At 54.8% G+C, this 136834-nt stretch overlaps 7 protein-coding genes and 1 long non-coding RNA gene across 26 annotated transcripts in view; 6 read left to right on the top strand and 2 right to left on the bottom strand.

The window, feature by feature from the left end:
• The window catches only part of SPRY3 (sprouty RTK signaling antagonist 3), a 12968-nt gene extending 2841 nt beyond the window's left edge, over positions 1 to 10127 (bottom strand). The window contains exons 1-2 of one of the 3 annotated variants that reach the window (XM_052813626.1): positions 10041 to 10127; positions 1 to 4242 (exon numbers count right to left, since the gene is read on the bottom strand). The exon at positions 1 to 4242 is cut by the window's left edge and continues 2841 nt beyond it. In XM_052813626.1, the coding sequence (XP_052669586.1) occupies positions 3275 to 4195 (921 nt within the window). In that variant the 5' untranslated portion in view covers positions 4196 to 4242; positions 10041 to 10127 and the 3' untranslated portion in view covers positions 1 to 3274. Of the gene's footprint in view, positions 4243 to 7868; positions 8242 to 8288; positions 8395 to 10040 lie in introns of those variants that run through there. The other 2 variants (XM_052813624.1, XM_052813625.1) reach the window with 2 other exon arrangements.
• A 16288-nt stretch (positions 10128 to 26415) lies between these two features.
• Positions 26416 to 45635, top strand: TMLHE (trimethyllysine hydroxylase, epsilon). 6 transcript variants are annotated; one of them, XM_052813147.1, is made up of 9 exons: positions 26416 to 26511; positions 26894 to 27132; positions 32994 to 33183; positions 34598 to 34774; positions 35552 to 35831; positions 36974 to 37093; positions 40282 to 40518; positions 41240 to 41378; positions 42567 to 45635. In XM_052813147.1, the coding sequence occupies exons 3-9, from the start codon at positions 33003 to 33005 to the stop codon at positions 42696 to 42698; spliced, it is 1266 nt and encodes a 421-aa protein (XP_052669107.1). In that variant the 5' UTR covers positions 26416 to 26511; positions 26894 to 27132; positions 32994 to 33002; the 3' UTR covers positions 42699 to 45635. The 6 variants fall into 6 exon arrangements, with proteins under 6 accessions (XP_052669107.1, XP_052669108.1, XP_052669106.1 ...); XM_052813148.1 differs by lacking the exons at positions 26416 to 26511; positions 26894 to 27132 and adding an exon at positions 27623 to 27794; XM_052813146.1 differs by lacking the exons at positions 26416 to 26511; positions 26894 to 27132 and adding an exon at positions 28390 to 28413.
• A 5388-nt stretch (positions 45636 to 51023) lies between these two features.
• LOC128153649 (uncharacterized) lies at positions 51024 to 64714 on the top strand. Its single transcript, XM_052813144.1, has 7 exons — positions 51024 to 51243; positions 55218 to 55280; positions 56127 to 56528; positions 60478 to 60879; positions 62206 to 62310; positions 63034 to 63077; positions 64085 to 64714. The coding sequence occupies exons 1-7, from the start codon at positions 51156 to 51158 to the stop codon at positions 64268 to 64270; spliced, it is 1290 nt and encodes a 429-aa protein (XP_052669104.1). The 5' UTR covers positions 51024 to 51155; the 3' UTR covers positions 64271 to 64714.
• A 477-nt stretch (positions 64715 to 65191) lies between these two features.
• LOC128153650 (uncharacterized) lies at positions 65192 to 71799 on the top strand. Its single transcript, XR_008239046.1, has 3 exons — positions 65192 to 65667; positions 67976 to 69621; positions 71460 to 71799. It is a non-coding gene; the product is annotated as an uncharacterized LOC128153650 (long non-coding RNA).
• A 129-nt stretch (positions 71800 to 71928) lies between these two features.
• LOC128153678 (uncharacterized) lies at positions 71929 to 81472 on the top strand. 3 transcript variants are annotated; one of them, XM_052813211.1, is made up of 11 exons: positions 71929 to 72214; positions 72307 to 72361; positions 74289 to 74621; positions 75610 to 75879; positions 76414 to 76530; positions 77094 to 77195; positions 77726 to 77848; positions 78073 to 78165; positions 78482 to 78574; positions 78851 to 78908; positions 80480 to 81472. In XM_052813211.1, the coding sequence occupies exons 2-11, from the start codon at positions 72307 to 72309 to the stop codon at positions 80541 to 80543; spliced, it is 1308 nt and encodes a 435-aa protein (XP_052669171.1). In that variant the 5' UTR covers positions 71929 to 72214; the 3' UTR covers positions 80544 to 81472. The 3 variants fall into 3 exon arrangements, with proteins under 3 accessions (XP_052669171.1, XP_052669168.1, XP_052669169.1); XM_052813208.1 differs by lacking the exons at positions 71929 to 72214; positions 72307 to 72361 and adding an exon at positions 73182 to 73502; XM_052813209.1 differs by lacking the exons at positions 71929 to 72214; positions 72307 to 72361; positions 80480 to 81472 and adding exons at positions 73182 to 73502; positions 79527 to 79708.
• Positions 81473 to 82785: 1313 nt separating this feature from the next.
• LOC128153679 (uncharacterized) lies at positions 82786 to 100268 on the top strand. Of its 10 annotated transcripts, none has more exons than XM_052813214.1 (12): positions 82786 to 82849; positions 87910 to 87964; positions 89195 to 89338; positions 90661 to 91002; positions 93994 to 94263; positions 94476 to 94595; positions 95706 to 95807; positions 96629 to 96745; positions 96986 to 97081; positions 97455 to 97547; positions 98732 to 98808; positions 99771 to 100268. In XM_052813214.1, exons 3-12 carry the CDS (start codon positions 89305 to 89307, stop codon positions 99810 to 99812), a joined length of 1293 nt encoding a protein of 430 aa, XP_052669174.1. In that variant the 5' UTR covers positions 82786 to 82849; positions 87910 to 87964; positions 89195 to 89304; the 3' UTR covers positions 99813 to 100268. The 10 variants fall into 10 exon arrangements, 8 of the variants coding, with proteins under 8 accessions (XP_052669174.1, XP_052669176.1, XP_052669173.1 ...); XM_052813213.1 differs by lacking the exon at positions 82786 to 82849 and adding an exon at positions 83237 to 83288; XM_052813217.1 differs by lacking the exon at positions 82786 to 82849 and adding an exon at positions 83271 to 83288 and having other exon boundaries at positions 89207 to 89338.
• A 4952-nt stretch (positions 100269 to 105220) lies between these two features.
• LOC128153890 (uncharacterized) lies at positions 105221 to 111639 on the bottom strand. The gene is made up of 6 exons (XM_052813800.1): positions 111140 to 111639; positions 110068 to 110397; positions 109670 to 109939; positions 109415 to 109474; positions 108285 to 108333; positions 105221 to 107151 (listed from the first exon to the last, which is right to left on the bottom strand). The coding sequence occupies exons 1-6, from the start codon at positions 111222 to 111224 to the stop codon at positions 107139 to 107141; spliced, it is 807 nt and encodes a 268-aa protein (XP_052669760.1). The 5' UTR covers positions 111225 to 111639; the 3' UTR covers positions 105221 to 107138.
• Positions 111640 to 125521: 13882 nt separating this feature from the next.
• Positions 125522 to 132502, top strand: LOC128153889 (tumor necrosis factor ligand superfamily member 10-like). The gene is given in 6 exon segments (XM_052813799.1): positions 125522 to 125712; positions 125714 to 125833; positions 129407 to 129553; positions 129875 to 129911; positions 130436 to 130543; positions 130798 to 132502. Coding segments are annotated over 6 exon segments (963 nt in total). The 5' UTR covers positions 125522 to 125604; the 3' UTR covers positions 131241 to 132502.
• The last annotated feature ends 4332 nt before the right edge of the window (positions 132503 to 136834 follow it).

Below are 136834 nucleotides of genomic sequence, written 5' to 3'. Positions count from 1 at the left end.
AGACCTGGCTGGACTCCTCAGCCTTGCACCCAGGCTATGGCTTGATTCCCTGGTAGAAATGGGACTTCCGCGCTGACCCAGAAAAAGCCCATTAGGTAGAAGGCGACTGGCAGGCGTCCTGGCCTCCTACCAATTTACTGAAGGTAAATATGCTGCAATAGTAGTGCAGGGCTCCGCCTCGCCGTGCTAGTGCCAAGCAAAACTGGCTCTGGGGAGCTGATACATGGACAGCCATCTTCTCATCCTACAGCTCCAGCACCTGGGGGAGGTCACCCCGTGCTTGCATGACTTCGGAGGCCGTGAAAATGATGAAGCTTCACATGTTGAGTCATTCCACCATCAGGAGAGGAAGCAATGAATTGCAAAGATACAGAGGTGGTAACTAAATTTGCAAGTAGGATCCATTTAGAAAGGAGGAGGAAAAAAAATCAAAGTAGAGCAAGTTGGAAAATTCTGTTCATTAGTTTTCTTTAAAAAGTTTCAATGAACTATTTCACATTCTCATTCAAGTGAGACGGTTCCTCAAATCCTCAGTGAAAAAAGGGACCTTTTTTCCCTAAAAAAGTTTTACATTTGGGGGGAAAAAGAGGTTTAATCAGCACCAATAGAAAAGTGAACCGAGCGTTCAAAAAGAAGGGTGCCTCCTGGGGGAAGTCTCTTCCCCAAACATCGCTTGGAAGTAGGGAGCCAAACAATTATTGGCATATGGATAAATATGTTTGCAATATATTTTATAACTGCTGCCACAGAGACGTGGACTGATGGGAACACACACAGCTCCAGGGCATGCTCTGAGAAGGTCACTGCCTTAAAACCCAAACGATTTCAGAGTCCAGGACTGGCCTCAGAGGATGTGCAAACTGCACAGATGTGGCCTTCTCCCTTCTTAATGCCAGGAGATCCTCACTGTAACCCAGAGCATCATCCTGAATTCCCCACAGCTTATGGAAGTGGGCTCTCCACCTTTGGCCAGAGGAAGCATCTTTCAACATCCCCCCTCAGGCTCTAGGCTGAAATCAGGGTGAAGATTTTGGTCATGTCCGTAACATGCCCCAGGCACAAACTTCACACCAGGGATGGGATTCATCTCCCCTTCCACAGGGAACCAGGAATTCAATGTTTGGGTCCCATTTGAGTCAAGGGAGACAGGCACCGCCAGAACATAATTTAATGAATAATGTTTTCAAGCAGGATGAATCACTCTCTGGAACTGTTTTTCTCTGCAACAGAGGGAGCTTGGATCAGCCGTGATTTTTAGATAGCAAATGTACGGAAAGAGGAATCCCATCATCAGAGTCTACCTCCTGCCTCACCCCACAGCCAGCACTAAATCCTACCCTCTTTCTGCAAAGCAGACCCCCCCCAAGACAATCTGTAAACGTCCCTTCCCCTCTCTCCCGACTACCTAGGAACTAAAGGTCTAGGATTAGCAATAAACAGACTGGGAAATCATCTTCCAGCATGTGCAAGTGTACCAGGAAGCCAAACCTTGCATCTGGCACCATTCACAGCAGTATCATGAATATTATTAGTAATAGACCTAGCCATCCTAACGTTATATTTATATATACAAAAATAGATCCACAGAACTCTACGTAAAGAGGTGGCTGAGGGAAGGCGACGGATGAGCCCTGGACAGCAGGGTCTTGGAGGAAGCCAAGGGACGTGTTGCATATATTTCTCCAGGGGAACCACTCGCTTCCCTCTGCAGTCACACACCTCGGAGGAGGGACAGGGCAGGCAGAGCCGAGCACTGGGACATCATCCTGGCTCCAAACTCCCCCAACCGATCGGCCGACATCCGCGGGGTCACAACTGGGAGCTGGTGCCGTGCATTTGCAAGCGGAGATGGGGCTGAGTCCAGGACCAGGAGGAGCTCCCCTCAACTGCAGCGATGGGTTGGGTTTATTACCATCACAGCAAGTAAGCCGTGAAGCACTGACCCCAATTCAGGTTTCCTTCTGGTCTGCAGATGGCCCAGCCCCAGGGCTTGGTTCAGACCCATCTCCAGTTTGCCGCAGGCAGCTGCCGTTGCAGAATACCCTCAGCAGTGCCAGCAGGATTTGCCTACCGCTGGTGTTGGTGTGACACACCGGTGGGCCAAGAAAAGCGAGGTGAGGACTCAAAGGCAACTTCTGCAGGGAGGGAAGGTCGGGCTCCCGACTTTTGACACCTCCTTCTGCTTCTGTTTCCCTCCAGCCCAAAGCAGGAGTTGAAGAAGTCCCCGCTGGGAAGTCTCCCAGGACTGGTGCTAATTGACAGGGAGAGCAGTGCGAGTGGCAGCTATTGACAGTTGGGTTTGGGGTATTTTTTTTTAAAGTGAATTCAGTGCTGGTGGAAGGTACCAGATCGGGGCTCTCAGGGCTCAAGGACGGAGCCAGTGCCTGTGGCATCTGCTCGGTGGTGGGATGGAGCTGGGCAGCAGCTCCCATCTCGCCAGGGTTTGCGCTCTGGAGGCAGCTCTTCAAGGCTTTGGGAAATGAATGGCAATTTCAAACCAGTTTCTTGTTCTCAGCCAAATCCCAGAGGGGACCTTTCCCTCGCTGCAGTCGGGCAGAAGCAAGTGGGCTGGGCTGCCTCCGATAGCTCCTTCCCCTGCCAGAAGGTTTCTAAAGCTTCCCACACCTTCCCTTCCTCTTCGAGACAGAAAAATATGATGCCACCTCTTTTTGAAGCTCGCTTGCTTCTCCCAGCGGCTTCCAAGCCCAGAGGGAAGCCACTGCCACCGGTGGGACCCCATGGCACCCCAGCCCCTTGGGGAAAGCGGCTGAGAGGAGGGAGGCCACCCACAAAAAGTGCTGGAGAGAAAGAGAGAGAGAGAGAGAAGGAGGTCTGGCTCCTGGAGGACTTGCACAGGGGATGCTTTGACCTGCCTCTTCCCCCCCATCAGGAAGGAAGATACCGTGGGGCAGCGGCAGCTCCTAAAACCCTCTGAGAGCAGAGTCCCGAGGACTCCCCGGGTCACCCTTCCCCATGGGGCACGGCCAGGGAGGGCACCTGCAGCTCTCTCTGCCTCTCCTAGTCCCTCACCCGTGTGTGCAAAACCACCGTTTCCCACCAGCCAGGTGCCAGCTCCCACGGCCACCCAGCCGCCTTCGTGTTTCCAGAGGCTGGGGGACCCCCCAGTTCACCCGTCTCATTCCTGGGAGGTGATGGTGGGTAGGGGGGAGCGCTGCAGAGCAGAGGGAGCCGAAGGAGGAGGGGGATGGAGGGGAGACGAGGAGGAGGAGGAGGAAGGAAGAGGAATAAAGCCTGCTTCTCCTCCCCGCGAGGGTCATACCGGCTTATCCAGCGTCTTGGGGAAAGGCGTGCCGCTGGAGGAGGAGATCTTTCTGCAGACCGTATTGGTGTGGCTCTGGCAGCGGCAGCCGGGTCGTTTCAGGCCGTCATAACCCCGCTGGCAAAGTTTGAGGCACCCCAGGGTAGGAAAGTAGCAGCAGAGGCAGGGCATGAGGAGAGAGAGGAAGCTCATGGCAGCCCAGCGGGCACAGCAGGACCCCGGCCCGCAGGAGCAGGGGTCGTCGGCGCAGGTGTCCTCGTCGTCGGTGGAGCAGTGGTAGAAGAGACCCTTGACGCAGCAGAGGCAAGTCCCGTAGTCGAGGAGGCTCTCGGGGGAGCAGAGGCAGCGCTGGTTGCAGAGCCAGCAGGAGGGCAGGCTGCGGGCGGCCGTGCAGCGGGCGCATTTGCATCGCCCGCACTCCTCGCAGATGTAGAGGTGGCCGGTGTGGAGGGTGGGCTTCTCCGCCACCCCCTTCAGCGGCGATTCCTCCGGTTTCAGCTCGCCGGCCCGGGGCTGCGTCCGGATGAGGGAATGCCCGGAGTGGGAGGGCGTGAGGCTGCTCAGGAGTCGCTGGTCGGAGGCGGTGGTGCTTTGGGAGACGGAGCTGGCCGTGCTGGAATGGCTCATGTGTTGCTGCAAAGGTGGCATCTGGTGCTGTTGGCTGTGGCTGCGGTGCAGGTCCTGGAAGGTGGAAGACACCAGGCGGTCCTGGGACCACTCTTGCTTGTGTGGTGGCTGGGACAGGGATGGGTTGGACCGGGCTTGCTGGAAGCAGACAGCCGGTCTCTCCACGTAGTTGTTGCTGGCACGGATGGAGCGGATTTGGTCAATGGACAGGACCTGCTGGAAGTCCTCAGCGGGTGGGTCCATCGTCTCGTCACAACTGAGTTCAGCCACACTGGAAGAGAGCTGCATTTCCAGGAGCCAGGAGACCCTGCGGCATCAGGGCACATCTAAAAATCCTGAAGGATGGGGCAGGAAGACAGAGAAAACATTTGTGTTACATTTTATAATGGATCCATCCACACAAACCGGGAAGCAAAGACTGGCTGGAGAACTCCTAATGCAGTTATTTCCAACAATCGGACTCAAAGTACTTCTGCGCCTGGGGAGACTTAGGCTGGACATGTCCAAAAGGCAAGGGTCGTAAGAGCTGTCCCTTGAAACAGGTGGGGACGGCATCCCCCCACGCTTTTGAGCTTTTCATGTCCTTCCAGAGGATTTCCCACCCCTTGCCAGCACTGACGGACCCTGTCTGTCCTCCCTCTCCTTCCCCAGGGTAAAGTGCCTGTCCTCTCTAGAGGAGGGGAAACTTGAAGCTGTGACTTATCCAGAGCCAGTGACAGAACTGGGAACGGCATCTCCTCTGGAACAGGAGACGCTGTTTTGGGGCTTCCCAGCACACCCCAAGCAGCCTCCCAGTGCTGTACCCTGTACACACCAGGGGCACAGGGACAGAGGGGGTCTGAACACATTTCATTTCAGGCAGCAGCAGGGACAAATTGCAACTAATGAGGCACACACTTGTCCAGGGACAGGCCAAGCCCACAGACTCCCCGAGTCCTGGGGGTTCCCACCGCAGCATCCCTTTTTCCCATGCGCAACCCAGCGACAGCCCAGGAACCAATTTACGCCCGTCACGAACGCTGAGAAGGGCAGGTTTCTCTTTAACCCCGGCACAAACACAGGGTGAAGCAGGGAAAGCTGACTTCGCAGCAGGCAAGCCCCGTCTTGCTCCTTGCACTGAGGTTGCCATGCTGTTTGCTGTTGTTTTCAGGAACCGGCACTTCCCGAGGCTGCAGCACTGGCAGCGGCGCCTGCTTTATCCAGAGTGAGGGTCAGGACCACCCGAGGGCTGTGGGCTGGGGCAGGGAGGACCCCCCCATCCCACAACTTACCCCCCCCCCCCCCGGCCCCGGCAGGTTTGACCTGATGGCATCAGCCCCATCACCAAAACCTGGGGCTGCCAGACCTTGCCGCTGGTGTCTGGATAAAACCTCCACGGGGCTGGGCGAGGAGAGGGGGCAGGCAGGAGGGGGTCTGCGATGGAGCCGGGTCTTGGCCCTGAGGAGGAAGGGAGAGAGAAACCTCCCGATCTGCTCCCTGCAAAACAGAGCTGCCCAGGAGCGCACAGAGGATGGAAGCCATTCGTTGCATGCCAGACCCCAGCGAAGAGCTTTCCCCCAGCGCTTCCAGCCCAGATTTCAGTATCAAGTACGTGCTTTCCGTGCACAGCCAACTTCCCCGGGACAAAGCCATTCTCCTCTGGCAGATCAAATAAGTGATCCCTCAGTGACACAGATACTGTCACGGTGCCCGGGCCCGCAGGAAGACTCTGTTTCAGTAGGAAGCTCCCCACCGGCATTGCACATGGTCAGCAGGCCAGGCGGCCGGCGGCGGCAGAGGCTTTCAAGTAGGTGAGGGGCCACAGGTAGAATCTGCTCATGCAGCAGAGAGAGGCAGAGGGAAGATTGATTTTCATTAGCTAGGCTGACCTTGAAGAGCAGGGAAAAGCAAAGGCAACTTACTTTGACTGTTCAAGCAAGATCTGGTCTCTCCCATCCCCCTCCCCCCGGAAAGAAAAGGCAACTGATCTGCTTAGATTTGGGTTTTTCCTGCGCATGGAGCCCACCTGCCGTCCCCTCCACGCGATCTCAAGCGAGATGCTCACCCCATCCAGGGAGACGCAGACAGTGAATGAGTCGCTCTCCCAGGACACCCACGATTGATTTGTACACCGATTTGTTTAACAGAAATATCAAGGTGAATTAGGAGGGCACGGCTGACCCAGGGAACATTTTGTGAGCATGCTACCAGGATGAGAATGGGCCACAGAGGCAAAATACCCTCTTGTGAGCTGTCACCTGCTGCCACTGAGCTCCTCACCTGGGAAGGTCTTACTAAAGCACAGGCTGGTGACCTGAAGCTCCCTGGACCCCTGAAGAGATATGACACATCTCAGCCTGCAGCCAGGACCACGCAGAGGGGAGCAGAGAGCAGCCTCAGAGAGTTCCCACGTCCCTCATGACCCAGATCCCATCTCGGGGTGGGATCGGTCAGAGGACAATGCTGATTTACACCCGGGGAGGAGCTGCTCCCATCTGGGTGTCCATCCCTTCTAACCTGTGCGCTGGGATTTGGCAGGACTTGGGCATGAGGAATCAGCCAGCAAGACTCCCGTGAGGTTCCTGTGGGGGGCTTGAAGCAAGGTGTGACCCAAAGGGAGAGACCGAGGCAGCAGAAGGTCCCACTGCGATGGAGGCAGTGGAACTGGGAGATAAAGAGCACCCAAAGGGCAGACCCAGTACGGCTACACCCAAGCCTCTATGCAAGATCTGGAGCTCAGGAGACACGAGGAGACCCGTCAGCCATGCTTAGGCAGGAGGAGATGCACAGGGGACACTGCGAGGAGCAGGCAGAGAGAGGAGCCGGCAATCGGGCCATGCAGTGCGTTGCAACACGGATGCTTAGGATCTGGATCCAGGGCTTGGACACAGCATCCCGGGCAAAACAGGTCCTGGGAGGACCCCCAGCACTGAACTGGGGCCTGAATGCTCCTGGACCTACGATCCCCAGGTGTAGGGGTTAGACATGGACCCAGACTTGCCTGCCGGGGGGAGGCAAAGGTCCCTCTGGGACCCAAGGGGACATGAGCCAGAGGATCTGTGGGTCCTCCAGTCCAGCGGAATGGAGGGAAGAGGGACTGAATGACCGGAGCTGGGACCCTGCTCCTCCCGCCCCCCCCCCCCCCCAACTTGCTCCCAGCCCTCCCTCCCTGCTCCAGCCCGATCCCGGGGCTGCAACCAGTCCATATCCCGGCCCCGACTGGTCCCACCATCCCCGAGGCACTGCCGCGCCCCTCCCTGCCTACCTGCCTGTCTGGGGGGGACCGGGGCAGCGTGTCCCCAGCCTCCTCCTCCTCCTCCTCCTCACACCCTGCCTGCGAGGCAGGCATGCCAGCCCCGGAAACCGGGCAAGCTTTATGGCCGCCAGCAGCCCCAAACATATAAAGTTCGTGTGATAATGGGCCAGAGGAGGCATCGTAAAAGCAAATGATTTACAGGCTGGAGGTGGCTGCAAGCCGGGGACGAGCTGCACGGGGCGCCCAGGTGGGAGAAAAGGGCTTTTTTTCCCCTCCGGAGGGACCCCCTCACCCTGTCCCGGGTGGAGCGGGGCGGTGGCGGGAGGCTGATCCCGCGGGCAGCCCACGCGTGGCCCGGCTCCGGGCTGCAACCCCCGTGCACCGGCTTCCCCCAGCCCTCCGCGCAACACACCCCACGCGTGGCTCGGACCCGGATCCGGCCCGCAGCCCCCCACCGTGCGCACAGCCCCCCCCCCCCCCCCCCCGCCTTCCCAGGACCGTCCCCGTTCGGGACTGCCCAGCCCCGCCGTGCACACAACCCACGCGTGACGCCGACCCACACCCAGCCCCGCCGCGCACACCCCCACGCGTGCCCGGCACCCCCAGCTTCACCGCACGCCGCCAGCCCTCCCACGTCCACGCACCCCCCCCCCCCACCCCCGACCACCGCCTTCCCCTCGGCAAACGCCCCACGCGCGTCCCCTCCCCGTCCCGCCACGGACTCACCCCCCCGCCGTGCCCGCCGCCGCTCCATCCGCCCGCGGCGCGCCGAGCCCGGCCGGGGCCAGCCCCGGGACACCGGGGGCTCGACCTCCGCGGCGGAGCTGCCTAAAGGCGACCGGCCCCGGGCATGGACGCGGGGCAGCTGCCGCCCGGCCGGCCCCGCAACCGGGCCGTGCTCCCCGCCGCGGGGAAGGGGAGCGGGGCCGGGCCGGGCCGCCGGCGGGGAGAGCGAGGGAGGCGGCGGCGGGAGGGCTGCCCGGCTCCCGGTTGTGAATGCAGGCTCGTCCCCGGCGCTCCTTGTGAATGGGGGCAGCGTGGAGGATGGGAGGGAGGGAGGGATTTATTGCTGCCCGTTAGCATCTCTCTCTCTCTCTCCCTCTCTCTGCCGCTCGCCTTCCCGGAGCTGGAGCTCTTAATGCTTACCTAAGTGGCGTCATCCAGCTGAAATTGAATCGGCCCATTAGCAGTCCCCATAGAGCCCCGCGCATCCGCTCCCCAGATAATGACTGCAACGGAGCCGAGGGCTGCGGGATGCAGCAGGCACTATTTAAACGTTTCCGTCGGCCTCGGGCTCCGCTTCCCTCCCTGCACCCACCGGGACAGCCCACCCTGCGGCCCCGCCGCCCCCCAGCCCGTCGTTCCCCCTCCCCGGGGACATCCGTGGCGGCCGGACCCGGTCGTAGGGTCCGCGCTGCCTTCGGCGTGGCGGGTAGCATCCCATCCCGGCGGTGGCACGCAGGACGGGCTCGGTTCGGTCCGACACCCCGGGCGGGTCGCGTGGGGAGCGGAGCGGGTTTGGCCGCAAAGGGCCCGCGTCGGCTTTCGGGCCCCGTCACCTCGGGTGAATCGCTGGGTCTGTAAACGGCGGCGAAGTGGGCGCAGCCACCTTCTCCCCTCTCACGCGCCTGTCTCACCGCTTCCCGGGCATCTCGGGAGGCATCCGCGAGAGCCCAGATGCCGTCCGCCCCCGATACTACCACAAAGTCTAAACTAATACCCGAATTAGCTCCTGTAATAGAAGCTCAGGGCAGAGAGGCTGGAAAAGGGGCTTTTCCCTACCGAGATCCACAGAACGAGCCCACACACATCCCGTTCTCCCAGAAACAAAAACCTCGGACTCAGGGTCCAAACAGGACCTGGACCTTCCGTCCCAGACACGTCCCTGACTCGCTGCGCACTCCCTCCTTGTGCTGCAGCCACCACTGCTCAGGGGCACCAAGGATCCTTGCGATACCCCTCGGCCCCATTTATAAATAAATTGGACCTGGTTTGACAGCCCCAAAGACAGAAGGCCTCTCCTTGATGACACTGGACATTGGCTACTGACCCCACCGGAGCTCCCACCCTCACTTTATTCCTCTCAACGCTTCCAGGTTGGTCACCCATCCTTTCTGGTAGCATTCACTGGATGAGCAAAGCAATGTTACCAGCTCAGGGACGGCTGAGAACCTGTCTCCAAGAAGTGAAGCTGAAGCCATCAAGCCCTCAACCATCCCAGCCAAGTCCCTAGCAGCACGGGAACCCGCTCCCCCGGGACGGGTAGCTGCCCGAGGCTCGGCCACGTGTTGTCCGTGTTCGCTGCCGATGGGCAGCGCAGGGTCTGGGGGTGTGAGAGTGTGTGTGTGTGGGGGGGGGGGGGGTTGGAACGGGAAGAGAAGGAGCCTGAATAAGGGTGACAGAACCAGCTCTGCCGCTTTTTGCTCTAACAGATGGGTATAAAGCAGGCTGATCCCACTGACCTCAGTGGCTCCCTCCCAGCTGATGCCAGCAGAAGCACTGGAGTCCTCCCCAGCACGGGCCAGTGGCTCTACTCTCCCTGCGTGGTACCCAGCTGAGCCTTTCCAGGCTCATTTTTAGGCATTTCTAGGCTAAGGGTTTCTCCATCTCCATAGGATCCCACCAGACATGCTCCTCCAGGAGGAGTTTCTCCAAGAGGAACGAGTCCCTGACAGCATTCCTCAGCCTGGGCTACAGCTCAGAGCCTTAACGCTGCATCTCTCTGCGCTCCCACGAGCCCCTCCTCTTCTCCCCATCGCTCTCAGCTCCATCTTTAAAGGCGCAGAAAGGAACCGAGTTGCCCAGTTCCCAGCGACTGCCAGCTGGCTGCGAGCACCTGACTCCTAAAAGCACGTGTGATGTCCTCCCTTTCTCCCAGCCCAAATCTATCACTCCCACCTTGAGGTGCCGGTGATTCAGGCTTCCCTCCGCTGGCTCACAGCATCCCTAGCGCAGCCTGCGTCGTGCTCAGCCAGCGCTGCTTTATTCCTCACCCGCTGCCGAGGGAGGGCCGAAAAGGCATGAATGCAGAGATACCGAGACAAGTGGGAGGGTGGGAAGCGGAGGGAGAATAGCAGCCTCCTGGTGAGTTATTGACCGCAGCATCTCTGAAGAGGAGGGCTGGGAACCCGAATGCATTTGCAAAGCAGAAAAGTTTAGAGCCGCTCCCAAAGGAAGGGTCTGGGACAGAGCCTCCGGCAGGTTTTTGGCTGTTGGAAGGGGGATGTGGTCCCCTGACGGTGCACAGCCGTGATATGAGCCGTGTCAGAGGAAGGTGTGACACTCCGTTAGATTTCTGACAATCTCTCCCGGCGCAGGGTCTGCGGGAGCGAGCGGCTGCCCCTGAACGGAGGGTTTAACATCCCTCCCGCAGCGCTGTGACAGCTCGGGCTGTGCCCCGCGCACCTTGGCAGCCACTACCTGCAACTGATCCCAGCTCCTCTTAACTGGTCTTTTGAATCGGTTTCACTCCTCCTCCCAGTTTGAATCCGCCACCTTTTAACCCCTCGAACGCCCTTGGGGTCCTGTCCAAAGGGACGGGGAGAGAAGCAGCTCCCAAGAGTCCCATTCTCTGCCCCTATTTTAGAGGCTGTCAGCACATCTCCTGCCTGGGACAGCTGATAGCGCCCAGATACGGGCAGTGAGATGGCAGCAGCGCATCCCCGTGTTCCCAACTCCAGCCGAGCCCGCTCGGCAAGTCCTCAGCGCCTGTTGCGGATCTCTGCCTTGGGGGAACCCTCATCCCTGGCAATCCCCGCAGGTCGCCAGCAATTCCTCCCTGCTTTGCTCTTTCCATTCCCCCTGCACATCCCCACCACCTCAAAAAAGGTGGGGAGTCACTCACCTGCCTTCCCTTCCTCAAAACCTGTTTCTCTAGATACACACGCATATTCACAAAACCAAAAGAGCTAAATTTGGAGCCTGGAGAACTTAGTTGCAATTTTAAAACAACCAGGAGAGCTCGGCACTGTTTTCTAGGCACGTTGTCCAGCCGCCCCCAAGCCTGACCACCTCTGGTCCTGCCTGTGCAGACAGCCAAACAATTAACCGCTGTGGATCAGTCCAGAACCGGGCAGCGGAGAGGAGAATATCCCAGAGCAAGGCTGAAGATGTCTGATCTCTTCTGATACTATTAGACAAGCTTGGGCACAGGGGGAGGGCAAATTCATCTGCAGTTAAAGATGATGCGGGGGGGCGGGGGGAGGAAAAAAAAGGAGAGGATAAAGAGAACATGCGATTCTCCTGATTAAATCAGCCAGAAACAATGAGGTGCTGGTGCCCTCTAATTTTTAGATTCACAGATTTTAGGGCCAGAAGGGACCGTGATGTTCATCTAGCCTGACAGTCTGTATTATGTAAAAGCCACTTGAAGCCAGACAGTGCCACTAGCTTTTCAGAAGCAACAGCAAGCGCTGGGGAACTTATTAAAAGACTGCGATTCTCCTAAGGTGGAGGGACACGTGGCTCCCAACACACGCTTTGCTAAGGAGGAGGCCAGGTACATCCACCCCACCAGGCTCAAGCTGAACAGACGGCAGCGCTGAGGGAAAGAAAACATCATTTCCCTTCCCCATCACGCAGTTCCTTTGCCCAGCAAAGAGGGATAAGCAAGCAAGAAAAGAAAAAAATAGCAACCCCTTCCTTGCATTTTCCTTTTGAACCTTCCCTCGTCCCTGGAAAGAAAACACCCTACAGGGATCCCAGCCCCGAGACATCGCTTGGCCGTTTTGGTGTAAACCCCCCCACCGTTTGCAGCGATGCAGCTTCGTAGCAATCAGAGCTGAGCCCGACCTGCCATGCGAGCCAGATCCTGAGCTCCTTACTCAGCCTGCAGCACCGCGGAGGTGTAGTCATTGACTGCAATGTGAGTTTTTCTCTGAAGATGGAGCCAGGCAGCATAAAACATCAATAAAGAGCTCAGGATGCGTCCCTTTAATGAGCTGAGATTGTAACACGCTGACGGAGCTTGCCAGAAGCTGCCCATTCTGTCAGGAGGAGTAGATCCTGCTGGAGAAGTGTTAAGTGGGTCCTGCTGACTCATTGATGCAGATGGCTCCATCCCCACGCCGCCGGCGGCGAGGCAGGAGGTGCCGTCTCGGGGGAGAGCATCCAGCGCAGGGGCTGAGCGAGGCAGCACCTGGGCTGAGCTGGTACCCCAGCATGTGAACCCAGCCGGAGGGTGAACATAAAAGCAGATGTTTGGGGGTTTTTTTTTTCCCCCGTGTCCCACTGCGTATAGCGAGCGCCAAGCATTGGGCGAAGCTCAGGACGTGCCGGTGCGTCGATGGGCTCCTTGTGCTTCCATGTTTGTCCCCGCGAGGTCCCCTACCCAAATCCACATCACCCTCCCAGCAGAGAAACCAGAGCAAAGACGTGACTCAAGCAGCAAGTGTGGCTCCAAACGTGCAACACAGAGACCCCAACCCTGAGCTCCTCGGGAACCTGAGCCGGGTGGGCAAAGCCAGAGGGTGCATTGGTTATAGAGATACTGGGGGGACTGTCAATACAAGCATTTCCTTGCTGGGAAATTGTTAACTCCATCTTCCAGCTCCCTGGAAGGACTGGCAGATGCCTGGGCACGCGTTCTGCCAGCTCTGGAGCTGGATCCCTCACACCGTATCAGCCAGCTGGCTGCGTGGGGTCCTTCCTTCGGCAGACGAAGGGCGCAGAGCTGAAGGCTTCTCGTTCCCATTAGGAACAGGCTGTCTTTGGTAAGCCAAAGCTTGAGGTCTGTGTGGGGTGCCGTGGGGGGGTGATGTATATTTCCCCACCCAAAACCCATTGCTATACCCGCTGGGGAATCAAGTACCAAAGGGTTTGCACCCTCCGGACCCTGAACGTCCCCAGAAAGCCCATGGAGCACCGGTCTCTCTTGCCGGACCTGACCCGGCATCCGCAGGACACACGCTCTTCATCCAACCTGTGTCTGTGTGGCACCTTCAACCCCTGGCTTGACGGGGACGTGATGCTCCCACGACTGTCTCTTCTGTCCCCAAGCCCTCAGGGTCATCTCTCTCCCTGGCTTCTATGCCCCACGCTCCCTGTGACGCTTCTCCACCACCCTGATCTTTCCTAGGAGCAGCCAGCACCCACTGTTTCAGGTCCTCTTCAGGCTTTCCAGAGGTCCCGGACTGGGCTCCACCACACATATCAGGTACCCCTCCTGCAGATGCCCAGGTGTGCTCAGCTTTCGGCAGACCAGCTGGTCCGTGCACCCTCCAGCAGATCTTCCACCTCTTGCTCCCCTCCAAGCCCAGGTACCTGACCCGAGCATCCTCCCTCGCCTGGGTACCACCCTTCCCGCTCCAGACCAAGCCCTCTCACACCCCGCTGAGCAAAACTCATTCCCCAGGGATGGAGGCGGCGGGCGGGGAGGGAGGCAGCTCCCCCCAATTTCTTTGCTTTCAGCACTTTGAGTTCCCGTTTCAATGTCACTTTAACTTGAGTGCGCGCGTGTGCAGGGGAGAAAGGCTTGGTATTAAATTGCGAATCTGGTCACATGTTGCCTGGGATTTGGCCGTAGCTAAGCAGCACCACCCCCGCATTCACTTTTTTGGCTGGTGACTCCTCTGCTCGGCGTAAAGGCAGAGCTGGCGAAGAATAGGAGAAACTGGAGGGGGAAGGAAAAAAAAAAAAAAAAAAATAAGGCGAGTCATTGTGAATGTCAGGAGCTCCTCGGCTGCGGGTGTGACAGCGATCCTCCCCCTCCAAACTCGCTCCGGGTGAGAGCCAAAGAGAGAGGATTTCATTAGGATCTGGTAGCAGGCTATTTTCAGAGCTGACATCCTACCCACGGCTAAAAATAGCTGGTCCCCTCCACGCAAACCAGGGTTTCTTTTCTGTTAAACTTCAATAAACCTCAGCAAGGCTCAGACCTTGCTTTCTCCCCACACTCTGCTCCCTTGCTTGCTCCGCTCCTTTCCATCATCCCCTGCTTTCCCCCTTCACCATCCCTCATTTCCCGCTGCCCAGGTGTCCTCTCCCATCTGGTGGTTCCCGCTTGCAGGGACCAGAGTGGAGATGTCACCGCGGTGGGGCTGGGGGACCGGAGGGCTGGGGTCACCTCCCACCCAAAAGCAGCATCCTGCACACGGAGCCGGGGGCTCTGGGAGGCCAAGTGGGCAGCGAGGGCTTGAGAGCCCCGAGCTGCTGCCAGGCACAGGCAGGGAGCCTCAAGCATCCCTCCGGAGCCCAGCCCCGCTCCCAGATGCTCATCGGAGTGCCCCGAAAAGGAGGGACCAGCCGCTGTACCCCAGGAAGGTTCAAAAGCGCAGCTGGAGCCCAGCTGCAGCCCCAGGGCAACACCTCCACCAAAGGAAGATGCTTTGCTTCGGTGCCCGACGCTCCCACGCGGTGATCCCAGGGCACGTGGCCGGGCCAGACTCAGAGGGGTCACAGCACGAAGCCATCCCACCTGTAGAGGCTGGCTCCAGCCCTCGGCCGCAGTCACCTCTAAGAGGGCTCTCCTCAGAACACCCACTAGCCTAAAAACCACGTCCCTCCCCCGGGTCCCCGGAGCCACCGCTGCTGCTGGCGCTCCTCTCCGAGGGGCTGCTCACAATTCCCTCCCTTCATTAGCACTGCCACCTCCGAGGTATTTATAGCCCACGCACCTACCCCCTCCTCCCGGCTTTTTTAAAGACAACACAAATATAACTCCTTCCCTTGCTCCTCTTGACTCCAGCCCAGCCTGGCAACCCAAAATCCAATGGCTTGGAATAACCAACCTCTGCAGAGACCTTCCCCGCTCGGTACATGCACCTTCCCCAAATCTTCCACCTCTCTCCGGTCCCAGCACAGCCAAGCCTCAGCAGAGGCTGCAGCCGCTCTGGGCTCTGCTGCTCTTAGAATGGAGCAGAGGTTCATCAACAGATGCCTTCTCGCCTCACCCCAGCTGCCCAAAACAGCGGGGAACGCATCCGTCCCTGCCAGCTCAGAGCACCCTGTGCACCGCATCCCCAGGCAGCTTGCGCCCAGCACCCGAGGCGCACGGGCAGAGCCGGTGGGGGACAGCCTGGCACACCACGGGGACACCCAGGATGCTCGGGACCGGTACCATCGGCTCAGCCCAGTGCCCACCAGCACCACGGGCTCCGCTCGCCTTCTCCCTCCGCCCCGCGCCGGGTGCGCGCTGGCCCTTTGGAGGCCCTGGCCGCCGGCCAGCCAGCCATTTCCTGGTAATCTAATAGCTGCAGCAGATGAACTGAAAATGCATTTCCTGCCACCGTGCTGTAAAATTTTTATTAATGTAAGGAGAGAACGCAGCGCTGGCTCGCGGCACCCGGGGCCGTGGCGGGGCGGAGGGCAGCGGGGGGCCTTGGCAGAGCAGCCGGGGCCGGGGAGGGGAAGGAGGGACGGCAGCCGTGTCCCGGGGATGCTGCGGGAAGGTGGAGGTACGGGGCTGCCTCCCCTGCCGGCAGCATCGTAGTGCGGGGAAACTGAGGCACGGTCAAGGGAAGTGCCTCGCATGGAAGTAAAATTGGGCAGCAGTCCCCCAGCTGCCTCCCCAGGGCAAAGGACCACCACGGGTGGGTTTTGCAAGGTGGGCTCAGCCCACCCTGACTGCTCTCTCCAGCCACGGGACAGCTGTGTCCTTGAAAGCCGCCTGAGACAGGAACCACAGATGCTGCAGGTCCTTCTCCCTTGTGGTCCTCCTTGGGAGCCTCCGCGAGGATCCCAGCCAGCAAAGGCAGCGCGGAGGGGATGGAGGCAGGGTGAGGGGAGCCAGCGTGCCCTGGCAGATGGGCACCGCAGCGGGAGACCTGTCACACATTCCTGCCTGCCCTCCGTACAGCATCTCATCCACCTCCTGCCTGTCTCCGTGGCCTGGGCTGACCCCTTCCCAGCTGGCGGAGGGACGTCCCAGTTAAAATCCCCCATTAAGGTGCTCCTGGGTAAGGAACAGCCTATAGCAGCCAGTAAATAGTGACCACCGGCCGCTGAGTTTGCCCGGGGAGGGAGCAGAAACACTTGCTAGGGAGGAGCAAGGTGCTGGCGCTGGGACACGTAAGTCCTCGCAGCTCTATTTCAGCGGCGGTTGCTGTGTCCACACACGATCCACAGCCCTCAAGGGCTTTGCAAAAGACCCGCAGAGCCAGCAGTCAGCTCAGCATCCCCTCTACACCCCCTTCAGCATCCCCCTCCCCACTCACCCCCAGCCCCAACATCCCACCCGGAGCATGTCACCACCCCACGGTATCCAGTGGGTGACATCCCTGCGGCGAGTGGGAGCCGGCAGCCCCGGGGCCAGAGAGCTGGAGCCATTTGCGCAGCCCTTTTCCCACTTGGAGTCTGGTCCCTGCGCCAAGGCAGAGCTAAATTGGAGAAACACACACAATGACCTCTTGTGGAATGTAGTATGAATATTTGATAGGTCTAATGTAATCATATCCAATCGATACAGGCAGGAATATCTCTCTCCCCCCTCCCCGCGCTCTCACTCTGCCCTGTCCCTTCCTCTCTTTCCCTCTCTCTCCCTCGCTCTCTCTTTCATTAATGCATTCTCCACTTTACATTATTTATTAACTTCCTTCCTTTTTTTTATTTAGAAAAAATAAATTAAATAACAGTGGTTATCTGGAGGCTCGGACCCTCCTGCCTAAGCGCTTTTGGGCCAGGCAAAAACTTTTCTGACCTTCTCTCACCTCCTTGCCTTCCTCTGCTGAGACAGAGAGGCTCTGCCCCACGGCCGTGACCCCCCAACACCCCATCCCTCACTGCCCCCCAACACAGACCATCTCCCACCTCCCCGTGGGCACCTGCTCTGGTGGTGAGCCCCAAAAATCCCCTGGGCATGTCCACCCATTGCACGTGGCACAGCAGGAGATGCCCGAAGCCCGTACGCGCGCCCCCGAAGTGCAGGCAAAGCCTCGGAGGTTGAGCGTCTCCAGGTCAGGCCAGAAGGACTGTCTGCTCCCACCTCCGGCACGGCAGGGGCCAGAGGATTTCCCCTGCTGCCCCCAAACTGAGCCCGGCCGGAGCCAGCGAAGCGGCGAGGGTGGTGGTCAGACCCGTGGCGAGCTGATGCTCCGCTCCAGGGTCTCACAAACCATCCATCCCTCATCCATCCCTCGCTGGGCTTCCCAGGAAAAGCATCTTCGAGACAGGCTTCAGGGCTCCATTGGAGAGGTGGGGGTGTGACACCAGTGTCCCCCAGCTGTCCGCACACACCCCCACCCCAAAACCCACCTTTCAGCAGTGGCTGGAGCTCGTCCGGCTGCAGATCCCAGCCACCAGCACTTGGTGTGGTGGGACCCACAAGCGGGAGGAATGGGAGGCTAAGCACGCGACAAGGAGGGGTCTTCTCCGACACCAGCACCAACGCGGGGTGAACTCCAGCCCCGTGCCCCCACTCCTCCACGCCCACAGAGCGGGCGACAGAGAGCAGCAGAGATGCTTAAAGCCCCTTAATGGGCTGGGAAAGGTGAGGAGGAGATTGAAGCTCCCTATATGGGGCTGGGCTCTCCCTCCAGCTATTTCCAGGGACTTCCCAGAGCTGCCAGGTATGTCCTGGCAGGCCAGGGATGCTCCCCAGGGATGCTGCTGGTCCATGCTGCCCTACCAGGGTGGGCTGAGCACGGCGGCTTGCCTGAATGGGGACAACCCCACTGTCTGCCTTTGTGCCAAGCGCCCTGACACTAAGACCCCCCCAGGGCCACTTATTAGGACAAAGAGACCCCGGGCTGGAAAGCTGCATTCCTCCACTCTGAGCTGGACCCGAGGGGCCATGGAAAGGCTGGGGCAGGGCCAGGCTCAGCTGCAGGCAGTGGGAAAGTTGGGGCGGATGGGGAAAGGGGCTGTGCAGCGGCCAAAGCGGTGACCCTGGGGTGAAGGGTATCCCTGGGGTACGGGAAGGGGGGTGGTGAGCCCAGGGATGCCGCGGGAGGGGGGAAAGTTAGCAGGCAGCCCTCCGCGGTCACGCTGCCTCAACGCAGGCGGAGCTGCCCTTGCTCCAAAATAAGGCGACTGGCAAAAAGGGGGACCTGCACGCACCACCCCTCTCGTCCCCTGCCTCCGAGGTGGGCGGCATCGGGATGTCCCTTGCTCGGGGACCGCATCCAGCAGAGCTGGCCACCTTGCAAGGAGACACCGCGGTGTTTTGTTGGCTAGTTTTGAGCTGGGGAACCCCGCTACAAGGCTGCGTCCCCTGCCAATGGCCGTGCTGCTCCTGGGTCCCAGCGAGGTGGGAGAGGAGCCATGGCCTGAGTCCCCGGCGCAAGGGATCAGGCACAGGGGTGATGCTGGGGAGCCCGTGCAGGAGCCATGGGGGAGACCTGGGGACATGGGACATGGATCCTAGCGGGGCTCCGACCCTCAGCTCGGACACACAGAACCACTGAGGTCTTGGATTTAAGGGGCTCGGTCTCCGTGTGGCTTCCACCTGACTCATCCCACCTCCTCCCGCTCACCTCCAGGGGAGGCCGATCGCCACCCTCCCCAAATATCTGCTCTGGGGCAGGAAGAGCATCCACCCCCGGCACAGGAGGGGAAATTCTGGCTGTACAAAGGCTCACCTTTCCCCTGTCTCCATGGGGAGGCACGGGAAGGTGCAGGTGCTGCCCCATCCCTGCACCAGCATCACGGGTGTCTGCCCCTCCAAGGACGCCCCATTTTCCTGGGGTGAGGCAATGTGAGGCTGAAGTTTTTATTATTTTCCACGAGTGGAGGGTGTGAGAGTAGCCTAGGGGAGGATCTTCTGCTCCACAGCAAACACACAGGCAATAAAGTTCAAAGGAAGGACTCGTCTTTGCCCACACTGGCCAACTCCTCCCTTTCTGGAGGACATCACCAAGCACACATCCACGGAAATCAGCAAATTAAGCCGGTTCACGGTTCCTGACTCAGTTACCACTTCTGGTAGGTGCAATGGCTTATCCTCGGTCTGCAGTAATTTGGAAAGGATCCTTCCCGCTCCCGTGCTATGGGATATGGAGATGACGCCCAGGGCACGGCCGGAGGAGGAGGTTGGCCACTGCTCTCCAAGACGCCATGATCCAAAGCATCTTTGCTGGGGGTCATCACAGAGCAGGCTGGAAGGAGGGCGATGATCCAGCCTCAATGTTGGACGTAGCTTCTCCCCCACTGCCTGTGTCCCCAGGCAGCTCAGAGGGACATGTGGGATTTCAGCTGGGAACTGGCTTGAGAAAATCACGGGTTCCCTGGGGAAAGCACGTCCGCATCCACCTGGGTCCGTTTGGAAAGAGCAAAGGACTGTTCATCCCCAAAGCAGGGAGGGCTGAGGGTTTCCTGCTTCCCCACTGAAGGGTTTCCAGAAGAGTCCCATGGAGGAGCTGCATTTCCCCACCACTGGATCTCATGAACCAGGGCTGCTCAGGGCACAGGGGAGGAAGAGCCACCCAGGTCTCCCAGAAAACCAGACGCAGCGCTGGCAGGGACCTCGGGGACCGCGACAGCTCTCCCCAGACAGCTCCCCCATCACCCTCGCACCCGGCTTGTGGACGTGACAGCACTGCCATCGCACGTGTCACCGCTGCCTGGCCCCGGCTCGTGCTCCCCTCACGGCTGGGTTTTGCTGAACCAGGAAAATCGATAGTGGCTGTCTGCTGATGGCCAGACCAGGGCGGGGGGATGAGACGGAGGAGAGGCAGGGGCTGAGGCAAGGGGGAGAGACAGAGAAGGAGCAGAGGGACCCCAGTGGCTCGGGAAAAGGCAACAGAGGCACACGGCAGGAGAAGGTTTGGACGGAGGAGACCTGCAAGGATTTGTCTCCCATCCCTGGAGGATTCACCTTGCTGATGCAGCCCCCTCCTCCCAGCCCCCCTGGCAGAGACCCGGCTGCCGTAGACACACGGGAACCGACAGACTCTGCTTTAATGCGAATCACTTATTGACCCTGCAGAGCCGAGGGCGGAGGAAGATTGAAAGGAGGAAGTGTAGGGAAAGAGCTCCAATTAGCAGCATCAAAGCTATATATTATCCTCTGGAAGGACTGCCTGGGCCAGCAGGCAGCGAGCCAGCGCAGCGCCTGCTGCGCCGTGTGGTGCTGGGGTGACCTGGCCTCGCACACAGCCCAGGGATCCCCCCGAGCATCCCCACTTGCTCCCCAGGCAAGACCCCCCACACCCACCACCCTCCTTCGCAGGAAGAGGCTGCGTGGCTCGGGATGGCCACCTTGGCAAACACGTGGGGTCGGGAGAAGGGAGCCAGAGCCGGGGAGCCCGCCAAGCGTCTGCTGGGACCACGGAAGGGGCAGGTGACATTGTGCCAAAAGATGGGTGGAGGGAGACCTTCCTCCTCAGCCACTCATGCTCTCCTCACTGGACCCAGATGCCCACGGTGGTGTTCTGCATCACTCGAGTGATTCCCTCCAACTTTCCCAAGGCACTGAGATGCTGGAACAGATGAGGAAATTTGCTGGGAGCCCAGGGAAAAACTGCTCCATGGCAGAGAAGCAAGAAACAGAAGAGCTGCTGGGATGTGCGGCCCAAGGCAGGGGGTTTGGGAGCCACCAGCTTTGCCTTGGCTGGGAGAAGTTCAAGTCTCCTGCATGAGGACACCAGCAGGAGCTGGGTGCCAGTGGGGGACACCCATATTTCCTACTGTCTTCCCCTAAGGAGAGGACACCCAAAGGGTGTCTTCAGAGTCCCTCCACTGCTGCAAAGAAAAGACCACCAAGAGCAAACGCTCCATTTCTAACAGAGATCCAACCCCCTGTTGCCTTCTTGCTCCAGCATTTTCCACCACGCCTCTCCCTCCAGCACCTTCATTTACCCTGCAAGGGTCCCAGGGACTCATCTCCTGAGCCCACCCAAATGCGTCTCTGACCCCAGGGATCCTGGGGGACGAGACACGGTCTCACCTCCCCGAGCCACCCCAACATCCCTGGGCAGATACTCTTCCCAGGAGAGCTTCAGAAGTTTCCTGAGCTGATCAAGCCCCTTGGTGCATGTTCCCCTTTCCTTTGAACCGCATCCCTGCCCTCGACAGGCAGCAGGGAGCGAGAGGACCACAAAGGCTCCAGCTCCCCCACCCATCACTCACCCATGGCACATATTCAATAACCCATAATTATTTGCCTCTTACGGGCCATGTTGAGCACATATTCCAGCTTGGAGGAAGGAGAGACTTTCCAACCTAATGGCTCGTGTCAGGAGCCATGGGATGAGCTCCTGACCGATTGCTCAGACCTGCGAGCACCCCCTCCTCCTCTGTCTGGGGTCTGTAATGGCCGCAGACATCAGTGGATGCCCGCGGTTGAGTGGGACCTGCCTGGATGAAAAGGGTGAAGGTCTGCGAGAAGAGCACAGCTCACACCCCAGCCCAGATCCCTTGTGGGTTCTCACCCTCCATGGTCCCACAGCCAGGGATGAACCGTGGGTCCCAGCCGCACCGTGGGTCGGGGGCTTGGAAGATGACACCAAGGGCAGGGCGGAGGGAACCTGGATTGCAGGGAGATGCTCTCCTTGCAGACATCCCACCAAGAACAGTCCCATGAGCTGGTGATAAAAATGCTGCCTGTCCGAGGGGGAGCGGAGGGAGCGAAGGCAGCTGGCAACATGCGGCCCCCAGGCCAAGCTAATCGGAGAGAAACCGTGACGTAAGGCTGGGGGAAGCAGGGTCCCGGCCTTTCCCAGGCTCTGCCGTGCTCCATGCTCCGGTTCCCTGCCAGTTTATCGGCTACTGGAGCGTGACCAAGGGAACATCGGCCAGGACAGAACAAACAAACATCCGAGTTTGGGCTTCCTTCCTTCCTTCGAATAACCAAAAAAAAAAAGCGGGGGGGGGATTAAATTAAATTAAAAAAAAAAAACAACTGAAACAAGTCAAATAAATAAGCATTTGTGTTTCCATGGGGACATGATGCTTTCTTGGGAGTGGGAGCTTGGCCTCAGGGAGAAGGAATGCCGGAGCAGCAAAGCCAGTGATACCACAGGCGGCCCCATGGGCAGCCCACCGCTGCACCCGGAGGGACCCGGCTACGTCCCTCGGCTCCAATAGCCCTTGGATCAAGCGCTGCACAGGCAGCTGCACACTGCGGTCAGGATCACAGCCAGATCAGGGGCTTTGCTTCAGTTTTTAGCTCACTTTCTTAACACAGTAGCATACTCCAGGTTTTCCTGGTGGGCTGTTCCCTCAATCCTCTTGAAATCGCTGACCAATATCACTGCAAGAGACAGATGTTTAGAGGTGACTCTAGTCCTAATAAGTGACATGAAAGGAGGGAGTTAGGGGGAGCAGAGAGGCTCAATCCTTTATTACACACCAGAAAATCCCCCTGGACTCTCAGGTCCCTAACACACAACCACGTTTCACCGGTTCACAGCCTGTTTAGAGGGGAAGTCCTGGCAGATAGAGGTTGTTTTGCTCTTTCAATTTCATTACAACAGCCTTGCAGCAGGGGTAGGATAGGACTAGCCAGCAACTGGAGTTCCAGTCCATGGACCCTCCTCTCCTTCACCTTCCTAAAGGGTCCTCTGGATTTTCCTCCGGTCTTGCTGTGCCATGTCATCCATGATGGGTTTTGTTGGGTTGGGCCACGTCGCATCATTCGCGTTGGGTTGGGATGCGTCATTCTCATTGGGTTGCGTTACGTTGGATCATTCCTGTTGGGTTGGGTTGGGTCGTTCGTGTTGGGTTGAGGAGGGCTGGGCTGCATCACTCGGGTTGGGTTGTAATACATTGTGCTGTTTGGGTTGTATTGGGTTGAGTTGGGCTGGACGGTGACATTCAGGTTGGGGTGGATGTGCATCAAAATGAAACAGTTCCTACACCCACTTTGACATCTTTCAGTATTTTTGTCCTGCAAACCAGGATATTTCCAGGAATACCCCCAATCTGCTCAGCTGCCCTTTGTTCTTGCTGCTCTTGTGGAAATTACCACGTTTCCTGTAAAACGTGAATTCCCTGTCCTGACCTGCGGAAACTTCCCCCAATTTTTGCCAGTGCAGAAGCCACGCGTAGAGAGAAACCTGCAGGTGCCCCGCACGTCACAGAATGCACCGCTTGACACCAGCGCCAGCAACGCAACCTCCAAGAAATCCCGCGAGCAGGGAAGAGAGACCAATTTCTTGCGCGACCCGTCAGAGGGGAACGAGCGAGCCCAACAGAGGACGCATCTGTAGGATGCGGAGTCACTTTCCTCCGCTCGTGGCGATGCGCTGCTGACCTCAGAGCCCCGCGGCGCTGGAGCTGCCGGCAGGGACTGGCAGGGCCTTTCCCAGGCAGAGGGCTAATTCTGTATCCTCCGGGCCGGATGCGGTATCTCGTCACCAGCACCCATTACAGAAGGGAAGAGCATTGTGTGGGCTGTTGCTTTTTTTAAAACCGTTTGTGACCCTGGGACTAGCACGCGAGTGAGAGCCACTGCTGGAGGAAGGAGGGGAAAAGGGGGGGGGGGGGGGACGACGACAGAAAATTCCCAGATCCCAGCTCTCCCTGGGAAATCCCCAGAAAGATCCCAGGCACTTTCTTTCCCAGCACACGAGATCCTACGTGCCAGGGCCAAGCAGCAGGTGCATCTCCGAAGCGCCGGGCACCTGGGGCAGCCAGAAGCTGGCCAGTGCACCTCCGAGGGGGGGTCAGCACTGCCTGCCCCGGCCCCGCAAGACCCAGCAGGTACGTGCCAGCAGCAGAAGCTCAGCTCTGCAGGGCACAAGGAGGACTGAAATCCCACTGAGCTCCATAGACCACACTCCACACCCCAAAGGGGGCTCGTCTAAGAAACAACCCCGCCAGCCACAAACCGTGGGAAGTCCTGCCGCCGCCGCATTGCCCGTCCCAAACGCAGCCAGCGGAGACACCACAGGAGGGGGATCATCCCTCCCCAGAGCCCCCCAGTCTCCCCCAGACAGCAGCCCTTCAGTTGATTCACTATTTATTCGTATTTGCTCGCATCCGTCGCTTACTTCAGGAACATGCCTGGATCCCGCGGACAGCCGGCCGAGTCCCTGCTCGGCTCAGGGGCTACGTCAGAGGTGCCGCGAGTGCCAGGGCACGGTGGGAGAGGGGCCGGGGCTTCCTGCCAGGACCACGGTCCGGGGAGAAGGACCAAGGGACAGGCGACAGGCACTGTCCGAGCACGAGGAGCACGGGGCCAGCCATCACCCGCAGCTGTTGCCTCCTCCAGGGAGCCGGCACGGGGGCACGCTCGCACCCGGCAGCCCAGGAAAGGCCCGCGACAAATTCTCATGGAGGCTGAGATGCCTCTGCCGTGAGCTCACCGAGTGACTAACTTGTTTATCTCCCCTGGGAGCTGCACCGAGTTTTTGGGAAGCAGCAGATCCCCGCCAGCTCCTCTGCCTGTTCCAGGCGCCACCCCCACCCCTTTCCTGAAAAACACTCTCAGAAAACAGAAAGCTGTGGTGACACACCACCACATCCCCTCGCTGCGAAGGCAATCACAGCAAGCGGCCGTCCTGCCTCTTGCCAGACCAGCGCACCCAGGAGTGCGATGGCAGGGAAACTGGAAGACAGTACTTCTCAGTTTCTACTCTACAGAACTCAAAAAGCCTGAATTTTGGAAAACCGGGCGTGGAAACTGCGGCACAGCACAGATAGGGGAAAAGCGCTGGGTGCTTCGCTGGGGTGGTTTGTCCACACAGGTACCAGGGAGGCACAACTGAGACCTCATCCCGCCCCATCTCCAGCACATGAGATGGGGCAGCTGCCGGCCAGGGATGCGGCTCCCATCCCAGACACCTCTGAGGACACCGGGGCTCAGGACGTGTCCGATGTGCTGGGTGGAAGCAGGGTTAGCCCGCTCTGGGAGGTTCTGCCATCCCTACTGCCTGCCAGCACAGTTTGTCCCCAATTGACAGGGACATCATCCCCAGACACCCTCCAGGCCAGAGAGCGACCTCAGAGCACCTACGAGGAGGAGCAGGGTCTGGGGGGGCTTCTCCTCAGCACCACAGATGGGGCACAGACAACTGCTGATGGGACGAGCAGGGGGCTATCCCCTCCTCTACAGAAACATCACCTTTAAGCATGCGACTGATGGGTTAAAGCCACCCACACCTAACCAAACCTCAGAGCTCCGGTGCCACCCTGCGTCACGCGTCCCCAGTTGCCACCTGCCGCTGTCGGAGCCGGCTCTCTGGATCCGTACCCAAAGGCAACTCAGCACCACCATCCTGCCTTGAAAACGCTTGCTGCTAGAGAAAAACCCTGAAACACCCGAGATCAGAACTGCTGCCCTAAGGAACCCCGCGGTGTGTCCCCCACCCCGCTCAGGGCAAGGTGACCGGCAGGTCTAGCTGGGAAATGCCCCAGGGCACCACTTCAGGGCCGGGAACACGGTCCCAGCGAGGCGCTGGGAGGGCGAAGGGGCCGGGGGGGGTTGGGGGGGGGGTATGGGGGGGATGGCAGCCGCCATCGCCGGGACGAGGCGGCCCTCCAGCGGGCGGACCCGCTGCCCGCCTGCCTCCGCGCCTCCCCTCAGCCTCCCTCACACACGAGTCGGTGTGCCGGTGCACTTTATACCCCAAAAGGTCGTGTCTGCCCGTCCTCTCCCTCCCCTCCCCGGCCGGTGCCGGCGGTTCCCGAAGGCTCGGCCCGGTCCCGCTCCTCGTCCCGCCTCATCCCTCCCTCGGCAGACAAGCCGAGGAGAAGCGGCGAGCCGGGATTGGGACAGGGGCTGCTTCCCCCGCCCGGCCCCGCTCCCAGCGGCCATCACCAACATGGCGGCTCCCCACCGCCGGCGCCTGCCCCAGCGCAGTGCGCATGCGTCACCCCCGCCCCACGCACACGCGACGTTCTAGGCTGCAGCGTGCCTCTCTATGGTCTCCCCCCCCCCCCCCCCCTCCGGGGCCGCTCTACGGTTAAAGAAATAAAGCGCCCCTCCGCGACGCTCATCGCACGCCCCGCCTGGTCCACGGCGGGAGCCTTTCCAGAGATAGTCTCCGTCCCCAGAGACTTTTCGGACCTCCCGCCGTCTCCACGTTGTCCGGACGGCCAGGTCTCTATGGTGTGCGTGCGGCGCTCTATCCCCCCCTCCGTCAGATCTCGACGGTGCGTGCGGCGCTCTATCCACCCTTTCAGGTCTCTACGGTGCGTGCGGCGCTCTATACGACGGCCTCCCAGCTCTTTATAGCCGCCGGGGCCGCCTATCTGCCGCCGCCCGGTGCGGGCCGGGCCAGCTCTGCGGGAGAGGGGCAGAGCATGGCCCGCACTGTCGTGTCGTGTCCCCCTCCCCTCCCGCCGCGCTCATCACCCTTTTTTAATCCTCTCTATGGGTGCGGGCGCTCTACCCTCCGCGGGTCGCTCTCTATGGCGGGCGGCGCTCTAGCCGAGCGCACCCGCTTCTCGGTGGTGCGGCTCCGCCCCGGGGCGGCCCGCGGCGCCGCCGCCGCCGCTTGACGCCGCCTGAGGCGGCCGCGGCCCCGGCGCCGCTCCCCGGGCTTGGGGACCGGTAAAACCGCTCAGGAGGAGCCGGGGAGGGTCCGAGCTCGGGGGGGAGGGTGGGAGCTGCCGAGGTGGGTCGGGGCCTGAGGCGTGGAGGTGGAGGTCGCGGGGGGGGGGGGGGGGGTGGTCCTCGCCTCAGCTCACCGGAGCGGTTGGAGCGGCCGGTTCCCGAACCGGGGCTGGCTGCTGGGGTCGGGCCTGGTACTCTCACAGGGTCTCGTCCTCTTCCCTTCCCTCAGCCCGCCGTGCCGCTTAGCCGGGGAAGGGAGGTGGAGGTGCGGGGGCTGCTTTTGGGCTCGCCTCAGCTGGAGGGGAGCCAGGAGCTCAAAATGCAGTGTGTAATGTGGCTCTCTCTTTTTTTTTTTTTTTTTTTTTTGGTCTTTTCAAAGGTCAGCCTGACTGAAGAGCCTTTGGTTCCTCGGCTTCCTGAACTCTGTGCAGCAGTAAATGCGTAAAAGCTTTCCAGCAGCGTTTTTGGCCTGGTAGGTGCAGGGACCAGGAGAAGGAAGCAGGGAAGAGCTGTGACCGGCCAGCGGAGACCCTTTGTAATTCATTCAACGTCCCAAGCCCAGCTGAAGCCTCGCTCCATCTTTTCCCCCACCTCGGCCCCGTGCTCACACCGTCCCAGGTAACGTTAGCTGACCCGGAGTTCAGGCAGGGATTAAGACGTTGGATCCCACTAGTCTGCGAATGAAAGCTTGCAGCCAAGGGCAGCTTGCGGGCAGAGCTGTTTTCTCTCCTTCCCTGATAAAAGGCAACCCCTCCCTGCCTGGGAGAGCTGCCTGGCCCCTCTCTGCCAAGGCAGGACCGAGAGTGGGTGAATGAAGTGATTCAATAACAGGAGTTTACTGCAATAAGTGTCCCTGTGGGGGATATACCACAAGGGCTGGCTGCTTTGCTGGAAAAAAGAATTAGAGCTTGTTTCTGTTAAGCTGTGCAGCCTGAAAAGGCTTTGCTTGAGAGAGATGAAGAAACTGGAAACAGGAGACTGAGATAAGGTTGTGGGAAGGGGGGTCTGGAGCCAGGTGGTTGGTGTTAAACATGGGGTGAGCAGATAATTACCTTTACTTCTAGGAAAATGAAGTAGCTGTGAAGCTGGCAGTGTCTGGGATGTCTTTATTAGCTCCTTAATTTAATTGAAATCCCTTGCGGGGAAGGGCTGGAAGGGGAATCTGATTCCTGACAGCGGAGATCTAATATAGTTGTCTGCTGCAGTCGGTGGGGGGAGGGCAGGAGCCTTTCTCAGCAGGGGACAGCCGATCTGCCTTTTGTTTCTTTTGTAATTAATAGGTAAGCTAGCTCAGCTTGGGCTGTTAAACCTTTAACTCTGCTGGCAATTGAGTGTCTGTGTTAAAGAGATGCCTGCCATCCCAGGGGACCTGGCCTGCCGCAGGGGTTTGTCACCTGGGTTAGTGTACTTCGATCACCAGTCTCTGGCACAGCCCTCTCAAGGCAGCAGCTCTGTCTCAGCCTTTGCGGTGCTCCTCTTTTTATCCGTGTTCCCTTCATAAAGGTTACCTTTGCTCAAGCAGTGGCACTGTGTGGTGTTTGGGTACGTCTTCCAAAGCTGATAGAAATGTCAGATTAAATACATGTAGCCAAGAGGCCAGCGGGATGTGAACCCTGTCTGAGACTTGCAGACAATTTCTCGGGCTGCCTTGAAAAACGATTTATTTTCTCTTTCTCTCTCTTTTTGAAGTGTAAGGCCTGCTGTGCTTCTGAAGCTTTCCTGTTTCTTATGGATCAGATACCTTTGCTTTAGCCAGGTGCTTCTAGCAATGGAAAAGGATGCGTGAGTGTAAGCAAGTGAATGTTTGGAGGTGCTTAATGAAAAACACATAAATTTTTTTCAGATGCCAAATGAGCTTGAAAAACAGGCTGGACATGCTGTCACAGAGTGATGAAACAGGTCTGTTTGCAGCACCAGCAGTTAGGGCGTCAGAGCAGCTTCCCTAATGCCACTGTGTTCCTGGAAGGTTTTGGCTAAAAGCTGGCTAAAGACCACAGATTTGTGTGGTTTCTCCTTCCATCTATGTTTTAATTGCTGAAACTATTTGGTTACTTGTTTTTCCAGCTCAGTATTTTTCTTTGCTCAAAATGGGAACTGTGGCGCTTTATCAAAGAGCTTAAAAACCAGTATTAGTTACTTCAAATGCTGCTTGTGTCAGCAGTGAGACAAACTGCTGAAGGGCTGGGCGGGAAGTCTCCTGGACAGACAAGCCCCTCATGAGGCCCAGTCTTCCTTCCTCCTCCTTTCACAGCATCTCTCTTGTCTTTTCTCTCAAGAGACTTACGGTAATTCCTCAAATCACAATATATTTGAGTTTTCTGCATTTCCCTCCAGTACCTGCAGCTCTGTTCCTCCTGTTCACCCTGTTGCTTCTAGCGTGGGCTCTGTGCATGCTCCTGTTTTTCATCCACCACGTGGTGGACTTTTGGATAGGAAGATATTCACATGTAACGTCTGCACGGGATTTTGTCTCGCTTCAGCAGAGGGGCAGACTTGGTAATTGAACGTCTCTCCCTTCTCAAAGTCCACTTGCATTTACGTGCAGGGTAGTTTACTGTCTTTTTCCTCCTGCCCTTTCTTTTTGAATTTCAAGGGAAATTTTGTCTTGAAATATCTCAGCTGCTGCATTTCACTGCTGCCCAGGTGAGCTGCGTGTGGTCTGGACTATGTAAAGGTGAGAAGCATAAAGGTGAGGTAAACAGGAGGACTGGGGGAAAGAGCTAGCTGTTCACATAACTAATTCCAGCCAGGAGAGAGCTGTTAGCTCTGATTAAACAAACACAAAAGCAAAATGTAAATCCTCTCTAATCATATAGGTTTTTCTGTTTTCAACTCCTCTTACTTTTAGTATCTCTTGGAAAGATTTAATTTAAGGCTTCTCTGTGAGCTGTTTGTGGTGTCTGCTTCCAGCAAGAACAACAGAGAAGCAAGAGGTCTCATTGATTAGATTAAATATCTGGGTCACTTACCATTACCTGTGTTTATTCTCTGGTAAGTTTTGATATTGGAAGAGGATGAGATAAAAGGAACGTGTGCAGAAAGAGATAACTATGGCTGGAGCTGCTCCAGGCAGAGGCCACTTTTTCTAAATGGATTTGTAGATGAGCTTTTCCTATCTGTCTTGGGTCCTGTGTGAGGAGATATCAGCGTGTGCAAACAGGCTTGCTTCTTTCCCCCCGCCCCTGTTGGGTTAGTGGATATCCTTGATACCCAAAAGCCAAACTGGACAGAGTTTTCCCTCCTGGGTGTCTTTCTCAAAGAGTAGTCTTAAGCTTTGTGAGTCGTAATGCTTGGTTCAGGGAGTTAAGTCATTTCTTTAAGCTTTGTAAAGCCAATAAACATCATAGTCAACTCCTGGTTTTCTATAGCTGCAGATTTTCTTCACTTAGTTATTAAGTTTGCGTATGAAATTTGACTAATTCTTTTGCCTTATACTAAATTTTCAAAGCTGGTGGGGGAGGGAAAGCATTCTCCCAGAACTTAGCATTGGCATTTCTACAAAACCTGATATTCTCTCTGACTGGCTGGAGACTACCAAAGAGAAAAGTAAGTATTGTTGTGTGTCTTCAGATGCCTGGTAACTCTGGCTCAGGCTATGTAAGTTCTCTGGTGCCCCAGTTTCTGTCTGTAGTGAGAATCGCTGGAGTCTTCCAGGATGTTGCAGCTCTGTCAGCATCTGTAAAGAGTTTCACAGGCTTTGCAGCAGTGTTTGAAGTGCAAGGTCAGTTGTATTAGCAGAGTTCTTGGTTACTGCAGGTGTCAGGCAGCAAGCAAGGAGCTCCCAGTGCCTCCCCCCAGCTATGTGGAATGAAACATCAGCTTCTGATCTGTTTCTGGTTAATATCTTTATCAACGATCTGGAGGAGGGGATCGAGTGCACCCTCAGTGAGTTTGCAGAGGACACCAAGTTGGGCGGGAATGTTGATCTGCTTGATCCCTCTGCAGAGGGATCGATGGGCCCAGGCCAATTGTACGGGGTTCAGCAAGGCTCAGTGCTGGGTCCTGTGCTTGGTCACAACAACCCCATGCAGCGCTACAGGCTTGGGGAAGAGAGAGTGGCTGGAAAGCTGCCCAGTGGAAAAGGACCTGGGGGTGTTGGTCGACAGCTGGCTGAAGGTGAGCCAGCAGTGTGCCCAGGTGGCCAAGAAGGCCAACGGCATCCTGGCCTGTATCTGAAATCGTGTGGCCAGCAGGAGCAGGGAGGTGATCGTCCCCCTGTACTGGGCACTGGTGAGGTGACACCTCGAGTACTGTGTTCAGTTTTGGGCCCCTCACTACAGGAGAGACATAGAGGTGCTGCAGTGTGTCCAGAGAAGGGCAACGAAGCCAGTGGAGGGTCTAGAGCACAAGTCTTATGAGGAGCGGCTGAGGGAACTGGGGTTGTTTAGTCTGGAGAAAGGGAGGCTGAGGGGAGACCTTATCGCTCTCTACAACTACCTGAAAGGAGGGTGTAGCGAGGTGGGGGTCGGTCTCTTCTATCAAGTAACTAGTGATAGGACAAGAAGAAACTGCCTCAAGTTGCACCAGGGGAGGTTGAGATTGGATATTAGGAAAAATTTCTTCACTGAAAGGGTTGTCAAGCATTGGAACAGGCTGCCCAGGGAAGTAGTGGAGTCACCATCCCTGGAGGTATTTAAGAGACAAGTAGATGTGGCACTTAGGGACATGGTTTAGTGGTGGACTTGGCAGTGTTAGGTTAATGGTTGGACTGGATCTTAAAGGTCTTCTCCAACCTAAAGGATTCTATGATTCTATGACTTGCAGGACAGCCCGATTCCCTGCAGCCTGCTGAGGAGTGAGTACTGCATTTTAGCAGCTGCAGAAATCAGAAACTTCTGAGTTGAAATCTTTCTGCAGTGCTAAAGCTGTCAGTGACTTGGGCACAGACTGTGGCTAAGAACCTTGCAAAACTCGATGGCTGAAAAGTGTGCATCTTAATCTCAAACCATGTTCTCTTTATAAAAATGTTTCCACTTTTTTTTTCTTTTTTCCCCTAGAGCTGGCTGTCTGTATTTTATTTTTTTCTTGCTTAGCAAGTTGTCTGTGAACATGGCACCTCTGTTCATTTTATTGTTATTACCAATTTTTGAGATCTCTGCGCTGAGTCAACTGTGAAGCAGAGAAGCTGGTTGGACAGCCAGAGCACCAGTGCCTGTACTCTTCAGATAAGAAAATGAAGGAAAATTAGAAGTCTAGGATAAGAAATGCTTTCCAAGTCTGTGTCTTATCCAGTGATACCACATTTCTATGCACTTGGGACAAAAGTGCTGTTAAAATCTTGCTGGGTTTAGACCTGACTTCCAGAAATTAATAAACATGACAGGGCATTTAGACTGTGGCCTCATATCTTAAAACTTAAGGTTTTTGCCCTTGTTCTTTGTACTGAAGAGAGAAATCACCGTCTAATCTCTAGCCTAAAATTAACCACAGTTGGTTTCTCTTCCATGCTAGCTGTGTCCTTCAGCAGACATAGGGATCTTCCTCCTCCTCACTCTTTTGCATACTTTTTCTAGAACTGACCTAATTACTGGATTCCTCTAGTTCTTGCTTCTCTAACCAAGGTCACTTTTCTCTACTTCCCTGATCACTGTTGTTCTGTCCAGGAATGGTGAGTTCAAACCAGGAAGGCCGGAGAGGGGACAAGACCTGCAGCAGATGAGGCTTTGCCAGTATTTTGCACAAGAGCATTGAACACACAGCTGTCACTTCTGGAATTACTTTGCCTGATAAATCCTAGGATCTCATTTGTTTCTTCTCAGGACTATTTTCTGCTGTGGTTTATGGTGGTCACAAAATAAGACAAACACCCTTGTCTCTCCTCCTTCTGTTTCCAGCTCATGAGCGCAGTTTGGATTAGCTTGTTTGTTTAAAAAATTCATTGACTCCCTAACAGTTAATTCCCTGTTGCTTCCATTACATGCAGTTTTTGAGGGCAGCCAGTTTTCACATGTGACTTCATGGTCTTTCTCCAGGGTGTTGGTGCTATCTGCAAAAGTATCTACTGCAGCTGGTCTAAACAAGGATAAAGCACCCAATTTCGTGGAGATTGCTGCGTATGTGTGTTGTTAACAATAAGCGTGGATTGTAGGTGCTGGAAAAAGCTTGGCAGCGTGCCTGATTGCGTTGTCGCTGGGAGAGTGCAAAAGTGACACCGGTACTTGGACTTGGCAGTGAAGGCGTTTAATACGAGACTCTCCAAATTCTGTGTTTAGTTATTTTTCATGTCCAAATGGTGCCTGGGAGGTAGGTGACACTCCTCTCTGGCCAGGCTGCCAGTCATCGTGCCCACTTCTTTTCTTCCTTCTCAATGGACTAGTTCTCACTCGCCTCTTTTGTCAGTAAATTACAGTTGTGGAGGATGATACCAGCTTTCTCAGAAGTGCTCAGGGTGCCTGGCATAAAAGCGCAGAGATCGAGACCGGGATGTGATGCAGTAGCACAGCCGAGTCACCTTGTTCTTTCTCCTCCCTCTCTCCTAGCTGCTCAGGATGTGGTGCAGAAGGCTGGCGTGTCTGTTCAAGGTGCCGTGCCGGCTGAGTGGAAGCACTAGACATCGCTCACCGTGGCTGCCCCGTGACAGAAGGACCATCCTCGCTGCTGCGGCTCGCTGGCATCACACGGCCCCAGAGTCCCTCAAGTGCGCCTGGCAGTTACACGGTGACCATCTAGGTAGGTGTGTTGGGTGCGTGTGTACCTGCTTTTGAGTCTGTTTGGGGAGAGGAGTGAGATTTTCCTGACCTTGTTCCCCGGGAGTGATTTTTTTTTTTTTTTTCCTTTTCTTCTGAAATGGCCTGCGTTAAAGGGATGCACGCTGGAGTCTGTTTTATGTTCCCTTTCGGAATTCCCAAAGGCAGGATGGAGCAGGTTTGTCTGCTGGTAATAAGTCTTCTGTGATAAACGAGGCAGTGCTAAATCAGAAATCAAATTGAGGGATTCCTGAACAATAACTGCATCTGAGCCTTGCTCCGTCAGTCACTTGTTTTCTTGTGCAGGTTTTCCTTAAAACACTGATGCATGAAATGCAGTTGTTGGAGCAGGTTTGCAAGCAGCCTGTCTGTCTGTGTGGCTGGATGGCAAGAGGAGCAGGAGGCAGGGGAGGTGTAAAAGCCTTTTTGATGCAAAACGTACCTCACTGTGAGACTGCTGAAAGAAGCCACAAGGATAGTGTGTCTTAATGTGAAGTAACAGCAACAAGCCAGTTATAAATGCTGTCTAATGCTGGTTTTTGTCCTTTTGTTTTTGGAGGTGACTTGGTAACTGAGGCACATGTTTGCCCATGGCCTGTTTGGTTTGGTCCAGTGTTTTTCTGCCTGGGTGATGTCCCCTGAGGCTAGTTAGATGTTGGTACTCTGAATTACTTGCAAGCAAAGGAAATTGCTCAGTGCTTTATCCAACACAGTGGCCCCAAGGAAGGATATTACTGTTTTCCCACTGCAAAGTGACCTCAGATGCTTGGATTTCAAAACTGAGTAGGGCTAGAGCAGGAAGGGCTCTCCTGTTGCCTCTCCTGGCTCTGACCCCCTTCTGAAGGGCTTTGAGTATTCCTAAGCTGACCCAGGATGGAACAAGGAGGAGAGGCATTATTGTAATGCTAAATGGGTATCAAAGCTTTGCATCAAGGTCTTGGTGTTGTCTGTAATGTTTGTATAGTTCGGATGTTGGTGTGATTATTTGGTTGACTCTGACCTGTATTCCTGTGGTGGGGTTTACAGCCTTGTTATGTACAGCAGTTGCTGTACAGCTCTGAATTTCCTACTTGTTGAAGAGAGATGATAGATGTAAGTATGTGACCAGCATGTTTGTTAGCCATGCTCCTTCCTGTTGCAGGATGAGATTGCCTGTAGACTTGGAGAGAAGGGAGACCATGGTGAGATCACTGATGGCCAGGCCTCCTGTGGAGAAATTCTTCCTGGTCTTCATCATGTGACAAGCTAGCTTAATTTACATAGAGATGCTAAGTCTAACAGCCTCTGCATCCCCTATAAGTGGGATCATAGCTTATGGGCTCTCAGCTTTGGTTCTTGGCTTTGTTTTTTCTCGCTGTTCACACCAGTGCATCTTTTGAGCCTGTCCTTCTTTGCAGAGCTCAGGTATGCGAACACGTTGATGCGCTTCGATTTCGTCTGGCTGCGGGACCACTGCCGCTCAGCTTCCTGCTACAATGCCAAGACGAACCAGCGCAGCTTGGACACAGCTAGCGTGGACCTGGGAATCAAACCCAAGGCTGTCCGAGTGGATGAGACCACGCTCTTCCTCACGTGTAAGTAGCAAAGTGACTGGACCCTGTGTGTTTTACGGGCCACCAGCCCTGCTTGGAGGGAGCCTTGTTGATGGATCCCACTCTTAGGTTTGCTGGGAGAGGGCAGCCTTATCTCTAAATCAGTAGCTGTTTTGGGAAGAGATTTAGCTGTAAGCCAATTTTAAACACTGCTCTTCTGAGCAGCACTTACTGTAAACATGCCTCAGTCTTAAATTTGTGTCTGTTTTTCTTCCCCCTCCCCCCCCCCCCAACCCTTTTTGGGTAGAGATGTGTGTATCTTCAGTGTCTGTGTATTTTATTGGTTTGTTTGAACACAGCAGCAATGCAGATAGTGAACAGATCAGTCAAGAAATGGTTGGTTTTCTTTTCCTTACCCTGTCCTGTTTGCCTGTTTGAGCTCGTATCCCTGATGAGAATTCACATTTTCTGTCCTTTCTCCTCAGCTTCCCAGCTGCTTTCTTCCTTTTGTTGTAGCCTACCTTTATTTATGGGCTTGTCTTCAGTGCTTTACTTCTCCTTGGAGTCCTGTCAATAGAGAACAAAACCACTGAAGTTGAAACACTTTGCTCTGAATTTGGAGTTGTTGCAGTAACAATAATGCTTTTAGGACCTGTGGCCTTAGCCAGATAATATTTTGGATGGCTTCGGGATGCAAAGAGCCTGTCACCAGACAAAATTAAAAGGGTGAGGACTGTCCTAGACTGGTAGTTGCACTGACCGCTATCTCGGGCTGTTCAATGCGCTTGTGGTGACTGTGACTCTTCTCCCTTGTCAAAGGGCCAGATGGGCACGTGACGCGGTATGGGCTGGAGTGGCTGGTGAAGAACAGCTACGAGGGGCAGAAGCAGCAGGTCATGCACCCGCGGATTCTCTGGAATGCAGAAATCTACCGCCAAGCCCAGGTCCCATCCGTTGACTGCCGGAGTTTCCTGGAGACAGACGAGGGGCTGAAAGAGTTCCTGCAAAACTTCTTGTTATACGGAATTGCTTTTGTAGAGAATGTCACTCCCACCAAAGAGGACACAGAAATCTTAGCGGAAAGGGTCAGCTTAATCAGGTAACTAGGACTGCCCTGGGAAGGCCACTGACAGCTTTGTAGAGGAGCCGTGAAGGGTAGACTGTTATTTTTGTTTGGAAAGGTGCTGCCGCCTTATCCTATATATTGTGCGGTGTGGCCTGGTTTGCAAACAAAAGGTCTGGGTCTTCTACAGCCTCTGGCCGCTCCACTTGAACTGATGGAGATGGAGTATTGCAGTGTGGGATCTGACCTCTTTTTAAGGCAGAGCCTGGAGTTGCTAGGTTATGGAGCTGCCTCGGGAGCATACGGTGACTTTTGTGATAGTGGGACTGTGCACAGAGAGGAGTGACTGAAGGAAGTAGCCTGTCTGGGAAGACTAGAGCTTTGCAAGGAGAGACATTTCCTGTTATGACTTGAAAGGTTAGGAGTGCAGCCCTGGTCCTGGGAGCCAGGGAGATCAAAAACAATTTGTAGCTCTCAGTAAAGAAAAATATTGGGAAACGTTTCTTCTGTGTTTGTTTAAAACACACCAACAGCATGGCAAGCCAGGGTTTGAGTTTCAAGTTTTATCCAAGCTACAGAAACAGTTTAACTTGCCTTGGGCCATTGGAAGAGGAGAGATTTCTTTTAATGAATAATCACACCAAATAGAAATGAGGGGCTCCAAGGAATATCCACCCAACTTTTTTCTTCAGGTACCCTCACCCCGTAGCCCCTGAGTACTGTTTGTCCTTGCCTCCTGTCTGTTCCCTTCTGCGTACGTTGTAGAGGGGAGGTGGGTGATAATGCAGCATCTTAAGAAGAAGAAATGGGATTATTAGGTAACCCTGCAGTGGGTACAAGCAAGGGTTAGCTGCACTCTGGCAACTCCTCTTGTCACTCAGTGGCTTCCTTGATTTGACTGTAGCTGATGTTTGATATGGCAAGAAGATCTATGTTTGTGGAAGCGAAGAAAGACTCAATGTTGTCAGTCTTCTTGGGCAGGAAAGAGAGAAATTAAATACTAGAGGAGGCATAAGAAGCACCATCTCTTGACAATGTGAATTTTGTTAAGTCGTTCTGCTTTTAATTTACTCTGTACATAGGATGGAGGGAAGTAACCTCAAATGCAAGAGAGGATCTGCTTTACCACGACACTGATCCCCACAGCGCTTTGTGATAACTGCCCACCTCTTTTGCAGGGAGACCATTTACGGTAGGATGTGGTACTTTACCTCTGACTTTTCTCGGGGAGACACTGCCTACACCAAGCTGGCTCTGGATCGTCACACCGACACAACCTACTTCCAGGAGCCCTGCGGGTAAGTGCTTTTGCTGGTTCACAGACCCACAGTGCAGAAGGCAGGAGTGATTCACAGTCATGATGTTTCTAGCAGCATGGGCTTCATTGTCTCTCCACTGCTGCTGGTGGGATGTATTTCTAGTCACACAGCAGTTCTGGGTCCTGTCTGATACCTGTGGGGTGGGGTAGTCAGTAGACCAATTTTTCCTATGCTTGAAACTTCTGGGCCTTCCAGAGTGCAGGCAGTGAAGGACTTAGCTGTTAGATAGCTGGCTGCTGCTTGGTATTGCTGTGGTTCAAGTAGTCTTTGCAGTGACAAAGAAGGCTCAGCGCTGTAGTCGTTTCTGTGCTACCCTGAAGCTTATCTTACAGTCTCTTCTGAAATCACCCTTCTCTGTCTCCGAAGTGACACACAGCATTCAGCCTCTCAGAAATGAGCAGTTGATTTGTCTTTTGAGTACATCTGGCAAGGCTCAGCTCCTCCTGCAGCAAGTGACCCTTATCAGCTGTTGTACAGAGTTGCTCCAAAAATTTGCTTTGACTTAATCCTGCTGACCTGGGGCAAGCCCTCCTTGCCCACATCAGCCCTGTCTCTTTTGCTGGCTGAGCTCTGTTAGCGGTAGCCTCCGGGGAAGGAGGGAGAACAGCTTGCCTTGGCACAGCCTGCAGTAGCTGTCTCTGCCCTCCCAAGCTGTGTGAGTGGTAACTGACATACGTGCTGTGCTCACGTATGCTCTGTGCAGTCACTCTGCTTCAGTTCAAACAGGTTGGGGTTTGCATTTTGGCAGTGGTGCAGCCCTGTAGGCAGTCAGAAGCCAGGCTTCCCCAGCCCTTCGAGGTTCACACCTGTCTGTGCTTTTAAAAGGAGTTTGCAGCTACAGCATTGTTTCCCAAATGCTAGTTTGTAAACTGCTTTTCTGATATAGCCTCTGGGCTGTGAGTTTTATACACAGCTGGAGAAGGAAAGGCAGCAGCAAAGGCAGCAGCCCTGATCATGGTTCACAGTGAAGTGCAAGAGACTTAGGCTTAATTTCTAGCTTAATTTTTTTTTTTGGTCTGCTTTCATCTCAATCAAGAGGGGAATCATCGGGAAATGGCCTGAGGGAGAATGGATGGAAGTACTGTGATCTCTTATGGAACTAGGGCTGCAAAGAGAAGTCATCCGGTCCACACCTCCTGCCCTAGGGCAGGATTAGCTCTTCCCAAGTGAGGCTGTTAACTTGCTACACATCTTAATGGGAAAGGTCCACAGTGCAGAGCTGTAAAAGCAGAGGAGGACTAAGAGGTGAGATCTGTTGGCTGCATGGGAATTTTCAGAGCAGCTCTTCAGACCAGCAGAGGTAGAGTTACCCAAGTGGCACCCTGAGCACTGTTGTCTGGGCCCAGCCAGGCAGGAAGCTTTTGGTTGGTAGCGTTCGTTTTGAAGCAGCTCGGTGTCAGGAGAAAAATAAGTGGATTTTGTGCTCTGTGGAGCTAGAAGTTTATGTGTAAAGCATAGGTCCTACCACACACTTAAAGCCACATCTAGTTGGCTTCCTTGTTTTCAGTGAACAGCTGATTGCAGAACCCATGTGCTTTCGTGACCTGCACAGTGTTACCTGCTTGGCTGACTTGTTTTAGGAGCTTACAAAATCTTCCCCAAAATAAAATAAAAAAAGTAATTAGTAATCAGAACTTCAGCCTACAAAAGAGATTTGATTAAACTGCTGGGTGCCAGAATTATAGAGCTCATTAGCTATTTTTATACCTTTCTTTTCTACTTGGAAGGTTTCCCTTCAGGTAGGTGTATTCTCATCTGCAGCCAACTGAAGTATCTCAAGCAATGACAGCATGGGCTAAATTAGTAGGGCTAACCATTAATGCTTGCAATTCTGCAAAACCATAGTTGTGCAGGAAGAACATGAGTTTCTGGCTTTCCTGGTCCCCATCTCTGCCAGAAATCCCTTCTTCCCAGGCTGTTTCAGACTTGCTTCCAAAACACTTGAAACAGTCTTTGACCTGCTTCTAAATGAAATGAGGTGTTTTTCAAGAAAGATGTGTTCATTTGAATGTCTGCTTTCCCTCACTGCTTTGGCTGAAATCAGCCAAATCTGACAGTTCTCAAGTTAAATTATTGCAAAAGGTAGAGGATAGAAACTCCCCAAGCTATGGGAAAGACTGCAGCGTTATCTCACTCATCAGGTAGCAAAGAGCCTGCCCTCAGAAGAGGCTTCATCAGTGCCCTGAGCTGCAGGAGGGGTTGTTGCCTTTGAGGCACAGAGTGTCCTTTGCTCCAGCGCTTGTGGGCTGACTTTGTAAAACTACCCTGAAACTGTTGTGGGTAGAGAGGTGGTTAGAGCACCCAGGTGAAAAGGTGCTGGTGAGAGCAGAGCTGGGAGGTCCTGCCACATCACTTGCTGTGGCTTAAGAGGCCCTGAAGGGAGAAGATAAAGGCTTTCCCCAAAGGTCACAGTTAATTTTCTAAGGAGTGAAGTTGGTACGCTGAAAATTGGGAGTAGGCGGCTCAAGGCAGCTCCTGGGTATTTGTTCCTAACCGCACAATGACTACCTTGCTTGGATGAAGGAAAAGAGAAGCTTCAGAGGAGTAATAGAAGGACAAAAGCTGAGCTAGATGGCTTCCTACTAGGGGGAGGGGGTGTCCCCGTAGGCAAGCTGCTCACTGGGGACTCCTGCTCCAGGCTTTCCAAAGGGTCTTTATTGTGTTGCGTTGAGGGACTTCTGACTGCTTGTGGGAGACCACGATGTACATGCCTTTGAGTGACAGTCACCCTGGACTCCCCTTGCAGTTCCTAGAGACCTCAGCAGTACAACCAGCATTTCTTTAACTGTCCTCATGTTCTGAGATGTTCTGGGGAAGTTAGTTTTATGCTTTTGAACCTCTGCATCCTGCTGCCTGGATGGCCTTTGGGTGACACAGGCCTGATCCTACACCACTTGAAGTCTCCCAGACTCATGTCATTTGATTTGGGAGGCAGCGCAGGCAGTTAGCCTTCTCAGAAAGCAAAATATGTGAGATTAGGCCTGAAGAAATGGCGGGTACAGCCATTTCTTGCTGGTCTGTCTCCATTCCCTGGCAGGTCTTAGTGAAATGAGAAGGGTGGTGCATACATCTACATCTGACTGGGTCTGTGGGGAACGCTTTCTGACCACGGGACAGGCAGCCAAAAGGTCTTTTCTCTTGTGCTCTGGATTCTCTCACTCATGCAGCATCCAAGTGTTTCACTGCCTGAAGCATGAGGGCACGGGCGGGCGGACGCTGCTGGTGGATGGTTTCTACGCAGCAGAGCAGGTTCTCCGGCAAGCCCCTGATCAATTCGAGCTGCTCAGCAAGGTGCCATTGAAGCACGAGTATGTTGAGAACGTGGGAGACTGTCACAACCACATGATCGGAGTTGGGCCGGTCCTCAATGTCTATCCCTGGAACAATGAGCTTTATCTTATCAGGTAACACCAACGTGAGGCCTCTTGCTTATGGGGAGGAGAGGGAATTGTGGCAGATGGTAGTGGTTTTCCAGAAGACATTATAACCTGAAAACCAAGGTATGTTTGAGGGGCGGGGGTGAAACCACAGAAACACCCTGCGTTTCCTCCTGGGCTGTGCATTGTTGCTTTAGAGGAAGTGTCAGAACCGCTGATACAAAGATGGGTGTCAATGCTGAGCTTTGGTTTTTCACTCCTGTCATCTTCCCTTCAGCTCCATTCCCTCATCTCACTTCATTTGAGAAGCAGTAGAATTCAGCCCTTGTCTGAAAAAGCCTCTAGAAACTAGCCTGGCATACAGGGAACAGGGAGAGCACAGGCTGGTCCCCTTCCAAAGGAAATTTGGGCTGCTTTCTGAAACCGCAGCTTGGCTTAGTGCAGGAGGCTGTCCAGCACTGCTTTGCACTTTTATTCTGAACAACCCTCAATCTTGCCCATTGCTGTGGCGCATCCTTCCATGGAAAACCAGCAAGAACAGTTTTACACTTGACGGTAGACTCCTCCTTGCTCCCAATGTTGTGTATTCTCCTGAAAGTCCTGCACTTGCAGCATATCCTCCCTAGTCATTTCTGTAGCCTCCCTTAAATACTGACTAATCCTACAAGCTCCTGAGGTTCCCTTTAGAAATACCTGGCTGTGCTTGTGGAGCCATGCGGGCAGTCTCTTATCTCTTCTTCACTTCTAGATACAATAACTATGATCGTGCTGTCATCAACACTGTGCCTTACGATGTTGTGCATCGCTGGTACGCTGCTCACCGCACACTCACCGCAGAGCTCAGGAGACCAGAAAATGAACTGTGGGTCAAACTGAAGCCGGGCAAGGTAGGACTTGGCGTTGGGAGGCTCGTGTCTGTTTGGTACAGGGAGGGTGCAAGGAGCAGGGTGCTCCTTTGGATGTGCAGGCTTGTTGTCACTAAGGTAAATGCTTCAGGCAAGCTCCATATGCTGCAGTTTTCCTCTTTACAGCTGTTTTAAGGTGCCCTGTATTACAGTACTGGCATCTGTTGTGTGTGTGTTCCTACTGTCCTGAAAGAATACAAGCTTCCAGATACGGCAGAAATGTTTAATTCAAACTCTGCCTCAGAGGAAAGTTAGTCCTGACTGAGGGAGAGGAGGAAGATCTTTCTAGTCACTGAAATGAGGACCCTCAGAAGCAGAGAGGCTGGGAAACACTTAATGTTCAGCCTCTAACTTCTTCCAGAAGAAAATTTTATTTTGATGGAAATATAAAGGTGTGAGAAGCTGAATTTAGTTCTCTTCTGAGGTTATTTTTAAATCTTCACATTGCCAGAGAATCACAGGAGACCTAGGCTTTCTTCACTGTCCCAGAAAGGGCTAAGGTGCCTTAGCACACCTTGGTACTGAAAGGAAAAAGCTCTGCCCTGTGTTTGAAAGGCTGATGCTGGGTGCAGCTTTGGAGGAGCTTGAAGAGCTAGAGCCACAGTTGTAGACTTGAAGGTATTACAGTGCATGGTTTCTTCCTTTGACTGTGCCTGCTTGAAGTGGTTTTGTTCCTACAGGGTCTAGATTCAGCCTGAGCCCAAGGCCCCAAAAATCTTCCCAGCAGGGAAGATGAGCATATCAGAGCCCCTACACCTCTCTGTTCCCAAGGATGCCTGGGGGGGAAGTGACACCACAGAGGCAGAAGATGGCCAGTTTCTGTTGCTGTTGAACTATTGCCCAACCTCTCCAGTAGACAAGCAAAGAAACAGCCCAGAATGTATTTCTGCGCTTTGCTAGCTGTCACATTTTAACTTGTAGTTAGCAGCAGAGGAGAACTGCTGGCTTCAGGTAAAACAGCTGTGCTAGATCACATGAAGCATCTGGCTATAGTCTCATGTGCTGTCTCTGACAGTGTTGAACAGGAATGGTCATGCCCACCGTGGCATACCCTTACTTGCTGTTCCAGTCTCTAGGGATCTCTGGCTCCAGGACCTGTCCGGTCAGAGGATCCTGACCCTGGCTGTGGTGGTTGCCCTTCTTTTGATGGCCTTTTCTCTTTGCCTGCAGGCACTGTTCATAGATAACTGGCGTGTCCTGCACGGACGGGAAGCATTCACAGGGTACCGCCAGCTCTGTGGCTGCTACCTGACGAGAGATGATGTGCTGAACACCGCACGCTTGCTGGGACTCCAAGCTTAGCCCAGCCCATCCTCTGCGGAGAGGCAGTCAGACCTCCAGCACCACCGCGCTGCTGTGTCACCACGCCGAAGATGTTGCACATACCTCAGACACCTCCACCCTCTCCAAGCAGTTCTCAGTGCCTGCTCAGGAGAGAGAGCAGGTGGAAGCCAAAGGTTATGGGAGCTTTATGGGACCGTATTCTGTCTTTGAGCATGGTCAGCTCTTGCTGTCTGTGCACCCAGCCTGGTCTTTCCAGCCAGCCAGTCTGTCTCAGCTCTGCTGAGTGAGGGTTAATCACACCACGGGAAGTGCTCCCAGCACCTATTGATGTGAAGTGCTCCTCCAGTCAAGTGCCTTCAGGATCTGAAATCTTTGCATTTTTCCCTGTTGTTCAGCCTTTTTGTCAGCTGGCAGTTCTAGGGTGTTTTTAGCAGAGCAGAATGGAAATCTCTGGGGTCTTGTCTCACCCCAGGCTGGACTTTATGCCTTCTAGAGAAAACAAAAGTCTGTGGTCCCTATTTGATGAAAATGCCACTACTCAAACTGAGGGCTGTTGGCATATTTCAGTGACTTCTTCCTTGTTAAACACACTACATATCCCCGTAACAGTCACTGATACAAGTCATGCTGCTCGAGAGATGGCCTGGAAGGAGAACCTGGTACAGTTAGGGTATTTCTGAAAAGGCTTGGGTTAGAAGGAAAGGAGGAAGTAGGAAGATCTGCATGCTGAGAAGGAGAGATGACTGTGTTAGACAAGGGATGTACTTCTCACGTTTCCTTGACTTACAGTAATGTAATGCTTGTGTTCTTTCTGCCTGTTGCACTGTGCTTGTATCAAGGGCAAAGGCTCAGCAGCTACAGTATTTGCTGACTAATTTCCCACTGTGCCTGCTCTTTCATCTTTTCTGAAGAAGGAATTTTTGTTAGGTCATCATTACACTGGCTGATGGATGAGGCTGACCATTGGTTTGGTCTGGTGTTTTTTTTTTTTTTACCACATTCTTCTGCATATGAAGGTAATGAACACCGAGGTGCCTTTCAGCTCCTGGTAGCTGGGAGGATAAATTGGAGTCTGGCGCATTGAAGGGCCACAGTATAAAGAACAAAAGCAAATCCCATCTTTATTAGAAACATTGGAATTTTAGAACCAAGAGAAGATTTTAGGATTTGTTTATTTTTCATTCTTCCTTATATTTGGGGGTGTTCACTCTGCTCTGGCTAGACCTTAAAACAGGGCTGGTCCCTTTCACTCCTGGCTTTCCTGTGCAAGCAAGATGCTCTTGTGTCCAAGGCACAAGTGGAGCGCAGATGCATCTGTGCTAAACTTGCTACCCTCATTTATTCTAAATACTGAATATATAGATCCTGGTGTTAAGAGACACTCTTGAAAGCTTCTCTTCATGTGGACTGAGCTACCTGATGCCGTCTTTTTGCAGTATTTCCCGTCTGTGGTGAGCCACTGCTGCAGTCATCAGGAGTTGAAAGGGGTTTCTGAGTGAAGGCTTGGCAGGAAGCTGTTGATCAGAGGATATCTGAGGAAGTGAAACATCAGCAATGGTGGCAGGTAATACAAGCTTGAAGTGAGCTGGCTTCTGTCAGGTGTGTCTCCCAGGGCCTGTGAACAGCAGCCTCGGACACAGGCAGGAACTTGAATTTTCCTCTAGGCTGAGCCAGTGAATTCCTTGAGCAGCCTGCAGCATACATTCTGTTACCTTCTTTATCAGGCATTTTGTTCATACGTTTTCCTTAGGTGCCAGTTACACCAGCATGACTTAGATCTGAAATTTTACAAATCTTCTTTAATCGTGTTGAAATAGCAAACCAGAGCGGTTATGTACACTGTCCCTCACGCAGCCCAGCTCCAATGCTCTGGGGTTGGCTTCTGGGTGAAACCGTGGCCTGGAGCATGGGGGAAGAGGTGACAAAAGCCAATCTCTGTGTTAGTTGACAAAGGAGGGGACAAAGGACCCTGATCAGTATTTGAAACCCTTGAGCAGTGGAGCCCTCTCTCAAATTATTTGAGGGTATCAAGGGTTCCTGAGTTTTTTGCCTCCCTGTGCCCCCAGGATATGAGGGAAAGAGCTTGGGTAATGTGGAAACCTTCCCTTAGTCAATGAGATCAGCTTTACCTTCCCTTGCTCAGGCGACCTCTGTCTTTTTATCAGCTGCAAGCTGAAAATCTGCCACTACCCTGAGCCGGAGCATGCAGGACTATGGCTAGCACAAGGGAGAACTGACCAAAGTGTTTTGATGACAGATTGTTGTGACATAGGTGCCTTTCTGACAAGGAATGTGGTGACTGTAGCTCTGCCTCCTGCTGTGGCTGCTGCTGCCAAGGGCTGTGGTCTTCAGATACCAACCTCCTCTTATGAGCCAATTCCAAGCCAACTGGCTCCTCAAGATGATTGTGTAATCTGTTGTGGGGAAAATTGTTCATGGTGAATGTAGAAGAAACACATTTCCTCATTTGAGTAATACCTATGAATTTAGCCACCCTAACAATAAAATGTGGAGTGGAGAGAGCTTTGTTTAAATCTGGTGCTTCGCCTCTCCCCACTTCCCAAGAGGGCTAAATTCTTCCTAAGTAGCTTGTGAGCATCAAAACTTTATTTGAAGGGACAGGACTTCTTGGCAGTTGCCATCTGTCTCATGTGGGCATTTGTTGTGCCATGTTACGGAACAGGTCCTGTTTGCTGTAATGATACCAGATCAGGTTTTGTAATCAAGCTTTTTCAATTCTTTCAGCCAATAAATGAACTGCTTCCTTCTCCTTCCCCCTACGCTGGTGATCCAATGTATGTGTTTAAGACGTTTTCCAAAACTAAGAAATCAAGTCTTCAAATAAATGATTTATAAAGTGGTCAGCTTAACAAAATATATATTTCAGGCAATCACAAACTTGAAAATAAGTCTGTATTACCCATCGAAGGTGGAATAAACATGAGGAGCGGTAAACCAATGCATCGCCGTTGAGTTGTTAATTCGTTCACTGGCCACACGATGGCAGAAGATGCAAGAAATTAATATTAAAAAGTCAATGACAAGTCCCATCCCTATGTGGCTTTAGGGCTAGCAGCAGTGCTGGTTCTGTTTGTTCTGCTGTGCTATATCCATTTCTTTTGAGGAACCCCAGGAACTGCTGTTCAAAAGCCTGTATGACTATGAACATTTTTAAAGAGCTGCAGGATGTGATAAAAAAGGGTGGAGAGCGGAATGGAGATGATGTGAGGGGACATGGAAGGAATCTGAGAGTGCAGTGGAGGTGATCTGAGGGTGCATGGGGAAAAACGGAGGTGATTTGAAGGCAAGTGGGGCAGGAAGGAAGCTGAGCTAAGCGCAATCTGAGGGCAAACAGAGCTGATCTGATGGCACCCAGAGAGGAGAGGAGCTACATGAGGGCTGTTGGAGGGCAGCGTGTACCCTGGGGTCCTTGGTTCCCATCTACATGTGTCCCAGGTCCCACAGTTTGGTCCCTTTTGCTACCGGGGGCCATCTCTCCCTAACTTCCACTTGCCCTCTGGTCTGCTCCAGACTGCCCCATTTGCCATCCAGTGCCCCCCAGCATCCCTCTATTTGGTGTCTTGTCTCCCCAGGATTCCCTTTTGTCCCCTTGGGACTGCTCCCCTTCCTCTTGGGTGTGCAGTACAGCCCATCGTTCAGCTTTTGGTGCTCCCCAGAGTCCTCAGTCCTTCAGTGAAACCAGACCCCCCCCCCCTTACCTGCTGGTCCCATCAGGAACCCCCATTTTTCATCCAGTATGACCTAGAGCTTTCTGTTTTCCTCCCAGTGTGCTCCAGAGCCCCCTGCTCAACCACAGGTCTCAGGATTGCTCTGTTTCATCTTTTGGTGCATCCCTCCTTTGGTGTTCCTCAGTGCAGCCAGAAGCCTTTCACTCCTCACAGGACTTGCATAAAAAAGAAATAAGCTGCTTTCGACCCAGCAAAGAATAGTTTGATAGAAAGAGAGGCTACCAAAAAAGGAAAAAGAGCGTATGTATTGTTCTTGCAACTGTTTGATCCATGCTTCCCTCAACTACAATCTACGTGTAGTGAATAAAAGCCTTTTCTTAAATAAAAAAAAGTTTTAATTCTGCACTTGCTCTACTGAAATTATTCTTAGCTAGGCTGAAAAGTATTTACATTTTTTAGTTTTACTCCTCATTTCTTTCCTTTTTGGCTACTGGGAAACATAGAAGCTATTTTAATAGGGTCCTTCAGCTAAGTTAACTAAAAACATATTACCTAAAGTTAATTACTAACTTAATTAAAAACCTCAGTTCAAACATCAACTGTCAGGATCAGAGAGACACGAACAGTTTTGCAATGGAAATGGGGCAATATGAATTTACAGAAAAACAAGGCAGAAGCAAATTAATATGTGGCAAGTATCACAATTTGAAGGAAAGACGGTGCGAGCGAATTTCCTTGTGATTAACCTCAGAGACATGCAGGAAGAGCGGACTGCTGTCGATAGCACGTGAAACATTAAAGGTAATGTGCAGACCACACAGCAAACCTCACAGTAACAAACTCTCCTGGAAACTCCTCCTTACACCTCCTGCTCTTCTTAAATAATTTGCAGCAGCACAGACATCTCTGGTTTGAGTTGACAGTTTTGAGCAAGGACGTGTGAGTACTCGCTCTCCCATGTGCCAAACAACTGACATCTGCTAATTTTACCCAGTGTCTCTTTTCTCCTCACCTTTTTCTGTTTGAATTTCAAAGACTTCCTTAGTCATTAGCCAGAGAAATTATGTATTTATTGACAGATGTTGCTACACCGCTAATGGGAAGTACCCATTTCCAGTTCGTTACTGTTCATTAACTGTATCATCGTAGCACTTCGAGCCTCAGCCTCGGGAATGTAACGGGGATAAATATATTGGATGAGGGAGAGAAGCAAATTGTCACCTAGTCCCCCTTTAATAACTTCAATAGATTTAGTGAAATAAAGGGAACACCTCAACAAACTCATAGGAGTGGTGATTATAGCACCAGACTGAGATTTTCCAAGTGATTAATTACTCTGCTGTTATTTCACACCAACCCATCTACCAGACATGTACAATTGACTTGTGGTTAATTAATCCCTTAGAGCATCTCTAAAGGGTTTAGGGCTGGGCACAGCAGCGGTGGGGCTGAAGGGGCTTGGGGAGACAGGGCTGGCAGAGCACCCTCTGCTCCGCACGGCGCATGGCTCCAGCAAGTCGGCCCTCCAGCACAAAGAGGCAAAAAAGGGACAAAAAAGGGGGGTTTATGTGAAAACAGCCACTAGGGATCACTGCAAAACCTGTTGCTCCAAAACAGTTTGATTTCGCAGAACAGCCAAACCTCAAAATGTTTCACAGGCAGGGAATTTTATTATTTTACTGAAAAAAACTGAAGGCAAAACCAGCTCAGAAACTCCTGTTTGGACCCCCCTGGAGCAGATCACTCCCGTCTCTGCAGAGCTTGTAGCATCGCACCCCGGGGAAATACCAGCAGGGAATTCTAACTAATATTTTGATGAAGAATTTGGGCTTGAAAACACTGGAAAGGCGGAAAGCAGAAGCTGTAAGGCAGTAAGAGCTGAAAGACTGCTAAAGCAGAAGAGAAGATGTGAAATAAAGAGAGAATAAAGATTCCCCAAAGTCAGAGTTACATTCTGAGAAAATATTGTGTGTTTAAAGAAACAATCCCCACCTAGCACCAGTTAAAGACACTTTTAAATGCACATACATAAGCCCTGGTGAAAGGTAAGGAGAAGTTTCACTATCGGCATTTGCTGAGTCAGACTTCAGTGTCAAAAGAGTCAAAAAAAGACACTTGTGAAAGGCACAGAGCACAAGTAATCTGGCTGAACACAGGAAAAGGGGTGTTAGCCCTTTCTCCTGCATCAAAATCCTTCTGTTAAAACATTGGTTATGCAGAAAACTGATTTTTCAGGGGAAAGCATCTATCAACCAGCACGTTTCTTCTGGTACCTCCAGAGAGCAGATAGAGGGGGGTGTAACACGCGTTGCTGATTACTGCCTGCTCTCCATCTGCAAGCATTTGTTCCATTTAGAGGTTTGTATTTTGCTGATGTGCATATTAATGTAAAACACGGGAGTCGCAGATGGTGACGCTTTATGCTCAGCAACATGCAAGAAGGGGCAAAACTATTCCCTGCATAAGTTTAGGGAAGGAAGAAATGAGTATATTTTGAATGACAAGATTATATATATCCAAGCCCTTGAGGACTTGTAACTTAGCTCATCTGGAAAAGCTGATGCGCTCCCCTTGGATGAGCTCTCTAAACACAGCCTGAAGCCACTCCGGGCATAGGGACAGCCCCTGGCAAGGCTTTGCATCAGCAAGTTTGCAGCAGATCACCTGGATAAAGGATGCACATAAGCTTTTTCCTCCAGTTTTCGGGTTTAATCTTGATTTCCACAAGATTTTAATTTTATTTCTATGTCCTTTCCACATATTTGCAGTCATTGTGTGTATCTTTCTGGATATTGTAAACAAATACTTTTCCTTTAATGCAGCTCCAGGTGAAGAGGATTTGAAGGCAATTAGGTAATAAAATGGCAGTCTTTTCCCATGAGTGTGTTGAGGAATTGTGGTCCATAAAATCAGCCTCAATGCTTTCCCTAGGGAAGAGAAGCAGAGGGGGTTGTGGTGCTTTTCTGTGTGCAAAAGGAATGGAAAGTTAAGTACTGGGGGAGGTGCGTCTTTTTTATGACTAGCAATAACTAGCTGGGCTCTCTGATATGTAGTAGGGTTGGGGATTTTCCACTATTCCAGAGCATTTTTGAGGGGGAAGCTAGAAGGAGACTGCTGGGTCCCAAGATTAGATGATCCTCACTAAGAGAATGTACAATTATATCTCAAATATGCTGGCTCTATCCAGGCTAAAAGTGAAGGGAAGGAACTTTGCTCTTTCCAGCTTGTCCTCCCTAAAAACGGGAAAAACTGGGTATTTTTAGTGATGTTCAAATGTGTTGCACAGCATGTTGTCTGGCAGAGATACTTGCTTGAGTTGGAGATGCCCCAGCATGTACTCAGGCGATCAGTGCTAAAGATATCACGTAAGTATTGCTAATCAGAAAAGGGGATGCGTTTGTCATGCAGACTAATGTGGCTGTCAAATGTTAATGAATACAAATAAATTCTTTGTGGGTGTAACTTTTCAGAAGATGTATATCAAGAGATGAGACCGCACTGTGGCCTGGGGTGATGTGGATGGTTGTTACCTGGCAGCTGCTGCCACAACCAGTGATTCTAAGTTGATTTCTTCATATTGAAATACAAAGTGATCATGGTGGAATAGTAATTTTTTCCTTTAGCTTGAGTATTTCTCAGCTATACTTAGATTAGACTTCAATTTCTTTAGGCTTGTAACTCTTTAAGGGTTTTGATTTAGGTGCTTTAACCCTCTCAAAGAGGAAACTGTGGCAATAGGAGCGTGGGCACAGAGCCCTGCGCACACACTGCCTGGGGCTGGGCGAAGGCAAGTCCTGCTTTGCTCTGCCCTTTTTGAGACCTAACCACAGAAGATGAGTTTGTCCATGAAATGCTGCTGTCACCAAACCATCAACCTGAGTAAAGCAGTGCTTTCCCCCCCCCCCCCCCCCATTTTCCCCTAAAGCACAAGTCTGGAGATGCTGGCTGGTACATGCACAGGGCTGGAGGCTCATCCTGACCAGAGGAGGAGGAGGGAGTCTTATGGCAATCCCAAAACTAACCTGGGAAAGACACATCTATGGGATTTCTTAATAAGAGGCATTACCTGAAAGCATGTGATGCCAAATGCATGGCACTTTGGCTGTGAAAACGGACTCTATTATTTTCCTGGTGTCTCTTGACTGATGATGTGCCATTGCCCATGGCAATGGGCTGGTGATGACATCTGTGGTCTGCAAAGCCCTTTCAGTGGGTCCTTGCTTCCCCACCACCATCGGAACAAATATCCTTAGAGCAATTTCAGGATACTTCAAAGAGAGAAGACAACTCCCATGTGCTATTCCTGTTACGTGCTGGCAGAGACAAACTGGATGTATTTCGTATCTGTAGCTGCAAAAGGGCCAGAAAAAGAAGAAGTACTGAAAAAGGAAGGAGTTCTTCCCCAGCCAGTGTAATACTGCAGTTCTTATTTATGGAGAAAATGTGCTCGTCTACTCAAACTCTGGTTTTGGGGGGCAAAAGAAGATCCTGAGTCCTGCCTGGTTTTGGACTGCTCCTCTCTGACCTGCAGGGACCAGGGCACTGGGTTGGTAACTCATCCCTGGGCTGCGGTTGCCTTTTGGAGACCTTCAGCTTCCCTGTGTAGGGAAAATCCAACAGACCCATAGAGAAAATCCAACAGACCCCCCAAGGGGTTGTTCTGCCCACCTCGCCCTGCTGTCCCCTGAGCTGCGAGTCTCCATCCTGAGAGAGGAAAATAGCCAGTGATGGCTCCCAGCTCCTTCCCATGCCCTGTGGAGATCCATGACCAGCAGCTTCCATCCTCATGGTCATGGCTTGGCCATGTCCTTGGGCCAGCAGACACGGGCACTTCCCCACGGTCCCGGTTGCTTGTCCCATCCTGCTCTTGCCTGGTAAGTCCAGGAGGGTCTGAGCTACAGGACTGTGGGACCAAAGGGTGCCCGAGCTGGGTCAAGAGAAGGGGACGGTATCCAGGCTGGCTCAGTTTGGAGCTGACTCTCTGCAGCACTTGTGACTTGTGGTTTGGGGTTTATTTCTGGGTCCTGGGGGTGTGAAAGGAGGCATCTCCAGTGGGGTTGTGGTAGGAAGAGACCTTTTCTGCTGTGCTTTCATGAAACTGAGGACCTAACTGGCATTTGTCTTTAGATACTAGAGAAATGGTAGTTTACCTCAGCTGGAGAAAAGATGTATTGAATTTGGCCGTGCTCAGCTCTTTCCTGAGAATGGGTCCCTGCTGCCGCTCACCGACAGCGTGGGGGGGTTCGGTGTCACCTTCAGACGGCAAACCCAAACCAGGCGCGTCACCTAGCCACACGTAGGCGTCTTTCCCCCAGCGATGCGGGTGGAGGCAGCGGTAATTGGGGTGACGATGGCCCCGGCCACCCCACGGGCAGGAAGGAGGGGGTGGGAGCTGGGATGTGTCTCGCTCGCCCATGCGCAATGGGCTCTGCCGTGAAGCCTGGCAGTTCAAGCGTGTCACGGAGGCTGCTGTAAATAGTCATATTTTTACCATTTATGCACTTTTAATCCCCATTTATTACTCTTGGTGCTTTGCAGAGCCTTATTACAGTGTGGCTTCTCAAGCTGTGCTGTAGATGGAGGAATTCTTAAATTCCCAACTTTTCGCTTGCTAATGAGCCTTGTCCTGTCTTTGCCACCGGCGCTCTGCGCGGTCCCTGTCTTAGTGTGAGGTGGAGGTTTCCCACGCTTCAGACAGGTAATGCTGCTTTTGTAACACTGAGCCTATTTTGCAGCTCTGGTACTCTCGCCTCCTGCACTGGCATCGCTCATGGCTCTAAAATAGCCTTTGCATGACAGTGTGCACGTGGCATAGGAGCCTCCAGACCAAAGGAAAGGTCCCACAGCTGCCAGGACGGGCAGGTGGGTCATGTGGAAATGGATGCTCAGGTATTTCTGCAGTGGGTGCTTAGTGGTGTTGGGCTACATCAATTCCTGAGCATGCACGCAGCCCATAAAAAAAAAAAAAACAAAACCACATATAACTTTATTTTTAGAAATGACTACCATGCTGTGAAAGGTAGGCAGGATGTTTGTGTCAACACTAGAAAAGTACCAGGGAAGGGACCTCCTGCCTCTTGGGAGACTGCTGTGGGTGAGGGAGGTGAGGATGAGCTCATCCGCTGCAGTTGCAAACTCCATTTCTGAAAGACTTTTTAGGTGAATGTCGGTGGCTGTGGGCAGCTGCAGAAGGCTGAGATCTGCCCCTAAATTCCGGCTGTTCTCCCCAAAGAGGTGCCGTCTCATGGCAAAGCAGAGCCACTCAAGCAGAGAAAGGCTTTTAGAAGTGATCGAGGACTTCTGCAACACGACTGTTACGTCTGTCAGTCCAAACCAGGCTAGAGGTAATGGACGCTGCTGAGCGCTGTGCTCAGGATTAGGATGTCACACGGCTTTTGCAAAGCAAACTTGAATTTTGTGATGCACCTCATGAGGTTGGGGGGGGCTTTGGAAAGTAAGGGGACACTTTTCAGGGAGAGAGGGAGGGCAAAGCTTCCACCTGTCCGTCGCTTCATCCTTCAGAGCTCCTTGGGCTGGGTTTCTTGGCAAACTGAAGCCTTCATAGTCACACCACTTCATGCTTCTGCAGCTAAGGAGATCTCCAAGAAAACTTCGAGACAAAATCAACTAAAATCAGTTAAAGGCAAGTTCTGAAGCTTTCACAGGCTTCAGAAGTGCTGCTAACACTTCTGCTCCTGCGCTGAGAGAGGGGGAGTACCTGCTTCCAGTATTTTCTGGAACCATCAAATACTAATAGGGTTTTTTTATATAAAAAACCAAAACCCCACAACTTCCAGAGCTACAGCTTATGAAAGAAGGTCAGGACCATGAATGTGCTGTGATAGCAAGAAATTACTCTGACACAGAGATGGCTGTGTAATACCTTACTGACCACTGGAATAAGGCTGAGCTGGCTGCTGAGAATACATTTTTGAGTGTTTACATGTAAAGCAAGAGTCCTAGCTCAAACCTTGATCTAATTGGGGGTATACAAACACTGGGTGCTTTGTGCCTGCCTCACTCCTGGCATTATCCTCTCCGAACTTTCAAGCTAATAAATCCCTTGTTTAGTAGTGATCCTAGCTGGGTGCAAATCTGTGACAGTGACCTTAGAGGACAAATCCTCTTTAAAATCACGGCAGTAAAAGTTCTGAACTATGTAATCACTTGCCTCCAAGACATTATGTTACTGTAACGTAAGAAACTTCTCCTATAACTGAAGAGGGACGTTAGCAAAACTTGTAGAGTCTTGCAAGGCTTGGTGCCTAATTGGGAATAGCAGATTGCCTATGTAATGGTATTGGAAACATTGAATTTGGGTGTGGATGTAGCAAAACTGGGAGCAATGGGGTGAAAAGCAATTAAGGGTGGGTTTATTTAGGAGTCAAGGGAGAAGAACAAGCATGGCAAAGTAAAGAGGAGGGGGGATAAAAGGGACAGTTCCCACCTATTTTCTCTACAAGTGTGCTCTCTAGTCTGTGCTTGTACCGGATCCCATAGCAGACCTGAAGCCAGACTGGCTGGTGAATAGGACAAGGGGTCTGGGACCATGTACGAGAGGGACAGCAGGTCTGGGGCTGAGTGCGGGGGAGGACATGGGTCTGGGCCAGCTGCTGGAGGGATGTTTGTGTAATGTGAACAAGTGTGAGACCTGCGAGTGAGCTGTGAGCCCCATCAGCTGGAGAATAAGAGCAGGATCAGGCCCTTCGCATCCTTCATGTCCCTGTAAGTGCTGTGTGGGGGTATGGGGGTGCCGGTGAAAGCGCTGCTTGTTGGCTGTATGGAGAGTGCCTGCCTGTGCTGGGGTACATGCTCTGTCCCATTGCTGCCTGTGCTTGGGAATGGGACCCACTTTGGCTTTAGCAGACCAGGACCATTGCCTGTGCTCAGGAAACCCACCTGGTTCAGCTCCCCTTAATGTAAAGCTTGATTATTGAACACCAATATGATTTACATTCACTTAAAAAGCAATGCCCTGTACAAACATATATATTCAGATGGTGTTTCCCAGCTCTAAGCTCACTACGAAAACGAGCAATAACATCTGAAAGCTTCAGTCAAGTTGCTTTTCCTTTTATACATCTCAGCTGTGCATTCATGGAGCAGGCTTTTGTTTAGATTTTGGGGTGAGAGAGAAGACAGCTGGAGATGCTGCAGCACCAACCCAGAGCCCAAGCTAGCCCTGGTCTCAGGCAGAGCTGGCAGAGAAGGGGAAGGCAAGACAAGAGTTGGAAGGGACTAGTTGCACGTGGAGGGGACTGGAATGGGTGCCCTGTACCTGGGGCCATGGGGGGCAGACTGGAGGGTGTCTTGGGAAGGAGAGCAGCCTCGGGGAAAGAGGCAAAACCATTGAGTAAAATGCCATCCTCTCAAATTTTCCCTTGTTCCCAAATCCTTATAGGTTTTTTTTCCTGCCCTCCAGAAACCGCTGCTTTTTCCCTGTCCATCACTATCCTCTGCAGCTTCTTCACTGACCTCCTGAAATGTCACTGCCTCCCCTCCTGTTCACCCACCTGCTTTGACACCAACTCTCCGGCCCCCCCGCTGGAGACTTCTGATGTGCCCTCATCCCTCCAGCACCTCCCTGAGCCCTCCCCGGGGCTGGCTGCACCCCACCACCCTAGTCCTTGGGTGTCCTGACAGCAGGTATGATCCTTTTGAGCTGAAGAGATACTGCAAAGGCACCAATGTGCAGCCAGACTTCACCAGGGCTGTCTCAAGTGGTTAAACGTCAATGGCCCAGAGCTGCTGGCCACTGACGTCCTACCCAAGACACGTCTTCACGCAAATTTTTAGGTCAGCACAAATGCTCAGATTCTCACGGTTGTGCCTTTGCTGCATCCCCCAGGCAAGCAAGACATGAGCTTTCTGCAGGGATGCTGCACCCTCTGCTCCATCCTGATGCTCGTCGGTAAGTCTGGGATGGGACAGGCAGAAAGCGAGTTGGGGGATGTAAAAGCTGGGACTGAGATAATGCTGAGCTGATACAATAAGGGGAAGCAGCTGGTGGTGACCATGAAGTGCCCTCCTGAACCACAGAAGGCTACAAATTTGGGGTTGGGGGGCGGAATTGTCACGACATGGTTCATATAATCACTGCCAAGCATCTCCCAAAGCCACCCCCGAGAAGGCAGTGGTCCAGCTGGACCCAGCACAGCCGTTCACTGTGCTCCTGTTCACTGCTTCTACTGCTGTATCAGTGCCGTGTTTTTACCACTGGTAATCTCTGGACAACCCATGAAGGGTGGTAACAGCAGGATGGCTGTAACTTCAGAAGATCTCTTCTGCTTTCATCTATGAGATGATAATACACATGTGAAAAGGCTTTTGCTGGTTTTAGATGTGGGTTGGAAATCGTGGATTTAACCCTGAATGTGCAATGGCAACAGGTGGTCCAACCCCTGGGTGTGCCCATTCCTGGAAGGGAAGAAAAATTCTTTCTTGGGTTGATTAACTGGTGTTTCTCAGCCCATGCAGTTCCCTGCAAGCCCCGGCGAGGCAGAGCCCGTCGCTGCCAGAGCTCGGCTCCCCCATCAAACCCGCCGCCCCCCAAAAAACTCTGGGTGCAGCAGCTGCACGCTGCTGAGTGCCGGCTTCTGTGCGTGGAGCTGCCGCAAAGGGGGTGGTGGGGCGAGGTGTGCTGCGAACGCCCGCTCGGGGCTCTGCTTGCAGAGGGGACGGGGCAGCTCGTCCAGCCCGTGCTCTCGCGCCGCAGGGCAAAGAGTGTCCCTGATCTGCCCCTTCCCCTCCTCTGCAGGAGGAAACCTGGGCGTCCTCATCAAAATCCATCAGGACTCGATCAACGGCACCGAGGGTCAGTCCGTGCTCCTGCCCGTCTCCTACAGATTTGACGGTGCCCCTGGTTTCCCAATGAAGATTGTCTGGTATTTCAGTAACATGCGGGACGAGCTCGTCACCTGCTCGGTGCTGAACGGCTCCCTGGGTGCCGGGGGAGCTCCCAGCAGCTGCTCTGCACAAACTTTCTACCACACCACGTACCGTGGCCGCACTAAGTTCTTCCCCAAGAACGGGTCCCTGCTGCTGTCAGACCTGCGGCTCAACGACAGCGGAGTTTACAGTGTCACCTTCAGACCACCACACCAAACCTGGCACATCACCCTGACCATCCACGAGCAGCGTTCCACCCCTGAGCATCCAGGTGAGTGTAAGTGTAAGGTCGCAACCCTGCGCCTGAGCCCGACAAGTCCCACAAATGGGCTTGGGAGATAGGAGAGGAGCCCGGGCTTATGGACCAGCCTTGCCAGCCTGTCCTCCCTTTCTGTCCACCAACCCTATCTCAGCACGCTCGTCACCATCAAGAGGAGACCTTCTGGGGGGCCCTGGTCAGGGGTGGCGTGTTTGGGGCGACGGGGGGTTCATATTCCCATACCTCGTCTCGTAAGAAGTAATCTTTGATGCCGAAGGGCTGCGATCAGCACAGCTCCCGGGCTAGAACCGGGAGCTTTGTTTTACGGGATGGACCAGGTCAGGGTCCTCTCTGCTGTTTCCCTGAAAATCAGAGGTGATGGGAAGCATCTTACAGCATCGGCATTCCCAGATGTGCAGGGCAAGCAGCAGAGCTCGGTCTTCCCAGCAGCAGCAGCAGCAGGAGGAGAAGGAGGAGGACCCTGCAACGGCAGGCAGAGGGATGGTGAGTTGCAGGACACCTCCTGGGAAGGTGCCTGCGGTTCATGCTGTGCTCGGGAAGGGACGCGGGGCTGCACGCTGGCTCTGGGAGGCCCTGCGGGCCCTCAGCTCCTCTGCACGGGACAGGAGGAAGCTTGGGGACAGCACTGTACCCCCCCAGAGGTGTCCTGCGGGCACCCGGGCGAGGTAAGAACCCCGGGAGATGCGCAGCAGAAAGGAACGCGGGGCGTGCATTGGGGTCTCGGAGCAGGGTTCGTCTCCTCGTCCAGCAGCAGTGCAGGCAGCTGCCGACGTCGGGCGTCAGACGCGAAGCAAGCTCAGCGGCGAAGCGTGCCCAGCAGCTCTCCATCTCTCCTACCGCAGGCACCGAGCTGGGTGAAGGAGGCACTGCCGCTCGCATCCCTTGCTATGTCTTCGGAGGCTGCTACTGCTTCATCCTGCTCTTCCTGCAGCTCTTCTTCCACCTCCGATGGCACAGGGTGAGCGCACAGCTCTCCGGGTGAGGTGCCTTAGGCTCTGGGCTCCCAGGGGAAGGCCAGAAATGCCAGGGATGGAGCTGGCTCCTCCACAGGGGCTGGGGGCAGCCGGGCTCCGTGCCACGGAGGTGATTTCCCCTTGGTGACGCTGCTCCCGGGAGCAGACCCGTCGCACGGCCGTGACCCACGGGCGAGCGGCGCCGGGAAGGCGCAGCGGATCCGTAGGACAAGGGATGTGGTCAGCCCCGGTCTTTTCTGTCACGGCTGCAGCCTGACAGTTTTGGGTAACTTCTGCTTTGTGCCCACAGCCAAACTCCTGGGAGGCATCAAACACGGCATCCCGCTCAGTCCCAGGGACCGAGAGCTGGCAGAGTCGGCTGCAGCACGGAGCAGCTCCGCAGCCGCAGTGATGCCGCTTTTTGAAGCTTTTGGGCGCTGCTCGGGAGAAGAGGGCCAATGTGCGACAGCAGCCGGAGGTGGTACCCGAAGGAAGTGCTGCGGCTCGGGGCAGCACCCTTAAAGGCAATGCCTGCGCAGGATAAACGTGCCAAACCCTTTCCTGAGCCTTGTTTTCCTTGTGTCACCCATGCCGCTTTTTGCCTTGCTGGTGTAATGGTCCCGGGGGCCAGGGAACGCGGCAACCGTCCTCCTGCAAAGCAAACGTGCTTTGTGTCTGCAGCACATCCCGCTCACTTCGCACGAGCAAACGTGCCCAGGACGTGCCCGCTGATGAGGCAGAGGCCCATAGTTTCCCCAGTCTAAAATGGTTTCCCAGTGGCCCGACGTCACTGGCACATCTTTCCTCGGTGAGAGGTGGCACGTGCTTCACCCAGGGCTGCCCCACTCGATGCAGGGTCCCACACAGCCCCAAACAGCAGCAGCAGCAGCCACCTCAACCTGCCCGTGGGCACGCAGTGGAGGGACCCCGGCCCCCCACCCACCACTCTCAGACACCCCTCTCCCCATTCAACACCCCCTCTCCGGTCAAACCAGCACCCCTTCCTCCAGCAGCCTCTTCCCCACAGCAGCCGAGGCTGCATCTGCAGCATCGCTTTGGGCTCTTCCAGCAGCCAGGCAAGAGGGGAGAGAATCTTCCAAAGCTTCTGGCAAGCCCAAGGGGGGCAAGGCACCTCAGCGTGGGGCTGCTGGGAACCAGAGGCTGCTTTTGCAGGGTGTTTGCCGATCCTTCCCTCAGGGTGAAGGGGCGGGCGTGTGGGCCCCCCTCGGCATTGTCGGTGCGCTGTAAACCATGCTGGGGTTTCCACCGAGCGTGTCCAGGTCGGAGGAGGTGACCCCATGCGTGTCTTGCGGTGGTGTTGCAGATGAGGTTCATAGCCCTGTCCCCACCGTGGCCGTGCTCCCCCGGCGCTGAGCCACGTCCTGCTGTTGCGGCCACGAAGCTGTAGTCGGCTCTGAACAGCAACCACTGTGACAAAGTTAAAATAGATGGACGGGGCTCCGGCTGCCTCTTGGAGGGGGTGGCTGTGTGCGAGAGGACCCAGACCCGTGGCCTTGCTCCCTCCCTTGCTAATGGGATGCTGGCAGGCGTTAATTTGGGGAGTGGAACCGGCAGCAGGCGTTGAGCAGAAGTGCGGCCCCGAGGAGCTGGCATGGGGGGCTGGTGCTGGCTCCCTGGGTCAGAGCTGTCCCCTCGCTCCCAGGTTTGCAGCTCCCACTCCTCCTCCTCCTCCTCCTCCTCCTCCCAAGGCTCGGGTCCCCACATCCACACCAGCAGCTCCCCGGCACAAGCGCTGCCCCGTCCGGGCTTCCCTGAGCCCCGCTCCCTCGGGGAGAAGCAGGGCTTCCCTCTCTGCAGCCCTGCAGCCTCCCCTCGCCTCTGCCTGCAGCCCTGCCTGCAGCCCTGCCTGCCCGCCCAGGGAGAGATTAGGCATCTCCACCGGCGCATTTGCACCGCTGGCTGGGAGCGCGGCAAAGGCTTTCGCCTGGCTGAGGACCAGCAGCGAGCAGGGCACGGGAGCGGAGCCGGCTCTTTCTGGGACCCCCGCGGGCCAAGCTGGCCTGCTGCCCGGCCGGGACCCCCCGTCCCTCTTCCCCGGGTCCCTCCGCCAGCAGTCGCAGCAGCCCGCCAGCTGCGACTGCAGAGCCACAGGAAGAAAGCCCGGGCTCGCACCCTCGCAAGCAAACCCTGCAGCCCGCAGGGACTGAGGAAGAGTCACCGACTTCCTCCCCTGCCGAGGCGACAGCTCGGAGATGCTCGCCAGCAGCCTCGGCGCAGAGCCCGCTGCGTCCGACCCCGTGCCGGAGGCGTGGTGACCGGCCGGCCAGAGCTCCCAGTTCAGTTCCTCTGCTGGGCTCGGAGGAGATGTCCTGCGGCCGGAGCTGCCGGAGCCTCGGCTCCCTCCTGCTGCTCCTCGGTGAGTCTGGCCTGAGCTGGGGGTCCCGGGGGATGGAGCAGCCCGGCAGAGGGGTGCCGGGGAGGGGGAACGCTGAGGAGCGTGGATCCTTGGCCGGGCGGCGGGGACGGCTCGCCGGTGGTCCCCGGGACCCTCGTCCCCACGACGCGTGCCACCGAGGACCCACGCCGGCATCGCTCCTGTGCCTTCGCCTCCCCCTTTCCGATCAGGGCACGAGGACAGAGAGCCACTTCGCGTGGGGATGGAGCGAGGCAAACCCGGCCGCGAAACGGCGCGGTGTGCTGAGGGGCCGAGGGGCAAATAACGCTGAGGGTGTCGGGTGTTTGGAGCCCTCCTGCAAGCCCCGGCGAGGCAGAGCCCGTCGCTGCCAGAGCTCGGCTCCCCCATCAAACCCGCCGCCCCCCAAAAAACTCCGGGTGCAGCAGCTGCACGCTGCTGAGCGCCGGCTTCTGTGCGTGGAGCTGCCGCAAAGGGGGTGGTGGGGCGAGGTGTGCTGCGAACGCCCGCTCGGGGCTCTGCTTGCAGAGGGGACGGGGCAGCTCGTCCAGCCCGTGCTCTCGCGCCGCGGGGCAAAGAGTGTCCCTGATCTGCCCCTTCCCCTCCTCTGCAGGAGGAAACCTGGGCGTCCTCATCAAAATCCATCAGGACTCGATCAACGGCACCGAGGGTCAGTCCGTGCTCCTGCCCGTCTCCTACAGATTTGACGGTGCCCCTGGTTTCCCAATGAAGATTGTCTGGTATTTCAGTAACATGCGGGACGAGCTCGTCACCTGCTCGGTGCTGAACTGCTCCCTGGGTGCCGGGGGAGCTCCCAGCAGCTGCTCTGCACAAACTTTCTACCACACCACGTACCGTGGCCGCACTAACTTCTTCCCCATGAACGGGTCCCTGCTGCTGTCAGACCTGCGGCTCAGCGACAGCGGAGTTTACAGTGTCACCTTCAGACCACCACACCAAACCTGGCACATCACCCTGACTGTGCCCGAGCAGCGTTCCACCCCTGAGCATCCAGGTGAGTGTAAGCGTGAGCGTGCTCAGCAGAATTCTCCTGCCCTGCCCCGGCCAAATGTGCAGGAAGGTGCGGGCACTGGCAGAGCATTTGTCCCTCTTCCCAAAGGGATGAGCTTTTGTGGTAAAGAGAGGATTCCCAGGGATATCTTATACGGTGCTGTAGGTCTTTTCTTCTTACGACAGGAAACCCGTCCTGGCCCGCTCTGCCAGCTTAATCACAGTATAAGGGCTTCCTGTGCAGATGGTTGTCTCTACATGAAAAATTTTCTTTTGCCAGCCTTGCGTTTGCCAGCCCAATGTGAATGGCTACGGACAAGAGAGATGGGCTGAGAAACCTAAGCATTGGCTTTGGGTCCTGTACTGGAATAAATCCAGTATTCACTGGGGAGAACAGGGCAGTTGGGGATAAATCTGTGGCCACGTGGACTAAGAAAAGTATACCAAATGTTTGTTATTTATGCCGGTGCAAGATGTGTGTATCACAGGGCAGTCAGTTAAGCTGGCAGCCTCGGTCCCTTTGGCAGGATGGGCTCCTCTTTAAACCTGCCTGAGTCTGGCGTGTTTATTCACACTGCCACGCAGTCCCGATGATGTGCCTCACACCCATCTCTCTTTCTGCGTTTATGTCTTGCTGTTCCCTAGCCTAGTTTATCACTCTCCACCGCGAACACAGCAGTTCTGAAGATCTAACTTTGCAGTCAGTAAATTCCCCATTGCCTCCCTGGGTTTTGCCGCCTCTGCTGGATCTCTGCCATCTCTCAAGGCACAAAACAGCACGCTTCCTTCGTACCAATGACTCTTCCACACCTCTGCTGCCACCCTACGTACAAAGTACATGAAATAATTTCGGTGGCAGTATCTGGTGTAGTTCAGTACAAATCATTGTGTGTAGCACCTGCACGTCTGTGCCTTCTGTGCTATGACTGGCAAGCTCCTTCCCTATCCCCTCTGGCAGTGCCGTGAGATGTGCACATGCCTTATACTCTTAAACAGGCTGAGAACTTTTTTTCTGGCCTGACATCCAAACGCGAGCCTCTCCTCAGCATGTAGTGAAGCCACCAGCTCTCTTCACGGCAGTGCAGACAGGGAAGCCTCCCACAAGGGAAAGGAAACCCTTTAATACTTGAGCTGTGGATGTGGGTGGGCTTTTTGTGATGCAGTATTTCCTTTGGCCTCTGTGTCCATAGTGCTGCTCTCCAGCTCCTCGTGCTGCTCTCTGATCCCAAGGAGAGTGCTGGCATCAGCAGGAATGCTCTAGAAAATGTGGTGAAACCACTGCAATTACTGGTTTAGAAAGCACTTACACTACCTGTTTTCTTTCAAACAGTAGACCCCAAGAAGCCGGACTCCACCCGTTACTATGTAATCGGAATTTGTTCTTCAGTCTCCATCCTTCTGCTGTTCCTGCTCTTCTGCTGCATACGGCACTGGGGTGAGTGGGTCTGATCCTGCTTTTTACCCTTCCAGGTGCATCCTCCAGCTCACCCAGGCATATTCTTGGGTGTGGAAGGTAGTGGAGGGCTCAGGAGTTGCCTGGGTTCTGCTCTTCACACCAAAATTACTCCTTCTGTAAGAGCACGTCTCAAATGTGCCACCTCCTTCCAGTCATAAGAGTTGCTGAATGCATTTCAAGTTCATAATGCAGCTTAAAGTGGAAGGACAGCACAGGTCTGTTGCAGTGGTTTTCTGGAGAACCCACACCTTTTGGTGCTGCGACCAGAATCAAGATACTGCAACATATCTAGTCTGTAAAAGAGGTACAATTTCATGGACTCTGAAATGCATTCTCTAGGCGTGGCCATGACTATTCTGTTGTAGTTGCTTTAAAACTCCAGCTGGGGAGAATACCTTGGGTGTTTCCACTTTAAAATAAGCCAACAAGGTGCATACCTCCACAGCTTCCATCAGTGACATCTTCAAAACCTTCATCCCTGACAATGCCTTGGTCAGGAAACAAAGCCATTTTCTTCCAAGGGGGAGATTTCACTTGCACTTAGAGAAAGCAGTTACAGAAATCTCCATTTTAAAGACAAAATCCACATCACCCCCGTGAGTGAAAGTGCCAATAGAGAAATGCTGGTTCTCCAGCGGTGGGAGAGAGGAAGGTGCAGACCATCAGCATGCCTACCAGATAACAAAACTCTCTTTTTCCTAGGTGCAGCTCGGCAGCAGAACAGGAGAATCATTAAACAACAGCAGGTACAGGGGAAAATCTGAAAGCTCTTGGGCACAGGCAGCTGGGTAACTGCTAACCACTGGCTGAATAAGATGTACTGAGCTGCAAGAATCGGGTGCTGGATATAAAATTAGGAAGTTAGTTCATTATTGTAAGGCAAGGCTGCAAAGTGCCTGCCCTTTCCCCAGCTGCACACTTCCCCTCCACCTCCCTCCCGGTCAGACCCCAAACCAACATGAACCTTACCTGCATGGCTGAGGAGCCTCGGCACAGCTTTGGCCAGCAGCAGCAAGGAAAATGCAGAACGGTTAAATGCAGAGAAATGTGCAGGCAATCACCCCTCCCTGCTTCCTAGTCTCATGAATTTATGTTAAAGTATTTCTTCAGGGAGCGGTGTGGATGATCTGGGGACTCATCTCACACAGAGTTTGACCTGTGAAAAATAAATAAAGCAGAGAGGAAGAGGCAAAGAAACCTAAGAAGGAGACATGAGAGCAAGATGGCTCAAGTAATTTCTCTGGAAGGTGACTCCATGGGGGTAGCAGGTGTCCCAGAAGTACTGGAGTACTCCAGAGAGCATGTCCTGCAGATCCTACCAGCCTACAGTTGTTTCCACACAAAGAGGGGGTTGTGGTTATTTTTCTTCCGGTGAAAATAGCCAAGGTCAAGGGTAGGTTCCCCATCCTGTGCTCTCTGGTCTGGAAACCACGACAAAACTTCAGCAAAGGTTTGCATCCCTGTTTCCCATGTCCATCAACTCTCCCATCTGCTCTGCAGGCTGTGTCTGTTTTGTCTGAGGTGTCCTTGGGCAAAGTAGATGTCACCCTCCAGTGTACCTGATGGGCTGAGCCAGTTTTGCCTCCATGGGGTGAGGGAGCTGGGACCAATGTTCCCCCACTGCTATTGTGGGCAAAGCCATCTGTAGCTCCTGCTGCTGCCAGCTCCTCGTTGTAGCTCTGGACCCCTCTTGATCCCAACACAGCCTCTGGAGAAGACTCTTGTCTCTGGTGTTTTCTTTGTCCTTCTCTAGGTCTCAAGCATGGAGGAGTCCCACATGGAAAGCACTGTGGGGACAGACATGGCAACCATTTACGCCAGAATTGGAGACAGCTTTCAACAGTCACCACAGAGACCAACACCAGAGGTCGTGTACACATCCTTAACTTCTCCTGGTCCACCACCACAGGACACTGGACTCTACCATCTCCTGGTTTGACTGTGGGAGCTGCCTCAAGCGGGAGCTTTGCAGAAAGTAGCTGTGCCTCAAAGCAAAGAGGATGTTTGTGTCACTGATGCTGCACCCTCGGTGCTCCCCCTCCAGCAGCTCCGCACGCTGACCCTAGCCTGTAAAGGATTTGGAGTGAGAGAGTACAGAAATGCATTAGTTTGCCTTGAACTGCAGTCTCTCTTGAATTTGAGGGATGAGCTGGTTTTTGTACTCTCAGGAAGTCTCAAGGAGAAACTAAGACACCCAGTGTAAGAGAAAGATGCTTAAGGCAATGGCAAATCAACAGTTTGTCTGGGGGGAGCTTGCTTCCATAGACTCACCTTAATTTGAGAGGTAGTGGAGAGCATTAAACATTTCAATCCTGTGTCCCAGGTTCACTACCAATGATCTTGTCATATTAAAAGAATATATGAAGATCCTTTGACCTGAAAAGTTGTCCTTATTTTAATAAGTATGCCAAGTAATTATTGAACAGACTCTTCCTGCAATGAAATTTGCTTGACCTCAGGATCCCAGGGCAACAGGTTCCTCTGTTGTTTTGAAATGCCCCTCTGAAGTGCAAGGAGATGAGGCTTTCTGTACAAGTGATTTCACTTGTTAATGTGAAGGCCTTAAGTAGCAGGATAGATGAAAGTACTAAAAAGGTGAAGAAGTGGCGAATAAGTACACAGGAAATATGGCTTTCGCTCTTCAGGCTAAAAGACAGATGGTCACTGCCTTACTGACAGTCCTCTTGGCAGAGCTGGGGGTCTGTCTCTGCCCCACTACTGGAGGTCTTTGGGAACGCCATCCCTGGGGAGCGTGCAAGGGCAAGGGAGGACTGCTCAGGACCCCGATCTGGTCCTCAACACCTGCCAGCAGCCACAGAGCCTGTTGAAAGGGTCAGCAGAATAACCTCTTGGTCTCCTGGAGAAAACACCTCTGGGGAGCCTGGCCCATGGGCTGTGCTTACGGAAACACCCCAGGCTGAGCCGCTGCTTCCCAGAAGATAACACCAAGAGGCAGGAGCAAGCCCTGACCCTCTGCAGATCTGTGAGTCAGCAGTAAAGCTTTTTACCTGTTGCAGGGCATGCACAGACCATCCTGTATCTCCTCTACCCCTGCGTTGTCCTCTTTGCACAGTGGTACCCAGGTGGTATCTCCGGTTGCCTCGTACCACATGGTGCCGAATGCCTGCGGAGGGAGAAGAAAACTCATTGCCTTGACGCTGCACACATCGTGAGCTGCTGGTTTGGTTTGGATGTCTGTAGTGTGGACCTGCACTTCACGGGGGGGATTAAACCCTCCCTGTGAGACTCGGGTCTTGGTGTTACTCCAGGAGCTGTGGTACCCCTACGAGGTGGGCTGATCTCAGTTTGAGTGTTTTCTTGAGCTATAGAAACAAGGTAAGCTTTGACTGACTCTCTTCTCTAACAGTCTGAGTTTGGCTAAAGGAAACTTTTGACGCTTCGTGTGCTGCTGGGAGTATAAAAATGGGATTTGGGTTAAGCAACCAGCTAGGTGAGCTTCCCTCTTGGAATGAAGTTATGCTTGGGCAATCAGATTATGCCTAAGATAGGCTGAAAACAGCAGAAAGTGAGGTTTTGCAAGTTTCCAGAGTTTTGCTTTATCCTTCTGCTTTTTGGTAAAGTTGTGAGGTAGAGGGCAAGAGGAACCGAGTATGTTTGACACAGACCAGCTGCTGTGGTTCTGTGTGAAAATATATAGGCATGTGATGGGCCAGAGAGATAAAGGAGCACAACCTGGGAGATTAACCCGCTGCCGAGCTGTTGTGCCAAGTTGGCAGGTCAATTTAGTATGGATTTTATATTGGACTTGAAAAACAGAGCTATCTAGCAAAATTTGCCTGCTGGGCTGGTGTGTTTCCATATATGAAATGCTTGCTGTACAAGGCTTAACGCTGAGCAGGCTGCTGATGTGAGGCTTGATTAGTCGTAGCATGAAGGCATAATGTGATTCTTGTGGTTTTACTGACCCCGCTCAACCTCGTTAGAGCCACTTCTGTGAATGACCCTTTTCCCAGGGGTGAAATCTGCTGTCTCTTTAGGCTTATTCCCTGTCAATAACTAGCATCGGGTTTTGAAAGACACCTCTCTGGGGCTGGAGTCACTGGTGTAGAGGGTGAGGAGCGCTGCCCTGGCAGGAAAGAGCTGTGCGATGGGGCTGGCCCTTCTCTGGCCGGGTGAGCTGGCGCTGGCATGGAGCGGAGAGGTCTGAGCGAGCTCATCTAGAGTCAAAGGGCAATTGCAGCAGCTTCCTGGACATTTCACAGAAGAGCTGCAATTTTCATTTTTGCCTTAACATGCTTAACAGGAAGGCTGAGCTTAGTTTCTTTCTGGAAACTCGCTTGCTCTTTTTCCCCTTTTTTTCAAGCTAAAATTCAATTTCTGCCATGCTCAGCCTGTCTCAGGCATGGTTAGGGGGAAGGCTGTCTTTTGGCTGGACTGGAGGCCCAGGATTTGGAGTGAAGGGTTTAAGAGGAACTTGAGCGCCTGATTCTGGAAGTGAGGTGCCGCTTGCACTCAATTTTTGTCAGTTGTGGAATGTGCATGTCATTTGCCAAATGTGTCAACCAGGAAAAACAGGCTCTGCTATTACATGCCTGCTCTGGAGCTCCCAGGCTTTGGTATATTTGCTTTAGCCCATGCATCCCTGCTACCAGCGGCTGCTCTTCCCATCAGACAGCTGAGCTGGGTAGCAAGAGATCCATGCACCTCCAGAGAGAGGCAAGTGTCTGCTGGTGGCTGGCAAGATGCTGCATTAGCACTAATTACATGCAGGTTTGCACTCATGAGGCTTGCCTAGACCTGCCCTCGATGCTGGCCGATATGCTAACGGGATAACTGCATTTGTGGCATCATGCTGTTGAAACTCTGCAGTTCTTTGGTAGACCGCAAGTCTAGCCTGGGGGAGGAGAAAGCAGACCCTACGCTCGCCTCATGCAGCTGAGCAGCTGTGAAGTCCTTGCAGCAAGCCCGCAGCTCCTCTTGAATCCCCAGAGACCGAGTGCCTGCGAGGTTGCAGCCAGGGTCTCGCCTCTGCAGAAGGGAGAGCACACTGCACGCAAAACAGAGAGGAAACTGCAGAAATTAATGGGGAAGAAAAAATAAAAGTGAGAGGACACAAGGCTGGCCACATTTGCTCCATGATGCCCCTCATGCGTCCTTGTTTCTACCTTCTCCTCGCCACCTCTTTGCTCACCCTGAGCTCCCACCACAGGAGACGTTTGGTCTTCGCCTACGCTGTGTCGCCCGTCCCTGTCTCTAACCCATGTCACAGCTTTATTAGCTGTCTTCACCTTTTCATTTCCTTCTCTGAGCAGTTTCTTCGCATGGCTTTGTCCCCCAGGCCCTTCTTTGCTTGCTCTTTGAAGCTCGCAAAGGCCAGCGTGGCTTTCCTTGTGGCTGCAAATGGCTCGGTGCTTGCAGAGCTCAGGTGCTCGCTGGCTGCATCTCAGAGAAAGCTTCCTCCCACTGGATACGAGTAGCCTTGTATTTTAAAGACTTCAAGTGGCTCACTGGTCCTCTCAACGGCCTTGCTGCTCATCATAATTCATTCTTCCACGTTTCAATCCACCCCAGCCCCATGTGGCTGAATATCATCCTTTGAGACTGCTGCTGAATGGGTGGGGAACCTGGTGACAAAGGACATGACCAAGGCACCCAATGCCTTCTTCACCTTAGTTTTTACCAGTAAGACTGGCCTTCAGCAATCCAAGGGCCTGGAGAAAGTCCACAGCAAGGAGGACTCCCTCGGCAGGAGACGATCAGCTTAGGCAGCACTTAAGCAAACTGGACGTGCCAGTGGGCCCTGAGAGGATGCACCCATAAGTCCTGAGAGAGCTGGCTGACAGCACTGTGAGACCGCTCTTGATAATCTTTGAAAGGTTGTGGCAACTGGAAGAGGTTTCTGAAGACTGGAGGAGAGCTCTTATCCTCAGAAAGGGGCAAGAAGGAAGACCCAGGGAACTACAGGGCAGTCAGCTGCATCTCAGTCCCTGGGCAGGTGATGGAGCAGCTAATCCTGGGAACCATTTCCCAGCACACGAAGGACTAGAAGGTGATCAGGAGTCAGCATGGATTTATGAGAAATCCTGCTTAACCAACCTGAGAGCCTTCTGCACTGAGGTGACTGGCTTGGTGGACGAGGGGAGAGCAGTGGGTGTTGTCTACCTTGACTTTAGTAAGGTTTTTGATACCATCTCCCATAGCATCCTCATAGAGAAGCTGACAAAGTATGAGCGAGATAAGTGGATTTATCAGTTCCATGGGTTGAAAACTGGCTGACCAACTGGACCCAGACACGGTCCTGGGCAACCTGCTCTAGGTGACCCAGCGTGAACAGGGGCTTGGACTAGTTCATCTCCAGAGGTACCTGCCAACCTCAGCTCTTCTGTCGTTCTGGGATCTGACCACACTATTTGTTTAGAGGGAAAAAGTGTCACAGTTGTCCTTTGTACAGGGGTTGCTCAGAGCCTACGGGATGCATATCATGGCTACCTGAGCTGATTTAAAGTGACGAACGTGGCACAGTCGAGATTACAGTTGTCTGCCAAGGCTTCAAGCTGTGCCTCTTTGCACGTGAGCAGGCTGGAAGAGCTCGCTGTCCCCTGGTTTCCCAGAGCTGGGTCTCCAGATGACACCTTCTTCACTGGGACTGATCAGGTGAACCAGACTCCTTTTTGCTGATTGCTTTTTTCCTCTCATTTAATCCCAGGTGGGGAATTTCAGGACCCCCCCATACACAAAGTTCTGCACAGACATCTCCGCTGACCACCCACATGAATATAGGTGATGGCCAGGAGCACACTGGCCGCAGCAAAGCCCTCTCCTTGCCCAGACTGCCTCAGCACGCTACTGTCCAGATCAGTAGTTTTGTGGGCAGGACTCATGAGTCTTTCCCCCTTGTCCTTTACTGTAGGGGGGGTGGCAGTTTGTCTCCTCCAGCCTGGGGACCGCAGAAGGGGGTGAGCAGCCATCAGCTGCTTCGTGCATGTGCTTGCTGCATCCCTGGCTTGGTCCTGCTGGGGGTAGAGGCGTCACTGACCGCTGTCTGCAACAGGGACGCCGAGGTTGATCACAAAATGCAATTTACTTGTTCATCCACATACTTCTGATTTTTAGCAGAGACTGACGATTGTCCCTTCATGACTTTGGGGTTGCAGCAGCGTGGGAGTGAGAAGAGAGAAGGACATGGGGTTGTGCTTTCAGACAGCCTGTGGCATGAGTTTCGTGTCTGCTGATGGTTGCCTGCTCTTCTTTTCTCTCTCCAACCACAATAAGCTGCACTGGCCTGAAGCGGCAGGTGTGCAAACTCTTCCTCGCAGCCAATATTTACAGGTTTGTGCTGCTGTATTTGCTGTTTGGTCTCTCCCAGCCCCTCAAAAGATGCAGGGTGCAATGCAAGTGCCAGAAAAGCTTTTAAAATACTTGTGAAAGGAGTAAAGTGCTAGCAGAAACCTGCCTCGGTTTTTCATTTAGTTTATCTAAGACTAAGCAGAGAATATGTTTTTGAAGTTTCCTTCCAGCAACCTGGAAGGATTAATGTGGCCAGAGTGGCCTGACTGACAAAAATTACTCTGTGGAGTTAAATGAAGAGGTGGATACGGATGATGGGGACGTGGTGGAAGCGGTGAGTGGGCAACACTCATCTATGGCAGCTCATCCTTCCTGCAAGCAAATGAAATATCTGCCTGGAGAGCAAAAGCCTTCATGCTTCAGTGTCTTTCTGAAGACGCCTTCAGGTGAATGATCACCCCAAATGTTGCTGTTGCACGTTGATGCATCCATTGTAGCTGCCAAGGGCTACCCAAGAAACATGCTGCTCCGGGGAGGGAATGTCCCTGGGGAAAGGACAGAGTTGTTACTCCTTTTCACAAATTGCATTTTCCTGCTTGTGTCTCGCACCCGTGCCTTTGCACAGCTTTCAGTTGCTTTTAGCTTCTCAGACATCCCAAGCTTGCGTAAGCTGCATGCAGAATGCAGCAGCCCTTTGCTGCAATGACAAGGCGCCAACGGACGTGTGATACGACCCCGCAAATACCCGGCCCTGCGTTGAGGAACCAAGTGGATGGGAACAGAGAACCTGCGCTCTGCTGGGCATGGGGAGAAAGAGAAGTTAAATTAAAAATGAAAATGCACAGTTGGCCACAAAACAATGTGGAAGGCAGAATCTGAGTGAGAGCAGCCTCTCCCTTAACACACACACACACAAAAAAAAAAAAAAAAACCAACGCAAAAAGTCTTGCTTGGCACACAGTTTGTACTGAGCTAGTTGTGAGCTCCACTTGTCTTAAAGGTCATTGTCCTTCCTGTCCAAAAACGTCTGTCTGGCCCGCTGGGGCTGAGCAACCTGGCCAGGGTAGAGGAAACTACTGAAATCGGCAGATGTGACAGATTACAGCGTGAGGAGCATCAAAACTCAGAGCTGGTGTGCAAGGTGCAGCTGGGTTTCACAGTGGCCGAGGTGAAGGAAATGAGAAACAATTGAACTTCTCAGATAACCATGGGGAGCACTGGGAACCTCTTGGGGAGCAGACTTGCAAGGCCAATATTGCCTAGGTAAAACCAAATTGGCAATACCAGCTAAAGCTCAGATTGTCTAGGTAATGGTGTCAGGAATACTAGATTTGCGGATGGATGTAGCAAAATGAGGACCAATGAGGAAAAGTAATTACAGGCAGATTTATTTAGAAGGAGACAGGCAGAGAAAGAAAGGGTCAAGAAATAGGAAAAGGGATGGCAAGGTCAGCATCGGGCTGACCATGGCATACAGGTCAGACGTGCTTTGGCAGGCGGGAGGTGCAGGCTGGGTGCTTTCCCTGGCTGGCAGGGGACACACAGATGGGGCTGATGGGGCTGATGGAGCTGATGGGTATAACTGTGCTGGGCCTCTGGATCCAATGACGCCTACATCCACCCACCTTTTCCTAATGCTTTACACACAGCTGTCCTGTCCCAGCATCCATCTCGCTCGGGGTTTGGTGGTCCATGGGAGTCCGATGGGGCCAGCCGCGCTCGGCAGGGCAGGAAAGCTTTCCCCAATACTCTGGGGCAGAGCTCAAACCTTCCCAAGTCTCTCATCCCTCTCTTCTTCAGGCTAGAGCATGAAACTTGGTCTCCAGGTGGTCCTCTGATCCCAGGAGTGTCTCTCCCTTAAACTGAAATTCCCTTTCCAGAAAGCTTGTGGGACATGGATGATCCCAGTCCACATCTGCCTTGGCGGAGGAAAAATCTACTTGCAGTGGGACAAGTGTTTCAGAGCCTGCCTGAGCCTCTGGCCACCACTAGAAGCGGGCTGGAGGATGAGTTCAACCTCTGCTCTGCTCAGGGAGCTGGGGTCCTCTCCCAAGAACAGGATGGAAGATGACTGAGCTGTAAGAAAGGGACCACGGATTTTCTGTCCTCAGGTCTTGAAAATGAACTGGGACATCACCTGTAGTTGATACTGCTGCAAGAATTGAAATAGGAAACCTCTCCTAGAAGCAGAGTTTGGCACGGCTTATTGTCTCTGCTCTGCCCTTTCTCAAAGCATGGCGTTTCTTGCAAGAAGAAATTCTTCCGCACATTCCAGACCTTCCAGATCAAATGCTGCCCCTTCAGCATTTCCCCCGCCAGCTCCGGCAGAAAGATCATCTGCCAGCTGCGGTGCGAGGAGCGATCAGGTAGCTCTGCCTTCCCGCGCTGCTCGCTTGCAGTGCCGGGGATCTGCCGGCATCGGAGAGCACGGGGACGAGAGCCGGGAGCTGCCGCCTGCCACCGGGAAGGGTCCCCCGGCAGAGAGGCAGGAGAGGAGGCAGCAAGGAAGGAGAGGAGCAATCGGCAGGAAAACAGCGAGACTGGAACCAGTCTGGGCTGGGAGTATCTGCGGCAGTGCCCTCGTGAGCACTGAGTCCGGAATCCCGTCCTGAAGGCGGCGAAAACTCCTCGCACGGTACAGCCTGACCTGTTATTCTGGTTACAGTGTGGACTTTGAAGGGGCTATTTTAAAAGTGTGGCAATTTTTGATCCATTTTTCCTTGACAGATGCTGATGTGCCGTCCTGTGGAGCTGCTGGGGACCAGCTGGGTGCTCCTTGCAGGTAAATCATCCCCAGGCTGGGCCAGGTACCAATGCCACCCAGTGGGCTCCGGGCCAGATCCTCGCCTGTTGCAAACCCGCAGAGAGCCTGAGGCTTCAGCGGAGCATTTGTGCATGGGGATCTCTGGTCCATATAGGTTAGACTTTTTAGATGGGGCAAAATGCTTAACCTGAAAGGGAAGGGTGTCTCTGCTTTGCTGTCCAAAGACAGAGGAGGTAGAAACAGCTCAAGAGCTAGGCACAGTGCCAAGACTAAAAGTCTACTGCAGATAGATTTATACTGGGACTGATATATGTAATAACACAATTTGTTGCAGTTATACTCATGTGAGCAATCTCACAGTCTTCCTTATATATGCACTGGCTGCCTTGAAGCACCAACGTGCGAAGATTTTCAGGGTGAGCATCTAAAATGGAACAGAAACCCATTACAATATACACAGATTTTCAGATGCCGTGGTGTTTGAGTGTCTATAGGATGAACTTTGGATATTGCAGTTGTAAAAGATGCCTGTGATGAAGTATTTTCTCCTATCTACTGCTAGTGGTACCGCATGTTCTGTATAAATAGTGCTTTCCTAGAGCAGGGGAATTTTCAGTCATAAGATTGCTTTTTCTCCCTGCACATCTTACAGTTTCGGGAGCATGCAGGCACAAAAATAAAAACTGATAGCTGTTTCTCAAAGTTATGAGAGTGAGAAATGAAAACCATCAGATGAGCTTGATTTACTTGGATGGTTACGCCTATTTTCTTTCCCACCTGTGCTCCAAAACTACTAAGAGAGATCACCGGTCAAAGGACGGGTTTCAGGATTGTTTGCAGAGACGGCAGGCGGCAGTGTAAATGCACATGAACATCTGCTTATCGGGGCAGGAACCAAGTCACGGTGGAGAGAGAGAGAAGAGCAAACACAGCCTGTGCAGCTGGTGGGTCTGTGCCAGGAGCAGCCGGCCGCCCCAGGCACGCTCATCCCGCCTGCCCAGCATCCCTCCGCCTCGCCGCAGGCAGCCGGGTGCTTGGGGCCACCGACGCTGGAAACGTGTTTTCATGACATCTCTTTTTGTCGGGAAGCACGGCTGCGGTTGCTCGGTGGTGGGTGCCTGGGGACAGGCTGGGATTGCTGCCGCCGGTCCCCATCTCAGTGAGTTTCAGACCTGACGCTCCCATGCAAGGGCTAGACCGACAGTTTTGGCAAGGGGAAGAGGTCCTTCAGCAGAAATCCTGGTGCCTCCTTCAGAGCAGCCTCTTAGGAGTACTAGGATCACCACCGGCAACTAACGGGCCCTCTGCCTGGGTAGATAAATACCCTTTCTTTCATTTCCTCTGCCTAGGGCTGGCGCCTTCCTTTAAAACCATTAACCTCACCCTTTTTTTTTTTTTTTTAAAGAATCCACTTTACAAGATAGGACTGTAGTAGTGATTTCCGCCTGGCTTCCTAGAAAGCTCTTTTTTTGAGAGGCGGGGGGGAGGGAGCTGGGAGCTGTGACCTACCCACAGCAGCTCCTCTTGAAGTCCTCAAGTGCCTGTTAGAGCCCAAGTGATGAAAAGCCCAGAAATTGCCATGGGTTTTGGGCACACAACTGCGTCCCACTCTGGTGGGAGTATGTGGACACTTTCAGCCCCAAACAAGACCAGGAATTGGGAATGGGTCATGGAAATTAGGTCAGAATTGGGAACGCTTGTCTGGGAGTAAGCATCACTTGACCTTTGTGTTTGGGTGAAAAACATGTTCTCAGCCCTGCAGCCAAGTATCTCAAAACACCCTGTGCTATATTTAGGCACCTACATCCTCCCCTGCAATAAAGTCTCCCTGGCACAGGCCTGGCAGCACACGTGTGTCCTTGGCACAGGAGGTACCCAAGCCTGTCCCAAGCTATGCCGACTTGCTCCGTGTCCCCGGCTCATCTTCCCTTCCCCTGCCATCCAGGGCTGCTGGTGCCTTTGCAACAGGCTGCAGAAGGGAGAGAAAAAGCCGCCGCTGTGGGATCCTCGGTGCTGCTTCCTGGGCCGGATAACATCACGCACATCTACTCCACGCAGTGGGAATACCTCGATGGCACCAGCTCCCGCACCATCCTGCAGTACTACAGGGGGTCTCACGACCCAGCCATCCGCACGCCCTACGCAGGACGAGCCGTTTTCCATCCATCCGATGGTTCTCTCTTGCTGGAGGACGTCCAGGAAAGCGACAGTGGCATCTACAAAGTGACTGTCAACGCGGGAGACAGGGAGAGCCTGAAAATCCTGCTGGAAGTCCTCAGTAAGTGGTGGGCATGGGAGGGAGGAGCAGGGTGGTGGATACAAGCAGAGCAGTGGCATTGTTTGACTGTATATGGCCCACCAGCCAGCCAAAGGGATTTGGAGAAGGGGTTTGAGCTAAATCTAACGGGCCAATCATGACTTTGTTTGAACCTGCCATGCATGGAGGCATCACCAGGGAGACTTTGGGAAGAGGTTCCCAACCTGTCCCAGTGGAGAAGATCTGGTGGTGCTGCCCAAGGAGACTTTCTAGGGTGCCTGGCTGTGACAGAGGGCTGGGCTCCATCCTGGAAAGGCAATTTCCTCCCTTGTTTTCTACTCTCAGTACAGGGATGGAGGGACTGGTGGGACGCTGTGTATCCGCTGCCTCCCGCGGAGAGTACCTCCAGCACTTTTACGAGGGAGGCCAGGCAGAGCCAAAGGAGCTCAGCCCAGCAGGGTGGGCTTTATGGAAAAGCCACCAAAAAAATCTCCCCCTCAGACCCTGCTGACTGGTAGCCGGCTTGCAATTTGCCAGCACCAGCCACTGCTGCACAGATAAGAGCATGCTTTAAATAGAAGTTCCTCCTCGATATCGCTCTCAGCAATTCCCTTTAACTATTTGCTCTGGTGTTACCCTTTCTCTGCTGTAATAACGTCACTGCTATAATGCTACCACAGCCCTTCACCACCCATTTCTCCTTTCCACACATATAAAGCCAAATGGGATCTGCATCCTTTTCCTCTTTTTTCTCATTTCCTGACATATTTTAAAATGCTCTGTACTTACCCAAATGTAACAAAAACAATGACTTGGCTAGAAAAAAAAAAGCCCAAACGCAGAAAGCACAGCAGCTCTATGCAGCGCAGGACTTTCCAAGGGAAAGGCACATGCGATTGCACTGTTGCAGACTCAAGGATGCTGCGGTGAAAATTGCAGCCCAGATCCCCATCATGGATGCTCCAGGCCATGTCTGAGAGAAGTGCTGGTGTTTCTGTCCCCTTTCCAGAGCCCGTGTCTCGCCCTCAGCTCCGGAGCAGTTCTCTTGTGGCCCAGGCCACCGGCAAGGTGCTCTGTGATGTGGCAGAGGGCAGGGTGGATGCCATCACCTGGAAGAAGGATGGGCAGCCCCTTCCCCCGGACAGAGCTTTCTACCTCTCTGACAGCTTCAGCGTTTTGTACCTGAGGTCGGCAAAGAAGTCAGACTGCGGCTCCTACTCCTGCAATGCCAGCAATAGGATAAGCTGGCAGGAAACTTCCCTAAACATCACTGTTGCAGGTGATCACTGCTGGGGTTTTCACCTCCCACCGCTCTTCCTTCTCTCCACCCTTCCCTGGGGTTCCCTGGGTGGTTTCATCCCATCCCATCCCATCCCTCTGCCTCCATCCCCAAAGTCTGGCCGCCCTCTCGTGAGGTTGTGACCCACGTGCTGTTGACAGGAGCTCCCCATCATAGGATGATCAGCAGCAATTCCCGGTCTCTGATCCCACCAAGGCACAGTCCTTGGCAGGGTGGGTGGCGGGAGATTGGCTGTTCCCACTTGGAGAAGGTCCCAAGCAATGGCCCTTGGCCAAGGTGATGGTGAGCAGGGTATGGGCAGGGGGGTAGTGGATGGGAAGCCCACAGGCAGCATGCGTCCCAGGTTGGACATGTCATGGACCATAGCCTGCAGCAGAAAGCGCTGATTTGGCCACCAGCTGGCAAATAAATTGAATCTGTCCTGGTGATGGAGGAGCCCCATGACCCACCAGAGCCATCCATGCTGGTCCTGCTGGTGGCCTGACTCCTGGCTCCTCGGGGTTTTTTTCCCAGGTCTCTCACCTCCCTTGCAGGACGCGCTGAGGATTGCAGTGGTTGCTGTGGTCTTTGCTGCCGTCTCTGGATGGGGATTAGTTTTTCCTGTCTGCCAGTCTGAAAAGCTAAGAATAAGTGAGTTTGCAGTTGGAGGGCTGCCAAATGCTCATTTCCTTCGTCTGGTGGGGGACAGTGAGGAGCGTTGCTGTGAGAAGAGCTGGTAACCAGCTCCTTCCCCTTCCAGCTGCCTAAACATCTTGTCTTCACATCATCTGGAAGGTCTTTATAAGAGTAGAGAAAGTTCCCTTGGCAAATTTTTTTAATGGTGAAAACTGATTTTACTCTGTTTTCAAGCTAGGTTAGATCCCAGTACTTCCCAGACATTTTTGTTCTAGAGAGTTGAGGTGATTGACTGACACCTTTATAGAAAAAAAAGTGTTTCTCAGGAGCATTTTTTTTATTACAAGGCTCCATTTGTAAGAGAGTATGTTTAATAATACACTGTACCAGGGGGGCACAGAGCCCTTTCCAGCTGCCCACACTAAAGAGTGGGTCAAACCCACTGGGCCCTGGCCAGGGATACCCCACAGCATCCCGGGTGGGAACAGGCTGCATCCCACCCCAAGGAAGGGTTGGGGGCTGGCGCGGGACATCACGGGGGTTCACGGCAGTCACCCCATGCTGCTCTGGGTGTCTAGGAGGGGAGCTGTGGAGGTGGCTCAGTGCCTACACCTGCGGGCTGGTGTGCATCGCCTCCATCCTGGCTGGCACCGCCGGGATCCTCTGGATGCGAGAGGAAGGTAGGAGGTGGCTGCGGGGTGGTTTGGGGCGGGGGGTGGTGCTGTGCAGACCCCACTCCTTTCCCCTGTGCAGGGTGCAGCACGGAAAAGCAATCCTTGCTGTGCAAAAAAAAGCTGGGGTGAAGACCTCATGGGAGATGTAGAGTCTCATGGGGGTCAAAATGGAAAGCAGTGCCCCGGAGAGGAAGGGTCACGCAGCCAAACACGTGGGGATAGACCCAGCCGGAGTGACACGTGTCTTCCCCATGTGTGATCTCAGCTAGTCGTGCGGGCATGGACCAGCATATGGATTACACACCCATCTATACAATTACTATACTTATTCCCCTTTATCCAGAGCACCTTCCCAGAATTAATTGTAGAAGGGCAGTTAAAATGATCAAGGGATGGAGAGGCTGCTTGCAAGGACAGGTTGAAAAGGCTGGGAGTCGGGAGAGGGTGGAAAAGGAATATGATGGAGGGTTACAAAATGATGAAAGTGGTAGACAAATGCAAGAACTGGTACTCTACCTTGTCCTGTTTTCTTTCAGGACCTTCTATTGCGATCATACTGCCAGAGATCGCCCTTACATATGTGATGGTGGTAACCTTCCTGGTCTCTGCCACCGTGACCTTCCAGCCTACAAATCTCACCCAGCTGAAAAGTAAAACAGGTGAGCTGTTTTACCAAGGATGGCAGGGAGGGAGATAAAACTGGTCCACGGGGGTTTTATTTTGCCTAAAATCTCATCCTTAACTTTTTAAAATGAAAGCTTTATTTCTACTTCTGTGCTAACTCAGGCTGGTGGATTCCCCACCAGACCACAGGTGAGGGCAGACCCCCGTCCACGTCTCCTGGCACATATTAACATCACTTTGTCGTCTTTCCCTCTGCCAGCACAGCGCATGATGGGCTACGCTGCTCCTGGAGGAGTGGTTTCAGTGGTGTTGACGACCAGCTTCCTCATAAAGAACATCCACCATCGCCATGGTGAGAGGGGATGCTCCAGGGACCACCCCAAGGATGTGTTACAGTGAGGCTAAAACTTGTCCACGATATTTAATCCAGATATCCCTTCAACTCAGCCATTCAGATTTAGTCCTGCTCCAAAAAAGATCCAACAAATTGGGGTTTTCAGGGCAGTGAAATCTTTGCAAAAGCAGAACTAGTTTTTATTCCCCCCTCCCCACCCCTCCGCCTTTTTTCCTTCCTGTGTGTGTGCATGTTTTCACGGTGGCAATTTGCCTTTCTCCTTTCTCTGCTCCGGATGGCGTTTTATGCTGGCGCCTGGTTGGTCTGACCACAGAAGAAGGATGCACGGATTTCGTGGACGTGACCGCCCTCACAGTCAGCACGGCGGCTGTGTCGGCCCTCCCGCTCCTCACCATCTTCCTCTGCTGTAAGTATCCCCGCTCCTTCATTTCCCTGCCCCTCTGAGTGCCTTATATTTAGTGAGCTGGTTTCCCTCTGCCCCCAACATGATCAAGCAGCCATGTGAATTATTTAAAGACTATTTGTTTGGCCTTTCTGAAGACCCCAAGCCCTCTCCATTGACTGTCTCCCTTCCCTGGTGAGCCCCAGGCACCATCCCCCGAGTACAACATCCCGTACTGTGCGCTCGGTGCCTCTCATACACTTTCTTCTGATGCCTGGGAACAGATTTGTCCTTTCACAGATCACACGACTCAGGGGTGGCTGAAGGACCGTGACTCCAGTTGGGCGGACAAGGAGAGGTACATTCCCTATTGCCTTTCTCCGTGTAAATTCATACCATCTTGAAGGGAAAGGAGCGGGATATGGAAACTACTGTGTGCCCTGTTTTAAGTCCTAGACCCCAGGAAAGATGCAGTCCAGCACTGCCCTCCCAGCCCCTGATTTCACCCTGGGTTCAGTGGGTAGCTCTGGGGGAGGTCCCCATCCAGCAAAAAGCGTTTGAGTGCCTGCTCAAATCTCCCCACAAATCTCTCCCTCGTGGCCTCAGCCTGAAGCCCTTAAGCCTGAATTCCTCCTGGTTTCATCCCATCACTTTGGCTTCCAGCCATGCTGTGGATGCATTTGGGCTTAGCCAACCTGCGAGCCCTGCGGGAAAGCCCCCAGGGCATTGCAACCTCATGAGCCTCAGCCAGCTTCTCTTTGCCCTGGCCGAAACCATCCTGAGATACAGAGGAACGAGTATCGCAACCACAGCCATTTGTAGGGTCTTGATGGGTCTTTGGGCCATGCAAGGGTGGGCACGGAGAGAGGCCACCGCAGCCCTCGCCTCTGCCTGGCGCTCGGGGCAGGGCTGGATGGGCACACCAGAGCGCTGGCTCCAGCGATGCTCAGCACGTCCCACCTCCTCTTCCTTCCAGGTCCTTTGAAATGTCTCAGCCCAGCAGCAAGGATGCTGTTTCCACCTGTTAGAAGTCGGTTGGGGTGTTTCTCACTCGGCTGAGTCAACGTCATCTTTCTCCCAGGTTTAATGGGTTCATGGTTCTCGGTTTTAGTGAGTTTGAGCCTCTGCGATACCTCTAATAAACGGCAACGAAATGAACTCATTTCTGCCGTTTTTGGTTTTTTTAACACAGAATCGGGGGAGGCCAAATGCACATTTTTCCCTTTCTTTCTCTTGAAAACCAGGCCCTAAAGCAGAGAAGCGCCTTTAGGAGCAGTTGCAGGAGTCTCTCTCACTAGTTTATCACAAGAATGAAGCCGCACCTTTAGTTAAATGGATGTGGGTAACCAAACGCGCCCACCCCACCCTTTCCCACTGACATGCTTGACTTCTCGCTCCCCGGCGCAGATGATTTCAGGGCATGTTTGGGGAGGGGGGCTGTGGGTGTCAGGATCTCTCCCCCTGAATCCACAGGTCTATGTGCTGCCTGGACCCTTTAGTATGGGACAGCATGTCCAGGGGACCGCTGTCCCCCCCTGCGGCGAAGCTCGGGGGGGGCCAGTAGCTGACCTGAGCCTGCTCTTTAATCTGTTTGCTTAAATGTAAATCATTCTATCCAGGCCCTGACCCTGTGTCAGGGTGTGTCGATATCTCCTCCGCTCCCAGCTGCGTTTTCTGCCTACAAGGAGGGGCTGGGCTGTGGGGCCGTTTTGGGGTGGTGACGGGGAGGCCAGAATTTGGATGCTGCCTGCACGGAGGCAGTCCTGCCTGCACTTTAGGGCAGGGGCTGTCTCACTCCTTGTTTTTTCCTGCCTGAACAGGCAGTGTCACATCTGTGGCCCCCCCCACTTCCCCCTTCCCGCGTAGAGAAACAACAGCTCCTGGGCCTCTTGTATCAAGAAAATGGGGAAAAAATCCTGTTACCTTCAGCAGGAACCGTACTTTCTATGGACCCCTCGCCAAACGACCGGACTTAGGAGGAGCGTGCAACTGAATATCAGGAGTTAAGCAAAATGGATACAGAAGAAAAGTATACATTAAAATCAAAAGTGAGGGGTTAGACTCTGGGCGCCCTGTGGTTTTTACTCCCAGTTGAGCAACGATCTGTGGCTGGTTTTAGCCGTTGGAACAGAGGGAAGCCACGACTTGTAGCTTTATCTGGGGTTGTCTTCAGAGTCCAGCAAGTTTCAGGAACATCATACTGCAAGAGGCCACAGAGGTCGTTATGGCCTTTGGCATCAGCTAATTGCACAATGCAAATCGAGTGGTGGAGATGAAGTAACTCACAAACCTAGCAAGTATCTCAGGGAAAATGCCCTCATCCCATCAGGATGCCAATATGATACTCAGCTTCTTGCTGGTACCTGAGAGCAGCCTGCTCTGCTGTACCAGAGATCGCAGCTGTATTAGAGGTAGGAGTTAAGAATTCACCCAGTTCTATGGCTTTTTAAAGTCTCCTCTTCAGTCGTGTGTCGTCATCCCCCCCGCTATTCCTGCGAACGTAACTGAGCCCTGCAGTTCTGCGTGCTGGAAAACTCACGGCCAGCCCAAAGGGAAGCGAACACAGACAGACTGATGGTTACCACCATTTGTAAAGGGAATTTTCTCCCTCTTACAAGCACAATGTCTAGCTAATGGATGGAAAGGAGCTTCGCTGAGGGGCCATGGACCATGTTTATACATCTCTGAGCCTTATGTCCTGCTTTCCTGTTGCCCTAGTAGCAGCGAATATGAATTATTTATTGCTTTTGTGTCTGCTTAGCCCTTGTCAGCAGGGTCTCTGGCTTTTCTGTAATACCATTAAGGTTAAAAAAAAAGTGGCTGATTTAATCTAGCAGGCTAAACTAGACGTGCTGAGGATGCATGGTTGCTCAGGACCATGGCCAGATGGCTTGTGAATGCTGACAGGGACAGAGACTCCACAACCTCTCTGGGCAGCCTGTGCCAGCACTTGGTCACCCTCACAATAAGACAGTGTTTCCTTCTATTTGGACTGAATTTCGTTTTTAATGTGTGCCCACCGCCTCTTGGCCTGTCAGTGGGCACCACTGAAAAGTCTAGCTCCCTCTTCATTACAACCTGCTTTAGATATTTATCCCCCTTGATGAGACCCTCCTGAGCCTCCTCTCCTCCAGGCTGGACAGTCCCAGCTCTCCCAGCCTCTCCTCGGGTGAGAGGTGCTTCAGTACCCGAAGCATCTCTGTGGCTCTTTGCTGGACTCTCTCCGTATTCTTCCTGGACTGAGGAGCCCAGAACTGGTCCCAGCACTCTGGATGGGGACTCCCCAGTGCTGAACAGAGAAAGGTCACCTCCCCTGACCTGCGGTGAAGCTCCTCCTAATGCAGCCCAGGACACCGCTGGCCAACTTTGCTGCATGAGCACGTTGCTGGCTCGTGGTCGGCGTGGTGTCCACCAGGACCCCTAGGGTCTGCAGAGCTGCTTCCCAGCTGGCCAGCCCCTACGTGTCCTGGTGCCTGGGGCTGTTCCCCCCCAGGGGCAGGACTTGGCATGTCCCCTTGTTGAACTGCACAAAGTCCCTCTCAGCCCATTCCTCAGCCTGTCGAGGTCCCTCTGGATGGCAGCATGACCCTTGGGTGTACCAGCCGCTTCTCGCAGCTTTGCATCATCAGCAAACCTCCAGGTCGTTAATGAAGATGTTAAACAGGACCGGGATGCAGCATTAGCACCACCCCTCCGGGCCCGGCTCTTCAGCCAGTTTTCAACCCATCCCACTGCCCACTTCTCTGACCCAGACTTGGTCAGCTCGGTTCTGAGGATGCTGTGAGAGACAGTGTCAACAGACCAGCTTGCCCAGCCCGATGGTGGTGGGTAGAAGGTGGCACGTGGTGAGGAGCCAGAGGTCCCAGGGGATAGGGACGGGCTGGAGATGCTTCCCAGAGCCGCAAGCTCTCTGGTGGAGTGGGAAGCTGAAGGTCTGTTGCGGTCGAGACGGACAAACGACAAGTACGCATTCTTATAGTACAAGCAAAGAAGGTTTTTTTATTACTACAAGCCAGCAAATTTATGCCCATTATACTTGTTACCTTGTACATATGTCTGTCCCTTATTGGTCAAAAAGTTGTCAGAAGTTGTTTTTCTCACCCCTCATTGGGTGACTTTTTCAGGTTCCTTATCGCAACTGCAAACGGTCAACACGTTCCTTAAACTTAGTTTCCCAGGCATGCTTCTCATGCTTTCTTGTTCTCTCACGGGACCACTGCAATCTTGTCAAGGTCAATATCCTCCCCAGGCCCCTCGGTCCAGCCGAGGTCCTCCACAAAGGTCCGGGTCCCCACGGAGGTGGGTGCACCGGGGCAGAGGGAGCATCTCGCTGCCTGGTGGTCCCATAGCTTGGGCTGTGGGGGAGCCGCGGGCGTGGGGCAGCCCGGGGCTGGGCAGAAACCGGGTCCCGGCCGCTTCCAGGGTTCTCCTCTCCCACGGCAAGCGGCGGGGGGGGGGGACACAGCCGGGGGGGTGGCAGCGATGGAGGCGGCTTTGGGCTGACGCTGGTCCCAGAGGCGCCCCGACAGCTTCCCCCCGGGGAGCAGCGGGGGACCCCGCAGCCCACCCCAGCCCGGGGGAGCCCCTTCAAACGCCCTGAGGGGCCCGGAGCCGCAGCCTGCGTGCGGAGGCGGCCGAGGGGTCCTGGCCCGGCCCGGCCCGGCCCGGCCCGCCCCTTCCCGCCCGTCCTTCCCCGAGGCGGGGCCGGGGAGCAGCGGGCAGCCGGCCCGGAGCGGCGGTGAGTGGGGCGGGGGGGCGGGACGGGACCCACCGGTCCCATCGAGGGGGCTGCGGTCGTCGGGGTCGCGCTGTGGGGCCGGGCGGTGGGTGCGGGGAGTGGGAGCGGGGACTGGGGCGGCGGGGAGCGGGACTGGGGCGGCGGGGAACCGGGACTGGGGCGGCGGGGGACCGGGACTGGGGCGGCGGGGAACCGGGACTGGGGCGGCGGGGGAGCGGGACTGGTGCGGCGGGGAGCGGGGACTGGGGCGGCGGGGGACCGGGACTGGGGCGGCGGGGAGCGGGGACTGGGGCGGCGGGGAGCCGGGACTGGGGCGGCGGGGAACCGGGACTGGGGCGGCGGGGAGCGGGACTGGGGCGGCGGGGAACCGGGACTGGGGCGGCGGGGGACCGGGACTGGGGCGGCGGGGAACCGGGACTGGGGCGGCGGGGGAGCGGGACTGGTGCGGCGGGGAGCGGGGACTGGGGCGGCGGGGGACCGGGACTGGGGCGGCGGGGAGCGGGGACTGGGGCGGCGGGGAGCCGGGACTGGGGCGGCGGGGAGCCGGGACTGGGGCGGCGGGGAACCGGGACTGGGGCGGCGGGGAGCGGGGACTGGGGCGGCGGGGGAGCGGGACTGGGGCGGCGGGGGAGCGGGGACTGGGGCGGCGGGGGAGCGGGACTGGGGCGGCGGGGAGCGGGACTGGGGCGGCGGGGAACCGGGACTGGGGCGGCGGGGAACCGGGACTGGGGCAGTGAGAACGGCGACTGGACCCATGGGGCCAGGGACCTGGAGCAATGGGGATAGTCACCGGGACAAGGGACTGGTGCAGTGGGAACGGCAACTGGAGCAGTGGGGCTGGATACTGGACCCGTGGGGCCAGGGGACTGGAGCGGTTTTGCTGGGGACTGGAGCGACGGGGCCAGGGACTGCAGTGGTGGAAGCTAGATAGTGGACCCATGGGGGCAGGGAGCAGAGAGAGGGGCATGTGTACCGGAGAGATAAGGATGGCTTCTAGAGCAATGGGGACAGATGGATGAGGCAGGGGCCCGGGGGGGGATTCCCCCGCACTTCCCTGCAGGGCTGCAGGCACTCTCCTCTGCTGGGAACTGGGCTCTTCTCCCTAGGCTCAGCTCTCCCCTCCTACACAGCTCCAGAAATACTTACAGGCAGGCAGATTCATCATAAAACTTCACGGTGCTGTTTATACAGCTCCTAAACAACTGGCTTCTCCCCCTCATTCCTTCCCTGGTTATTGGCGCGCGTCCGGAGAGCTCTGCTCGAGCATCTGCAGCCTCGCCACTGCGATGGTGTCTCTGCTCGCTTTGGCCAGCCCCCCCTGAGCCCAGGTCACCTGCACCACCGGCACTGTCGGAGCCGGCCGCTCCGCTGGTAGCGGGCCGGTGGCTGGCTGAAGCCCCTCCGCATGCAGAGGAGCTGCTTGTGGCACTTGCAGTTGGGTTTGGTGACCTTTTGCACATGTGCTTTGGGCTCCTTGGTCCCAGGACTCTGCCGAGCTTAATTTGTCTTGACCGCAGGATGTAAAGAGCACGGGACAAGGACAGGGTAAAGTTACAGAAGTCTCTGAAGTAACTCACAATTCAGTTATGAGGAAGGGGGTTTCTTGGTTTATTTAGAGCTGTACTTATGCATAAAGCTGCCCTTTTCTAGAGGAGCGTTACACCTGCTTCTTTTTTGGTTACTCTCACTTTTGGTTTGAGCATGTATGAATCTGGACTTTTTGAGCTGTCACAGTTTGGATCAGCCTTGAAGAACCTTCACGACAGTCCTGCTGTTTACAGGGGACTTGGGGCTTTAGCTGAGCGCTGTGCAGCATTTCAGTTTCTCTACTTGTTCTCAGTTATAGTAGTTCCCCTGTTGCCACTTTTTGCTCTGCCTCAGGAGATATGAGACAGAGAGCTGAGCTAGACGTTGCTCGGTAGGGTTTCATATTTGCTAATGTGATATTTAATCTTTCAAAGCTGTGGGATGATTTATAACAGGATTATTTGCATCTCTTTTTTTTATTGTCAGGGAAGACCAAAGATCATCCCTTATATTTTTGCAGTAAGGGCTTTATATAAGAGCAGAAGGAACACATGGTGGTTTTAACGTTTATTATACAACCCTATCAAAGGGCCTCATGGTCCCAGCCAGTACCACAGGTGCCTGTGGTGCCAGGTGAGGGATCTGGCCTTTGTCCTTGCAAATCACACATCCCTTTTGTTTCTTCCTGTCTCAAGGTCTGTCATTACAACATCTCTTATTATTACCCTAGGTCAGGGGAAGTACACGCTTTTAACAGCTGCTAATACAAACTCCTGTTACCCAGGAGGACACAGCACTCTTCTGCAGGAACGGGCGTTCCCTCGCTCGTTCCGGAGCTGTGCCTCCAGGTAAACATGGGGTTTGAGCAGCCCCGTCCCGCATGCGGCCAGCCAGCCCCAGCAGCCCCACGCCTAGATAACGCCCAGCCCGAGACCTCCCCCACCTTCCTTTTGCCAGGGGCTAAAGAGGTCTTCTCTTTACCCAGCATCTTTACTTTCCTAGCACGGCTGCATGGGAGCTGGCGAAATGATAATGCCAGAGCCGACAGGCAAGCGCAGTGCCTGCGCCCACACTGGCTGCGTTTGGCTTCACCCCGTGGGCAGCTGCAGGTTGCTTTTCGAGACAACAGCAGGCCCCTTTGACCTCAAACGTTGGCAGCTGCCAGCGTCTGTGATGATACACGCAATCCGCCGGAGGAGGAGGAGGAGGCAGTTGCAACCCCAGCGGAGCATTTCTTTGCCCCCCCTATCCCTCTGGGAGCCTCTCCCCCCTCTCCAGCAGCAGGGAGGACTCGCTGCCTTGCTTGCGGAAGGTTTCCTCAGCAGCCTGGAAGAGCTTTGTAGTGCTAGGGGCCTTCCCTTCCACCAACACAAGATATTTTTTGTTCGGATACATGGCATGCCTTGGCAGTATCATAGCCCAGCTCACATAATGAGCTATTTCTTCTGCAGTTGAAAAACAGCTGACGCACATCCAATTCTTATAAAAGGCTGGATGAGAGGCTGCAGTGCCTTGGGTGTGGTTCTCGAATGCCGCATGCCTTGCCTTGTAAAGACGATCCTAAGATATTCCTTAAAAAGACCTATTTGTAAAACTCCAGCAGGCCACAGCGTGATTCTGTTTCAGCTTTTCCATGTGGATTTTGTAAAAATGAAAGACAATACAGCATAGCAACAATGCTAGAGGCCAAGGGGAAAACATGATAGCCTTAAGTATGTGCGTCTTCACAAGTCCAATTCCTCTCCCTGTTCATGTAAGATTCTGTGAAAACTTCTGAAAATATCTGCCCCTTACCAAGAGTGTTGCTTCGCATTTAAAACCACCTGCAACAGACTGCAGATGTTCGACTGTGCTAATGCCTTGTGTGAGACGAGAGGCTCTCTTCAAGAGATAAAACAGTCCGCGTGATAGCAGGCAGATCTAACCCACCCTCTGCCTTCCGTGGGCATCTCTTTACTCAAAGGCTCTTACCCATTTCCCCAGCCATGTATCTGAGGCACCCTGGTCTGCTGGTGGAGGGGAGAAGGGAGGAGGAGGAGGGGTTAATTTTTCAAAAGAGCAGCAGCACTTTGAGCAGGAGGTGCGGTACGTGCCCTCCTTCCAAATACACCTTATTCTCTGTCTCCTGGGATAAGCCTTATCCCCTCTCCGTAGGCACAGGGAGAGACTGTCGTACCCAGCTGCACTGGGTGGGAAGAAGGTCACTTCTGCACCTATTTGGATCTGCTTGGATAAAGGAAATCCTCCCTCTCTAAAGAATATAAATGCTTTTCCCGCAGCGATTGTTCTTATATCCTTAAACCAGCCCTGTAAGCTATAAAACAAAACATGGTTCTCATTTCGCTGGAAAAAGCCACAGCCAGTTCTTGCCTACATCTCAGAGAGCAAGAGGATACCAGAGAAAACGGCCAAAAAAGAGGCTAATTTAGCACCACAACCCTCACATCTCAAAGCCTCACATCTCAAACCCTCCTCCAGAATCTCAGGGATTTTGCAGAGGGAAAGAAAACATAGTGTCCTGCTTCTTCTCCACTTATAAGTAGAGCTGTTGGTTAATGATCAAATAAAATACCAATTGTGAGGAAATCCTACAACAGAAATGACAGGATTTTTCATGGTCTCCATGTACCCGCTAACCTAGGAAGAGCACAACAAGGAGTTCATGTGAGACACAAAGGCATTCAAATAACCAGCTTTCTACAGGGTGACATGGCTTTGCAGCCTGCAGCAGCCACTCTGTCCCAGATAATGCAGGTTTTTAGCTGCACAGAAGCGAAATCACCCTTAACTCGGGTGGTTTTCCCCAGAACCTTATCTCCTGAATTCCTTTTAGCAAGGCAGAAACCAGGGACGTGTAGTTGGCTTCTCTGGTGGTGGGGACATCCTGGGCTGGAGATCTCCATTGTGGGGCTGACAACAACATACCCTGGCTGTTTTCTCTTCCCTTGGGTTTGGGTGTTGGTTTTTTTTTCCCTCTTCCCCTTCTTGGGGTCAGGGGTCTGGGCTGGGGGGGCTGCTTGACCAGGTCCAGGAGAGCATGCTGGGCATGCTGCGCCTGTAGGCAGCTCCATGGTGGAAATGGTTTCCCTTTCAGATGCTGCTCTGCTGTTTGCTGGATTCCACAGAGGAAAGCTGGATGCCGCCAGGAGGTAATGTCTCTCCTAAGAGAGTTTAGCCTTAAACACACCTCTTCACCTCTGTATCAGAAGTCAGTTCCTTAGCCACCGCTGGCCTCAGGCTGTTTCTAAAACAAAGCACGTCTGTAAAACAGACCATCTTGGCCTCTTCTGGTCCTGGCTGAAACTCTGATCACAGGGCAGTGAAAACCCTTTGCCAAAAAATTGTCCCACTGTCCGCTTTCCCACTGTCCTCCGCCCTCACCCTTACTCCAGAGCCTTGCAAAACCCGACAGTGAATACAGTCCCTGTTGTCTAAAGGCCAAAGCTTTCAGTCTGGCTCTGCAAACCAGCTCTGAGCGCCGGTCCCGTTCAAATAACTCCCCGTCGCAAAGTGTGTTGGAGGCAGGCAGGTTGTTCTCGAGCTCTCTCATGCCCCCGATCAGTGCGGTGCGTGTTGCAGTCTCTGTAGTGAAGAAACTAAGGCAAAAGGTCTGTAAAAAAAGTTGGAGAAGACCCAGAGAACAGCAACCAAAATGATCAAGAGCTTGCAAGGAGAGACTGAAAAGTCTGGGAGCCTTCAGGTTGGAGAGGAGGGGGTGGGAAAGGGGATGGGATGGAGGTTTTCGAAGTCGTGAAGGTGATCCGTAAGGCAGGTGCAGAGCCCATATTCACTCCATGCCACAAGAGTCAGGGCTGCTTGAGAAAGCAATGAAATGTGTTAAACCTGAGAAGGGAAAGTATTTGTGTAGGTGTTGGGGTGTTGAACATGTGGCTCCTGCTACCCTGGGAAGCTGTGAAGGTGGTTGCTAAATACAAATGGGCAATTTCATGGCCAGCAGGTGCAGAAATAAATACTAAAGGGACGAGGCAGGGCTGTACCCGCTAGCATCACAAAGCTGCAGCAGACAGGAAGGCTGCAGAAAGTGGCCAGGCACTCTTGTCCCTCCCAATAATTGCTGCGCCTATGCTGGTCTTGATACTGTTGGATATCAGTGGTCTTTGTGTCTTTTTTTAATCACTGTGGTAAATTGGTGCTGAACACAGATGTGGCCGTGATGGTTTCCCCGAGCTGCACCGATACGAGCAGCATGGGCTCGGGCTGCTGTACAGCAACCCCTTGCTTCAGCCTGTGCTGAAGGTGCGGAGATGCCGGTGCTGTGGGGACACGTGGAGAAGGTTGGGGGCTCCCCCTTCGCTGTGCTGAGCACCCTTCACCTTTCCCAACCCCTGCGTGGCAGATGCTGATGGTGCTTTTCACAGTGTCCTTCACAGGCCCATCCACCATGCCGAGAGCGGCCATCCCAAGAGCATGTCACTGCAGAAGCAGCTCATCCCTCGTGCTGGTTTGAAAGAGCTTGCAGGTCTTTACCATGTTAACCTGGCCACAGGCAGCCATCGCAGTCTGTGAGTATGAAAAGGGACTTGTGTGGGGCTTGCATCAGCCGTGGACATCCTTGGAGAGCATACGCTTGCAGCATTTCTGTGCTCTCCTTGCATCCCTGCTCCGGGCTGCGGCAGTGTCGGTAAAGGCGCGCGCTCTGGGGAGCCGTCCTGGCAGGTGCCTCCTTCCTCCCAGTGCTGCAGCATCACCATACCTGGGTACCACCATCACCTCTTATAAGCAGCTCTCCTCCACTGCTTGCCTAAGGATTGCTTCCCTGTGAGCCTCTTCTCTGCTCTCGGACCATGGGGTACCTTCTGGTACCCTTCCCTGAGCTTCTGAGCCTCTCCTCCATCATCTTTCCTCTTTTCTTAGAAAGGCTTTGCTTTTGGCATCTGTTCCTGTAGCTTGTTCCCTCTTCAGCAACCAGCATAACCTTTTAAACGTGCTAAAAGCGGCTCCAGGATGACAGTTCTGGAGGATTTGGGGGCTGGAGATACTAGACGTGACTTTCCACTTGCAAAGTTCTTTTATGCCAGCACTGCTACGACGGGATTCTCACGCCTGGGTTTTGTACAGCCAAGGGTTTGTTTCAGAGTCACACTTGCAGGCTGACCCCCACATTAGCTTCAATTTCCCCTGGGGAAACCATAAAACATTTTCAAGACAACGGCTCTTATGTAAAGGCCTGCTACACGGCAGTTGCAGCAGAGAGCCGTTGCATTACTCAGAGGTGCCAGGAAACATGACTACATGATGAATTAGCACCTTCCAGATGCGTAAGTCACTGGGCGCCTGGCTAAATGGGAGCATCCGTTTTGCAGGGCTTAACCCTCTCTTGAGAGGATGCTGAGGCTGAATATGCCTGTAGGTTTTAACAGCTTTTAGAAAGGTGAGCTCTCAGACACCAGTTATTTAGCAGCCAGGACTGCATAGTCCCAACAAAGTGCATTTCAGAGCTTGTTTTCCGAGCAATGCTCTTACTTTCAGGTGCCAAGGGAGGCGAACAAGATCCAGGGGTGAAGCTGCACTGATTATGGTCCCCACTAGCAACTCCTGATGTGCAGAAAACCCCAAAAAGCCCAGTTTCCCATCATTTTCATTCCAAAGGGCAAGGAATTGTCTTAACCAGCTAAGAAGCATTTATGTACCACACCAACAGAAACGTTACCGTTTTTATCTTAACAGAAAGGAAATCAGATATGTGGCATGACATGCTTCGGCAAGTCATGTGCCAAAACTTGGTAACTTGTCCCAAAAAAAGGATGTACAAGCAGATTAAATTGTTCTTTGGCTTTTGCTTTAAAACTAACCCATCCTGCTCTGGCATCTCTCCTGTTGCCAGACCTGTTGCTGATTTTGCAGGGGTCCTCTGCAGTGGTGGAAATCACAGAAAGAAGAGTTGCAGCTGAAGGGTCCTCCATAATGATGCACGCACCAGATATCAAGAACGTAAACTTCACCGAGTGGGAATACATAAGAAACACCACACTTGAAGTCATCCTGCAGTACTATGCAGATTACCCATCTCCAACCATTTATGCAGCTTACCAAGGTAGAGTGGTCTTCTTTCCAAAGAATGGCTCGATTCTCCTGCAGAGGTTACGAGAGACAGACAGCGGCATCTATAAAGCAACAGTAGATCTGATGCAGGATAAAGCTTGGACAACCCTCCTTGAAGTTATCAGTAAGTCAAATGCGTTGAGAGGATTGTTTTCTCAGACCGAGATTTCCCAGTCAGTGCAGCAGACAGGTCCACAAGGTGGTAACCAGAACAGAGTCCGAGAATCACAGAATATCTCGAGTTGGAAGGGACCCCTAAGGATCATCGAGTCCAACTCCCTGCTCCTCGCAGGACTGCCTAACATTAAACCATATGACCAAGAGCGTCGTCCAGACGCAAATTGAACTCTGACAGGCTTGGTGCCATGACCACTTCCCTGGGGAGCCTGTTCCAGTGACCAACCCCGCTCTCAGGGAAGAACCTTTCCCTAATGTCCGATTTGAACTTCCCCTGATGCAACTTCATTCCATTCCCTCGTGTCTTCCCTCGAGATCAGCACCTCCCCTTCCGCTGCCCGCCTTGAGGAAGGTGTAGACTGCGGTGAGGTCACCCCTCAGCGATGAGGTCAACCTTCAGCCTTCTCTTCTCCAGGCTGAACAAGCCAAGTAACTTCAGCCGCTCCTTGTAAGCCTTGCCCTCAAGGCCCTTCATCATCTTGGTCGCCCTCCTCTGGACACGCTCTCGTAGTTTGATGTCCTTCTTGTATTGAGGTGCCCAAAACTGCACACAGTACCCGAGGTAGAGTGGGACAGTCACCTCCCTCGACCGGCTGGCTGTGCTGTGCTTGATGCACCCCAGGACACGGTTGGCCCTTTTGGCTGCCAGGGCACACTGTTGACTCATATTCAACTTGCCATCAACCCAAACCCCCAGATCTCTTTCTGTGGGGCTGCTCTCCAGCCTCTCGTCCCCCAATTTGTACATATAATCAAGATTACCCCATCCCACATGGAGAATCTGGCATCTGCTCTTGTTGAATTTCATACAGTTGGTGATTGCCCAGCTTTCTAGTCTATCCAGATCTCTCTGTAAGGCCTCTCTACCCTCGAGGGAGTCCACAGCTCCTTCTAGTTTAGTATCGTCAGCAAACTTTCTCCATGTACATTTGACTCCTGCATCCAGATCGTTTATAAAAACATTAAAAAGCACTGGCCCCAAAATTGAGCCCTGGGGAACCCCACTGGTGACTGGCCGCCAGCCTGATGTCACCCCACTTACTCTTAACTCTTTGAGCCTGACTCATCAGCCAGTTGCTCACCCGATGTATTATGGACTTGTCTAGCTGTGTGCTGTGACATGCGTCACAGAAGAATGCTGGGAGAGATAGTATCAAAAGCTTTGCTAAAATCCAAAAAAACCACACTTACTGGCTTCCCTTGGTCAACGAGATGGGTGACCTTGTCATAAAAGGAAATTAAGTTAGCTAAGCAGGACTTTCCCCTTGTGAACCCGTGTTGTCTATGACCAATGACTGACTGCATTGTCTCTCAAGTGTTTTTCAATAACTCCCAGAATAACCTTCTCCGTAATTTTACCAGGCACCGAAGGGAGACTGACAGGCCTGTAATTACCAGAGTCTTCCTTCTTACCCTTCTTGAAAATTTGGACAACATTTGCCAGCTTCCAGTTGACTGGGACCTCTCCAGATTCCCAAGACCATTGAAAGATAATGGAGAGAGGTCCCACGATAACATCAGCCAGGTCTTTCAGTACCCTGGGATGAATCCCATCAGGTTTATGTGCATCCAGCTGGAGCAGCAAGTCTTGATCTAGAGGAGGATTTCTGGTTTCATCACTGCCTTGAAAGACACAGACTGGAGATCCTAAAAGAGTTGCTGGGAAATGCCAGAGGGTTTTTTGCAACTGAGTGTGGCTGTGGGTCGAGTTCCTGGTTGGGACATCAGGCTGCATGGTCCCTTCATCCTGGAGTGATAGAAAGGGGGGGGGACACCTTCTGCCTTAACTTTTATTTAATTGTTTTGTCATGAACAGCCTCTCACAGGAAGTGTATGGCATAAAATTCCCTCAAGAGAAGGGATTTCTGCTCACATCTGATGAGCAAAACAAACGCCATGGTAATGATTTGAGGAACTCGGGAGCTGCAGGTTGTGGCCGGTCCCTTGGAGCTGGGGCCAGAAGCTCCTTGATAGCAATCCCAGGGGAAGCTGCTGCCTCACCAGTTGCCTACTAACCCCTTCAGGATCAGATCCTGAGATCAGCTGGGTTTGTGGATGCTTTTCACTGGAGGGTGGGTCTGCCAGGCAGATGTGGCTGATCCCATGTGGCTCCCTGCAGGAGCTCCTCCTGTGTAGCTCCAGGCCTTGCAGACTCTCTTCCTTCACACCAGCATTGCCTTTCTCTGTCTCTCAATTTCCCTGAAAAAATAAACAGAAATGAGAGCTCACCCTGTTTTCAACTGCCCTTTCCTAGAGCTCAGCATCACTATGTGAGCATACTGCATGTAGGACATCCAGAGATGAAGGACCTCAGGAGCATGTGGTAGCTATCAAGTGGAAGCCCAGATGTAGTTAGGAGCAGCCCCGACCACTGCAGGTACCTAGGCATTAGCTGAGGGACGGAGTCAGCCCTCCTTTTGCACGTGGCAGCGGCCTCCGGCATGCAAGGCTTGCTTCTCTGTGCTTTGGTCCATGTGGAGTTGGACCAGTTTAAACGCAGGCAGCAGCGGAGCCCCATGTTGCTGCTCTTTGGCTGAACTTCATGACTTCTTTGATGCCTCCCATACTTCCCCATGCCACTGCTGTGTGGGAAAGGCCCGCTTGGGACACCCCATGGCAGACAGTGTCCGGAAAGTCCCTGCCATCACTTCCCAGCATAATCCCAACTCTGTCTCCAAGGGTTGGTAGTATCCATCCTAGGGGTGACGCGGTGGCAGGGGTGCGGACATCTGCTTTCTGCTTTGAACTTGGTGGATGTTGCCCTGCTCCTGCAGTGTCTTCTCTCCCTCCAAACCGACCTGGGGTGTAAATCAGAAGGGAAGGACCTGGTCACTCCCCACGGGGCTCAGTATTCTTGCATGTTGGCCAGTTTTCAGGTCCAAAGCAAGGCAGTACTCGTGCTCCTGGGAGTTCTACCACGCTGCTCTCTGCTTTTCAGAGCCTGTGCCCCAGCCTGAGCTCCGGTACAGTTCAAACCTGGCAGGTTCGCCCATTGAGCTGGTCTGCATGGTGCCAGAGGGAACAGTGGCTTCCATCTCCTGGAAGAAGGAGGGACATCCCCTTCCCCCTGAACAGTGCCATCTGCTCTCTGGAAACATCAGCGTGCTGCAGATAAGGAAGGGAGAGAAGTCGGACTGTGGCTCCTACTCCTGCAATGTCAGCAACGTGATAAGCTGGAAGGAGACAGTCCTGAACCTGACCGTGACAGGTTAGCCTTCCCCTGCCGTGGTGGATCCGATGGTTTGTCGTGTTGTCGCAGGTCCACCCTGCAGGATGCAACTGTCTCTCATGGGCTTTCCCGAGCAAGGAAGACCCAGGACTCATCCCTCACGTTTTCCAGCATTTTGCAGTTTCCTGGGATCGCCGCTCTGTTTCAGGGTTGTCCCCAGCATGGGGTTTCCCTCCTGCCCTGCCTTGCAGGTCTCACGCCTCCTCTACGCCACGTGGAGAGGGTGGCCATCGTCGTGCTGATGTTCGTCACCGTCTCTGCCACCAGCTTCATCACTATCCTGTTCTGTCAGCTGAGGAAGCATGGGTTCGGTGAGTGCCAGGACTGCACCCCAGGCCCCCAGACTAAACCCTTCTCTCTCCACTGTGGAGAGGGCACGCGGCAGAAAGCCTCAGCCAAGTTCCTTCTCCCCTGTTGTCCTAATTCACTTAGGTAGTGGGAGGAAACATGCTCAGCTTCTGCATTTCTTCTTATGCCTCTGTAGCTTGCACAGAAAATAAAATTCCCTAGAAGCAGCTAATCCCAAATGGCTTTGTGAGAGACGGAGCCAAAAATATCACAGTACCAAGCGTACCAGTCATTCCTTTCCCATTCCTCGGGCATCGCTGGGAAGAAATAAAAAGTGCAGGACTCGCAGGCTGCATGGCAAGAGCCTTCCTGCTTGGAGTTGGCCAAAGATCATGTCTCATGGGTTTTGGTGACCAAGCACACTGGTGTTTGGGTCATGACAATGGATCTGTACCCAAGGAGCATACAGGTTAACGTGGGTGCTTCAGTAGCCACATATATATTGATTAACAGAAAACAAACCTAAAGACATAGCCAACAGCAAGTCCTCTCACACAGTCTTTGTAATCTGCTAGTGCACTCTACCCATCAGAATATTATCCCCAGAATAACAGAGACCATCTGGACAGGAGAGGTGAAGCCCTACAGCTGGCAGGAAAGTTCTCCCACTTGTGTTTGCCTTTCAGCATTAACACTGGGGACATGCAGGTTGTGGCGCTAGGTCTTGCCTTTGGGGGTAATCTCCCCTGAGGAGCTCTCCATGCCTGGTGCTTGTGGCAAGAGCTCGTGCTATGTCAGCTTTCCACCATGAAAAGGGTCTCCAGAGGAAATCCAGCATTTGTCAGGTCATTATAGGAGGCAAAAACTCAGGCAGAAGTGTTGTAAAGTGTCTCACTAGGTGGAATTGGTGTCTGGTTCAGTGTGGAACAAGCCCAAATCTGGCTGGTTTCTCCTGCTTCCTCCTGAAGTCCAAAGCAAGCCCTTGAAAGTTCACCAGGTTTTCTATTCAGGGTTTCTAAACCTCAGGGATGCAATTCTTTACAAAGAGAACCTGTGCTGGTTGTTTGTCTTCCCTTTGCAGGCTGCACCCATCCTGTTTGTGTGGTACTGAGTACATTTTTCTTTTTTCCCAGGAAAGGAAGCATGGAAACATAGCCTTCTGTCCGCCTATGGACTGCTGTGTATCTCCTCTCTCCTCCTGTTTGCCGCCTCCATCATCTGGATGCTGGAAGAAGGTAGGATTCATTTAAACCTGATTTGTTCTTGATTGCTTCAGTGTCTCATCTTTCGTCTTCCTCTAAGTCTTTACAGTAGCATCTTTGATGTAGCAGTATCTGATTAGGAGAAATTGAATTTAGACTTCACTGCTCTGTAGCCTGCAGGCTCCTCTTTCTCTGCTCTTTTGAAACCGAAGGGCTACGTTAGTCCCTTTGCACTGTTCAGGTACCACTACCCCTTCTCCAGGACTTCTCAAAAATTAAAAAGCGGTTCAGAAACCACTTCCACGAGACCTTAAGGGACCACGGGCAATGAACACAAAGCTTGGCTGTTCTAAAACTGCTCCATTGCCAGTTCTTCCCTGCCCCAGGCTGAGGCTACCTATTTGTCATGCCATGGGTGCTCATTTGCTACGTGCTGAGCTGCAAGCAGACATTAAGCCCAAAGAAACACCCCCCCCCCCCCAAAACATGTGGGTCTTCTCCCCATTCTCTGTGGAAAAAAGGGTGCCACCTATGTGTACCTTTATAATAAATACTGCCTGCTACCAACTTCTAGGATAAAAACTGTTCTCAGCTGTAGGATATGGTCCCCTGGCCAGCAGCGCTGAGCCAGTCCCGCTTCCAGACCCACCCCCCAGGCCATGGGGACCCTTCTTGGCCGCAGCCTGCAGTCCTGCTCCTGCTGCACAGCCCCGTCACGCAGGGGACCGATCCTGCACTCCCAGATGCAGCAGTCGGGTGCAGGGTCGCCACAAGCCAGCTTGCCTTGCCTTGTTCTCAGACCACTGCCTCCACCAATTTCCATCTCACCTTCTGGTTTACTTCTGCTCCCACAGGTCCTTCCGCTGCCTTCGTCTTGCTTGGGCTGTTCTTCCTTACTGCGGCAATAGGAACTGCCCAGGCAGCAGCAGCAGCGGTGTGGAGACCAGTGGCTCCCGGTCACATCAAAATGTGTAAGTTGCTCTTTATGATCTAAACCTCTGGTGGAAAAGGCCTGGTAAGAGCCCGGGAGTAAAATCCTTAGGTTTGCACTCCCAGGAGGGAGCAGAGGCTCGGCACGCTGCTGTGGCGCATGTCCAGAGACATTGCCCACGCCTTGCTCGCCCTCCCACCGAAGCCCAGCTCCTCCACATGCCAGCCTGAATTCCTTATGCATTTTTTTCTCATCCGTCAGCAATTTTTCCCTCTCCCAGGGCACTGTATCATCCGGAACTCTACAGCCCCCACAATACTGATCGTCAACTTGTTGATCACCATCCTCTTGCTCCACAATATCCAGCAGCTCCATGGTAAAGGGTGGCCTGGGTTTGTGCCGTTCGTGCCCTTGCTCGCCTTTCTTCTGGGGACCGGTAGGGTATCTGGGGGGGTTTGGCTTCACACAGGGCAGGGAGAGTCCTTAGGTGGTTTTGCATGGCTGGTCCTGCAAGAAACCTTGTTGTAGTCGACGTAGTCATGGCAGCTTCGTGCTGAGCGGGAAGGTTGTAGCTCTTACATAGCAAAGCAAGGTTTGCCCGGTGGCTCCATGATTTGAAACACAGGGATTCCCCCCGCCTTTCCATCACGTAGGAAGTCCCTGGATTAAATTCGTGGCGCCTAAATGCTCAAAGTGGGGTGTCAGCCAGAGAAGCAACTGCTGACAAGTTCTCCTTTTCTCTTCCGCAGAGCGAGGCTGCTCAGAGGCCACTGATCTGACGACCAGCTGTGTCTTTGCTGGTGTAACAATCCTCGTAATACTGCTGGTCCTCCTCCTATTGTGTAAGTAGCCCCGCGGTTTCCTTCCAGGAACTGTAATGAGCTGCTCAGCCACTGAGACCCCCCCAGGCTCAGCCCTCACACCCTCCCCTGGCAGCAGGTATGAGGAAAGATGCTTTCAGTTAGATAAAAGCCAGACTTTTCTTCTAAAGAGCGGGACTGTCCAAGTCAGCCGAGGACCCAACTCTGGTGTCCATCCTTTTAGGAAAGCTACAGCAGGTACTGGTCCCTGCCTGTGGTCCTTGCCAGCACCTCTGCTTTGTCCATGGATGCTCAAGGAAAGCGAGTTTCTGCTCCAGAATGTCCTTCCGTGGTCTTCCCTAGCGATAGCCATACCCTGATCAAAATAACCTCAGCTATGGCAAGCTTTGGGAGGAGAAAACTATCTGATAAACAGGCAGAAATAGGTCTGGGAACATCTTATGACCGCGGAGAGCAGCTGACCAGTCATCCCAGTGAAGTGGGGCTTGCAGAGTGAGGTCAGGCAGTTCATTTTCCATCCCTCCAGCTCTGGATGGGAAGGAAGAGATCAGGGAGGTGATTTCCACATGTCTGCTGTGGTTTTTCCAGCTTCTCCTTTTAAAGTTCCTGGTTTCTGCGGTCTCATCACATGAATCCCCTCATTGCCATGAGTAGCAACTGTATCTGGCCTCCCCCTGCACAGGCTCTGCGGTGGCCCGGTCTCGAGGGCCGGCTGGGCATCCCAGTGGGCTTCCTGAAAACACTGGCTCAGCCTTCGGGATCACATGTAGCATCTCGGGGAACTGGTAAGAAGGAGAGTCAATAGCATGTTGAGGAGAGGATGCCCTCGAGGACAGGATTGAAAGGGGATGCTCATGCTTTCCTAGAGTGCACAGAGCATTTCCAAGTCTGAAATACAGGAAATATTGCAGCGGGTCCATACAGCCAAAGGGAAGCAGGTTAGAGCCGTGGGGGCTTGCAGGCAAGGTGGGTGTCGTAGGCAGAAGTCCACTCTCCATGCTGCCTTCTTGCTTCCCCTCGCTCCCACCAAACAGGGCTCTCCTGGTTTTGGAAACAGAGGAGCTCTGCTTGGTGAAAGGCTCCCATCTTCATTGCTCTCTGCAGCCAGCTTTTCTTCACCCATTCCATGAAATGCCGGGTGCAGCCTGAATTGCCGGGATGTTGTTGGAAACCCAAGAGTTACTTGGCCTTTCCTTTATTTCCAGATCACAGGAATAAGCAGAAGGAGATGATGATGAAAAAACAGCATGCCATCCGGACCGCACAAATCATGGCCACCTTGGTAACTCCCTGCCATTAGCTGGTCCCCTGCTATTGCAAATCCTTATTATTTAATGATGAATATTTAATTCATAATGAATATTTATGAATATTTAATTCGTAATAACAAGGAAGCACCTGCCTGCCTTCCTGCAGAATGCTGTAGGCTTTGTCCTCACCCTGGGGGGTACGCAGCAAGCCTGCTGTAGTTCAGCTTGGTCCCATGGGACCCGTGGGGTCACTGCCACGTCCTGGGGAGCTTTCCTGGGTTTGGGGGTGCCATGGACGATGCCCCGAGCGCTGCAGTTTCACCTCCACTGCAGGGACATGCTTGGCTGCATCTCGGTGTCCCGAGTGTGCCAGTTCTCAGGGCTGCTGCAGTTTGATTTGGGTAAAAACATACTCTTCTACTACACCTAACCCGGAACAGCTGCAAATAAGATGCAAAGCAAAACCACAGGTCCTTTACCCACATCAACACTAAATACACACGCCTTCTATATTCGCTTCACTCTCTCCCTCTTCCGCCCCACTTTGGCTTAGAGAAACCTCCCCCCCTCCCTCCCACGCCAGCACCGCCAGCGCAGACTTGCCCCACTCCCACCTTCCTCCCCTGCCTCCTTATTTCAGAGACGCCAGAAGGATTTGAGGGTCAGGGGACACCCCCCCCCCTTTTACTTCTCCTGCAGCTGAGCCTTAGGCTTGATGTTGGCACGGGGGGGGCTGATGCTGCACCCCTGTATTTCGGGGTTGCTGGGGCATGTGCAGCTGCAGCCTTCCCCCCCACCTCTGGAGGGGGTCATGGAGTGGGGGGGAAAAGATTTACTGCCTCCCCCCGGGGCAGTTTCTGGGGGTGATTTGAGGGATTGGGACGTTTAAGACTTGAGTGCAACAGCACCGGGGCGGGGGGGGGGGAATGCAGTGTGGCTGAAGAGCTCCTGGTCCCTTTCGTGCCACCGAAGGACACGGTCCCGGTGTTTTCAGCAGGTGATGGAAGAAACCCAAGTACAGAGGCAAGAAGGGTAGTAAATGGTCGTCCCTCCGCCACCCGGGGAGCTGTGCTCACACACCACGGGCAGCTGGGGAAGAGCCCCAAGAAGCTGGGAAGATGCCGTCGGCCGAAGCAAGGCATCTTCTGTAAGCTCTGCCTCTACCCTAGTGCTAGCGGGGCAGTGCTTTTGGCAAAAATCTTGCCAAAAATGTTGCCACCCAGCTATCCGAGCTGTAGCTCCAGGTGGCAAATGATACATTCCACACCCACTTTCCCTGCCCTCTGTTCGTAAAACCCAGGCTAAGAGAAAGTACAAGCCATTGCTCTTACTAATGCTGGTTATCACCCGAGCAGGGGCAGCTTTTCCATGAGCCAGAAATTGTCTCAGACTCCAAACCGGAGGTTAACCATCCTAATGCTGTCACACCACGCACCTCCTTTTTTTAATATGTTAATAAGACAACAGAAAAAAAAAAAAAAGCCAAAAAGACGTCAGTCAAGGGACCAAGCTGATGCTCTGGAGTGTTTCAAGGAATTTGATCAAGTTGTCTCAACCGGAATGTACTGCTGCTATTAATTAGACAACTGCAGAAGAGCAGATTAACTCCCACCTTTCGCCGCTGGCCTGGTCAATAGTTGTTCTGGTATAAAAGAGAAGGGGACCATGCTGCTCAAGCATTCCCAAGATGGACTGCTCCCAGAGAGCTGCCCTGCCTGTGCTTTTGCTTCTAAAGCTTTAAGCTGACCCCGGTTTGTTTTCAGCAGAGCTCTGCCAGACTCTGCCCACTGAGGATTTTGGTGTCACCACCCATCCGTGGTGCTGCTTTCTGCACCGCTTCCTCCTCCTGCCTTTCTAAGTCCCTTTTTGGTTCTCAGGGGCGGCAGCTCTGCGATCACACCTTCCCCTCTAGCTTGCAAGGCAAATGTCCCTGTGTCCCACCACCTTTCTCAGAAAACTCGGCCCAAGCCCTTGTCCGTCTGTCCTACGCCTGCTCCTGTCCTTCCTTGTCTGCTGCCAGCAGCCCCAGGCACACCTTTGACTCCACACTCCCACCCCGGGAAGGGATGCCTTGCCTTTGGGAAGGATGACCAGGAAAGGCAGGTCCATCTGTGCCTTTGGGGTGGGATTTTTTTATGTATTTTATGGGTTTTTTAAATGTATTTTAAAGCATTCCTGAACTAGATTGGCCTGAGCTGATTTCCCTTCCATGGTGTCCTAGGTTCGGCTGGGATAGAGTTAATTGTCTTCCTAGTAGCTGGTATAGTGCTGTGGTTTTGAGTTGGTATGAGAAGAACGCTGATAACACACTGATGTTTTCAGTTGTTGCTAAATAGTGTTTACACTAAAAGTCAAGGATTTTTCAGCTTCTCACGCCCAGCCAGCAGGGAGGCTGGAGGGGCACAAGAGGCTGGGAGAGGACACAGCCAGGGCAGCTGGCCCAAATTGACCAAAGGGACATTCCAAAGGAACCATTCCATTCCATACCAAAGTGACGTCATGGCCAGTATATAAACTGGGGGGAGTGGGGCTGGGGGGATTGCCGCTCGGGAACCAACTGGGCGTTGGTTGGCGGGTGGTGAGCAATTGCATTGTGCATCACTTGTACATTTCAATCCTTTTATTATTACTATTGTCATTTTATTAGTGTTATCATTATTAGTTTCTTCTTTTCTGTTCTAGTAAGCCATTCTTATCTCGACCCACAAGTTTTATTCCCCCCCCCCAATTCTCTCCCCCATCCCACTGGGTGGGGTGGGAAGTGAGCGAGCGGCTGCGCAGTGCTTAGTTGCTGGCTGGGGTTAAACCATGACACATGGTTAACTGACCTTGCATTCATGCTATGGCTTCAGCAGTTTCCTTTGCAGGTTGTAGCATTTTACATGAAGTTGGAGTAAGTTCTGCCAAAGTCCTTTTTGTTGTCCCCCTTGGACAACTCCATCCTATTCCCGACCCCCCTCATGGGCTGGTTCCCGCCCCGGCGAGCGCTGGACCAGGTCTCACTGCCCAGGTGAGGGCTTTGTTGCCGGTTCCACAGCTGCCTCTGCCCTCGGCTCGCCGGCCGGGGGCTGGTTTACGTGGATGAAAGGGGAATGCTGTTTTCGGAAGAAGCCGGCTTCTCACTCTGCGTTGGACCTGCTTTTTCCCGGCTGGGATGGGGCTCCAGGTCTCCCCGGTGCAGCCAGGACTCGTCCGGGCTGTTAAGCCACAGGAGGGTGCTGGGTGCTGCACCCTCTCTGGGGGGGACTTCTCCCCCAACCATCACCACCTCCCTCGACCTCCTTACTTCAAGCCCTGCTTCCCCTGCCTGAGCTCCGGCCGGCTGAGCGCCCGTGGCCCTGCCGAATCCCCACCAAGCCATGCCAGCAGGGATGCTGTGGGTAGCAGCGGGCTCTCTTCCCACGTTCACTTACCTTGTTGGCTACGTTGAGACATCCCTCATCCCCACCAGGCTGGATTCAGGGCATCCCTCCTCGCTGGGGGAGGAACAGCCCTCTCCCCCGCTGGATTTATGGTCGGGAGATGGGTGCTCCACCGCTGTGGCTCAGACAGGGATGGAAAGCCGAGGGCAGGGACACGTACCCAGTAACAGTTGCCTGTTAGAGTGCAGCTGCAGGCAGCAAACAAGGAGCAGTTTGGGATGCTGTGGATCAAACCTGGGGTACAGACCTGAGAATTCCACCGTTTTTTGCCCCCGCTGAGCTTAGACCACACAGAGGAGGAGGATGGGGAGGAGAAGGATGGGGAGGGAGCGATGGCAGAGCCAGGCAGCGATGGCTGGGCAGGCAAATGGCACCTTTAGGGGATCCGCTGGGGTCTTGGCTTGCTTGGGGCGGGGGGGCCAGGGAAGGGTTGTGCCCCAGAGAAACGCTGGCAGCAGGGACTGCCACCCCATAGCAAGGAGAAAAACAACCTTCCAGCCAGACAGTGCTGGGCCAGGAGCCTGCATGTTGCTGCAACCCTGTGGCAGGACCAGGACAAGGGACATGGCAAACCCAGGGAGCTCCAGCCATTAGCCAGAATACAATTAATTAGCTACACCGAGCTACAAACCCTGTGAAATGGCTCTCGGAGAGCTCCAGGCCCCCGGGATATCAGGCCAGAGCTGCATCCATCCTGTCCCAGCGCATTTCAGGTTATCATCTGATCAAGGACCTTTCCTGTGCAAAGGGGGAAGGGATAAACAAAAGCACACGGAGACACAGCCCAGGTAGACAGGGGCGAAGGGAGATGATGCCAAAGACCAAAAATCTCCAGTCACCGATTGATGGGCCACCAAGAACTGACAGGCAGAGCTTTGGAGAGGACAAACCTGGAGTTTGCAACTGATAAGAGGGGGAAGCAGGAGGAACAAGAGGATTCGGGGTGTTTGGGGGGGGGATGTGACACTGCGCAAAACTTATTAAGGAACGGTTGGGGGAAGGGGTAGAGAGGAGGAGGGTAAAAGGGGCTGGTTGAATATAAGCAGTGCCTGTCTGACTGAGCCCTGATCACCACAGTCTGCCCCAGCTTCTTATTAAATCCTTTCTTACCTATCTCTGTCGTCTCACTCTCCATCCCGTGCGGGATGTGCTGTAAGGACTCGGTGCCAGTGATAGGTGGGGACTGGTGTGAGCATCTGATGAGAGCAGCCTTAAAGGTTATAATGGGAAAAATACTGACAGAAAATGTCTGCTAAAATGCTGACAGCAGAAATGTCTGCAAGCCTGGGCGCTGCCAGCCTGGGGACCAGGATCATCCTTGGGGAGCGCAGCTGGCATCCGTGAAGTGCAGCTGGGTACCCAAGAGCCTGAAACAGCCCGAGATACCCTCCATAACCACAAAAACAACAACAACAAACTTCTCATCTGGAAAGGGGAAAATTAGTCAAAAAAGGTGAAAAACTGTCTGGGAAAGTAAGAATCAGTGACAGGTATTGGCTGCTTCAGCTGGAGGAATAGAGAAACAGCCCAGGAAAGCAAAAATTGGCCTGAGAAAAATAGGAAACAACATTATCTGTGGGCTGTTCCAAGTGAAACAGAAACATCAGCTCCAATAGTGGTGTCCTACGCCCCCTCATGTCTCTGTGGTATAATCTACCCAAAACGGAGCCTCTCCCTGCAAGAATTTCTCTACATGAGACTGGACCCCGGCCGCGAGATGCCTGCCTGACTCCAGACTTCCTGACATGGATCATCCATGCAGGGAGACTTTGTCCATCATCGACTGGCCTCACTCCTGGGAGCGGTTTGATGAGCACTATACTGGTAACATTTCAAATAATACATATATACAGGTATTCATATAAGAAATTAATCATAGATATACATACTTCTAATATTGATATGTAGATACATAGATACTTGCGGCTTTAGTAGTGGTAATTTTGGTAGTAGCTTGAAATATATACATATACTTGCTTTTCTGGGAGTAATTTTGTAGTAACTTGAAACACATACTTGCTTTACCAGTAGTAATTTGTTTGCTTGGCAGACTTGAGCACACCAAAACACTTCTGCTGCTTGGGACAGGTGCTTGGTCAGATTTTTGTCTACCCTGCTACAGCAAAATGATTGAATTTCACAGTCTTTTGCCAACAGCTTTGCTAATTAAGTGTAAGGCACATTAAGCTGCCAAGGCTTCCCAGGGAGGGGGGAGAGACACACGAGGGAGGAAGGACACAAAGGTACAAGCACAAGGATGAGGACGCGGAGATGGATGCTGGCAACATCTCTTCCACAGGTACGTCCCAGCACATCTGACATGCTCCGGTATACAAACGCAGGGACCTATTTACTCCGGGCACATTTAAACTCTGCATATACTTTTTGTCTTTCCGAAAGGCTATTTAGCTGTTACAATGCAAAAAGGTATTATTTCCTACAGCCTAGAGGAGGCTTTTCTGACTACAAACACAGCTACTATGCATAAACCTGCATACAAAGGCCAGCAGATAAACCTTGAAGCTAAAACCTCCCTTGAAAAGCGTCTCTGACCCTGTCTCACTTGGGTGGCATCTTCTCACAAGTCCAGCAACCCCTGGGACTATGGGCTGTGCCAGGGTGGCTGCTTGCCAGGTCCCAGTGACTCAGGGAACTGATACAGGTTAAAAATATCCTCACCCAGCTTCGGAGCAAGGTTGTCAGGTTGGTTTTAACCCCAGCTCAGTCCTCCAAGCTGCGACCGCCGCAGGAGGAGCCGGGCTACCTGGGCAAGGGAGGAGATGGGGATGCAGGACCCCCACAGCAGTAGCAAATGACCTCCCCAAGCACGTCAGCTCTTCCCACAGGGCTGGAGACCGGGGTAAATCTGGCATCTTCAAGGTCTGCCACCAGTTGCAACCCACCACCGAAGCCTGAAGCCTGCGCAGGGTCTGGCAGCGGGGAGCACATCCCTCCGCTACCGCAGGCTTTAGATACCCCCGAGTTGTTATTTCCCACCCCTGAAGATGACAACAATATCAACTGGGATAACGCACGCACTTTTATTAGTAGCAACAGACATTAAAAAACCACAGCGTCTCCAAAATGATTTACAGACAACTCTCCAGCAAGTTTAGAAAAGTAATTTTTGTAAAACGTCTGGCTGCATTCATTTTACACCTGTAAGTAAGTGCAACAGTGAACTTGACAACCTGCATTGCAGCTTAAAACTGAGGTTGAAATCTAGTTTACTCCTCCCAAACTTCTCCGCTTCCTTTAATGCTTTAACTGCAACACAAAATCCCAGGCTGAGAGATGGCCCTTTGCCGCTGGCCCCTTCATATCCCAGTTATCTCCCTGGGACAGAGCCTTGCTGTACCATCTGCCGGAGCAGCGGCAGAGCAGGCAGAGCAGGCAGCGTCCAAGACAGTCAAGCCATGAGCCAGTTCACTCTCCCATGATTTTCCCATTTGCCCCGGAAAGAGGCATGGGACAGCTTAGCAACTGCTCACGCCATGGGATATGATTTGAGCATCTCCTGGGTGCATTTCTATTCTCCAAAGAGAAGGGATAACTCCGAGGAGAGGGAAACCCACCGCTCCCCTGGCCAGGAAAGCCGTTTGCTGCAGAAGCAGGTCTACAGGCAAGACCCAAGCAACAAAAACATCCACCTGTACCACTCGCCATTTGCTGACTGTGGCTTGGAGCAAGGAGAGGTCCCCAAGCCACCAGCTGCTCCGGGGGAGAGATGACCATCCAGTAGCTAGACCAGGGCACCCAAAACGCCTGTCCCCACAGAGGTGCTGGGGACCGGCTCAGACAGTGTGCTGGACCTGGGGTTGTCCCCATCAGAATGAAAGATGGGTGCAAACGCCCCGGCCTGATGATCAGCAAGGCACTTTGTGAGGTCCAGCACTCCTGGGAGAGCATCCAGTTTTCTCCAGGTTGAAGATGCCAGTCGTGTTTCCAGGCTAAGTACTTTCAACTATAAGAACGAATAATGACCCCTTCACAACAAGCAAAGCCCAGAAGAGCTTTGCAGAAGAAGCATGGGGAAGGGAGGCAACAGGAGCAGGGGCTAGAAGCAGCGCTGCCCTGGCCATATCAAACCAGACCAAGTCCACCATCACGCGCAGGAGCAGCAAAAGGGAAGGACAAGCTTGCATCGGCACACATACGACCCAGGTGGCTAGTGCTCGGGAGAGGAGGGGACGTCCCCAGATCCCGCCAGAGCCCACGGCTGGAGGACAGAGGAGATGCGCTCGGGAGCATCCCTACGTCTCCCACGCCAGGCTGCGTCGCTGCTCTAACGCAGCCGGCCACAGGGATTTCTTTGGCGTTTCCTTTCTGAAACAAAACTACTTTGCGGCTCCTCCGTCCCCTGCCACCTTCCACTGGCTCCACTCACCTCCTAGACTCCCCAGGGCACACCACAGCAAAACCCTGCCCTTTTTCCTCCCTCCGAGGGCCAAACCGAGTAGAATGCCCACGGTCTCAGCCCCTGAGCCACCGTGGCCAAGTCTCAGGCACAGCAGCACACCGCGAGGCCACGGTGAGGGGCTCAAGCCCTGGGGAGGCAGGGGCTGGCACCACGGCACTCCCCAGACCGTGTGTTTGTCCGGCGGGGATGGTGGCTCCTTCCAGAGCCATCAGCCCACCCGCAAGCACTTACCCCACGCGGCCTCTGGAGAAAGCCAGGAGAGGTGAGGAGGTCTGGAGCACAGCGGCAGCTGGGTCAGCAGGCACGACCATGCCCACGTCTCCCCCAGGGATGTGCAAGGCACCCAGGACAACACAGAAATAGTCCAAGCCGGTGTTTGACAAACAAAGAGTTGTGGGGTTCAGCAGCTTGAGCAATTCAGAGGTGAGCCCAGAAGAGGTTGGGACAGCATCAGACATCCAGCACTCCCCAGGCACCATCCACCAGCACCGTCAGCAGAAGGCAGCAAGGGCGCAGCCGCTCAAGATCTCCACCTGCAAGGAGAAGAGACATCTTCATCTAAGCCATCTCCTGGGTGTGGATCCTCCATCTGCCACTCACTTAGACCCCCTCCGAGGCCCCAGGCAGCTGCAGGGTGTCACATGCTGGCGGTGGCAGTGCTGAGAAGGTCTGGACTTGTGCTCTACTCCAAATTTCAGGAGCTACCTCAGCCAACTTATCTCTGGGAGGAGTTATCTGGGACCTGGCTGCACAAGACAACCGAGAGCTCTCTTATTTTCGACTGGCTGCAACGTAGCATGGCGATTCCTATCCTTAGGGGATCACATCCTTGTCCTCACCCTCCTGGAAGCTTCAGTTAACAGCCTGAGTTTTTTGTGGTCACATAGAGCGAGCAAGCTCCGAGAAGATTTCAAGAATCACTCAGTTCCCAGAAACCTCTGGAGCCCATTGGAGAATTCAAAAAAAAACCCACCCATTAAGAAGCATGTTTCAGAGTGCATCCGCTCTGCCCCAGGGGCTGTGGCAGCTTGGTTTATGCCAATCTGGAAAGCATTACTGGAAACCAGAGTTTAGCCCCATCTGAGCCACAGACATGCTTTGGAGAAGCTGAGCTTTTCCCCTTCAGGCAAGATTCTGCTCTCCCAAAAAACACAGCGTGAGTTTTTGCCTGCTTTTACAATGGGAGGAATTGGGACAGGACCACCACTTATTAGCCTAGTACACCCAGCTTCAGAAAATGTGTAATGGAAATTAAAAAGCCAGCTTAGAGCGAGAACAGGTGATGGAGCAAATGGATGACGGGCCAGGAGGAACTCCGAGGTTCCCTGCTGCCGGTGAGCCTGTGCTCCCCGCCGCCCGGGGGTGCCCAGCACCTGCTTTGCCAGAGATAACCAGCGCTATCAGGCTCTGGGTGGGGGAATCAAGGAAATTTCCAGAGCAAATGCCAGTGGGGACTAAACAGGGGGGACAGCAAATCCTCTGAGGCCCTGGAGCAGCAAGAGCAACCCCTCGGCTGCCTCTTACACAAGCAAGGAGAGGTTGGCAAAGGACCCCGAACTCTCCCACTTGTCCGGCTTACTCAGTTCCAGCCATCGATAAATTTTGACTCGTAACTACAACTGGAGGAGCAGGGCCACCCCCGAGAGAGGGGCTGAAGGCATCTTACCTACAGCCGTTGCGACACGGGCGGTCCCTTCTGCACCAGACGAAGACACCTGGGGACAAACCAGTCATCATCTCCATTAATCGCCCTAGAGATGGTGCTCAGACAAAGCACAGCAACGCTCGGCCGGGAAACCTTGAGCCAGGAATGAGGAGGGAGCGCTGATGAGCTCCCTGACGCAGGGTTGTCTCCCTGTTCGGGGTCTGGAGGTAAACCACCCCCCTGCCCATCTTCACGCTGCCCCACAGGTACCCATCGCCCCAGCCCAGCCGATGGCCAGGGAGCAGAGCTGGCCACCAGCTCTGGCCACGTGTGAGTGGGTACAAGGGGAGCGTCACGGGGATGATGAGAGCAGGATGAGCTTTTCCAGCACCTACCCAGTGCCTGGAGGCTTTTCACAGGAAAAACCTGAAAACTTTGTGCAATAGCAAAACATACATATAAATCACCTAGGGAGAACCTCCTACTTCTATTTTAAGCTGCCAGATCCTCTTCTCAGGTCCAGACTTGGGCGTTTCCTTTTTTTTTTTCCCCTCCAAGTTTGCAGTTGGCAATCTGAGAATTAAAATCCCCACTTTGCCAGGGACTGGGGACGGACCGGAAAAAATGCTCTTCAGCTCCAAAAAAGGAGGAAAAGCAAGACCACTGAGTAAGGAAGCACGTTTCCCTTCTGCGGGCAGAAAACTGCAGCAGACCGCAGTAGGGGGGGCTCAGTGCTCTCATCCTAGAAGGGATGTGCAACTTCCCCCAGTGCCCATGGGACTTCGGGGTGGGGAGGTTTGGCCCAGATCAGGAAAGTAAAGTATAATCTCATGCCTGCTCTGGACGCTCAGGAGACATTTTCTTGACAACCCTCCCATGTCTGGGAGCAGGGAGGCAAGGGAATGCAACGGAAGACAACATTACCCCCTCAGATTGGGGACACCCTGCTTCAAACAATGGCAGTGACAGCCCCAGCCCTTGCCCGTGGGACACCTAGGTGGGAAACCCAGGTCCCAGCAAGGACGTGCCGCATCAGCCAGCACAGACCCTCTCACCCCATCCCTTCTCGCTCGCAGCCCGCGCCATAGAGCCCACCAGCCATGCAGCAGCCAGCCAAAAAGCCAGCGTAAAGGGTCAGCCCCTGCACTCACCTGCGAGCGAGCCGACGATAACGCACACTAGGATTACAGGCAACACCACGTTCGCAGCGTCTGAAAAGGAGAGGATCCACAGTCTCTGCAGCCAGACCGAATTTAACCCCCTACATGCACCCTCTAAGCAAAGAACCTGCTGCTGGGCAGTTATGCTCGGCACAGGGACATGGAGGCACTGGACGAGAGGATGTGGGTTTTGGGGCTATTTCCCCTGTTTCTTTTCCTGGGCATCAGGAAGAAATCCCCACTTACTCTGAACATGGAGCAGGAAGGAGGTTTCATTCTGGCTGACTTCGTTGCGGACCACACAAGCATAGTAGCCGCTGTCGTTCATCGACGCTTTAACGATGCACAGGGTGGTGTTGTCAACAAACTGGATGTGGTCGCTTCCCAGCAGCAGCTCCCCATTTTTCTTCCACCAGTACAAGTCTGCCTTCCCTTCCAGGACGTTGCAAACCAGTTTGGTGTTGCCTCCTGCCTTCACTGATGAGTTGCCCACGATTTCTGGCTCGGACAGTGGTTCTGGGAGAGACGGAGCAACCGTCAGCATTCAAACCCATGGCTCCCCGGGTGCCAGACCCAGAGCACCCTCCTCCGCAGCGGTTCAAGCTCTCCGGCTGTGGCGGAGGGTTTGCTATCTCACCACTCACCCACAACGCGCAGCTGGAACCAGCCCGTGGCCTCTGACTCGGACCTGAACCGGTACAGCCGGTCGTCTCCCTGCTGCAGCACGATCTGCAGCGAGAAGTCCGTTTCATTGAACCTCGTGCGATTCTCGTAGGGGCGAGAAGTGTTTGCGGGTCTATCGAAAGCATAATTGACGATGACTCCTTCTTCTGGGCCAGTTTTATATTCCCAGAAGACAACTTTGCTGGCCTTCAGCGGCGGTATCGTCAAAAGCACAGTGCAGCCCACGGCCGAGACAAGTCTCTCCGATGCCGGCCTAAGGTCAGCTGAGTAGCACGGAGAAAGCGTGCGGGCTGAAAAAGAAATGAGTTGTTACTCAACGGCTACCGAGATTCAACTTCGTCCACCTGGGAGGTGGCCACAGAAACCCTCCCTGGCTCAGCCGCTCTGCAAACAGCAGCGCTGGGTACTCAATTATTTGTGACTTTAAGCAGCCACATGGAAAAGCAGAAGGTCCTGATGGCTGCGTACGAGTTCCCTTCGTATCTCTCGCCTGAAAAACGCAGTTCTTGGCCTTTATGGTCAGCTGGTGTATCTGCACAGCTCCAGCAGCTCGTACCTAGGGGTGACCACAGACCCAGGGGTGACCAAAAACCCAGGGGTGACGGAGCTCAAGGAGCCCTCACCGCGCCCAGGCACTTTCCCGTCGGATCACTGCCAAGAAATTGCTCTAAGAAACAGGAAAGCCTGCAAGCCCCTTCCCGATCTTCCTGGAAAAGCTTTTGTCCGGGGAAAAGAGGGGGTTAAGGAGTGCCCAAGTCTGGGATTTGCTTTTGCTTCTTCTAAAAGGAGCCAGGAAGAATTCCCTGCAGCCCCGAAGCCCGGGGCGGGAGGCTCGGCGAGGCGCAGCCCGGCTCGCCCTGCTGCAACTCGCAACTCTTCACAAGCCAGCAAAACACCCCAAAACGCCCGGCGCGAGATCCACGGGCACCCCTGGAGCGTGTGTCCGTGTGTCCCCCCCCTACCCACGCGGGATGCGGTCCCGGGAGCGCATATCCCCATACCCCCCCCCCCCCGCCGGTGGTAGAGACTTGCCTGTGATCCCCAGGCCGGCTGCCGAGCTGCCGGGGACGGCGAGGAGGAGGAGGAGGAGGAGGAAGAGGAGAAGGACGGGCAACATCTGCGGGGCCGGAGCGGAGGCAGCTCCGCCACGAGGCACCGGGACGCTCCCGCCGCCGGGGCGGGGCGGGGCGGGGCCGGGAAGGGGTGGGGTTACGGGGAGCCGCCCCTCCGGCAGCCCCGCCCCTCCGCCCGGCTTTTGCCGCTGTCGCTCAGCGGGGTGACCTTGGCACAGCAGCGCGGGGACCCCCGGCCCGCCCCGGCTCCTCTCCTCCTCCTCTTCTTCCTCCTCTTCCTCCTCCTCTCCTCCTCCTCTTCCTCCTCTCCTTCCTCCTCCTCCTCTCCTCCTCCTCTTCTTCCTCCTCTCCTCCTCCTCTTCTTCCTCCTCTCCTCCTCCTCTTCTTCCTCCTCTTCCTCCTCCTCTCCTCCTCCTCTTCCTCCTCCTCTCCTCCTCCTCTTCTTCCTCCTCTCCTCCTCCTCTTCTTCCTTCTCCTCTCCTGCTCCTCTTCTCTCTCCTCTCTTCCTCCTCCTTCTCCTCTCCTCCTCTCCTCTCCTTTCCTTCCTAGAGCAGCCAAACTTAACATGCAGGAAAAAAAAAACCCAGATGCCTCTGGCTGCCCCTCCTGTACCAGCTCTATTTGCCACGGTGCAAAAATAAAACCCCAAATGCCAGGTCAAAAAGGGCACTGGGGGAATGGCATCGACATAGTCCCTGGCCCCATGGGGCCTTTGCAGGGCTGTGAGGGCAGGCGAAGGAGCCCACGACAGCAACAAAGAATGGGGGTTTAATAATTTGCTGGAGCAGCCTTCCAGCTCAAGGCAAGGCCGTGCGAGAGGACGGGACCATGGCTGAGAAACAGCTCTGCCTGCACAGGGGAGAGTCCTACTGCTCCTGCATAAGGTTTATCACATAAAGCACAAGGCAGGTTGGGATTTTTTTTTCCCCTTCCCCACATGGTTTCCATCACCTTAGCAGCTTAGGAGGGCGGTGAAGGGTGCTTGCACAAACACAGCTGTTTTGCCACAGTAAAACCCTACATGGTGCTTTGCGCGGCCCAGTGCCCCGATGTCTGGGGAAACCAACCCTGGAGAGACAGAGAGATATATATAGATATAGATGTAGATATAGATATAGATATAGATATAAAAACTAAGCCCAGCCAAACTGGTTTGAGAATTTCCCCCATGCAGGAGAGCTTCCTGTTGAAGGCAGGTTCAGACACCACCGCAACATCTATTCCTGGCCCCAAGCAACTTCAAATATGCAATAAGCTCAACACCCACCATGGCTGGGTCTCCTCCTGATGCCTTTTGAGGGGGGGGGCAGTGCTGGTGTCTGGGGTACCTTCCAATGTCCCCCCAGATGTTACTCAAAGTGGGTATGTTACTCTAACTGGATATGCACAAAGCTGCTGCACAAACTGAATGTGCCCAAACGTGCTGCACAAAAATGTTGCAAGAACCTGCCACACAAACTGAATATGCACAATTGTGCTGCACAACCCAACCCTGTTGCTCAAACTAAATGTGCAACAGTCTGCTGCACAACCTGGATAAGCACAAGCTGCTGCACGACCTGGATATGCAGAAACCGAATGTGCACAAACTGAACATGCACTGAGTGAGCACCAACTAATACACAAACTCAGCAGGAACAAACTGCTGAAAAAATCACTGCAGAAACTGTGGGTCCTGGCAGAGGCTTGGGAGCCTGGGGTACACCTAGATGGTGTAGGTAGCTGTGTCTTGCTCTTCTGACAGCTCTTCGTCACTGTTATCTACCAACTCGTCCTCCTGGGTCAAGGCCAAGTGCCGGCCTGGGGATGGACTTGATGCCCCATATCAGTTAATGAAAAGCTAATTAAAGTTAACTCCCCCAGAGTCAATGAAAAGAGGAGAAAGACTGAGGGACTATAGGTGAGGGAGACCTACACGTGGGGGAAGCAAGCAAGGAAAGATCCCTTTGGTTTAAGAAAGGACAGTTTTAAGAAAGGACTTGTTTTAAAACAAAACCGAGAAGCAGCAGAGGTAAAGCCAAAAAGATAGTTGTTTTTGTGTCGGCTGCCTGGTGCCGGCTGTTCTGTACCATGGGTGGTCACAGCCCCGGCATCCCATTCACAGTCGGCAGCATGTCAGTCATTTCAGCTCCTTGAGGTTAAGAGCAGCTTGTGTGTCTTAGGCGGTTATTTTCCTTCAAACGCGGATGAGAGATACTGGGTTGAAGGCAGAGCCTTGCAGGAATGCCATTTCCTTTGTTATTGCCGAGTCTGTATCACTGTGATGGTGAGCTCCGGGCTGGGGGACGAGGGCTTCCTCCGGCCCCTCTCCAGCACTCCCCGAGGCCGGCGCTCCCCCTGGACCAGCCAGCCCCTGAGCTGCGGACCCGGGGGGGTCACGGCCCTCAGGGGTCAGGCTCTGGTACCTTGGCCATGGGGCAGCCGTTTGCTGTCGGGCTTCACCCCCATGGGAGCAGAGGGGGCTCGTGGGGCACTGCTGGGATTTTATTTGGGTTTGTTTGGTTTTTTTTTCTTTGAAACCAGGCCTTGGAAAGAGCCATTTTAAACCTCTCCTCCCTACTCCCCAGCCCAGGTGCCCACGAAGGGCGCAGGGATGGCTCAGCCTCTCCACGTGCCCACGACGCACCTGAACCCCAAAACAGCTCCCGAAGCGTCAGCCCCTGTGCGGAGGCAGTGAAGGGGTGCGCGGGAGCACGGGCCGGGGCTGGGGGCACACGCACGGCCACGGCACTGATGGGGTGTGTGTGGGGGGGTGCGTGCCTGTGGGAGAGGTGGGGGGGGTGCTGGTGGCGTGAAAAACACGCACACGCAGAGGCACACACAAAACTGTTTTGCAAAGCAGCCGTGATTCTATGGCGTCATCATCCATCCGCGCCTTTCTTGATCACGCTGGCGTGATCCAGGTAGTCCAGGGGTGTCCTTTATTCTTCATGGATGGCTTTAAGCTTCCAAGAAACAAAGGTCCTTAACTTCAGGGTGGGTAGGGGCTGTCCTTCTCCTCCTTGCAATGAGCTGGGGTCCTTTAGTCATGCTGACGGAACCCTGACTGCGCAGAATACAACGTACGCTGTCTGCATCTTCAGCCAGTTCATACGATTTTGTATGATAAAGACTAATTGGTACAAGAGTGAGGGAACGAGATTTCCCTAACCCCGGCACCCAGCTGGCTGTGGGTAGGTGTGCCCACGGGCACGGGAAAGGGCTGTGCCGGTATGCAGAGCCCACACACCTGACATGGCTGCAGCTGGGAACAGGAAACTTAGATCTGCCCAGGTCATGAATTCACACCTTTTGGCAGCTGTGTGTGCACAAAACCTCAGAGAGAGCAGGGTCCGGGGCAGGGAACTGAGCCACCGCACTGTAAGCCAGCCTCCGATAAAAAACAGGGGGTTGAGGTCGTCTCTTGGAGGATGCTCTGCTCCCTCCATGGGTACCCGACTGCACACTGGGAACAGTGAGGGGAGCAGGGCTGCAGGGAGATGAGGGGCGACCAGACCAGGGACTGGACAGAGCGTGGCCAGAGGAAGATCTCCGGGAAGACGAAGACACAAGAGGAGAACGGCGGGCCCGGGTGTGTGCGCAGGCAGGAGGCCACGTAACCATCCCACTAGAGGGAGTGAGAAGATCAGTCCTCAGAGGAGACAAGTGGAAGAGTTGGGATGAGGGAACCCAAGCCCGAGAAGGAGCTGCAGGCAGAAACTGGCCCTTCGTCCCCTCACCGGAGCCTGGGGATGTTCCTGGCCAGGGCATGCACGTCTCGGGAGCCGGCAGTCCCACCTTGTGATGTTACACTGGGCGCTGCTGGGTCGGCAGCGTTAGGGCTCGACAGCCCTCCCAGGGAAGCTTGCTGGTCTGTGGCTTTATGGGGCTGAGCCCAGTCCTCCCCCTTCCATCCCTCCCTCCGCTGCCAAGCGAACAAAGTCCCACCAGCAAAGCAGGGAGCAGCCTGAGGTCCCCCAAAGCCTCCCTTCTCCTCCTTTCCCTCCCTCGCTACCCCTTGGCTCTCAAGCCCAGCTACCTCCAGGTCCCACCACCAGCCCGCAGGTCAGGAAGGGCTGCGAGGCCGGCCGGCTCGCTCCCGGCCAGACGGGTGCAGAGAAGGAACGGAGCCAGCAACGAGCGGGGCAGAGCCGACGCAGGCACACATCCCTGCTCAAAGCCCACACTGGGGGGGCTGTCCGGACACCGCTGCCTCCCCGGCACCCCCGGGGTACCCCTTTTCTCCCAGCACTACATCCTTCACTCCAATGCTTGTGCCGGGAGGAGACATCTCTAGCTAGACCTGGGCAGCTAAGGACCAGCAAGAAAACATCCCTGGTGCTTTCCAGCAGCAGACCCAGGGCCCGGAGCGTGGGGGGCTCGCACGGGCAGCAGCAGTGGACTCTATGCATCAAAGGCAAAGGCTGCAGTAGAAAGCAGCTCTGCCCTTTCCCCCCCCAGCCCTCGCCAAGCTGGCACCAGCCTGCCAGCACCGCTCCGCTGAGCCTGAGCTCTGCAGGGAGGCTCCCAGCCCAGGGCGGTGATGGAAAAGGTGCGGAGCCTCCAGGATGCAGAGCAGGACAGAGGACTTGGAGGGCCAGAGGAGAAGCTGTCTGGGCAAAGCAGCACAAAGCTGGTTTGCAGGCCAAGATGATGGCAAGCGTTTCCTGGAGGGTCAAACGGCTCTACCCAGGTGCTCCCAGCTTCTTCCACCTAACCTGCTTTTTCACCCCTCGAGGAGTCAATTCGTCTCACGAATGCAGCAGGAGGGAGAGAAGGAAGGTGGGCAGGAGGGAAGCCGGCATCACAGAGCTGCCTTGTGCCTGCCGGGGAGCCCTACCAGGCACCGCTGCGGGGCCATCCCGGCATTCACGGCATCATGCATCTCCAGCCAGCCCGCAGCTCCCAAACAGGCAGAGAGAACGAAGCTGCTCAGTGCACAACTTCTGGGAGGTCTGGTTGAGGAGGTCTTGAAGCTTGGAAGCTAAAAACGAGCCAGTTCCTGAGAAAAAGGTTTGCCGTAGCCTGGACCAGCCCAGAGCCCCAAGGCAGCAGGAGGGTGAAAGCAGCCAGGATCTCTGTCACCTTTTCCCACTCCAGAGGAACCAGGCTGCCCACTGAGAATCACAGAAACAGCCTTTCCCAGGCCTGTATCTCTGAAAGGAAAGGGACTGAGGGCGTTTTGGTCACCACCCATGTAGCTCCTCCTAGCACACGGCTTGTCACCACGTTTGGCCGACACTGTGGAAGCAGAGCCTCGAAACAGGCGCCTTTATATCCATCCTTCCCTGGACCACGAGACACCTTCCTTCTGTGCAGAGACACATGTGGCTGTAATCCTGTGCGGTAGGATGCCATGGGCAGGTGGTAGGACACGGAGGCGCTGCCCAAATGCCTTCTGCTGGGCTGTCCACGGGGGTCTCAGGTCCCAGTGTGAGAGCAAGAGCAGAGACAGCTGCCTTGAAGGAGAACTAGGGGCTGTGGAGGTCAGGGACAGGAGGCACGGCTGGCCCGCACAGGCGGCTGACGCACCCGGACCCCAGCTGGGCTGAGCTATGGCTGTCCTTTTTCCTCTTTTTTTTTTTTTTTTTTTGATGCTCTGCTTTGCCAGGAGGTTGCAAAACCCAGGCGATGAGTCAAAACAACCCGGAGCTCCCTTTTACCCTCTGCAGCCCAGGAGCAGCCAGGCGCCGTGTCCCAGTTTAAGAGCTCAGAGTTGGCAGGAGCAGCCCTAGGACGGAGACATCTTCCTTCGGGGTGCAATGTCGGATCCTGGGGCTGAGCCATGCTGTGTGAGAGGAGAAGCTGAGATGAACCAGCCCAGATCCTGTTGGTTCACAGGAGCTCTCCATCACAGGAGAGCTCTCCATCACTGGTGCAGGAGCACCAGTTCACACCACCAGCTCTCCATCGGAGCTTCTGGTCAGCGAGGGCCAGCTTGTGCCAACCATCCAAGCCAACCTATCCTGTCGCATTCGGGGCGACCACCAACCCCTCCAGCCTCAACCCTACACCTGGCAATGTGCAGAGCTGGAGCAGCTGAGCCAGCTCTGGAGATGGCCTGATGCAGCCAGGCAGGGAAGGTCTCCGTCCCCTGTGATAACAGGGACAAGCAAACCCTGGCCCCAGCCCCAGGCAGGGAGCGACCTGATGGGCAGACAAGGGCTGGGAGGGTATGGTGGGGAAGAGGCTGGGTCTTCATGGCTGATGTCCTCCCCTTGCAGACCCATAGCCAGCACGCAGCGGGGCAGTCCCAAGGCTGAGAGCAGGCGGAGGGGCCGAAACCCGCTGCCCCTCAGCACTGCACAGCCAAAGCCAGGCGTACATCAACCCAGAATGAGCAAGGCTCACCCAGAAAGAGTGTTTCTGCTAAGACAGAACCAGGCAGTGAGCACACGCTGGCCCTGTGAGCTGCCTCCACAAGGGGAAGGGGCCTCTCGCAGCTCTGCGGGTAGTAAATGTATCTCAGCATCCTCACAAGCAGCTGGATAGTTCTGGGGAGGGGGAGGGAGGAAGGCATGAAAAAATCCTGAGCCAGCAGAAAACCTGTGGTGGGAAGCTCTGAGTCAGCTCCAACTATGGCTTTGCTGAAACTGGTCCCCCCCCACAGCCTCCACATGTCTTGCATGGCTCTCCAAATTCCCAGGAACAAAGCAGAGGGGCTCTGCACCTCGCAGAGCAAGAGCACGCTGCGTCTGTCCCCATCAGCGTGTCTGTGTCTGCATGTGTGGGAGGGCAGGGTCTTGGGACCTCTTGGAGGTCAGGCTGAAGGCCTCTGCACAGGTCTGGCCAAGGGACTGGCTCAAACTGGGCAGTTTGAGGCTGACCCAGGTGAGTTTAGCGGAAAGGACAAGGCTGAAAAGCAAAGTCTCCATTTAAATGCATTGCTGGGACCATGGTTTGTACACTACCACATGGCAGCAAAGGATGCTGTATATGGCACAGTGCCGTGGGGAAACTGAGGCAAGGAATGGAGCCAAACTGCGTGTTTGGGTCATGTGGGAGGAAGGGCAGAAGGGGGGGGACAGGTAAGACTGGTCATAAAGCCTAAAACATCTCTTCCACAAGGTTGGAACTGCTGATCCCAGGGAGAAACCGGGTGCCCTGTTACTGCAGCATCACTTACTGTGGCATCAGCACTTAGACGTTGTCAGACAGCATTTCTGGGGTGCTGAGTCATGCTGTCTGGGTGCTGAGTCATGTCTGCTTGCGTTGCCCCATCCTGGTCCTGCTGGCACATCCTTGTCCCCAAGCCAGGCTGCCAGGGGGACCCCACAGCAGGACCGACCAGCGCCATGTGCTCCCACACTCCTCACCTCGAGGTCCCCCCGGGGAGGGCGAAGGGACACCACGAGCCCTGAGCTGAAATACTTCAGTCCTTCCCATTCTAAATCGAGGCTTTATTTCTTCCGAAAGTGGCCGCCACGATGGTCTCTCACCCCGCCTGGCGTCTCTGCAACATCCCCCGTGACCCCCCCCGACCTCCAGCACCGCAGGCGCCCGCATCCTGCCCGCGGGCTGCGTCTCCCCAGCCTGCCCATCATGAGGCAACAGCCACATCGCCAGAGGACAAACCCAAATCTGTCCTTCTGCTACCCCTCTTCCCCCTCAGACCCAGCAGACCCTTCTCCCAGCCCACCACGCTCCATGGCAGCCCAGCTCCTTGCTGGCTCTTTGGAGGACCAAGCGTACCTCCCAGCGGACCACCCCACGGCAGATGGGTCCCTCCACATTTCACCACAAGTTAAATGTGCTGTAAAATCACTGGTATTCTGGGTGGGGGAGGACATAAAAGACCTGGCTTTAATCGTCCCTCTTTGCTCCAGGCAGCAGCAGGGCTGCCACGGCCATCTCCGGGCGTTTTCTGCCAGAGCCTGAAGCGGGGATGGTGACCTTCTGCTCAGAAATGTGTGGCAAGGGGTAATGCTGATTCTTGAAAAGCTTAAAACTGGATGCAGGAGCTGGGTACAGTGTCCTAACACTGGGCATTTGGCTGTCGGCATCCATCCCTTTGCACTCCAGGCCTCCCAACACCCCTCTTGTTCCCAAACTGATCCCAGTGTCAGACTTTGGTTTCCACAGGTGGGGAGAGGCACTGATGACCTGGCATGGCCCCAGCTGGAAAATCACCCCCGTAAGACCTGCGCCAAGGTCGGTACGCAGCCATGCTGCACCAAGCCACTCGAGCACCGCATCTCCCAGGAGTGTCCCCTCTGCGGTGGCCTTGTAGAGGTCCTCCAGCCAACAAGAAGGTTGCCCACCCTGCTCCATCCCATCTCTCCATCCTGGTCCCCATAGATCCATCTCCAGCTCAGTTTTTCTAAGGCTATTCTTCTCCCCAGGACCCTGCATTGGCATCTCCCCCAGGGGTGCTGGCTGATGGTGACAAGGACCCTGTGCTGACACTGCAGCTGGATACCCCAAAGCACCATACGGGTGGGTGAGGAGAGGTCCCAGCACACATCCACTGTAAAGCTGGACCCACTTTGCAGCCAAACGTACCCCACAGCCCTGCGTCAGGGGCCAGATCCACAGTGTGCAGGCACGGGCTCCCTGATCTCCACTCACGGGTCAGAGCATCACCCAGGGAATGTGGATCACCCTGAGAGGGAGGGAGCTGGCCCTCACATCTCCTGCCTTTCTGCATAATAAGGGCTCTGGGAGCCTTCCTGCTATTTAAGTCTTTTCTCATAGCATCTCTCATCTGCTTCCAAACCAGCCTTTCCTCCCTCTGACCAAACACACTCAGTCAGGGCACTTTGCTGCAGCAGAGCATTTGCGGCATTCTCCGGGATGAACAAACACCGGGGCATTGTCCAAGCTGGACGTCTTCCTCCCAGTGATCTCAAGCACTTGGGAAACCACGCAGGAAGCAAGGCCCTCTGAAAGCCTATGCTAGATGGGGGAAACTGAGGCACAGAGGGGCCAAGGCGCATCATTGGCAGTCTCCTATTTCCCAGGCTCCTGCGACAGCTACAAGGTGCAACGTTGTGCTGCCCCATGGATGGGGTGAACCATCCTGGCTTTGCTGGGCCACAGAAGAGGAGGCCAAAGGAGGAGGGTTGGTCCCTGCCACCCCCGGAGAGGATGCTCCCTGTGGCGAGGGCAGAACTGAGCCCGGCACAGAGGTCCCAGTGGGTTCTCCACGTGGTAGGGGCAGCCCTGGTGAGGAAGGTGAGCTGATCCAGTGCCTCAGCTGGAAGCACTGACCTTCCCATTGAGCCTTGGAAGTACAGTGTGAGGGGGAAGAGGTTTTTTCCCCCAAAAAAACCTCTCAGCACAGGAATTGATCAGTTCAAATCAAAAGACAAACAGTTGAGAGAGCATACCAGGGAGGTTAGCAAAGGCCTTCCTGAGCTGCACGCAGTGATTTCACCTCCCGGGGGGCTGCTGTTTCCTGGCTGAAGATCATGTAGCCAACACATGTTAGAAATCATCAGCTGCTGGAGCAAACGACGCCAGGCTGTGGCTTGCCTTAAAGGAACAGCCTCGGGAAGCTGAGACCTAGCACTGCAGCTCTGCTCCAGAAGATGCGAACCAGGGAGGAATGCCCTGTCGCTAACCCAGCTCAAGAGGGGTCCAGTCTAGGCTAACCCAACAGATCCTGCACGCACTATCACCCCGGTAAAACGTGGGAAAATACTATGACTAAATTGCACATTCAACCATCCTGCCTGAAAAAGCTGAAGCAAATCCAAGGGACAGACTGGAAAATCCCAGACACACATCTCGCATCTCCATGCAGGTGCTCGCTGCCTGGTTTCCCCCACCCCAGGGCCTCGCCAACAACACTGGCAAGAGCCCAGCAAAACACCTTCTCCTGCTCTCCTGCACTTGCTCTGCACCACTGAGTGCTGAGGAAACAAACTTCCAGGCTCAGCTGACCCGGCTCTCCTAGTGCACAGACCAGGAAACATTAGAAGTGAAAAACAACTCCTCAGCCAGTATCAGGAGGCGTTTTTTTGTCTGGCTCCCACCCAATTTTCTTTGCACAGTTCCAATTCTGGTCCTGCCCTCACTCACAGGCTTGGCTGCTCTGCAAGCTTATCTCCAAAGCAGGGAGAGCAGCCCCAAGCTACCAAGTTCTTGTAGCTCCAGGCTTCCCCCTGCTCAGGAGCAGAGCCCACGCGTGCCCTTGCCCCATCCGACGGAGCAGCGCATGGCCCACGATCACAGCACACGGCTGAGCGGTAACCCAGGTTGCTTCTGCACGTACATCCGTGCCCCACATGGCAAACGCATTTGGCTCTTCAAGCTCACCTCCACCAAAAGCAGGAGCTTGGCCAGCTCTGCCCCCTCTCCACCCTGCCTGGCTGGCTGCTCCGACAGGCAAACGTTGCCCCTTGCATGGGGAGTCCCAGCAAGCCCCCAGTGCATGCAGCCCTCCAACACCAGAAGCAGGCGGAATAGCTGCCTGAGACCAGGGCAAGGTTTTGCAAGTAGCCTGTGCCACAGATGCGCCTTTTCTAGCTCTTCCCCTTCCACCTGGCTCTGAAGGTCCTGAGCCTTTTTAATGAGAAGCACAACCAGGAGGGTTTGTTTTTCACTGGATTTTTTAGAAATGAATAGTCATCTCTCTCCTAGCTCGGTGCCCTTCCCCAACTCCAACAAAGGCATCTCGCCTGCGGCAACAGCTACTTGCCAGGGCAGGGATGGTGCCCACACTAGTGCTGAGCTGAACAGCGCCCGCCTCTCACCGGCTCTGGGCACCGGCTCACACACCGAGCTGGCAGAAAAGGGGAAAAACCGCTCATGGACTTGGCAGATGCTTTTGGCTGGAAGATCCCCTTGTCTCAGGAGCATCCTGACTGACACAGCACGGAGGTGGAAGAGGCAGCATCTTCCCCACCCAGGTTCCTGCAAGGCAAGTCAGCGGGAGTTCAGCAGCCCCTTCCCACAGAAAGAGCGGAGGACAGCAAAGGGTGGTAGAGATGAGAGCGGCACTAGAGGGCAACGAGCGGCCCAAGCTGAAAGGCTTTGGCTGGGACCTCTGGTAATAAATCAGTCCTCAGCCCTTCAGCATTCCCCTCCATGTCTCTCATCCGCATTGGGTCCCACCGCCTTCACCCTGCTCCTACAGCTTTGTTCCGAGCAGGCTCCAGTGCAGATCAACTGGAGATGGGGAACAGGGGGGGCTGCAGCCCCCCAAACAGCATCAGTGCTGCCTTTCTGCTAAAAGAGCGAGAGCAAAAATCCTTTTTGCTACCCAGAAGATGCCAAGGAAACCGCCAGCCTCCTCCACACACACTCCCCCCCATCCTCTCCCTTCATACACCACAGTCCACTGGAGACACTCATGCAACGAGCAAGTGATTAAATCAGTGATCCAAAGACATTTTTTAGGGAGCTTGCATTATTCAAAGCTTGGTGAAGTCTTTTACAAAAGCAATAAAAGCAGATAAGGTGACTAGTTACCCACTTTCCCATGTTTGGGAGGTCATGATAGCTGGTCACACGGCTCCTCCGCGTGCTGGGCAGAGCAGCAGCCTGGAGGAGCCCGACATGCCTGGCTGGTGCTGCAGGGACATTTGTGCACGCCTAAGGATAAAATCGGGCTTGGGGATACCAAAGTGCTGAGATTAAGTCTCCCTACGCTCACCTCGTGGCAAAGCAAGCATGGGCGAAGGGAGGCTTGTGGAGGAAACCCACTCGAAACCTCTCGTGGGGTACGTGCGATGCCCACCTAGCCAGGGTCCAGAGAGCAAGGGTCGGGAGGAAAGCCACGGCGCACAAACATCAGCCTGAGGAGCAAGGAGAGAGCCAGTACTGACCTTGCAGGCAGCTGTCACCCCCAAAACAAGTGTCTGCTCTAGGAGAAACGTGGGGCAGGGAGGGCAGGGTGGGCCGGGGGCTCCCCAGCATCGCTGCTGCAGCACTGCCAGCCCTTTCTGGACAACTTTTCCTATGCAAAAACCACCTTCAGCCTCCAGCTCCCCTGTCGGGGTGCTCAGCAGCCCCATGCCAGGGTGCAACGCCTGCGTGATGGGTGTGAGCTGCTGCAAAGACAACACCCACTGCCGGGAATGGCCACCAGCACACGCCAGGGACACCCATGTGCCACCAAGAGCGGCTGCTGCCACGACCAGATGGAGCCTGGGGTGACCAGGAAAGGAGAAAGAAGGGGGACCAGGGGTCACTGCCGGTGCATGGGGACCACCCTGCTTCGCAGGCAGGATTGCTCCAGAGCAGGCAGAAGAAAAGGCAGGACCTGCTTGAGCGTTTGCCATGCTCTGCTCCACGCATGACCAGCTCAGACAACAGGGCCACCCACTCACTTCCCCGCACCCTGAGTAACGGCTGCATTTGTGGATGGGCAGGGGGACCTGCTCTCGGCTCCAAATGTCCTCCAACAAGGGCCATCTCCTCCTTCTCCTGGGGAGGGACCCCCCAAACAGCCTCACGCTGCCTCACCATCCTCCTCCTGACCCACGGGAGGGTGGGTGCTGCCTCGCTCTCCAAACGGGGCAAAAAGCCTGGCAGTGCTGCGGGGATAATGACACCATCCATAAGGAGAGACAAGAACGCGTAAGCAGAAAAGTAGGACTGGAAAGATGCTTGAGATGTTTTTCTTCAAGCTCCTGCCCTGGCAACTGAGGAAAAGGGCAACTCCTGTCCCCCCACCCAAGCTCAAGGCAATTAGGGACCAGAGAGGGAATTGCAACTTCCCCCCAGCCCCACAAATCATTAAAAAGAGAAACTGGACCTGCTCTTTCCCTTTTAATTAGGTGGTACCTGTGAATAGCTGCCTTCTCCTGCATCCCCTGTGTCCGCTGGGGCTCCCTGCAGGAAACTGGTCTGTACGAAGCCAGGGGGAGGCTAGAGGATTTGGTGGAGGAGACGATGCCGTTCCTGGCAGGCAGGATGTGAAGTGGGACAAGTTCCTTTTTTAAAAGAAAAAAAAATGCCCTTCATTGTGTGAGAACACTGGAGAAGCGAGCCGCTGGTGACTGCCTCTTCTTACCAGCTCTCCCCATTCCCCAGGTGCGGTAGTCCTTAGGTGACACATGCTCTGCAAGACCCAGCCCAGAAAATCCAGGCTTAAGGGCCAAATCCTGAACGGATGTTATTACTGAAATATCACAGACAGCTTTAAGCCCCTCAAGGATCAAAGCTCAGCCTGGCAGGGCGTTGGTTCACAGCTCGCAACGAGGGAGAGCAGGACTAGCTGGGGACCCCCGTGGCACGCAGGGAGGTCTGCCATGGTCGGCTCAGAGCAGCTCTGGCTTCACGGCCACGTCTCTGTGGCGTGTCCCTGTGAATAGCTGTGGCTGCGGCACTGGCCTGCGTCCCAGCCTAGGGACGGCTGCAGGGCCTGAAGTCCCGGGGACGGGGTGGGCCACATGGCAGCTACTTCCACCATGGGTCTCACCTGGGTCTGCATTCTCCCGCTCACAGTCAGGTCCCTGTTTCACCATCAATCCTAAATTGCCCCCAGCACAAGGCTCGGGGTTGCCAGAGCTGTCTTTGGGTTAGGGCTGAGGCCAGCCCACGTTTCCCACGCCCCATCCTTGGAGAGGAGGGAGCGGTTCTGGGAAGACCAAAGTGCTTGTGTGTTTTATCAAGATCTCACTTTCATTTCAGAGATAAAAAGCACTAAAAGCCGCAGACTCACCTGACCATGGAGCGGCTATCGCATTCGTCAGGTAACAGCCATCTCTCCAGCCTTTCTGTTTGCTTTCCAAACAACTCGACATTTCTATTTCAGAGCGTCTGGGAGCTCTACCCGCCCGCAGGACAGAGCGTTGGGGCTCAAACCCCAGTGTATGCAGCGGACAGCCTGCCCTGCTCCCAGCCCAGCGCTGCAGCTCACAGCCCCCCAGCCCCGGGTGGGCTCTCACCGGTGGGCAGAGTGGGCATGTTCCCCCCTCCCCGGGCAAGGCCTCTGGGAGATGCTCAGCAGCGATTGACCCCCTTTCTGCAAACCTTGACCTGTCTGAGCTTCTCGGGGTGGGGTGGGGGGGGGACACGGACCAGCTGAGCCCTGGCCAGACCTGCTGGCCCAGTGCCCCATTGGGACTGCGCAGCCCATCACCTCAACCCCTAAACTGGGGTCACGGCTTCCCCCCCCCCAGCCCTGAGACCCTCTGTTCTCAGCCCAGCCAGCACGGGGGCGGAGGGTGGGGGGGGTTCGCGGTCGCTGGAGCTGGGTGTCCCCAGCCCCGTGGGGCCACCCCACCACCGGCACCCACGCTGCACCCGTGACGGTGGCGGGAAGGGTCACTCCTGCGGACACACGACCCCGTCCCCAAAACCCGGGGCCACCGCCGGACCCCCGGACCCCGCGGCGGGAGGTGGCGGCGGGAGAGGCCCCGCCCCGAGACCACGCCCCCGAGACCACGCCCCCGAGACCACGCCCCCCTCCCGGGCCGGTCCCTCCCGCCGCCGCCGCCGCCGCCGCCGGGGCCCCGTCGGAGCGCGGTAGCGGCAACCGGGGCGGGCCGGGCGATGGCCCCGCACCAGCCCAGCGCCGGGCAGTACCTGCGCTCCGACAGCGGCGGCTCGGAAGCCCGTATGCTGGCGGACGGCCCCGGTAGCCCCGGCGGGGAGCGGGGGGGGGAGGCGGCGGCGACGGTGCGGGCCGTTGTGGGGCAGCGTGGCCGTCATGGCCATCCTCGCCCTGCAGATCGCCTCCACCACCGGCCTCTTCGTCTACTTCACCATGGCCATCTCCAAGGTGAGACCAGGCTTTGTCCTGCGCCCCCCGCAACAACCCACCCCCCCCCCCTCCCTCCCTCCCGCCCCGTTCCGGTGCGGGCGGGGGCCCCCGGGGGGGGGGGGGGCTGCACCCCCGGGAGACCCGACGGCTGCGGGGAGGGCTCTGCCCGTTCCCCCCCTCCGCGCCTCTGCTCGCCGGGGACGGCAGCTACCGGCGCTGCCCCGCCGCGGATCCAGATGTGGAGCCGGGGGGGGAGTGGGGGGGGGACTGCCCCGAACTCCGCCCGGAGCCGGGGATCCAGATGTGGAGCGGCGGGGGGGAGCACTGCCCCCAGCTCCCCTGGGAGCCGCGGATCCAGATGTGGAGCCGGGGGGAGTGGGGGGCACTGCCCCGAACTCCGCCCGGAGCCGCGGATCCAGATGTGGAGGCACGGGGGGGGGGGATCACTGCCCCCAGCTCCCCTGGGAGCCGCGGATCCAGATGTGGGGTGGGGGGTGGACACGGCTCCCAGCTCCGCCCAGAGCCGCCGATCCAGATGTGGAGAGAAGGAGCCTTTGTCCTGGGCTCCGTCCGGAGCTGAGGCTCCATGGGAGGGGGGGGCCCTGCCCTGGGGTCCCATCAGAGTCTGCAGCTCCAGATGGGGATGGGGTGGGGGGGCTGCCCTGGGCTCCAGGCCCCATTCGCCCCTGGTTCCTACTTCATCTCCCCCCCCCGCCCCCACCATTCCCATCCCACCCACGCTCCAGCACTGCTGAATCCTCCTCACCCCCTGCGTAAGATGCTGGAAGTGGCCTGGCTGGGAAACCCCCCCCCCATACCAGCAGCTCTTGGGTGTTTGCTCCGGCTTAATCATACCAAACAACTGTGCTGGGATCCAGCCATTCCCACCCACCCGCAGTGTCCCTCATGCCAAACCATTCCCAAACTTGGAGGTGACCCCCACCGCCCCCCCCCCCAGCAGCTGATTCAGGTCCACAGCAATCCCCGAGCAGCGGGAGGGTCAAGGAGGGGGAAACGCCAAACAAATAGGAGAGATCTTTGCCATGGGGAGGAGGAAATTCAGGACTTCCAGGCAACTCCAGTGATGGTACCCATCATCCCTGATGATGGAGGGTCCATCAAGAAAAGGGTCCTGCAGTGCCAAGCATTGCACAAAACCACAACAGAGGTGGGGAAAAAAAGGAAAAAGCCTTGGCCAAGGATGCAGGCCTGTCTGGTGCCCCGTGGAGCATCCTTTGGAGCAGACTTCAGCCCTCGCTTTGGGCTTTGTTTCCATCCCTGGATCCCATGTGGCACCCACTGTGAGGGATTTACATGAAAGGCCCTGGAAAGAGGAGGGGAATGCGAGCAGACAGAGCCACAGGGGAGGGCTGAAGGGAGGGGAAAGCCACTTCAGCTGACCTCTTTGGGCTGATTTCAGAGGCTAGTTGCTGGATCCCTGCATGGGATTTGTGCTGGGGATAGGTAGTCACAGCTCAGCACCTCCGGGTACACGGAATCACTCAGCACAGCCAGCCTGCCCTAACCCCCTCACGGGGGGGGGTACTTCCCATGCCTCCAGTTTTGCAAGACTTTGCTGCTTTTTCCTTATTTTAAACAACCCCCCAGCACAAGGTCCCTGGGAGGGGAGGCAGAGAAGGCAGACAGAGGGGTTACCCTGCGAAGAGAGAGGTGCTGGTGGTACACACAGCCTATTGCAGCAAGCTTTAATCAAGGCAATTAGCGTGATCAGTCAGTGCCAGGCAATTGTTCAGACCCGGAGGGACAAAGCACATGGTTGCAGTCCTCACGCTAGTGCTGGGAACGTGCCACCACCATAGCGGGACTGGTCAGAGGAGGGCTGACCCCAGTTACGCGGGCACGCGCTGACCCTGCCCAAGCACGCACTCGTGTCGTGGAGTTTCGAGTGAACAGCCCCATCACTTCGGGATTTACTGCCTTGGCGGGCACCGTGCATCCACCCACTCGGGCAGGCAGGTCTTTGCACGACTGCAGCCCGACTGGCTAAACCCAGCCCCAGGAAAACACTACTAGGGCTGTGCTCGCCTTTCTCCAGCCATCCAGCCATGCGAGCCACCACATCAGTCCCTCCGAGCTTGCCACTGCAGCCCATCTACCAGCCACCGTGCTCCTGGCAGGTCCAGCCGGCCAGTGCTAGGACAGACAGTTGGCCCAATAGTGCAAAAAACCAACCCCAATCCTTTTTATCTGACCTCACACAGTCTTTCTGCTGCTACTGGGGTCTGTATTGATCCCAAACATGAGCGCATCCTGGTACTAGGCCAAGTGAGTACCCAAAACTATGGCTGAGGGAGGCAGGCAGGCAGGAGTCTGGTGGGGGCCCGGAGCAAGCAGGGACGTGGGGGAGTTGCAGGGTGCTGGAGGTGGCCAAGCCCCAGGTAATGATGTAGCCAAGCCTGAGGACTCCTGGGATCTGTCCTGGTATCTGGGAATGACCCGGGAATAATAGTAGGACGGTCAAGGTGCTGGTGTTCATTCCCAGCTCCTGGCACACTGATTTCAGGGCGGCCATCCCATGTGTGCCTCAGTTTCCCCACGCCCTAGACAGCAGCACGGTGCGGTGAGACCCTATAGCCAGCCGTGCCTGTCCCCCCACTGCGATGCCACAGCCAGAGCTGAGCCGGGTCAGCCCCGGGACAGCCTGGGAAGAGGCAGCTCGCCGTGCAGCAGCCTGCGTCACATGGAGGGAAGGCTTGCCAGCCCAAACCACAAGCCAGCACAGGCTAGAAAGCATCTGAGATCTGCCTGGGCTGACGCAGCACTGCGAGTGCTTGGGGTTCCATCTCTGGCCAGCACGGCTCGGCAGCTGGAAGGGCAGAGCTGCGTGAGAGCTTGTTTTGCAACCCCAGTTTAGCTCGGCAGCGGGAAGGCAAGAAGAGCGTGGACCGGGCTGCCTGGGCACGTCCAGCCTGCAGCTGCAGCTCTTACCTCTGTGCGCCCTACAGAGCCAAGCCTCGCAGGGCAACCGCTTCCCCGGGAGCTGTGAACACCTCGTTCAAAGCCAAGGCTGGGTTTTACTGCTTGAGAAGCCTCATTCCCCCAGGGCAGGAGAGGAAGAGGTGAAGGAGACGGAGAATGGGAAATTTGGGTTCCCTTTCTTTACCTGGTGCTCTGCAGCTTGCGAGAGTCCTCGAGTCTCGCCTCCTTCTCACGCTTGGCACTGGAACTCAGCGAAAGGGGCTGTCACGTTCCCCGAAGAGCCTGGGTGAGCAAGACTCGCTTCTGCCAGGGATCATAGGAGGACAAGATGAGATTTAACCTGCCCAATTCACAAAACCAAATTTTTGACGCACCTTGGGATCCACCCAGCCTCCTGCCACCTAACTCCATCCCAGCACGGGAGACACATTTGGTGTTCGCACCACCAGCCCTGGGATCGGGGCAGCTCAGGGTTATTCTCCACCCCGCGGTGTGGCCATCAGCACCCTGATGCTGGAGGAGCCGGGCCAAAGGCGGCTGTCCCATGCACGCACCCCGCCGGGCATCCCCGCTGCTCCCTCCAGCCAAGCCATGCACGCTGCTCCTGTCTGCCCAGTTTGATGCGGGGATGTCCGGGTGTTTCTGTTCCAGCTCAAAGCCCAGGCACCGGGGAGCGCGGAGGAGCTGCGGTGTCTGCAGGTTATCAATCAGCAGCAGGAGGGCTCCAGCCTGGAGGAGGTGATCAGCAACCAGTCCTGCCTCAAACTGGCCAACACCATCAAAGCCTACGTGGCCACGGTGAGCCCGGACCCACCGGCTTTGGGAACGGGGGGAGGATGGGACAGCCGATGGGAGAGCTCCTGTCTGCCTCCCTGCCTCAGTTTCCCCATCTGCCTCACCGGAGGGGTGGCAGAGAGCAATTACAAGGATGGTTTAAGAGGGGGGCGGAGAAGTGGGGCTGGATGCCAGGCCCTCTGCAGCGAGGAGCTGGTGGAACCCAGAGCCATAGCGTGAAAAGACAAGGTCATGAAGACTTGGAAGAGACGAGAGGAGCTGGGGCACGGGGAACGCCCATTTCACCTTTAACCGTGGGCCTGTTTTTCCTCTCTGACGGTCCAGGTGACGGAGAACGTTATCCGCAGGAGCGCGGTGAAGGGTGAGTCCCTCCTGGCCCGGCACCGGTGCCAGCAGCCGGGGTGCCGCTCGCTGGTGCTGCAAAGCATCGACGACCTCTTTGCTGGGACCGGGTTGCAGCCGGACAGACGGAGCCACGGTCCACGTGCGCACGGCTCGGCGTGTGGCCGGGGATGCCAGTGGGCTGGGGGGGGGGAGCTTGGTCGCTCCCGGGGCAAACTCCGCCGGGCACGGTGCTGCGAGCCGGGGCAGGAGAAGGGAGAGCAAGGGCTGAAGGGCATACGTCCCCAGGGAATGGGTTGGAGGGACAGCTGTGTATGTCTGTCTGGAGCCCGGGGGAACCAGGGCCACGGGGGACAGCACAGAAATATTAGATAATGATTGACTAGACATTTCCATCCCCAAATAACCTGCCTCTTCAACGGGTCAGTGGGGCATTTCCCTGCCCCGCTCGCTCTGCTTGGTCAGTAAGGACCTTCTGTGCCAGCACGGGGCTGGGCATCCCCACGCTCTCTGTCCTCTACAGCTGTGTGTCTTTCCTCGCAGAGGCCCGGCGGAGCTACTTCAACACCTCGGAGGGGCAGGTTCCTCCCAAAACGGCTGGCAAGCCCTCGGCACATCTCACCCTCCGCCCGCAGAGCCTGGCCCAGGATGGTGAGTCGGGGAGCCCCACTGGGCACCGGCGCGTTTCCGAGATGGGAAGAGGGGAAAGATCTCACCCAAAGGCGCAGGGGACCAGGATGGGAGGGTGCACGTGGTGGCAGATGGGGAGATGTTTCTCCTGTTCAAGACCACCTTCTCCACCCCTCCAAGCTGGATGACCGTGGGACAGAGTTAGAGCCACCCCCTCCCTGATGGGTGCTGCTCAGAGCATCTCGCTCCCCTGGGTGACCCTTCCTTCTCCCCAGGAAACTCCAAGCGCTTCGGGAACCTCTCCCAGTCCTGCCGCCACGCCATCGCCCGCTGGGAAGACAGCACCATCCACTCGCACCTGCAGAACATCACCTACCGGGATGGCCGGCTGCGGGTCAACCAGGCGGGCAAGTACTACGTCTACTCCCAGATCTATTTCCGCTACCCCAGCGACGGGGCCAGCGCCCGAGTCTCCGTCCCCCAGCTCGTGCAGTGCATCAACTGGAAGACCTCCTACAGCCAGCCCATCCTCCTCCTCAAAGGGGTTGGCACCAAGTGCTGGGCGCCCGAGGCGGACTACGGGCTCCACGCTCTCTACCAGGGGGGACTGTTCGAGCTGAAGGCTGGCGACGAGCTCTTCGTCTCCGTCTCCTCCTTGGCCATCGACTACAACGACGCGGCAGCCAGCTACTTCGGGGCCTTTCGGCTCGACCTGTGACAGCCACCTCCGCCTCCCACCTTTCCCGCTGCTCCTGCCCATCGACTCTCCGGGGGCAGCCGCTATTCGAACCGGACAACAGACGAATGGCCGGAGGCGGGGGGGTCTGGCGCAGGGTCCTTCCCTGCCTGCGTTGTCCCTTGCGGCGAGGGACGAGCCAGAGGAGGGCACGGGGAGGGGGGTGGCTGCCCGCAGGGACCCGCTGTGCTCGGTGCCGCACGGGGCCTCGCCGTCCAGCCGGGAGGAAGCCCGTGAGCCGGGAAGGGTCTCCGAGGGCCCACGGGAGACACGGACGAGGGGGGGACGTCCCCATCCCTGGTGGCACATCACCTGCCTGGCTCCCACCTGAGCAAACGGAGCAGGTAGCACCAAACGGTTCCCTGCTGCAGGAGAGACGCCGGTTGCGCGCAACCACAAAAGAAAGCGTCCCCGTGGCAGGGTGACCCTCTGCGAGTCCGACCCCACGTCTGGCAGGGGCAGACCCAGCCAGGCTGCAGGTGCTGGGGGACCCCGAGCTGGAGGCGCGGGGACAGAAGCCGGGGCTAGCGGAGAGCAGCGGCACGGCGAGCGCGGGGCTGGCACCCCTGGGGCGAAGCGCCAGGGGACAGTCTGCAGGTACGAGGCGGGTCCAGCATCAGGTTATGGAAAGGAGCGAAGGAGTTTTCAGTTCGGGCTGATTAGAAACCTGGAGCGATGCCAACAGTCAGGGGAGATCAAAGAGCAGGGCCACGAAGCCGGAGCAGTCACCAGCCCAAGCAACTGCACCCAGGCACGTGGCAGAGGGGCGCATTTTGCCCAAGCCGAGCTGCACGGGACCATCCGGCCCAGGAGCTTGCCATCACACCTCCCCTTGGCTTCTGACCGAGCATCTCTCTCTTTGGGGTTTTTGGTCCTCCCGGCCCTGTTGGGCCAGCACAGCCACCCGCTCGCTCACATCTTTAGCCCCAGTGATCCTTAACCTGCAGGATTTCAACTCATGGGTGAGCCCCGGCGGTCGCAGCGCAGGACCCGGGAGGAACAAGCCCAACCGCTCGGCGTTCAAGGCAAAGGTGGGTTCCAGCAGGGCAGAGCGCGGTCAGGCTGGCTCGGCCCTCGGATGCTGGGGTGGACGCAGCCCCCAATTTTGTAATTACCTGTATACTCTCTGTATTATATTAAGACTGTTGGAGTGTATGGACAGGACAGCAGCACAGGCTGCCAGAAAGGATGCAAGCACCCCCCAGTGCTGGCACGGCTGCGGGGGGGTGTCTCAGTGCTGGTTTAAATAAAGCCTGTACTCCAGCACTGGTCTTGCACCTCTTTGCATCTGGCACCCCAGGCAACGTGCCCTTGGCCTCCCAGCAGCCACAGTGCTGTGCAAACCAGACATTTTGAGGTCTGGGCCAGCTCTCACGCTCAGCTGGCACGCTGCAGCGCCCGTGGGTCCTGGGCAGCGCCCGTGGGTCCTGGGCAGCCCCACTCGCTGCAGCTCAGCCTTATCTGCTCCCCGCTCTTTACCTGTCCCTGCTCCAGCCCAGCACAGAGGCCGGCTGCAAGCAGAGGGCTGCAAAGGGACAGAGGAGAGGGGCAGCTTCCCCCCCCCCCCGGTGCCTACAGCCTCCCACCAGCTTCCACACCTGCCTGAGCCAAGTCCTGCCGCGCCAGCCCGGCGGTGCTGGGATGCCGGTGGCGGCAGCGGAGCAGCCCTGGTGCGGTGCCAGAGCTGCCGGGTGCCAAGGCAGCCTGGGGGAACGTGCTGGTGCGGTTCCCAGGAGCTCCAGCCCTGAGAGCTGCAGACAGAGCCCAGCGAAGGCCGCAGGCAGTCACCGGGTCCTGCCTCATCTTGCATCTCTAGCACCTCGAAGGGCTCCGCCGCCGCCTCTCCCCACGGATACCTGGGGCATTCCCAGGGAGACACACTCCCGAGCCTGGTGCCTCCATCTCCCCTGGGACCAGGGGCAGCTCCACCGCCAGCTCCGGCAGAGCCCTTCCCGGGACCTGACCCCAGCCCCGCTCCTCTTCTTCCCCTGCTCCCGTCGGCTCTGGGGAGCTACACTTTGCCCAGCTGCCCCGGGGCATCCCGGTGCCGCTCCTCCTCTCTCCGCTTTGGGATTGCCAAGCCCAGCCCAAAGCACAGCCAAAGCCCGGAGTGCCAAGATGGGCTCGTTCCCCATCACACTGTGGCCAGGCAGAGGCTGCTCCTTGCTCCCGCTATCCGTCCCGCAGCTCTCCAGGCCTGAGCCCCCTCTCTTTGCATCCCTGGCTGGGGCTGGGAGCCGGTGCCAGGCTGAGCCGAGTGGTCCCACATCCCCCCGCATCCACGGACGTTGTCACTCACCAGCCTCCATCTCCTGCAGGCTCCTGCTCCGGCAAGGCCAATACAAAAAGCCCCCCCAGGAGCACGGCCCCGTCACCCTGCACACAAGCCCTTGGACCAGCCCCAAACGCACGGGCAACTTTCCCAGCTCATCCAAAGCCTCCCAACCAGAAAGCGCTGACAGCGCCGACCTGCCGTCTGCAAAAGGGGTGACGCGGCTGCTCCCCGCTCCAGGCAGGGCTGTGGGGTCCTGCTCCCCCCCCGCTCCGGCCACCCCCTCCCTGGCCGAGGTCCCCCAGCCCCGCAGAGGGAGGCCAGGCGAGCTTCATCTGCAGCGCGCTCAGCCCTGATCGGCGCGGTGTGTTCTTGTCCAATGCAAACAAAACCCGAAATCATGCAGCGCAGCTGGGTCCCACATGATATTTGCTAACAAAGACCCCCAAACATGCTGGGCCCCACCACGTGCTGGCCCCGCAAACCCCTGCCTTCCAAAGCCACCTTTGAAACAGTCTCTTTTTCTTCCACCTCTCGTTCCTCCTCCTGCTTTCTCAACCACCTTGGTGCCCAACAACAGGAATCAGGCTCCCAGGGCTCTTAAAATCCTTACTGGCCTGAAACCCCCCCCACCACGGCGAGCACTGAGCTCATCCCGGCTCCTGCATCCCCAGCCCTGGAGCTGCCCTTTGGCAGCAGCTGTGGGAGCTCAGGGTTGAATCAGACAACCCAGGGCTGCAGGAAACGGAGCAGGTGGTTCACAGTTTTTTCTTTGAAATAGAGTTTAAAGCAACCCCCCAGCCTGGTGGAGCAGGTAAGAGGTTGCCAATTGCCACGCAGCAAGCAGGAGCCCACGGCGCAGGTAAAGCAGCCCCTTGCATGAGCCGGGCTCCACTTTCCTGGAAGGGAGAAGACCTGTGGGTGGATGTTTTTGGAGAAGGCGAACTCCACGAGCATCAGGCCCAATGGCAGCCTCACCAAGTCTGGCGAGAGCCGAGCGGCACTGGGCAATGAGAGATGGGATAGACTGGAAGGGGGCAAAAGAGTTGGCAGGGTGGGTGTAGGCTGGCCCCGGCTTGGGAGGGGGAATCTCAAGGTCCCAGCTCTGCAGCTTTTCCAGGTCTCCCGCTCCAGAGCCGTGGGGTGGACCTGGCCCGTGGGCACCCGGGGGGAGAGCAGGCTCCTGCAGAGCCCCCATGGCACCAACGGAAAGGGGAAGCAGAGCTGGCGTGGGGAACAAACCCGGCATGCCGGCACCCGGTGAGGGGCTCCCCCAGCCCCGGGCTGCGCGTCCTGGACACGGGGAGGTTTGAGGCACAGGCTGCTCCAGGAGAGCCACCGGGTCCTGACTCTTCATCTCTCCTCACCGTGACATCTCTCCTCTTAGAGCAACCTCACCCTTCCCAGCCCCGCTGTCAGCTTAGAGGAGGCTTAACGCAAAAGACCCAAGAGGCTGAGAAAAGCAAAACGATCCCGGGAATTCGATGCACATTTGACATGTGCCAAACTGGAAGACGGTTTTCAGTTTCCCAAACTAGTTTGAAATTTAACAACAAGCAGCAAGCGCTATTGGAGCCAAAACCATATTGTGCCCATGCAGATAGGCACAGGAGAACCTCCTGCTCTGGCACATCCCACCCCAATCCCTGCAGAGACTCTCTGGTTTCAGTCCCACTGATGTTTCCAGCACCTGGCAAGGCTGCCTCACTGGCTTTTTCTAAGTTTGACATTAATGGAAAGTCCTGAAGACCGGACAAGATCAACCCAATGGCCACATGTGCAACATCCTCAGAGCATTTTCACTTTAGGGAGTCACTGGAAGAAGAACCTGGTTCATGCCCTTCTCCAAGCTGACAGCTCATTGACACATTATGCAAAGATTTTTTTTTTTTCAGGAATACCTGCAGAACAGCCTGGAGGTGTTAAGAGGATGGGCAAGTCTTCAATCAAGGGGGTTTGAAGTCACAACCGTAACCTGCTAGCCCTCACCACCTTTGTTTTCTACAGCTGCTGGGGATGGAGAAAGCAGATTGAGTTGGGCAACAACTGGGAGCGCAGGCAGGCACTACTCCATTTCTTCACCAGAAGACCTGGTTGCTCATGAAGCCTCTGTGCCTCAGTTTCCCCACTTGTACAAGATGCCTATGGACATCAGTCTTTGTAAAAGGCTCCAAGACCCGCAGGTAAGAGCATGCTGTAGGAGTCTGTGGCAGCAGAGCTTGCACAGAACGCTTCTGTCCACCACGTTTCCAGCGAGCTCGGCTTCCCAAACCACCTCGGGGGGATTTCTGGTGGCACAGACACCACCAGGCAAAACCTTGAGCCACTCACTGTTGTGGATTTCCCACCAAGAGTGTTTCCCACAGAGCATCTGGCACCTTGTAGCGTCTAAAATAATGCCGCCTGTTGAATTACTCATCTGGCTGCCCATGGCAGGATTACTTTGCCCTGCCGTGATTTCTCCCTGCAGCTGCGAGGGCAGAGCCGGGGCAATGCCAGGGAAGGTGGGCTTCGTGCCCGCACTGCCTGGAGGAACATGTGCTTTCAGGGAAAAGGATCGGTGCTAAACCTCGGTGCCAACAGACCAGTTACAAAACTACTCCCACAGCAAAAAAGCAGTTTGCCTTTCCCGTGCCAAAGGCAGGGCGGCTCAGTCCGCACGCTGCAGGGGTGCCTTTCCTGGCCTCTGCCAGCACGACGTCCGTCAAGCTCAGAATCACACAGGAAAATAAAAAAAAAAAAAAAAAATCACCTGAAATCGAAAGCTGCTTCAGCTCCCCAGCCTGCTCAGGCGCCTCGTCCCTGCCAGGTGACAGCTCAGAAACCTCCCCTGCCCTTTCCTCCTGCTTTAAAAAAGAATGGGGAGAGGGAGGACATGACTGCAGCTCTAATAACATTTTCAGGTTGACCTTATTTCTCATGGCTTCGTCGTGTTGATTTGGTCTGGACACATACTGCTTCCTTGTAGTCACTGCCAAAGGACCATCTTATCTTCACTGCCCGAAGCTCTGCTTTCAATTCAGCGCAGACCAACGCGCCAGCCAGCCAAGGGCGTTTACAGCCCTAACTGTGCTGCTCTTTGTCTCAAAATAAATTCTGGGGCTGAAATATCTTTTTCTTTTTTTTTTTTTTACCCCCTCCTGTTGCTATTAACCAGTTCATCGCTACATCCAAGTCTTTTGTTCCCTTCCAAACAAGATCGTGTTTTACTTTCAAGTCCCAAGCCCAGAACAAGTTCACAGCAGGAAGGAGGAAATCCACACTGAAAAACACGTCAACACCCCAGGAAATCAGTTCTTAGGAC

Source organism: Harpia harpyja, chromosome 18 (genome assembly GCF_026419915.1).
Source record: "Harpia harpyja isolate bHarHar1 chromosome 18, bHarHar1 primary haplotype, whole genome shotgun sequence".
NCBI lineage: Eukaryota > Metazoa > Chordata > Aves > Accipitriformes > Accipitridae > Harpia > Harpia harpyja.
Note: the sequence above shows the minus strand (reverse complement) of the source record. Positions and strands in the feature narration are given on the sequence as shown.

Coding starts and splice junctions, on each gene's coding strand:
- TMLHE (XM_052813146.1), top strand. Junction 34,775..35,551: donor GACCACGCTCTTCCTCACGT/GTAAGTAGCAAA, acceptor CCCTTGTCAAAG/GGCCAGATGGGCACGTGACG. Junction 41,379..42,566: donor TCAAACTGAAGCCGGGCAAG/GTAGGACTTGGC, acceptor CTTTGCCTGCAG/GCACTGTTCATAGATAACTG.
- LOC128153679 (XM_052813214.1), top strand. CDS start 89,305: ATGTTAACCTGGCCACAGGCAGCCATCGCAGTCT. Junction 91,003..93,993: donor AACCCTCCTTGAAGTTATCA/GTAAGTCAAATG, acceptor TCTGCTTTTCAG/AGCCTGTGCCCCAGCCTGAG. Junction 97,548..98,731: donor GCTGGTCCTCCTCCTATTGT/GTAAGTAGCCCC, acceptor CTTTATTTCCAG/ATCACAGGAATAAGCAGAAG.
- LOC128153890 (XM_052813800.1), bottom strand. CDS start 111,224: ATGTTGCCCGTCCTTCTCCTCTTCCTCCTCCTCCTCCTCCTCCTCGCC. Junction 109,475..109,669: donor CTTCCTGCTCCATGTTCAGA/GTAAGTGGGGAT, acceptor TCTCCTTTTCAG/ACGCTGCGAACGTGGTGTTG. Junction 108,334..109,414: donor TATCGTCGGCTCGCTCGCAG/GTGAGTGCAGGG, acceptor GTTTGTCCCCAG/GTGTCTTCGTCTGGTGCAGA.
- LOC128153649 (XM_052813144.1), top strand. CDS start 51,156: ATGGTCATGGCTTGGCCATGTCCTTGGGCCAGCAGACACGGGCACTTC. Junction 51,244..55,217: donor TCCCATCCTGCTCTTGCCTG/GTAAGTCCAGGA, acceptor TGCATCCCCCAG/GCAAGCAAGACATGAGCTTT. Junction 63,078..64,084: donor GAATCATTAAACAACAGCAG/GTACAGGGGAAA, acceptor GTCCTTCTCTAG/GTCTCAAGCATGGAGGAGTC.
- LOC128153678 (XM_052813208.1), top strand. CDS start 73,205: ATGCACATGAACATCTGCTTATCGGGGCAGGAACCAAGTCACGGTGGA. Junction 73,503..74,288: donor TGCCGCCGGTCCCCATCTCA/GTGAGTTTCAGA, acceptor CCTGCCATCCAG/GGCTGCTGGTGCCTTTGCAA. Junction 78,909..80,479: donor AGTTGGGCGGACAAGGAGAG/GTACATTCCCTA, acceptor TGTTACCTTCAG/CAGGAACCGTACTTTCTATG.